Genomic DNA, 111228 nt, shown 5'->3' with positions numbered 1-111228 from the left:
GTGCAGGAACACCAAAACATGGAAAAGATAGGTTGAGTGATGCACTGTCCTGATGTCACAGCTCAGGCTATCTCCTCTGTGGCTTCTGTCACAGCTGTGAGGTCCCCGGGGCAGCCAGCATGTAAGGCTTGTGGGGAAAAGGAGGACTCAAGGAAAGTTTTGCATTTACAGTGAGACTGTGCTAGAATGAGAGGTGAAAAAGTCTTCTCATCTGCTGCTGAGGCTGATGGATCTCTGTTTGGTTCAGAGCCTGGACCACCTCTGCTTCTCCAGGCCCCCATGAGTTAAGCTCAGAGCAGTGATCTCCTGCTATATTTTCATGTGTCTCCGTGTGGGGAGTCAGGGGCCAGGAAGCAGTATGCTAGACACGGGCTTTCAACACAGACCACTTGCTGTGGCCTCCGGGGCAGCAGTTAGGTGCAGGGACTTGACCATGACGTCCAGTGGTGCAAGTTGCACCACTGAAAGCAACCCCTGCCTGCCTGTCTAGGCTCTCAGCTCTGGGTTGGCTGCTGTGCCAGTGGTGTGTGTCTGCAGGATGTGCTCTAGCTTCAGCGTGCCCTGGTGTCGTGGGCAATACATGCTTTGTCAGCTCCCCAAGAAGCTTGTGATTCTGATTCCTATGGCTGGGAGTGCCACCTTTGCTGAAGGCCTGTGCTGGGATGGGCCAAAGCAATAAGGTTTCTCCATGTGCCTGTTGAAGAAAAGGAACCAGCCCAGCAAATCTGGGCTGTGCTTGGTCAGTCTTGGCCCCAACTTGAAAAGCAGTTGGTCCCATTGTTTCCAGGAAGCAGTTTGTCTCCTGTGTGGTCTCTTGTTCTCCACCTGGTGCAGCTGGCTCTGGAGAGAAGGGCACAGCCAGCCATGGCATGGAAATGCCAGAGATCCTGCAAGATCTCCCCGTGTGCACATGTACCACCGGGAGCTCTGAACCTACGATGAGCTGCCCCAGCACCTCTACGGTACCAGCTGTTGTGCAGGTATGATATTTCCTGCATCTGCTGCTGCCAGCTCACAGGTGTCCTGGCAGCAGTGTGTTTCTGAAGCACTTATTCTGAACTAAGCTGCTGAGTACCAGGGAGGAGAGAAGTATTCGCCTCTGCCAAGGCTCAGTGTACCAAAGGCCACATTTACACCCTCCTGGGTTCTTCCACTCCTCCCTTTTCTGGACCCTTAGCACTACTCTCTCCCACCAGCTGTGATTGCATGTTTCTGGCAGAAAGGTAAATGGAAAGCAAATGTCAGAGGCATACATGAAGAGGAAAAATTATGCTCACAAATGGTGACATTTGTGCTTGCAAGTTCACCCAGTCGGGAGCAGAAACCGTGTCACATGAATTATTTGACCACTCAGCCTCAACAGGAAACTTTGGAAAGCTGATTGCTTAGCAGTGACTATATTCAAAGAAGCTGTTGCGTGCTCTTGAATAATCTACCTGAAGCCATGTTCGTTAATAAAGGACTGCTTTGGAATTAGTCACCCATCTCTGCTGAGTCTTATTACGGCTGATGCACATTGGCACGTGATGATACTCACTGAGGTGTTTGTTTCTTGCCCTCTGGAAGATGGGCAACCTTGAGTCCCTCCCAGAATCCGAAATGCCGGGTGTCCCTCCCCTGCTGGGGGGTATCTGTTCTCCAATGAGAGCCCTGCAATGGGGTTTTCTGAAGTTCGTATTCTGAGTCTGAGAAGAGCTGTGAGAGACTGCCGGAGATGTCATGCTGTGGCTGTAATCACCCTGAAGAGACCATGGAGGATTGTGTTCATGGCAATTTGCTGTCCTCCACTATTAAATCATCCATTTTCACTCCTTTCTTACTTGTTGCTCTGCTGCAAGCCCCACACCCTGACCTCCCTTCTTACCCTGCGGCCACCACTCACTCCAAGTTGCAGTCAGTGTGACAGTATTGTGCCAAAAGCTTCTACAGATTATGCCTTATGGTCTACAGCCACCAGAAACAGTGCAATTTCCTTTTTTTCCTCTATTTTTCTTTAATTTATTTTTTCTTTTTCTTTTTCTTTTTCTTTTTCTTTTTCTTTTTCTTTTTCTTTTTCTTTTTCTTTCCTTTTCCTTTTCCTTTCCCTTTTCCTTTTCCTTTTCCTTTCCCTTTCCCTTTCCCTTTTTCTTTCCCTTTTTCTTTCCTTTTTTTCTTTCCCCCCCCCTTTTTTCTTTTTTCTCCCTCCATGGTGTCTAACAGTTGAGCACTTGCTGTGACTTATCTGTGTGCTAGTTCCATCTTTAGATGGATGGCATTGGAGAGAGAAGGATCCATACTGTCCTGAGGGGTTTGCACAAGTAAAGCAGTGAGACAGTGAATCAGACTGTCTCTACCTTTTATCAAAAACAGGAGATGAGAAGGAGACTGAGCTTTATCAGCAGCAAACCATGCTTTAGACCTTCTCTCCAAGCATGCAGACACACTCAGCAAATGGGTTCTGGGTAGATATTTCAGTAGAAAGCATCCAACATTAGGAAATACCATAATTGGAGCTAGCACTAGGGAGCGTTCAAAGTACAGGTCCACCAGTACTACTTAGCTGTGTCGTCGCGTCCTGCCTTGAGGAGGTGTCATGTGCCCCTCTTGAAGCAGGAGGGAATGAGGAGCTCTTTCCCTTGCCATAACAATTTCATGTAAGTCCTGCTTTTCCTGAGTTCTTGCCATCAAGGCGGAAAATCTTTTCACTGGCAGGATGGCTGCTTCTTCTATCAAGCCAGCAACTCCCAGAAGATCATTGTTCTTCTAAAGGAGAAAGAGAACAAGAGAAGAGAAAGCAAAACAAATCAGGCACTAAATCAGAAGTTTAATAAAAGACCTGCAAGAAGGGAGAAAATATTCAGCCTTAGAGTCAGCATTCCTGCGTGGAAGGTGGAAAACACCCTGCAAATAAATGTTTACCTCATGAGGTGGAAATAGAGAAGGGCAAAGGCAAGAGAAGCTTTCACACCTGATGTAACACACAGCCTGCTGCAGATGCATCCAGGGCTGAAGTCACTAATCCAGATTGCCTTTGCAATTCCATCTGTAGGTTCCAGCAGGAAAGGTTTTCACTCAAGCTATCCTGCAGGAAAAATAGCTTGCATCAGCAATTACAGGGCCACCTAATCACCCTCAGGCATTGGCAAGAGAGGACCACAAGTTGCCACCCCATGTACTGATGGGGCTGACAGCAACCAGCAACTGCTTGGACAGCTGGGACTGCCATTTCAGCAACTCTGTGTCCTCTAACTCACAAATCACTCCCACTGTATTAGCCCGGGAGCCCCTCTGCTTGGACACACCATATGCTGAATGTTATATATTTCTGAGGAAATATCCTAAAGACATAGCTTAGATACAGGGTTCCCCATCATTGCTGAGTTAAAGATCCTTTTAGCTTACAAGGCTGCAGACACAGTCTAGTTTGGGCTTTCCTTGTCTTGAAATATTGTGTGGCCAAGTGAAGGTCCTTTGAGTACGAGAGTGCAGAAGAGCTGTGATAGCTGTGGTTGTTGAGAATGTTTAGGTCCCATGTCTACAAGGAAAGAACAGCCTTAGGCACATTGATATCCCTATGCCACAGCTTTCTCCTGCCATGCAAATAGAACCTGCAGGGTGACAGTGACATCAAACTGAGCCTGTGGCACAGGCACAATCCGCTCCAGCCGTACCTGAAGGCTGGTGATGGGGGAGACAGGTGAGTCGGTTCTGCGGGGTAGCCTTAGGGCTGACATGCAGCTGTAGCAGAGCTGTGGTACCTTGGGAGGTGTGAATTAGTTCCTGCATGTGTGTTGGGGGATGTAGAGCTTTAGTCATCTTGTGAATGCATGTATGCCTGTGTGTCCCTGGCTACTGACTGCCGCAGAGATCAAGGCCAACTCCTTGGTGGTATCAGCCTGTCTGGCCCTACTCACTGCAGCAGTGTGTCATCGACTTACCCCGCTTCCACATCTCACTTTGCAGCTGTAAACGCAAACTCTTGATCTGTGGCAAAGACCTGCTCAGGTTTGAGCCTAGCACATAACCCCCCCCCCCCAAATTTATTTTCTCTTTGTGTTTCCATGTTGGTAATTAGGAGCAGCATCGATGCCCTTTGGGACTTGTATTTCTGATCATATTATGACTGGCAGTGTGAAGAGCCCAAAGCAAGAAAAAGGCCCTTCAGCCCCTGCAGACAGTTAAAGAGTGACAAAAAATGCCTCCCTGCTCATTATTGTTAATGATGGAGATCTGCTTTGACACAGAGTGTGTCTGTTAGGCCCATGCCTCCTGTGAGGCATCCCTGTTTCAGAGGGTGTAGGACCTCTTGCTCCTAGGGATGCTCCTTCCCATTTACGCCAGCAGAGAAACCCCCTTCTGAGTCAAAGCTCCTGGCCTGAGTCATGGAGATCAAACAAAAAGTGCTGAAAACAGCAGTGAAGTTGGATTGGAAGGATCTAGGCAAAAAAATCCACACCTGACCACCACAAGGTGTTGATGATTTCAGCTCTTCTTTCTCAATGTCTGCAGCTCTCCTGCTCTGAGGATGGCCAGAGCTCAACACCATCACCCAAAAGGCAGGAGGAACTGAGAAACCCAGTTGCTGGCCCCAGCTGGCCAAAGGCATAATGTGTTCCCAGAGCAGGTGCCACCTGGAGCTATGTCCTCTGAAAGTCTTGAAGGATCCAGACCTTTGCTGAGGGGCCACAACAAATGTGCTAAAAGGCATTGTCCTGCACACCATGCAGCACCTGTGCTCAACTCCCCCAATAGGCTCAGGGAGGTCAAACCCACATCTCCTTTGTCCCAGGCATGCAAGAGAAAGAGTGAGTGCTCATCTATATTTTATCCACTCACGGTGGTGTCCTCCACAGGCAATGCCCCGGTGTTTAGACACAGCTGGGGCTCTCTCCCATGATTTTCTGCTCAAGAAGGGCTGTGTGGGTCAATGGCTTGGGGCTTGCTTGCAAACTGAGCCTCTTGCACAGAAGAGGCCATGCATAGGGGCTTGTGGGGGTCATTCAGGTAGAGTCACACTCTGCACAATGGCAAGGAAAGTTGTCCAGTGATGTCACGGGTGGAGGGCAACGTCAAGTGCTGATACTACACCTGAAGTATTTTGTCCAATATTGGAATCCCCAACAGAAGAAGGATACGGAACTGCTGGAATGGGTCCAGAGGAGGGCTATGAAGATGATCAGAGGAATGGAGTACCTCTGCTATGAGGACAGGCTGAGAGAGTTGGGGCTGTTTTGTCTGGAGAAGAGAAGGCTCCAGAGAGACCTTACAGAGGCCTTACAGTGCCTGAAGGGGGCCTACAAGAAAGCTGAGGAGGGACTTTTTGTGAGGGCAGTGGTAGGATGAAGGGGAATGGCTTTAAATTGGAAGGCTTAGATTAGACATTAGGAAGAAATTCATCACAGTGAGGGTAATGAGACACAGAAACAGGTTGCCCAGGGAAGTTGTGGATGACCCCTCCCTGGAAGCGTTCAAGGCCAGGCTGGATGGGACCTCGAGCAGCCTGATCTAGTGGAAGTTATTCCTGCCCATGGCAGGGGGACTACATACATAGGAATACATAGTTCTTTTTCAGAATGAAAAGTTGACATCTTTGGTAATTGGATGTACAAAATACTTCAGTAAGGGAGGAGAGGCAGATACCATGTCTGTCTCCCAGGGTAAGCTCCAGTTTGATTCTGAGTTACAGAGACCAGGCATGGGTGATTATTTATGTGGGGACTCCAAAACTGGGTGAAAAAACTCCTTTAGAGTCTGGCGGCATCTATCGCAATGACCATTCCCTCCAAAGAGATTTACACCACTTAAAGGAAGGCATTTATGTTCCCGTGTCCCAGTGTTTGTAGAGCATTTAGCACATTACAGCCCTGTAGGCAGGGACAATACAATAGCAGGAAGCCTTGCACTGCAGCGCTGTTAGCCTGCAGCTTTCCAGTGTTGTACCATGCCAGGAAGCCACTCTTCTCAGTTGCTTCCCTGGAGCAGACCAGGACCTTCTTAATTATGTGCCGGATTGAGAGGTGCCCACTGGTAGTGTGAGTGCCTCATTCCCAGTTGGGACGTCTCCAACTTTACTAAATTTGTTCTGTCTTAGTTTTGACTGGATAACTAAGCCAACTAGCAGGCTTGTTTCTGTGATGGAGACAGTAAGGAGTCCAGGTTTTAGCTTGAAAATGCAGGAGGACGTATCTGAAATGTGCTTTCTGAAGGTATATAATGCTTTGGGAAAGGTGTGCTTCCACCCTGCCTGGGATGGAGTATTTGCAATGTGTTCTCACTGGTAACACGACGTGTGCTCCTTTTTAACTCGGCATTTTATGTGAGATAATATTCATGTGTGCTTTCCCATGGTGTTTAACCACTGCAGTGGTTGCAAGGGGCTTTGGCTGACAGCTCTTAAAACAGGTGGTGAGAACTGAGTGACTTTTACGACCTAAAAAGGGTGATAATTGTGCCAAAATTTGCTCTCAGGAGTGTTATATGGCTGTCATGAAATGCAATTCGTACATTATAGGATGGAAGACAGTGAGACATGTGTCTTGCTCCTGAAAGGTCTGACAGTCCATCAGCCTGCTGACAACAAGTAAGCTCGGGTCATGCCTCAACTTCTGAAGCCATTTTGCATTCATTCTGTAGGTATAAACAAAAAACTCCTGTCTAAGTAGGCAGAGTACCAAATTAAAGCCTGCCACTCCAGTGCAGGCTGAAGGTGGGGCACCTATTAAATCCTGTGTGAGACAAGGATCATTCCTGCATTTCCTACTGCTCCCAAGTGTCTGGCTTCCAGCCACCTGTGGGTCTGTGCCTGAAGGGAGCTGCTGCCTTCAATCAAAACTCAGTGTGGGACTTCTCAGCTGCAAAACTAGCAGATGGGAAGGTAAATGGAAGAGTTGTGTGTCAAGAATGCCTTTGCCTTGGAAGAGAAAACAACGGAAATGGGCTCTGGGTTTGCTCTACACTGGTAAGAAACAGCCTTGATCTGAACCAGCGTAACAGAAAACACGGCACTGGTCCTGCAGGTTGGCAGAAGTCTTTCTGCCCATCCCCTGTGATGGGGGGAGGTAGATGTCAAACATAGACAAGCTGCACAGGAGGAATAAGGAAACCATGGCTGGTCCCAGCAGGAGTTACAGGTATCTCCTTTCTGCCTTCACATCTGTCCCAGCTTTCCTGCTCCAGGCGGAGCAGCATGCCAGCAAAGCCAGCAGCAAACAGTGGCTGCTAGAGACCCCTCAACCCCTTGGACCCACCAGTCCCTATGACTGCGAAGCCTCTCTTTGAAAGAGCAGGAGGAAAATCCCCTGTACATACAGTTTATTTTGGAGCTTGGGAGTGAAATCCATGTGATGCTGCGTTGCCTGGCAACAGGATGGGAGTGATGGATCACAGGGCAAGTCTTTTCCAGGGCTGTGCTGGAGAGGAGTACCTCCAACCACAATGCCTGTGCACAAGTCCATGTAGCAGAGGAAAGGGGAGTGTGCTCCAGTAGAAAAGGACATGTTTTGGAGCAAAGGCACAGGCACAAATATGTGGAAAAACCAAGACGGAGAGGGAAGTCTAACAGGCATTAGAAGAGCAAGAGGTCAGAGAGGAAGAGAAGGAAAGGCAGCCCAGGGAAGGCATCTGGGCACTCATTGAGCTGCAAGGGCTCCTGCCTGTCACCTCTCAGGGACAGCTACACTCTCTTTTCAGATGTGTCCTAGCTTTGACCCAAAGAATTGCAGGAAAATGCAGTTTCCCTCTGAGCATCAGTACTGTTTCTTTGTCTCTAAGGGATTCACACAGTCCTGCTGCCCTCATAGCCCCCTGGAAACTTCAGCCAAGTTTCAAACTTGATTCTGATTTGGAGTAAAGGACGTTGTTTTTTTCCCGAGCAAGGAGCATCCACACAAGTCTTCACTGGGAATAGCATCACCTTTTGGACAAATCCCCAAAAGGATGGGGATGATGCCATGCGAGTCTGCCCCTGTACAGAACACGCCATCCTTCTGACCACCCTCTGTCTTTCCCTTATGCCTTTTTTTAGACTAACCACACAATCTCACAGTGCTTCAGGAGAAGGCACTCATCCAGGTTGCCTCTGGGATACACGAAACAAGGTATCTTGTTCACGTTCATACAGTGAGGGGGTAGTAGAGTTGTGATAGACTGTGGTTTCCTCGTGCTCAGCTCTAGAGTCTTTTAACTCAGTTCTTTCCATCCTGATGCTTTTCCACCCAGCCTGACTGAAAACTGTGCTGTAGCAGGACTTTGACCTGACAGGAAATCCCAAATCCAGTAGCTGATTTATCCCAACTTGGAGAGATGAACAAAAATGTGTTTTCTAAATACATCTGCTTCTGAGACTTTCAGGATAAAGTTTTGTTTTACTTGTACCTTTTTGCAATTTTTAATATGAGGCAATACTAAATTTAAACTGATAAGGACTGCAACACTTATCAGAACAAATTCTATTACAACCTTCTATCATGTGTATTGAGAAAAAAAATCAGTCTTTCTCTGCAGAACATTTCCATTTTGTACCATAAGTGTTTTCTGAGAAAGTTAATCTACTGCTCTCTCTTTAGAAATTAAGATTCAGCACAGCACCCAAGAGCGTAAGAGGAGGCAGTGTTCCCTGGGGCTGGTGCTCACAGGATAAAGCAGCTGTGAGACCAGGACGTGAACTGGTCACACTGAGTTTTCCTGTGTCAGCTGTCTTGCTAACCATGTCTGCCCTTGCCACAGCCTGAAATTCATAAGAAAAGAACTTTTTTTAAGAGCGATACCCACAAAACTTGACAAAGAGGAGGGTTACAGCATATTCCCTGCACAGGGTGGAGAGGAGCTATGAATCCTTTCTCAGCCATCCTCGTGCTGGGCTGCTGTCCTTCTCACTCCATTGCCTTTTTCTTAGGCAAAAAAAGTCTTTTCTCAGGAAGAGCTATCTATAATTGAAGCAATAGCTGAAACATCTGATTTTCCACCAGCCAACACCTCCTGCTGCAGCCAGCACCAACCTAAAGTGAGTGCAAAGACATAACACTTCAGTAGCATGTTACATTTGCTTTATGCTGGTGCCAGCTGCTGCAGAAGGTAGTGGAAAGTGAGTTGAAACTAGCACAAGAGCTTTTGGAAAGCTATTGACATAAATTTAGGCCATATCTCATATGTACTGTGAACTAAGGCACGAATACAGGGGTGCAAATTTCTCAGTGCATGCCCATTTTTGAATCACCAAGGTTGCTTCAAATTATTTCTATTCAGGTTCCAAACTGATGTTTTCTGTGCTCACAAAATCCATTGAGGGGAAAAGATTCTGTCTAGAGAAAGTCTACAGGGAAAATTAACTTTTCTAATGAATCTGCAAGAGGTCAAGAGAACAAAGAAACTAAAAGGGTAAGCATAAAGTATTCCTACAATATTGCTTGGTACAAATGTCTTCCTGGAGGGAAAGGCAGTTTCCTTTCTGAGTGGGAAATAGGAACATCCACAGCACTCAGCCTTCTTATGGGATGTGCAGGCAGGGGCTCGCAGGGAGGAGCAGCAGCACAGGTGAGAAGGATCTGTGGGCTGTGCTGTCCTGGAACCCAGCAAACTCTGACTGGGTCAGTGGTGGCTGCCAGCACCAGGGTCTTGCTGGCTTCTGCCACACTTGCACAGGCTGCTGTTTGACCCTCAACTCCTGATTCCTGCAAACTTCATCGTGCTCTTCACTGTCTTTGGACTTTCTGACCCTCATTTGCAAACCAAAAGGCTATAAGAGGTGACCTGGGGCTAGGCTAAAAAGCAGGCATGGTGTGGTTCCATATTTGGCTGGCCATGATTTTCCAAAGCCAGCAGCTGGCCATATCACTATATTGCATGACATTCAGTGATGCATTTTTTTCCCTTTCTTTAATTGAAAAAAAGCTGGTGCCTTCCGTGGGGGACCCTGTGGAAGTGTGCTGCAAAGCCTAAATAACTCACAGCTCAAGCTAAATCCAGACCATCACATCTTCTTGGGTCTTCTTCAAAGGAGAACACAGTACAACAATATCTACACTGAAGTGAGGTGATATGTATTTCTGCCATCCCTTTCCTTCTGTCCCTGTTGCCCAGAACAGGAGTCACTTTACTTCCACTGCTGGAGAGGACAAAGCACTTTGTGGACACGACCATAAGGGACAGGCTCCAGAGGCAAACCCGGGAGCAAAGGCAGAGCTGAATGTCTGTGTTCCCAGGGAATCTGCACCAAGGGTGCCTCAGACAGAAAACTCCCAGTAGAAGCATCAGCTTCCCAGCCCATAATCCCAGCTTCTGGCAGCAAAATTGTTTTCCAGTCCACCAACATACCAATTCTTCCAGCAACGGTTGCTCTGTTCTGCATAAAAAACAGAACCAATAAGTTGGTGGTGCCCAGAGCCTTAATCATAGACATACTGGTTGCAGAGGAGCTCTGGAGATCATCTAGTCCAAGCTCCTCTCACACTGCAAGCCATCCACACCTTGCATCCAGCAGGGAAAGCAAGGGATGCTCCCAGTTCAAGGAGATTCTTGTTTTCCCAGTCTCATGCAAGAAAGCATGCCATTGCTTTCTTTTCTCGCACAAGCCCTGTACCCCTTCCCCATATTGCTAGGCTGACACTTTTTCCCCACCAGGGACAGAAGGCAGGACAGCCTGATGTGAGCTTGGGACCAGGCAGCAGACCCACTGCTTCCCTGTCCTTGGAGTCAACGAGCATCCTGGGGGATGCTCTTGTCTGCTAGTGGTAGCACTCACTTTTACACCCACAACCCTTCCACAATCTTCTTCACCCCAAAGGAAAAAAGCAAAGCTCATCAAACTTTATCTTTTTTTTTGTTTCCTAACTAGCTCTGCAGGACATGTCCATGGGAAGCCAGTGATTTAAACACACTCTAAAAGAAACCATGCTGGCACAGGTCTGGACAGCCAGGCTCTGTGGTGCCTCTGCTGCCCAATTCCATGGAGGAGGAGAGGAGAGCACAGAAATAAGCAGGCAGAGGCTCCCACAGCCCAGCCGAATCCGCGAGTTCCCTCCAGCCCTGCGCACGCCATGGCAGTGAGGGCAGGAAGACGGTGAGACACTGCAGGGCATGAAAGAGCTCTTTGCATTATTATATCTAATTTGCAGTGGAAGTGCAGGGGTCAAGAGAAGGCTGTTTTTCATGCCAAGATGTCCTAATTAAGTCAAGCACTGACGATGACATCTTAAAGGGGCTGATGAAGGGTAAATCATCTTCTGGCAGTGCAAGCTCTGGGGGGAAAAATTACTAAATAATGGCCTGGTTGGGAGTCAGCATCAGCTGGGCACGTGCATGTCCCTCGGTCGCTAGCCTGCAGCCCCCAGGAAAGCAGAGCGTTCTCTCACGACACAGGGGATGACAGCCTCTGTTGACATGGCAACACGGGATGCTGCGGCGGGGACAGCCGGGCAGGAGTTTGCAATCAGCAGAATGGGGAAATGTTTGATAGATTAAAAAAATACCAATCACACACACTTTCCCTCCCTTCCTCACTCACTCCACCTTGTGCTGCCAAGTTGAATAACGATGTTATTGTGGTGGGAGAAAAACACCATAATCTGTACCCCAGCTGTCAGAGAGAGCAGAAAGAGAGGGTTTAACCACCTTTCTTCTTAATATTCCCCCATTTTCTTCCCAACATCTCTCCCTGGGGAGGCAAAGCTGACTGATGGGCAGGGACCTGAGGTGCAAGCAGGAGACCTAAGCTCTGTTTGTGCCATGACATCCCATGAATATCATCAACACTCTGGACTGCTTTATCCTCCCATGATGGAGAAGATGATTCTGAACTACATTTTTTAAAAAATGGTTCAAGATTCTGGGCTTTTCATGCATTGTTCACTATTAGAAATCACACAGAGTCTCCCCTAAGGGACAGAGAGGAGTGAAGAGGTAGAGGGGTTAAAAAAGTAGGTCTGTCTGTATGGCTAAAACCTTCACTGCTTCCACCCAGGATCTCTGAAATGTTGCGGAAGACATCAGTACTCCCCATGCAAATAGCAACCGCAGCAGTCCTTGTTCCAACCCTGAAGGTGACCTCTCAACCCCGAGGGGCAGCAGGCAGGCATGAGTTACCCTCACGTGCATAATTTTGGACAATGTGACATACCACACAGTTTCGGCTATTGTCAGGCTAAATATTCCACTGCTTTTTGTTCAGGTGTGTGAAGGGGACATTTCAATCTTGTTCTGACTTCTCTCTGGGTAGGACCGCAGATTGGTCCTGATCACAAAGCCGAGGTTTCCCTTCAGCATCTGAGCAGCATCCAGCTCTGCAATGGTTCTGTGAGATTTTTGCTTTATCCCAGTGCTTTGTTTGCTGCTCCTTCCTAAATCACAGACAACAGCATAAAGCAAGACGTGATGAAAAGAAAAGTTATCTGTGTCACCTGAAAAATGTCCAACTATTAAGACGTCAGCCCCTGGAGAGTTTTGCCTTATGATGTTGCAGCTGTGCCAGGACCCTGGGTGCATGGCCAGCCCCTGATTGCCCCAACTGGTCCCACCTGGGATGATCACCAACAACCACCCACCCATTGGGTCGTGACTTCATTTAAGGTCAGGTCCGTAGTACTCCCTTTTGTTTTAGGCTATGCTGTAACAGCCTCTGGCTCTCATGCTTATTTTGCAGCACTGTCTTTCCCTGGGCTCCCTGAACGTGATCTGATGCCCTGCCTTGTGTGGGAGAGTGCCTTATGACTTTCAGGTACAGGGGGGCTGTGCTCTGGTTGGTAAGGGCATTGCCTGTGCTGTGGTCACCTTTGTTTTCTGGTTTGCTTCCCCTCATGGAGCAGCCCCGTTCTTGCTTTCTTCCCCAGCACTCGGTGGGAGCAGCTCTGAGAACGCATCTGCAGCTCGTAGCCAAGGAGAAAGGCAGATAATGGATGTACTCCTATAAAGAAGGTACCATTTGAGTATTTGCGATTTGTCTTACAATGTTTTGTAGTTGGGCAGAGCCTTCTGTGGAACTGGGCAGAGCAGGAGCCGGTCCCTACTCCTAAGCAGTGCTTGAGGTAATAAGCAAGGAAAATCCCTCCCTGGGCAAGAAAAGATGTCTCCCAAGGTCATTCAGGGGGTCTGTGTCAGAGATCAGTGTTTTGTCACTAAAATGCAACTTGAACTTAAAGTAGGGGTTTAGTCTGTGTTGCTTTCCACTCAGACATTGTTGGGCATGATCCTGAATAGATGGGTAGGCAGTCACACAAAAGTCTCACAAATGAGAAAAGGCAGAAGGACTGGTGAGTAGGAACCATGCAGCCTAGAACCCCAGTCTCCTGGGCCACTTTTCTGGCATCTTCTGTACCTGCAGGACCACAACACCAACACAAGATCAGTTGGTGTCTTGGCATCTCTTTCAGTATGGACGGACAGGACGCTTGCATGGCTCTGGGGCTGAGGGGGTGCCTTGGTGCCAGCCGCAGGTGTGTTGGCTCTCACCAGGGACTGAGACTTTGGATCCCTTCCCCAGTGCTCTGCTGGCACATCAACAGTTCCCCCCACATCTTACAGATAGGCTGAGCACAAACTGCAGTGGACTCCCCTAAAGATGGGTTGTGTGGTTTTGTGTGAGTACTCAGCCCTGGTGCAGAGCATGCAGTGATGGCAGAGGAAGGAATCCCGCTTCTGTGGAGGGGGATGGGGCTGCTGTTTTCCTATACCTCTACCACATACACAGGGAAGAGAAATCCACTCCAGCAGCTTGTCACTGCGCCAGGACCAATAGCGGGTGGCAGAGGGAATCCCTTTGCAGGGGGAAGCACTGCTGAGCCCAGCCAGCTCCTGATGGGGATCCTCCACAGGGCCCCAGTGAGCAGCATCATACCTCCTACCCCCACCCTCCCTGGAGGAGCCTTTTGAGTTTCCACTCTCCTGTTCTTTTGTCTTTCCCAACACAGCCACCTCCCTCTCCTGCATTTCTTCTGCCTCACTCCACACTGCTCTGCAGCTTTCTCTGCTCAAAATAATTTCTGCTCAGGGAATTCCTCTCCCTCCCTCCCTCCCTGCTGTCCTTCAGTATTTCTCCCTGCCCTTTACCCTAGGAGATGTCATTAAATATTGGCCCAAACAAGCTCTCACTGGTGAGCTGTATCAGACTAGGTGACTTTAAAGCCCTCCTGTAAAAACATCTTGTTGCAGAAACAGGACATTAGGAAGGAAGGCTTTGCTCTCCAGGTGGGGTGTTTGCAGAGGAATTATTCTAAGCACTGATTATCTTAGCAAAGTGCTGTGTTCATCCAGGGCACTCCCAGCCCGAGAAGAAACAAAATCTGAGCCCAGGAGCAGCCGTCTTGGCACCGCTGGCAGCATTCATCTTCTCTCCAGCCACAGGGAGGTGCTCGCCTCCAGCAGCAAACCGTGCCTGCTTGTGATACTGTTGGGAGCCCCTTTATCCACCCCACAGACTGCAGTAGAATAATCTGCAATTAATTGCCTGCATATCCCAGTCAGCATATTTACTGATTGGTGGGTGTTTCTGTGGGAGGTTTCACTTGGTTCATCCCTGCAGCAGAGCTGTGGGATAGAGCGCTCTGGACCTTGGTGAGGGACCCAATGTCGGCAGTGTAACCACAAGTCCTCAGAGGCAGGGGTCTAAGGCACTACAGAGCCTGAGTTATAGTGTTTTTTTTCCTCTGCTCTAATTATGTGCTATTTCTTGCTTCTGTCTTTTATTTTAACCTTTTCCCTTTTGCAGTGAGTTGCTCAGTTTTGTGATTTCTCTGCAAAGTGTTGAAGGGGTCTGAGCAAATACTGCCCCATATCAAATGCATTGGATTCTGCCTATTGAGCTGGATGTAATACTTGGCGAGCTCTAAAGGCAGAATGGTTGCCAGGGTTTGTGCATGCTTTAATGTGTGTGTGCTGCAGCTGCTGATCAGAAATTTGATGGTAAGAGAAGGAACCTGTATGCATAACCCTTCTTTTAAAATACTATAACAGTCTAATGCAAGCTTGTGATGGGGGTAGAGTAGCTATTTTTAGCAAAATGCTTCAGGTGAGTCAAAGCTTCCCCCTTTGTTGCCTGTTTCTTCAAAGCACTTCTTTCAGCCTGAAGAAACAAGGCTAATAAGCCTCCATTGCTTTTCAGTTCTCCTGGCAGTGAGTCTACAGACTCTTAGATGCTGCTGGAAATTTGGGCACGGTGTTCCAGCTGCAGCCTGCACTGCTCTGTGTCACAGTGCTAGGCAATAAAATGAAGCGATATAAAATTATCGTGGATATAAGAAAGCCGGCGAACCCTGTATGTGGTCTTTCTTTGAAAATGGGCTGGGATGTATTAGCAGCTACTCTTCAGAGTTTCTGTGGAGAATGACCTGGATTAGCTTAACATATTGCAAAAGAAGGTGATGCTAAAGCTGTAGCTGCCATGAAAATATGGGCTGTGGCAGGGGAGTTAGGAGCGTGGTAGTCTTGTGCCTTTTGTCATGGTATGCCCTCACACAGCTAGAATAATGTATAGAGGGGGCTGAGAGTGCCATCCACCCAGATGGTGCTCCCAGCTGAGGAGGAAAACTGGGTTGGTGAAGGGCTATGGTTTTAAATGCATTGAGTATTATTGAGGATTGTTTGGTTTTTTTCTAAAAGATTTTTCCCCAGATGACTGGCAAAGCCAGCTCCCTAGGGAGAGCAGTCCTGTCTAACCCAGTTTTATACTATGCACTTAATGCAACAAATCTCCTCACTTTTCTCAAAGATCTTCACTTACAACAAGATCCCTTGACACCCTTTTTAAAAAAAGAAGCCTTGCTGATGCATCTTTATTGGGCTGCTCTTAAACAAGGCACAGATAAGCAGCACAGATAAGAGCTGGTATGCAGTTTGCATTCAGTTAGTAAATATTAATGCTGACTCTTTTAAGGTGAGTGATGTGTTCCTGTGTTGGTGGTTATCTAGGCTGGTATAAGAAATAGTTTATAGTGCCTCAACTTTTGATAAGGGTTCAAGAAGGTTTGAGACCTTGGAGTTTGAGGCTAGAAGGGGTAATTTGGGAAGTTGTTCTGTCTAAGGTATCCTGAATTTCAGCTAGTTGATACACTTCAGTTGATAAGCCAAATAGCTTTAGCTGGATCAAGGTAAAGTAAGTGTTTGGCAAGGCCAGCTTGTTAGAAGTGTTGTATTTTGCACATTTGCAGAGGTCTTGTAAATAGAAGCTCGTATGCAATCAGATAGACAAGGAGTTGCTGGGAATGCAATTTCTAATTACTCTTGCTGTTAAAAATGTTTAGTTTATGACTTTTTTCCTTGGTTAATTTCAAACTCTGAAGGTCAACTCTGCTAAGAGCAACTCTTATTTCTCATCTTCCCTCTTATCCCCCCTAGCTAAACTATCTTAGCAGACTGCTGAATTCAGAGGGCTTTGCATTTGGACCCTCGTTTTCAAGGATGGTGAGCACCTGCAGTCTCCTAACATGGGTGCAAGGTGTGAGAGTTTCTTAGCTGGCAAAGCAGGTCTGTAACTCATGGGAGTGTTTATTTGGCATTTAAGCTCTCCTTACTGGTAGCTGATAAGGATGTCCTGTGTTGGACTCAAATCCAAGGGATTACAAATGATCCTGTGGAAGACCTAGGGTGAATGCCAAATAGTCTGTGCTGTCAGTGTGATGGTATATTACAAATGCAGCTTATCCTCACTCTAAGACTCTGTCTGGGGCCTAATGGGTTAGGTAAGTACAAAGGAGAGAGGAAATCTGTAGCTAAAGCACTAACTGGAAGGCAGATGCTAACTCCCAAGGCTGCTGCAGAAGCAGCTCCCGACCAGTAGCAATCCTTTGTCCTGTTTGCTCTGTATCAGCTTGAGGCTGCCAGGGAGGTGGTGAAGGTTTTCTGGCTCCTCTTTGCAACACACATGTACTTCATTAAGTTGTGCACCTGCAGAAACCAGTGCTACTTGGACCCAGTCAAAAACTTCACTAAACAAAAATAAAAGCCAGACTTGAATGGCGAGACATTGTGTTGTGACACTTTCCATGGAAATAGATATAAGGAAGGCAATTTGTGCACCTCTGTCCTACCTGCTAATGTATGTACACATTTAACACAGGAGAAATTGCCTGCTCCATAGGGATTGAGGGATGTCTGGCAAAGTAAGTGCTCTGCCACCAAATGAAGAGATCAGCTACGCTTCCTGGAGCCAGCAAGCCTCTGTTATATTTAACCCAGCATTTTTCACACTGGGAGAGTAAGTACACCCTTTATATATCATTTCTGTACTGGGTGCCTTGTTGCACTGCAATTGTGGCAGAGGTGATATGTTCCCCATTAACACCTTTACAGACTGGTTAGCACTGAGGCTTCTGGAGGGTGGGAAGGAGGAGAGGGGAGGCAAGATCAACTGCAAAGCTTGAAGCCTCTGGTCCTGGCTTATAACCAAACTATCCTCTCTTCTCTGATTGTCTTTCTGACCTCCTTTCAGTCCTGCAGGTAGTGAAGCAAGCAAAGAGTTAATTTCACCCTTGGATGTTAGGAATGGGTGAAGAGACTAAACAAATGGAGGAAGAAGTGCAACATCTTCATCTAAATAGTGTGAGACAGCTCTGGAGGCTGAAGAAGAGCTATCCTGCCTGTCAAAGGGCTTGGCTTTGATTGGGGTGGCCATCATTTTCTCTCAGTCCACCTAATTCAGACTGGGAGTGACCTCAGTAGACCAAGACCGAACCAGAGTAAGCTGAGCAGTAACCTTTAAATTCTGTGGTTGCTCACATATCCTCACTCTCCCTTACCCTTTGACAAGCGCTGCTCTGATGTGGTGTCCTGTGATTAGCAGGGTTGGGGATAGCATTGCTCCATTTGCGCCCCGCTTTGAGTCTGCTTTCCCAAGGGCAGAAATACTTGAGGGATGTGGTGCCTCAGCCTGAAAGAGAGGATTTTCCAGGCCTGCGGCTGAGTGCTGAAGCAATGAAGTGAGAGCAGTTAAGGCACAGGGATACTCAATCCCTTTCTGACCCCAGAGGTGAGTTGTCCCCTCAGGCAGCGCTGAGATGCACTGCTGTAACAGCATAGCCAAAGGGGACCTCAAATATCATGTTGCTCATTATTTCTCCATACCCTGGAGGAAGGTGTAGCACCTGAACTCTTCAATTAGCATTAATCAATGCCCTTCTCATAACGGAGAGTTGAGAGTGGAAGCTGTCAGAAGAGCAGGAGCAGAGCTGGAGTGTGCAGAACTGCTGCTGTGGCTGCATGAGGGGCACTGAGCAGTGTGGGATGGGTTTTGCAGCCCACTCCTCCATCCCTCGAGGAGAAAGGCCTGACTATTGCAAGACTACTGCTAAGCTATTAACTCTGCTTGGCAAAGTGTACAACAGCCCTTGCAGCTGCTCCTGCCTTGCAGATCGTGGAGGCTTCCCTGTCCCTCCTGTGTTTCCCATGGATACCTAGCATGAACAGCTGTTTACAGGTGTACATGGAGAGCTAAAAATGCTTTACAGGGCCAGGCTTATAGCAGCAGTCCACTTAAAAAAGCTGGGGGAAACTGAGGCATGCTATTATAGCAACATAATCAATAAGCTAGCAGGTCTGATCGTCATGAGTATAGACCCTGCAGGCTTTCCCCATCCTGAGCAAGGCTGGGTGAACTACGGTGTTACACGTAGCAGTGTTGGGAGAACACAAGGCATTTAAGCATGTCACTTGTAGAGCAAAGGCAGTATGTGTGCCTGCTGAGGCCTAGGAAGGGGTACATATGCAGATGTGGAAAAGAGGCAGGACAGCAGAGTCTGAAAACTACTGTACAAAGGCAGGTGGCCAGATGCATGTTGCAAAGTACAGCATGTGTCCTGGCTGATAGAGAATTGCTGTCTGAGAAATGGGATTTGGGACATGGGGTGGAAACGGGGGGGAATGCTGGCAGTTTCATTTCAGGTTAATGAAAATATGATTAACAGTTGTAATTAACTGATGAAATGGTGGCTAGTTCTCTACCCCCCTCCTGATGATTTATAAGGTGCAGAAACTGCCTGTGTCTGTGGTTTCTGCTTATGGTAGCACTCTACAGCATCTCAAACTTTCTGCTTCCAACTCAGGTCTGAAGTAGACTATGGCTCTTGCTGCCCCCCTGCACACCAGGCTTGCTGACCCTGATCCTACCCTGCCTGGCTGGGAGGTTTAATAGCAGGGAAGGGAGAGACAAACGTGCTGAGGCAGAAATTGATAGGGGATGTCGATCTGTGACAGTTGCTCAACAGCAAGGCTGAGAGATGGAGCCTTGACCAGAGCTTGCCTTGGGCTGAACTGCTCAGGCACCTGGGTGAGATGGCATTTCCTGACCTCAAGGCTTCTTGTGGTCATAGATCCTCATGTGGATCTTCTTGTGTGCCACAGAACTGTAATACATGCTGAGACATGGGGTGTGCTCACAGGTTGGAGCTGATGTCCCAGGTTCACACTATGGGCTGGAGTGGCTGAACTTGTGTAAGTGATTGCCTCCTCATCAGGTCTTCCAGTCTCTTTTCCTCATTCCCTCAGTGCAAACATTAGTTTACCTGAGGGGAGGGCAACCCAGCACAGGTGGGTGGCACCTCACCAGCCACAAAGTGCTGAACTGATGCTGCATCACCTGCTGAACTAGTACTGTTCTCCTTTTAGAGGCAAATTTATGGCAAGGTCACTATTATGAAGTACCAAGACTGATCCTCCCTGCCTCTGTCCTGCCCAGGAGATGGTTAGTAGAATCTATAAAGCAGGAATAAAAATACATATGGAGCTGAAGTTGCCAATTTAAAAATCTAGGTAAACTTGTACAAATGTGAGAACAATACTAGAAGAAGACACTATACGCATGAACAAGTATGAGTAGGGCAACTGTGGATGACAGGGAAAAATTTCTTTGGTTTATTCCAGTATAGAGGGTAGCATTCATCCCTACAATGATGACAGATGGCACTTCTGGTGCATGTGCCCAAGGCAGATCAGAAACTGGTGCTCTGTCCCATCTGAATAGCTATTGCTTTCTCTGGAGCAATTGTTAAGGATGTGCTTTTTGCTCTAGAGGGAAAGAACAGGGCAGGTGAGCTATATTTTGTTTGTCTGATTGCATATGCATGATCTAAAAAAAGTGACTATCCATTTCTCAAAGGATACCTGATGAGCATTAAAAATACAATTGCAGGAATAATCAGGCCAGACTTCAAACAAAAGCAGGAAAGCAGATCTGTTGAAGAAACAGATACCTCATTACGTCATGCTTTGTTTAAACTGTTCTTAAAAGCTGATCTTCCTCTTGGACACCAAACCAAGGTTTTCCACATGCTTGCCCACAAGCTATGGGTAGCTAAGGAGTTCTAATGGGAAAGAAAAGCAAAACCCATGGCTTCATGGGGCGTCTCCAGAGCTTACAGCAGTGCGTGGCAGACGCAGGCTTCCAGAGAGGGCTTGTGCCTCTAAGGCTTATAGGGGCTGCAGACACAGGATTAGGACCACAGTGAATTGGTGTGGGGGACTATTCTGAGGGCAGTGAACTGATCTGTCTTCCAAGGGGTCCTGCTCCCTGCTTGGCAGGGAGGGTTTGAAGGAGAGTTATGACCCTGTTGCAGTGAGCCCATGGTACCTCTGCCATAGCATCAGCTGGCAAATGCTTAGTGCTAAGTTATTATCTAGGCAGTTAAGAGCTGCAGGAGTGAAGCTTGTTCATGCTGAAGCTCTGTTTTCCAAAAGAGTCAGGGTTAGATATGCTGCCAGCTGCCTGTGGGGTGTTAACACAGGTGTGGGGAGACTGAACTTCCATGTCCACCAGAAAGGAAGCCGATGATTTCTTAGGTGTCCAATTGAAACAGTTGTACGTGCAAGGAACTTCTGAAGACCTGCAGTTGCTGGCTAGGGGTTTAGCCCCCTAGGTTTGCTTCTTACCTTGCTGGGTAGGCTTACAGGCTGGGGTCTGCTCTCTCCGGGGCAGTAGAACTTGTAGATCAAACCCTTACTACCCATAAAGCAGTAATGTGAAGGAGGAACTATCCATAGCTCAGCTTGCTAAAAAAAAAAAATCTGAATACATAAAAATGCCATCTTACAGTCACTTTACCTGCAGAGTGACAGTTTCATGCATCACTGGGATGCAAATGCTTGAATAAGCTTCAATTTAAAATGGAAATTCATCTATGAAAGCAGAGGTCTCCTGTGAACATGTCCACTTACCAGAAATACACTGGTTGACCTGAATGGCTGTGGCATATGTCTGCAGGTGACACTATTGTTGCTTTACAGCTTTTCTTAGCATCTGAGCAAGTGAGCAAAGGCACTCTGGGAAATATGCTTTAAGAGCTGCTAGAAGCACTGTGTAAAAGCAGAAGAGCAGCCTCTCTGAGAAGATAGGTCTGTGTCCATCTAAATGGAGAGCTTGGATTTTGCTGGAGTCCAGAGAGTGGCTCTTGGATGAGTCTTCTTCCTTAGGAACCAGGTGCTGGTATTGCACAGAAATTCCCAGGGAGCTCCCTGCCTGCTCTTTGATCACTTCTCTGCAGGAATAAATATCATAAATAAAACAACCTGGATCTTTTTACACCCAGATCACTGCTGCTTCTGCTCTGCAATGCTCATCTGGTAATCTGTTATCAGCAGTGAAGGCACAGAGGTTTCTGTCTAACAGGTGCTTCGATATGAAAAGTGGCTGAGTATTTTGTGGCCTGGCTGAGCTTCTCCGTAAGCTCTGGCACTTGCGGGTTGGGTGGGGAGGAGAGGTCTCCCAGCCGGATGCTGCTTTGTTCTTGTTCCAGGCTGGGGAGATGCTTACACCCAACCGCGCGGACCCGCCGGTGTCCCGATAGCGGCGCTTCCCTCCCGTGGCTGGCAGAGGGCAGCAGACGCCGCGGAACGGGCGGCGGAGTCCCCGAACGGGCCGGGCCAGGGCGGCCGCGCCTCTTGCACGCTGCCCGGCTGGTGCCGCGCTGCCCGCCCGCGATGGGGGGCGAGGGGGTTTATTCGCAGGTCTAACGGGGACTCATCAGAACTGTGTTGGGCAATGCCTGTTGCGATTAGCCCGGCCTGTTTGGGGAGGTCCTCCACTGCTATTCATCCAGTCTCCCTCTAGGTTCCTTCCTTGGGCGAGCTCGCAGGCAGATGAGGATGCTGCCAGCAATCCCTCTTGCCCTGAGCTCTGCTGTCGGCACAGAGCCTTCTGCTCAGCTGGACCCAATGCATTTCTGTGCCACGTTAGGAATCGGCCTCATAGCAGTGCCATTCCCCAGCAGGACTGTGGCCTGGCTGGCCCTTCCAGTGGATCAGTTACTGCCACCGCTCCTGATACAGCTGCAATTCACTGAGCTTTCCTTGCTTTACAAGTAAATCCCCCATCCAGCCTTGTCTGGGAACTGGGAGGGAAGTGGCTGGTTTTGGCAAAACAGACTTCTCAGCCCCTGTTCAGTGGTACCCTTGTAGGCAGCGCTGTGGTGTGCTCAGCCCTGCCTCAGGTGTAGGGACGGGAGTGTGACCAGCGAGGGCTGTGGGTAGAGTCATAAAATCATAGAATCACCAGGTTGGAAAGGACCCGCTGGATCATCGAGTCCAACCATTCCTAATGCTCCCTTAAAACATGTCCCTAAGCAAGTAAGAAGGAAATGCAGGAGGGAGGTAAGCGGTGGGGGGGAACTCAGTGCTGTGCTGAAGAGAAGCTCTTGGAAACGTGGTGCAAAACCCTGGGCTGTCCTGGTGTGCTGCTCCCTTGCCATAAGCCAGGTGGAGTTCTGAGATGCTGCCTATTGGCCCCAGGGCTGGCCTGTGCTTGGCTCTGCATGGAGCTTTTTCTCTCCAGAGCAGTTGACTCCAGCCTCACATTGATTTCCATTTGAGTCAGACACTTCTTAAAAGCCCCGGAGGGAGCTTGCACAGCGTCTGTATCTCTGCGTTTTTCCAGAACTAGCATCTTGCCAAGGAGTGTGGTGTGTCAATAGCTGAGGGAATCCCCTGGTAACTTCCTTTTTTATGGATGCCTCTTTCTGGAGAGTCTCCTGAAACAGGAGCTGGTGCTAGTCATTGCCAAAGGACAAGAATCCCTTTTGGAAAGAGCTGCTGATCTGCACGCCCAGTACCAGCCCAGATGTGGCTTTCCTTTCCTCAGCACTTTAGGAAAATGCACAGCTGTCTTCATGCAGGCTGTATAACTTTCACAGATGTTTAATCTCACTGTAAAACACCTCTTGTGGATTATGGTGGTGTTTCGTGGCCCTTGTCTCATGGCTAAACCTGGTCTGGGTCTGTTCTTTGCAGGGCAGCATTAATGCTCAGTACTGTCGGGCTCTGGAGACTGAAGTTTGTCTTTGAAGGGGGAAAGCCAACTTTACTGTTTCTCTTTACTGTCTCATCATAAGACTTTGTTTTTCAATCTAGTTGATATTATCAGCCCAAGTTAAAAGAAGTACCTTTAGCAGCAAGTGTTAAACTTTTTTTTTTTTTTTACTGGAATGTCTTAGTGCAAGAGTTGAAGATGGTTCAAACCGATGGTTTCTTGGTGAGAAATAACCTTCTCTTTCTTTAAATTTTCTCACACATTTTCACCTCACAAAGCTTTTTTGTTCTGGTTTAATTTTTTATTTTCTGATGGGAAGACTTATCAGACCTTTCCACCTTCCTCAAAGTGATGGAAACCCCTCATTGCTTTTCTAGTTGATAAAATGGGAGTGAAGAAAAGGACTATAGCAGTAGCTACTTTCTCAAATATTCTGACTTCTTTGTCTCTCAGGTGAAGACAGAAGGATAAAAAGGAGAAAAGAACTGAAAGAGATTGTGCTGTCTCCTCTGAAATTCATCTTTCTTACTGCTCTTCTGGATGGCAGAGACCTTAAAGTGGAAATGTAAGACCTTGAAAAAAAGATAGTTTTTCAAAAGTTTCATTTTACATTTTAAAAGTTAAATTCGTTATTTAAAAAAAAAAAAATAGGATAGAATAGTTTCTGCCAGCTAAAGTGAAAAAGTTGTCAGCATCATAACCTTGTAACTCTGGTTCTTACGAGCAGGGCAGTGCTGAAGCCTGTTGCAGACTGTTTGGTTCTTGGCAGCAGCTCCTCAGCTCCATGGCACCTTTGCACTATCTTTTCCTCTTAATTCCACTCAGTGTCCTTCAGAGGGATTTGGACCACCACTTCCTTGCTGCTCTGTTGTCTTCTTGCCCCTAAAAGCAACAGGAATGTCATGTCCAAAGCAGAGCCCAACCAGCTGCCTGCATAGGTGACCACAAGTGTGGCTCTTCTACGCTTTCCAATGAAGAGCGTCACATGGAAGATAAAGTAAACCCACATGAAGAATCCTTTCTTGACCAACAGCAGTTTGCCATCTGCTGCTGTTGCAGATGTTTGCTGTGGGCTGGAGGCCAAGAACAGCTGGATTGCTGATCTGTGAGGCTCATGCCGTAGGAGCAAAATGCAAGCCAGGCAAAGGCATCACACAGCTGAAAATTACTCCCCAGAGTCTGTAGTGAGACCTCTTGGGTATTGCAATTGTAGGAGAGGTAGCGGTGTTTGAGTGTGCTTTGCACGGTTTGTAAGATGCCTGGAGTCATTCTCGCAATGCTGCTTCCACATGTGTGCTTTTCCACCAAGAGATGCAAACCTTTCTTCTTGCTCACCTTCCCTTTCCTCTGACCTCTACCCTCCATATATCTTTTCTTTTATGGTTATGGTTTTTAGAGTAAATGAAGTACTGGCTGTTAGATCAGACTTTTTAAGTTGTGCTTCCTTGTAAGCAGCCAAGTTTTTTTTGCCAACCTGTTTCCCTTCTGTGGTTTCATGAGTCTTTTTGGCCCAACTTTTCTGTTGTGTTTTGATTTGTTTGGTTTTTTTTTTCCTAGCTTCATTTTTAACCTCCTGCCTTTTCCAAGCTTCTTTGTACTACATATGCTGATGCTACTGAAATATTCAGGTGGTGAAGCCTGATTTTTCAGCAGCTTGGAGATGAAAATTGAATCTGCCTCTTTCACCTTACCCTACCCCATGCTGTGCATATGCACAGATACAACCCAATTACTTAAGCCCCATGGATCTTCTCTGAAGTACCTCTGCTTCATTGAGTGCACAGGATAACCAGTGCTTGCATTCAATATGGCTCCTTTTTCCCTTTTTGCTTGTTGTAGGATCTATTGCTTTGCTGTGTGGTAGTACTCATCACTATTGTATCAGATTGCTTCACACATGGTAACGAATTTAATTTCACACTGCCACTACTGGAAGACAGGTTATTTTTACCCTCTCTTTAAATTTGCAAGAATTGACATGCAGAGCTTAGAGCAGAAATGCAGTGAATGCTTCTGACTGTCAAACTGAAGATATCTAGGGTTGTGATTTTGGAATACTTAAGCCCAGAGAGCTCTCTGTAGTGCAGCTGCTCCTAAGCAACAGTAGTGGGTGCCTTATACATCTGTGAGGCAGGCGTAGGAGACCTCGTATGCCTCTGGGAACTAAAGTAAGTGACTCGCTATAGAAACTTATGTTTGAGTGGTTCTGGAAGAACCTGCTCCTGCAATGTGCCTTCATAAGATGAGCATCCTTTATCTTTATGCAGCTTTATGGCTATCTACTATTTGTCTCATTATCTGCGACAAATAGCAGCTCCGTGTAAACAGGAACCACTGCTACTTTGTTGTGCTAATTCAGCCTGGGATAGATGCATCTGTCTGGCTGAAAGAGCTAGAGGTCTTGTAGTGAACTAATAGGATTATATAATTGAACACTATCATAGTTAGCTGCTCTTATGTCTGTGTTAGGGTATCAGGGCTGCTCTGGATTCCAGCACTCCTGATGGGAGTGCTTGACTGCAGCCTTGTGGGTATTGCTTCTGGGAAGGCTTGACTGCTGGCAGCCCACACTTGTGGCCATAGCAGTGTTTGTGAAATCTGGTCCCCTCCTCACATGCTTTGTCTACCACATAGGTCCAGGATCCTATGTCTTCAGCCCAGAATTTGACCAATGCAGCCTCGTCTCTGTTTTACCTACCTTCCCAGCCAGTCCCAAGACCCTTGACTTGACAGGTAGAACTGTATGTCACTGAACTCCCTCTTGGCCCTTTTAATCTGGAATTCCTACTGTGCATGTTCAGTATGTGCCTGTGCCCTCACCTTTTTGAAGGGCATTCAGAAAGGTTGCTTGGGGGCTGAACGGAGTCCAGCTCCCTGCAGCAGTATGGGAAATGTTTGCTTCTTTGTCCTTTGCATTTCTGTTTCTGTTAGGGTGTTGGCTAACATTGGTATTATCAGGGATGATGATGAGCAAGTAAAATATGGACTTTAGGCAATACCATGTGATCACTTTCCTTGTGGACAGATACTTTCGCTGGCTCAGCAACACAGCTACAGAGCATGTGTGTGAGGAAAAAAAATGGGAGAGGAATGTGAGAGTAAAGGCAGGTGGCAATTCCTGCTGGAAAATGTGACTACTTGCTGTGCTCTGAATTCAAGGGATTTGAATTTCTCAAAGAACCCCCACAAAAAAACCTCCCATTTTCTTCCTTAGGAAGGGGTGAAGGTTTGCAAGTATCCTGTGTTGGTTTGCATGCAAGGCTGTGGTGCTGTGCTTTGTTGCCATGCCCTGCTGCAAAAGACTTGAATTTGGATGAATATTTGCAGATTCCTAAACTAGCTTTTTTTCCAGAAGTGGACAAAAGTTCCCCATCTTGTCTGGGGACAAAGCTGTCAGCATTTTCTCCTGATTGTGCTTAAGTTAAAAGCTTGGGATGACTTGTCTTCCTACAGTGGGATATCGAACTACTTTCTGCCTTGGGAGCACTTTGGCTTTGTGGAAAAATGTGGAGATAACCAAGGGACTTATAGACTATTGAAGTGAGGCAGGGTTGAACCTCCTCTTCCCCAGCCTCTCCTTAGTGTCTTTTCCTTTGCTGATGGATTCTGCTTTCTTCTCACCTGATTTCCTTCCTCCTCTTCATACGCTTTTTTCAGTGTTGTTATTGGCAGCTCCTCTGCTTCAGATCCTCTTCAAACTTAATTAATGTGCTGCATATTCCCTCTTCCAGATCGGTAATTATTGTATTTAATAAGAACAGATATAGTCCTGATTTGTGCATTCTGCATTCTCAACCCTTTTCAGTTTGCCATGATGTTACAGCTTACAGGGATGCAGTAGCACATCAGTCCATTTGAAAAGGTCCCTACTAATCTGGTTAGAACAGCTTTATTTTGAGTAAATAAGAAAAAATATCAGACCTACGAAGAGACTTCTGCTTGTGCTGTTAAACAGAAGGTGAGACTGAGAGCTGCTGTAGTGGTTCTTTTCCTGCTGCAGCTCCTGGCATCTTGGATTGCTCCAGATCTGCAGTCCATGGAGCAAAGTCCTCTCTGCCGCTCCTGGCAAAACGTGTGAACCTACTCCCTCGGTGAAAGCTGATTGTGGGCTCCTGGGGTTTAGCAAAGCTCTTTCTTTTCTTTCTGCTTTCCTAATTTTGATCTCTGCATCTGTAAATTGTCAGGTTTTCATCAAAATCTTGGGGGTTTGTATGTGGAGAAATTTCGACTTATGAAAGAAAAATATGTGCTATTGAAAATCTCTGGCTGGGGACCTTTCAGATTTGCTCCAGAACATGTGCCCTACTAAACACCACCTCCACAGCCTCCCTCCAGACAAGGGAAGCTATCTGGGGGTTGCATATCTAATGCCTAATACTTACCCTTTTGTATAAGAAATGTAACAAAGTAGCCTGATTAACTGGGATTGAAGGAATTAAGCCTGTGTTTGTGGAGATAACGATCAATGAGATCTCTTTTAACACATTTGTTACTTTGGGCTTCCTTTGATTGGCATATCAGCAGCTACACACCATAAATTACCTTGATGGATTCCCCTGTGCATCTGAATTTAAAAGAGATAAGGCAGAGGGTTATTTTAGTTAATATTCCAGTATGTGATTTGCCAGATGCTGTGTGGCTTCTGTCTCAACTCGTAGGCTCTATGCTTTCATTTCTAAAGTCCTGTCCACGGCAATAGCACTGCAGCTGTCCTTGAACCTGCCTCTGGTCTTTCTGTAGGTCACATACTCCTTTATCCAAGAGCCCTTTCTGCTTGGACCACTCCTTAAACAGTATATGCTCTCAATGCCTTGAGGAGGGAGCAAATGCCGTGAGACTGAGGCAGCTTAATTACTGACAGAAACACTTGGTAGGACCTAGCAGATTCTCCCAGGTGACCAGCTGGGACTGTTGGCATGGATCCTGGAGAAAATTAGATAAAGAAGTGTTCCTGGATGCATGTGGGTCCACAGAAGAAATTTTGGTGCTTCCCACTGCAGCCCATTAGCAGTGAAGTAACAGGCTGCCTTCGTTGGATTAGAAAGCACTTGAGGATGTCATTTGCTGAGGCAGATTTCCCAGATGACTGAGCATTCTTATTCCACTAATTACAAATCAAGAGGGTGGCATGTGCAGTGGCTCCCGGACAGGAGGAGCTCTTCTCCAGAATGATGGGGTTGGCTGAACTGGGAAAAGCAGAATGGATCTTGCTCATTATTTTCTCCCTTCTTATCAGTTGGAACAATGTAAATCTTGCTGTGGCAAATACTGCAAAGTTTGATGTTCAGATGCTGCACCTGGTGCCTTCTAACTGCTGGGACCCAAGTCCAGGCCTGTGGGTGGAATGTATCAGCACTGGGGATAACTTGGAGCCAGGATCCTGGCTCAGAATGGCTGCTGGGACCAGGGAAGTTTTGATCTGTGAAGTGAAGTTTTGTGTCTGTGATGCTATACTGTAGCCCAGTTAGAATCACAGAATCACACAAGGTTGGAAAGGACCCATTGGATCATCGAGTCCAACCGTTCCTAACACTCCCTAAACCATGTCCCTAAGTACTTCATCCACCCGTTCCTTAAACACCTCCAGGGAAGGCGACTCGACCACCTCCCTGGGCAGCCTGTTCCAGTACCCAATGACTCTTACTGTGAAGAATTTTTTTCTGATATCCAACCTGAACCTCCCCTGACGGAGCTTCAGGCCATTCCCTCTAGTCCTGTCCCCTGTCACTTGGGAGAAGAGGCCAGCTCCCTCCTCTCCACAACCTCCTTTCAGGTAGTTGTAGAGAGTAATAAGGTCTCCCCTCAGCCTCCTCTTCTCCAGGCTAAACACCCCCAGCTCTCTCAGCCGCTCCTCATAAGACTTGTTCTCCAGCCCCCTCACCAGCTTTGTTGCTCTTCTCTGGACACGCTCCAGAGCCTCAACATCCTTCTTGTGGTGAGGGGCCCAGAACTGAACACAGTATTCGAGGTGCGGTCTCACCAGTGCCGAGTACAGAGGGAGAATAACCTCCCTGGACCTGCTGGTGACCCCATTTCTGATACAAGCCAAGATGCCATTGGCCTTCTTGGCCACCTGGGCACACTGCTGGCTCATGTTCAGTCGGCTGTCAACCAGCACCCCCAGGTCCTTCTCTTCTGTGCAGCTCTCCAGCCATTCTTCCCCCAGTCTGTAGCGCTGCATAGGGTTGTTGTGCCCCAAGTGCAGGACCCGGCATTTGGTCTTGTTAAACCTCATCCCATTGGTCTCGGCCCAGCAGTCCAGCCTGTTCAGATCCCTTTGCAGAGCCTCCCTACCCTCCAGCAGGTCGACACTTCCTCCCAGCTTAGTGTCATCTGCAAACTTGCTGAGGGTGCACTCAATGCCTTCATCCAGGTCATTGATAAAGACATTGAACAGAGCTGGACCCAGTACTGAGCCCTGAGGAACTCCACTTGTGACTGGCCTCCAGCTGGAGTTAACTCCATTGACCACCACTCTCTGGGCCCGGCCATCCAACCAGTTTTCAACCCAGGAGAGTGTGCGCCTGTCCAGGCCAGAGGCTGACAGTTTCTGAAGCAGAATGCTGTGAGAAACTGTGTCAAAGGCTTTACTGAAGTCCAAGAAGACTACATCCACAGCCTTACCCCCATCCAGTAGTTGAGTGATTTTGTCATAGAAGGTGATCAGGTTAGTTTGGCAAGATCTGCCTTTTGTAAACCCATGTTGACTGGGCCTGATCACCCGGTTCTCTTGCGTGTGCTTCATGATAGCACTCAAGATTACCTGTTCCATGACTTTCCCTGGCACTGAGGTGAGACTGACAGGCCTGTAGTTCCCCGGATCCTCTCTGCAACCCTTGAGAAGTATAGGAAGGAAATAACTAGCCCAAGTCTTAGGTAGGTACTTAACTAAACCATTGTAGGACTTTTTCTGACTGTTTTCAACTGATACGGGAAGGAAGTTGCTGTTTCCAATTTCCTAATAGTAAAGGCTGGTGTGCTTTGGGATATGGGGCTGAGTGGAAGCAGTGGGCTCTAGGGCAATTGTGTGTGAGGACAACTCTAACCCTAAACCTGACCCGAAGCCTAACCTTAAGCTTAACCCTAACTCTGATGGCTACCTGTGGAGAGTTGGCCACGGAGAGTTGTCCCTTTCCAGAAATAGTGATGCGCATCATGGCCCAAACAGCCTCAGAGCTTCTGTGTAGGGTTGTTGTGGGTCATGCAACTTGATCTGTTATAAATATTGTTGGTCTGGGTGCAGTTACAGCACTTTTTTTTGTCACTGTAAGTGTCCTTTTATTCCCTGGGTCTGTTTTCTTATTTGGCTGAATCTGACTGCATTTCCAGAGGCATTTTCATGTCCTGCTGCCAGGCAGCTGATAGCAGCAGCAGAACATCTGTCTGCCTCTGTGCCCTGTGGCTCTTGCTTCCATGCATAGCTGCTTTGCTCTGCTGTGTGTGCCTTCCTGTCATCAAATGCATGAGTCCTCTTACTGCTTGTCTCCGATCTGTTTATGCTAAAAACCTTCCTGAAGCAGACAGGCCCTGGGAGAGCACTGACTATCAATAGTACCATTTGTAGTCACAGCTACATCTGGATTCTCCAAAGCATTGTGCCAGGGAGGAGTCCTAGCTGCCTGCCCTGAGACCTATAGCCTAACGTCTGTCTGCTGCAGCGTTGGGCTGACTCTGGCAGCAACCAGCATAGTGGTTTCCAACGCACATTTCTGAAGGTGTTTCTGAAAACGAGGGTCACCATCAATCCTAATAAAATTAGGGATGGTGTGGACTTGACTGATGGATAAGCCAGTCTTCCAGAATTCTTCCAGCCCAGACCAGCTGTGCAGGTTGTGTATGCATGAAAATCAGTGTGAGTGACTGGAAGACAGCCTTTGGGCTTTGCGCTGTCCCTTCTTTTCTACTTCACCATATGCCAGGACAAGGCTAACGCATGAACCATTTCTGAGCAGTTCCCTCTTTCATTAACTACTGAGCTTCTGGCTTAGTATTAGCTTCCCACGCAGGTGCCTCCAGGAGCCAGTGCTTGGAGTGTCCTGTCTCCTGTAGATGCCACTCACCTTAATATCACAAAGAGCTCTCATTACCTGGATGGGTCTCTGCTGTTTTGTTGCAGCTAATTAGAGCTGATGAGATCCACTCAGTGTTAGGCAGTTGCCTGTCCCTCAGCTTCCTGTGGTCCTTGTAAAGTTTACCAAACATGACCAAAATTAAGATCTTAATCCTTTTAGGGACCATAGCACAGGCAATGTGGTGACATTTAGAGTTCTTGTTAAAGTAGCAGGTTCAGCTGAAGTCTTTAGGAAACTTCTGTTCTGCTGACAGGAGCAATCTACAAACATATTGTGAGGCTAACTCTCCTGCTTGATGGAGAGGATCCTAAAATTGCTGTTTCTATGAAAGTACAGTCAGCCTCCAGATGGTGTAGGTTGCTGAGTGCACCAGAGTTCATACTTCCCTTGGGATTTATTCTCTAATGGCCTTTGCACCTGAAGCTCAGCAACATCTTTGTGCCAGGAGGCTCACTGTTGTTTGGTATGCAGCTGTAAACTGAGCTCAGTTTATCAAACTATGATGAAACAGGGTCTCCTTTGAGTTGGCAAAGAAAGCTGAGGAAGGTATTTGGAGGGCAGGGAAGGAATAGCTACAGTAATGTATTCCATTTACTACAAACATTTGCCATTTTCTAAACACTTCACCTGGTGTTTTCAATTCCTGCAACTGTTACCTTGAACCTCCTTATATTTGTCTCTGTTTCCAAATTCCAGGTCTTGGCTTCATGCCACTCTCCACTTCCTTTTGAAGCAAAAAATTAGTTTCCATCTTTGTGGGTGCAGAGGAAAACACAGATGGACCCTGGATCAGAAAAGCAAGCAAGGAGGACCCTTAACGTCAGCCTTCCTGAGCACTTGATTTAGATGAGCACTAGGTACCTAAATTGTTTAAGCATATTTAGACTTGACAAGCATGTGCGATGTTAGAAATAGAATTGCTGAGGCATCTAAACTCTTATGACTTCTCAAGGGGGGCAGGGTTGAACTGATGCTACTTTTGTGAATGCAGAAGACAAAAGAAAGAGTATGTGAACAGGTCTCTCCAGGTTTATTTTTGCCCTTGCCAAGGGACTGCAGGACAAATAGTCTCTTTCAGGCCCATTAGCTTTTATGAATTTGTTCCACTGCCAGCATATAGTTTTTGAAATTCAAGATAGCTGTCCCTGCTAAAAGAGCTCTGGTACTTCTCCATATAGTCGGACCTGCCTTCTGGAGGTTTGGATGGACATGTTTTGTCATAGCAACAAGGCTCCAGCTCTTTGCTTTGCCGGGACTCGCTGAGATGCAACTTGAGCTCTGCAGTGTCCTGCAAGAAGAGTTTTTAGTTGTTGTTGTGTTGGGTATACATACTGACATCTATGTAAAATGAAGATATATAGCTATCACAATGGCCCTTCTGGATTTCTTTGGGTATGTCTAAGTTATGGGTAAAAACCCCAGATATACTAGAGTCCTTATCTAAAGCAGCAAGGATTATGTGATCTTGTATAGAAACACTGCATTGTGCCGTAAGCATCCTTTGGGATTGTATAGATAATATTATCTCTTATTATATCAGTACCTCTCAGGGAATATGGAAAGGTGAGGAAAATTTATCATGTTTTCCACTGCTGCGTGTTAGGCCTGTTTGTTTCTTTATAGCTTGTGTCTGTGACTTCAAGAGAGCCATTTGCCCTAGTAGCTTCTAAAGGTGATGCTTCCTTTCTCACTTACTTTGCAGGCTTCGGTAGGCTAAATGTCTGGTGGTAGAGGCCACCATTGTATTTGTGTTACCAAGATTTAGCCCCAACATTATCAGGTTCTTGAAATGTACGGATGAAGCGACAAACTGCACAATATGTGGGATACAAAGAAAAAGCTCTCTCCGTTTTCCAAGTCTAGGGTTTAGAAGTGGAGAATTTCAGCAGCGAGAACACATTTTTGCTGTATGTTTGAGAGGGTGGAAAGGGCACCAAATGCTGCAGCCCTTTCCCAGAGCCACAGGAAAAAAGCATGGGGGAAAGCCTGCTCTTATAGGGACCAGCAGATTCTTAGTGGTCACCAAATTTTAACTCGCCAGCACATGTAAGATAACAAACAGTGGGCTTACTTGTAAGGTGGTGCTTACTTGTAAGGATAGTCCTGATGAGAGAACAATTTGAAGGAGAGCCTTGCCTTTGCACTGTGCTAGAGGAGAGTTTCCTCTTGAGCTGTACTAGGATACCAGGGACAGCTTAGCATTGTAGGTTATTCGTTCCCTCCTGGCAGGCTTTGAGGGCTTCACCATGGACAAGAAGGAGAGAAGGCTGCCTTACAAGACAGGCAGCATTTGTGCCTCAACCCAGTGCTATTTCTGTTTGTTGGGGTCTGGCCTAGGACTGCCCAAAGGAGGAAGAGCACCAGTTCGTTGCTGGTTTGTATGGGTGGCTCCAGTTTGCCTGCAAACTGGGAAAACCACCAGCTTCTTGATATTGTTTCTTTGCATGAGCATTGAACTTTGCTTGAGGGATGTAAATATGGTGGCACAGAGGGGAAAACAGCAACTCTGCCATGCCTGCTGCCTGCATGGGACAGCCCCAGCAGGGAGGATGGGATTGTGGCAGCAAGGCTCCCAGCAGCATGCAGGATGAGAAGTGACCCCTGTCTCCAACTGAGGACACAGGCGGGTGGCTGATTTATGGCTGAGGTGAGATAGGGGTCTCTCCGAGTTAAGCTGTAGGAGAGTTGCCATGGAGATGGGCTAATAAAACACCAGGCAGCAGCTGGCTCTGATGCTGCTACGGCTACAAGGAGCAGGCGGGTGGTGAGAAGGGGCTGCTGGTCTGGTGGAGATAGTGAGAACAGGGTAGTGCCAGGAGAATGGGGCTGGAGCTGGGTTTGTAGGGCTATTGCAATGGCCCTGTGTGCTCTGAGAGAGGAAGGGGTGATGAGTAAAGAGTCCCCTTCTCCCAGTTCCTTGGGAGGGCAGTGTCAGCATGGTGCTCCTTGGCAATGAGTGGGACCAGCAACTTTCAGGGAAGGGGATACACCCGTATGCAGCCAGAGTATCTTTTGTTCTGGTTTCCTGCCTGCATCAACCACTTATCTGCTTAGTGACTGTGGGCTGGCTGCTTCCCTCGGTAGCATGAGAGGCCCTCAAAATAATGGTGAATGGCAGCTTGCAGAGGCCAGTTCATGCAGGATTTGTGCAAAGGATTCTGCTGCACTCAGGGTTAGCTTGTGCATGGGGAAAACAGGACCTGCTCCATGCCAAGGCAGATGACTCTTCATAAGGCAGACAGGACCTTTCAAACTGCAGTGCCACCCTCATGTGGATGAGCCTTCAGCCTCAGAGCAGGTCTGTACCACCAAGTGTCCCTGGGGAGCTGTGTGTTGCTGGGACCTGTCTCCCTTGGCATGCTACTCTTCTGCCTTTCAGCACTGGGGAAAGTCACCTGTTCCATGGCTTGGTCCTCCGCTCCCACCATTTCAACCTAACTGCAGCCAGCTCCTTTGATGCCAAGTATGGGTGTTGGATGGGATAAGTAGGGATGTCATAGACTTGCCTTGAAAAAGGTGAGTGTACCGGAGCTGTGCTATGCATCCCTAAGGTCTTGCTCCAACCTGCACCTTCAAGAAGGACCTTTCTGCTTTGCTATAGTAGAAGCTAAGTCTGCAGTCCCATTCAGATCAGGAGCACTGTAGCATGGACCTAAAACTAAGCATGCTTTGATTTTTGGCTAGTTGAGCACGGTGATGGGAGGGAAAGGCTTAGCTAATTGTTAGGCTGCTGCACTTCCATTTTGAGAGATTACATTTCAGTAATATGGTGACAGTCATATTTTAACCTTAGTCACCGTAAGAAGGATTTTGCCTCAAAGCCATCTCTCCTGGAGCGTGCAAGAGTTCAGGGAGGTGTTCCAGCAGGTAAAGGACAGCAGGGGGGATGTTATATATGTTAAGAAGGAAATAAAAAGCCTTATGATGGAGCGGTGCACTAAAAGATAATTGCTTACAGGTTACACAAGATGTTTTTATGCCTCCTAAATTGATGGATGTATCCACAGAGACTGAGGCTTTTAGTGGAGGGTTACCATTTCTTCCAAACAGAGTAGAGACCAAGACAATTCCAGCTAGCTAATGCCAGCTCTCAATAATACTATCGCTACCCCTTAAAGAAAAGGTTGTCTAAAGGTTGAACTTCTTGAACTGGCTAATGACTTCTTCCCTGGCCAAAGCCTGTGCACACCCCTCCCCCCAACAGCAACTTCTGTTGTTCAAAGCAATCCTGTGCTACTGCTCATTAGCTCTTGTGTCTTTAACTCTGTCAGCATGCACTAGCCAGATGGTAGTACTCCCCTCCCTTACGGGTCAGTTGGCTTTTAGCACTGGCTGGGAAAAAGGAGGACTTCCACTGCCTCCATCATTAACAGGACCTTCCTTGATGTCTCTGCAGGGCTAGCTGGCGGGGTTACTTACTCTTGTAGCCAAATCATAAGAGGCACAGTCCATGCAAAGCTTTGGAGTCTCTCTGGTGCAGTGTCTATAATCCAGGCAGGATATGACTGGCGCAGATTTTGATTATTGCTATTTGGCAGCTAAAAGCAGGCCTTCCTGTTGTGCACAGGTTCCTGCTCTGCCAAGTAATTGCATGAGTTGATATGGTGTGGATCAGCACATTTGAAGTGGCAGAAAGGGTTGCAATGTGCACGTTCACTCACCTCCTCATCTAGGATGCTTATTAGGTACTGTATCTCTTGCTCTACTCCTAGCAACTCATGTTCATGTGGCTACACCTTGTAATTATTTACTCTGTGCTTTCTTTCCTCTCTGACCCCAATTATGGGCACTTCCCCCACCTTTGTAAGGAGAACTTGGTGTGTGGTGTGGCTACAAGGAGAGGGATTTCATTCCAGTTTTAGATTCTTGGAAAAAACTTTTCCAATAGCGAGCCTCATGCCCAAGACTATTTTGGACTGCCAGGAGTGTCAGAGGAGACGTCTGAATGGAGAAGGCAGTCTTTGGAGAAAGCATCTTGGAGTGGAATGAGATATGTTACTCCTAGGGAAGTCTGTATGCCTATTCCTCATGGTTAAACAGTCCTCAAGAGAAGCACAGTTTCTGTTGTCTGTGACTATTGTTAGCACTACTTAGATCTGTAAATCTTGAAATGTTCTTCAATATGAGCCATTTAAAATCCTGAGTAATTTCTGTCTCCGGATATGCTTGTCTTGTTGATTCTGTTTCATGCTTGTTCTCATATCCAAGGTAGTTCATGCCAGCAGCTGAGTCAATTTGGAAAGGAGGAATAACAATTTTTAGGGCCTCTTCTGCTCTCAGCCTACAGGCAGACAATGTTCTTGGGTTAGCCAAGTCCTGTGTCTCATTCCAGCTCCAGGCATGGTCATCTCGGTGATATTGTCCAACAGAGTGTCACCTTGCAGTGTGAAGTTGATGGACCAGATCCTTGGGGTTTTTAACCAAGTGTGCCTTGGGGGACTCTCTCTGAGCTCTCCCCTGTTCCCTTGCCAACACTCTTGTGAACACAAGACTTTAAAATGGGAACTGCCCTACACCATGTAATGATTGCTGTCATCATGTATATGCAGTCTAAGGACGATTAAAATGTTAGCTGTCAACATGAGATGTCTCTCAAAAGTAAGGTTCCTGCAACTCAGGCAAAATGTCTTTCAGAGATCAGAAAGTAATAAATGGAAGATCTGGCTGCTGATGCTTCAAAATTGTCCTGTGAGTATTTAATATCCATCGACTTAGGGTTAAATGTTGTGTTGAGGGTTGGAGAAACTTACCTTGATTATATATGGTTTATGGTAGCCACAAAATTCCTGCAAGAGAGACAAGTCTTGAGGTAACACTAAGGACTCTTCCTCCTCTGGTCTGAAGGATGGCGTGTTTGATATTGGGGGCACTGTGTTGGGCTAAGCTTGGTTCTTGCTCAAGATTTTGGTCTTTAGATCTTATGAGGCTCACCAATTCTTGCCTACACCTTATCCAGCGGAGGAAAGCAGAGCTCAACTGGCATTTGAACTGCTGCTAACAGATACAAGTCTGGTTATCCGGATTAGTAAAGACCATGCTCAGATCATAGCTAGCTGAAATTTTGCTTTGAAAGGGAGCCTGTGTTCTCTTCTCGCTGCCCAGAAACAATCATGATGAATGCTCCTACCTTAAGGCTGGGAGGGCTGTGGTTTGTAGCGATTAGGTAGGGCCCCCAACTTTCTTGTGCAAGAAAGAACTGGGTCGTGTTCTGATATGAAAATGCAGGCAATTGACAGTTAAACTGGATTTAATAACTCATGCCTTGAGGGCCCTTGCCCTGAAGCATGTTTGCATGTTAGTTTAAGTATTAAAAACCTAAGTACTCTAGTGGAATTTTGGGTTGGTCAGTAATCCCTGCAGTTATGATCCTTTATCTCATCCTGCACCCTCAGTGATGAAAGAACTGTTATGTACCTTGAAGTCACAGCTACGTCTTGCAGTGTGTGTTTAACAAGGAGAGCTCTGCAGGGACAATATATCTTGAGTGCGCCTTACTGTCAGCTTTCGCCTTCTCAGCTTCACTGTCGTGTGGCTTTGCAAAGCCTCCAAAGCCCAAACAGCTCTGTCCAGCACATCTCGCATCACCCTTCCTCTGGGATCCCTGCACTGCCATGCTCAATCTGTCCTTGTTTTCACTACCTACTCCTTGCTGCGTTCTAACCCCTCTTCCTCCTCCCCTCCCTTCTCCTCATCTTTTCTCCCCCCCCCCCCCCCCCCCCCCCCCCCCCCATGTGCAGTTTTATTGCTATATACATCACGGCAATTCCAAGTTGTGGGGCCGAACTTCCCTGCCCCGCCAGCAGACCTGGGATCCAGCCAGAGCTTGCAGTGGGGAGGCAGGTTGGCAGGAACTGGGGTGCAACGCACCTTTTAGGGCGCTGGGCACGTCCTCAGAGCTCCTCGGGGAGCTTCCCCCTTCAACAGGTAGACATCGGGAACAGCCAGCCTTGCTCTGCTCATCCTCCTGCGTGGGAAGGATGGCGGGGACTGCCGCGGTGCTGTGAGGACGGGGTTCGGCCGAGGGCCTCGGGGAATCGCTGGGAATAGTGGTCCCAACCCGGAGCAAGAAGGGGAGGGCGGCAGCGCTCGGTCCCCGCCACCCGCGCTGCGGGGTGGGTAAGCCCTCCTCTGGGGCGCGGGGAGGAGGAGGAGGAAGGCGGAGGGATGCTGCTTCCCTCCCTCTCCCCATCCCTCGCCGCGGCCGGAGGAGCGCGCAGGCGGCGGCTGGCAGCCCCGGCCGGGCGGAGCGGCGGCATCGCAGCCCCGCGCAGCGGAGCCGGTCCCCGCCGGGGCAGCCGGTGAGTGTCGCATCCCTGCTTCCCCGGGGGGGACTCCTCTCTCCGCTCCGAGCCTCCCGAGGGGCTGCACCGAGCGGGGGAGAACGGCCCCGATAGGGGCTGGAGGGGGGGTGGGAGGGGTGGTGGTCGCGGGGTGCAGCGAGGAGCCCTGGCTATTGTGTACGGGCTGGCGAACAATGCGGGGGCGGCTCGCATCCCCCGGGGAAGGGGGCTCGGAAGGGCGGCCGAGGGTCGGAGCATCTCCGCTCCCACAGCAACGCGGGGTCGGAGCATCTCCGCTCCCGCAGCAGCTCCGGAGCGTGCGTTGCTCCGGAGCAAAGCGGCTCCCGACCCGTGCTGGGGTCCCCCGGGGCTCCAGCCCACCGACCTGGCACTGCCGAGTGGAAGGCGAGGAGAGAGGTATGATTGGCTGCGATGGAAAATGTCTGGATGAGGACAATACTGAGCCCTCTTCCTAGCGCTGGGCAGGGGAAGGGCTCGGCGGGGAGGTTGCTGTAGTAAAGCAAAGTCAAATTTCCCCCTGAATCTTGCAGCCAGGCCTAATGAGCATCGATGCTGTGCCGGGGTGAGGAGGAAAAGAAAGGAGTTTGTGGGACTGCAATCTCTGAAGCTGCTATGGGAGGAAAGGTAAAAGAGCTCCAGATCTTTCCTCCTCCCCCCCACAGAGTTACTGGGACTGAGATATGGATCATTAAAAAGGAGTAGCATAATGCAATTAAGCATTAGGCAGTCCTGACTGCAACACTTATCCATTGTTCCTCGTTCTGCCTTCTGCCAGAATGATTCTCTTCTGGACTAGAGAAGTATAATTGAACAAATAGTTAATTTCCCTGGCCAATTGCATCCATAGTCTCTCCCCTGGATTTGCTGCTGGCTGGCTGCAAACACAACAGTGTCCTCAGACAGAAACAGAGAAGCAGGACCCTATGGTGGGACTCCTGCTGTTGTAGGCTAGCAAGCAAGAGCAGCTCTGAATAACTGCTCACCTGAGTTGTTCTGATAGCAGCAGCAGAGCAGGTTTGCTCCCTCATGTTTTGGTCCTCTTGGCTTCCTTGTGGTGGGTGTGAAGAAGAAAAATAACAGGTGGTGAGGCAGGTCCAGCCTTCAACTAGAAGATGCTACGTGTGGTTCAGGCAAGTTCTCTCCTTTCTGTAGTCTGTCTCAACTTTCTCTTTACCCTGGAGGGTAAAGGATTTCGGGCTATTTTGAGGCAATGCTGTTCTGATGTGCTTGACCAGCCTGTCCTTCAGCTTGTGCCTGTGGTGTCTGGGTGCCCTGCAGTGCGCGCACACACAAATACACAGAGGCAGAAGTGCGCGAGCCCGACACTCCTGCTCTTTTCTGAGAAAGCTCTGAGCAGCTGGAAGGGTTATGGCTACACCTGGACCCCATGGCACATGCTTGGGTGGAGGCTATGTTCTTTCCACTGGAATCTCCTCCTGGTTTGCAGGGTGAAGCAGGGCTCAGTGTGTGGTTTTGTAGAGATGCATTCTCTGCACCGCTGCAAGACACGCTCAGCACTGCGAGGCTGCTGTTCTTCCTTGCTTCTGGAGCTTCTTATCACAAGTCTGCATCATGCAGCTTTCCTCCTTCTGTTCTTTCTCCTTTCCTCTTCTTTGTCTGTAGACTGCCACCTGTCCCACTTCACTCTCAGCTTCTTCATCTTTTCCTGCTTAATCCGTTCTTTCACCTCAGTTTCTTTTTTCTCTAAGTAGATCTTGTCCTCCACAGGCTGCTCCTCTCAACACTGGACAAGCAGCCCAGCCCCTCGTCTCAGTAGGAGTATTCCTGCCAACTGTTTACAAAAAGTAGCACAATACCCAGGCTGAACACTGACATAATTACATACGCAGCCAGAGAGTGTAGTAAATAATCCTGCCTTTCAAGCTTTTGCACAGTGGTGAGTCTTTTGCCATCTCCTTTGCCCGTGGGCTAAATGTATTATACTTGCATTTACTTATATTCTGGAAACACTAAGTCACTGCAGTCAGTGCACAGATATGTGGTATCAAAGTAGATGCACACTGATGTCTTGCACCATACACACTTACCATGCCTGTATGCATCGTGTGCCTGAATACCATCATATGGCTCTGCTTCTGGGTTCAGGCTTTGACAGTCATGCTTGCCAAGCACAAGTGCTGTCAGGGAAGGAACAATTGCTGAGATGTAGATACTGTTCCATCAGTGAAGGAAAAATAGCTGTGGGGTAAAGGTCAAGAACACCAGTAAAAAGCGCAGGGCTTGGCTAGCTGTGTTTGCATGGGTTAGGGTGCTAGCTAGTTTTCCAAGGATTTTGTGTGTACATATGCTTGCAGACTGTGGGTATTATCAGCGCGATTGTATTTCCAGTTGTACTTCTGAACCCGAGTCCGTCTGCAGTTGCTTTGATTGTGAGTCAGTCTGTCTGCAGTTGCAGTAGCTATGAATCAGTGTCTGCCTGTAATTATGTGGGTGAATCAGTGTTGGCTTGTTACACTTAGAGTGCAAATGGTTTCCTGTAGCAGTTGTGGGTGTGAATCACTCTACAGTCCCTCTGGAAGCATTTTTTTCTTTGAGTACAGAGATGTGATACTGGGATTAATTTTGTTTTGATGAGGAAAAACTGTCAAGCAGCTTCTTGTTTTAAAAAATTAAAGCTGGGTTGGGAGCTGGGCACGGAGCTTGTTTCTCCATTACCAGCTTTCTACATAAGATCTCCACTTTAAGGCTTGTTCCCAAGATTTTCATGTTGATCTGAACCTTTAATGTCTTTGCATTTTGCCTCTGGTTCAATTGTCCTCTTTTGCTGATATCTCTTGCAGAGCTGCAGACAATGCATTTGGTAACCATCACGTGTGCCTCGTACCTTATGTATTGGCAGATTAATGGGAAGGTTGTTTATGGCTTGTGCAGTGTGTGTGTTTGTGGGGACAAGCCAAAGCGTGTGTCTCTGTTAGGACAGCACATTTGCATGCTTCTGAGTCAAAGACTGTGGTTCCTCTGCCATGTGCCTCTTGCTGTGAGCCAGTGCTGTTTCTCTAAGGAGATCATAAACACCAAGTTTGATTCAGGTAGGCGGAGGTACTGCTGCCTGTTTCTTGTTCTCTGATTCCTATAAAATGCTGTAATAGCTTTTGGCCTTCAGCAGCAACTGTACGGCACAAAGCAGCACTAAACTGAGAGGCAAGTTGGAGAAATCTGGGCTATCTCAGTTGATCGGAGCGGAGCACTCCCCTTGGTTGAGGCTAACAGACTAAGCCTTCCCCCTGCACTGGCTGGTGCAGGTACAGCGCGCTGCTGGCAGGACTGGACTGCTTCCAGTACGCACTGGCTTGGCTGTCTCTGCCTGCATTGTGCAGTGTACGTGTACACCCCAGTTAGCTCATTTCAGAACAAAGGGATGCAAACAACCAGCAGGACAAGGGTCTTGTGAAACACTACAGTGTCTTATTCCATCATTTCCAGGCTTCCATATGAACCATGTTTGCTTATTGCTGCCCCTGCCCTCACGTAAAAAGACAGTTTTATTCCAAGGTACCCTCCTTTTTAGCTGAAGTTGTTGAGAACTGAAACAAAACCTCCCCAACAGGGACATAGGGCAGCATGTGCATCACCTGCGTTTATTGCCACTGCTGCTGCGCTGAGCGCTTCCTTGCTCTCTGTCTCTGCAGAGAGAGCTTGGAGCTTTACCCAAAGAAGCGCTAGAAGAGGCATAGCAGTGATCACCACAAGGCTGATGTGCTCACGAAGAATTGTGGATGACTGGGCAGAGCAGAGCCCATGCAGTCTGGACGATTTCAGAATCCTTGAGAGCTGTCAGAGAACTTCTCCTGATGTCTCTTGCAGAAGCTCCAGTACAGTGAGGAAGGGCTTTAAGGATCTTCTTGTGCTGTGCAAGCACATCTGGCTTTAGGGGTAAACACGCAGCTGTTGAAGTTACTGTGCGGGTGGGTGAATGTGCTTGGCACTCACCAGGTCTAGATCACCCTCTTCTCCTTGCGTAGAAATGCTTGTATGTGGGCTTTTGGACTGGCGTCCCAGTGTCAGCTCCTCATTGCTCACCCCTCCCTGAGTTACCTGATTTGGGGAAGATGTGACGCACCTGCCAGTCCTGGGAGCTGTGTGCTGAGTGAGAGCTGTAAGTGCTCGGGTACCCTTCAGCTGACGCGGCTGGTGTAGGTGCGTGGCCTGCGTGTGGGCATGCTGACCCAATGACACCAGGGTACACAGCGTCTCTGGGTGCAGTAATGAGGCAAATATATCCTTCGGGCTGCTTCATGAATGCTGTCTGCACGATGAGACTATTGCTAAGTCAACGTTTGTTCCCTTGACTCTGTATGTGTGTTCCAAAGAGGCAGTAATTCTGCAGAAATACTGATGTGACTCTCACAAACATACCCAGGTGGGTTTATAGGTCTCTTCTGTCTTCATTCCCTTCCTGATGCTTGCAGTCTCCTCTCTCTGGACTGTTCTCCCAGACATTTTTTTGCAAGCTTTACCTTTCATTCTCCACCTCTGGAGCTCTATCTGTCTTTCCCTTGTCAGCAGTGAGCCTAATCACCCTTTTCTAAGGAGGCATTTCAGAATATTTAATGGTTTCTAGAATAAGGATTTCTGAAAATATCAGCCTCAGTATGCCAAGTCAGGCGATATCCAATGTTAACACAGTTACTGGGGTACCTTGCAGATCAGCACTTTTTTGGTTCCCAAACCCACCTCAGCACGAGCAGGGCCTGGAGCACGTTGCTGTCTTGGGGAGGAGGAAGCTTTTCCAATTCCTTCTTCCTAAACTGCGCATCCAGCATGAAGGCTGTATTTCTCAGGAGCGTTGTTATGCTATGATGCTCTTGAGATTGGACAGACTGCATGTGTTGGAGAGAAGTGGGTTTGTTTATGATGCCTTTAGGTATATGGTTATAAAGAAACCTGCCAAAATCCAGAGTGTACAAAATTATAAACTCCAAGTATTGTTGGATTCCAGCTGCAAAGTGTTATCAGGGCTCCTTAGAAAATCTGCATTTAATTCAGCTGTGGAGGTTACCAGCAACTGCAGAATTAGTGATGAATGCCTTTGCTAACTGTGCCATTAAGAAATGAGCAATGGACAGAGGGAGCAAAGTAGTGCAGAGCTGCTTTGAACATGTACCATCCATTTAGACTCCATCTTGCACAGGCATAGACGCAAACCAGAAGCTATAGGATGACGTTCTTTAACGTATGTGAAAGAAAGGTCAGTCTTCAGAATTGTACTGCTCTTTTCTGAGCTTAGAATAGGAGTCTTTGCATTCTGCTTTTTTTTCCTTCATGGATACTATGCAGTTTCTTTTCAGTGGGACCTGTAAGAGATTTGAGGGTATTTTTAATTCTTTGAGACTATTACCATCCAATTAACATTTCTAAACCCTTGCTTGGCTACATGCAGTTAAATGCGTGTTGGCAACATCCTCCCTTCCCAGAGGACCGAGGATCTCTGCAGGTATTCAGAATAAAACACTGACTGTTTCAGAGCCTTCCTGAGTGAGAAGTGACAGCTGAGTAGCATTTTGTTTAAGCGCCTTCTGCAAGGACAGCACTAGTTTGGGCTGGAGGACCCCCAGTGGTACTGTTCCTGAGACATTTGTGGATGTTTCCATTACTTTCCTTTGCTCAAGATGGTGCTGTGCACCAAGGGACCCTTTCCTGCGCACCCTGCCATGAGCTGCTGTGGGGCAGGCAGTCCTCTCCAAGAGTAACTCTCTAAATCTAAAATCTGAGGACCTCAGTTATTGGGCTGTTGAAATTGGGACTGATTTTACAAACCTGCCAGACCAGAAATCTTGTTATTAGAGAGGCTGTGTTGCCAGTAGCTATTGGGCTTATAAAGCGTTTGCACCAGATAAGATTGTGTGTCCCTGGTTCTGGGCCTGGACTAGCAACAGCCCCAGGAGGGGAAAGAGGGGATGCTGACACCTGTCGTGCTGTGGGGACCACTCTAGGCTCTGGCTATGGGGAGCTCTGGAAGACCTCTTAAACTGTATGAAGGATGAAACCTCTTTCCCTGCAAAAGCTTCTTTGCATTCTCCAGAGACATGTTTCCTGCTCAGCAATAGGATGATGAGCATCAACACTGGAAAGGGGTTGTTCCTTCTGCTGTTCCCCCAGCACTGCCTGGCCAATCTGACTTGATGTCACGAAGCTACCAGGGTTCACCACAAACAGTTAAAGCCCTTGTGATAATCAGGAACATCAACCACAACCCTTAGGACTGGGTCTGCTTCTAAGCCAAAGAACAAGGAAAATGCTGCAGTCTCTTCTGTCCAGCTCCCCAGGAAAAGTATAACACAAGACTCAAAGGAAGGTGGTAGAAAACAGTGCAAAGCTATTTTCCATGCTGTGTTGTCCTTCCTGAGTCTGTAAGTACAGCCTTAGCAAACCAGTCATCCATGTACTCTCACACCCCAATTTGGGCACATTCTCTATGCCAGCAAACTGAGCTGTTGCTGGCTAAGTAATCACCTGGGCAAGTAATGAAAACATATTTTTTCTCCCACTGCAGGTATGTAGAACTTGCTCTGGTGCTTAAAATGTGACTTAAGCACTTATTTAAATTTATTTCAGCAGTCCTGTTATCCTTGGCTAACATCTTCCTCAACAGAACAATCCAAAGTAGAAAATTAGTTCTTCATCTCCATATAATATCTAAGGAACACTGTATGAACAAGGTTTGGCAGAAATGCGGTTGTTTTGAGCTTCTTGGTGCAGGCAGGCATCTCTTACAAACACCAGTATGCTTATCTTGCTGCATCATTTTTTTGGTTGCCTTTTCTCTAGCTGCTCTGTCCCACCTTTGGTGTGTAATCATTCCAGGTCACAGTCTCACCAAATCTAATAAAAATGGTCTAAAATCTTCCAGAGAAGTGAGAACGGTTCCTGCAGTATCTGGAAGAACCTGCTACAAAACCAGTGTCCTGGTTTATGTGGGTATCCCTGATCAAAAACGGCTGGCAGTGCAAATTCTGCCACAATAAGCAATATTGAAATCAGCAATTGAATGGGAAAGTGTTGATTTCAATTAAATTCTTCTTCAGTGGTGCTATTTAGAGGAGAGGGAAGCCAGCAATATATTGTGGGGTTTTTTTGGGTTTTTTTTTTTTTGCTTTTGACCAGTGTTTGATAACGTCTTAGGGAAAAAAACAACCACAACCAAACAAAGAAACCCAATTGAATCCTATTGTATAATATGCAAGTTTAACTGAAATTAAATGGAAAAGTTGAAAGGAAATCTGTTGAGGAGCTGCTAATTGAATGAGTTTTGAATTTGCCTTGTGAGAAACATCAACATTTCAGCTGTCCTTGTTGTGATTTGGAATGAGTTTCCCCTAACTGTTGGAATTTCCCACAGAACAGATGTTCAGCCTCTTAATTTGTGCTTCATCAGCAAATACTTGAATTTCCAAGACTGAGTGTCCTTTCTCAGCTGGAGGGTGGCAGGAGCCAGAGGAGCCATCCCAAATCGGGGCTTGTCTCAGCAGAGGTGTAGGTGTGCCCGTGCCAGATGGCTCCTTAAGCCTCTGGTAAACATGTGCTCTTTTGTTGTGGTGGCTGCGCTTCCATGTGTAGCATCTTGTTTAAATAAGGCCCGAACACACCAATGAATGCTCACAAGCTCAACATAAATCCATGCACTGATATTTGCAAGAATTTTAAGTGATTGATGTGGAAGATAAAGGTAACACATGTCTGAAGTGTGTTCTATGCGAGGCGATGATATGGCCCAATGGTATTTTTTTTTTTTCCTGTGCCTGCTGTTAGTGAATACTCACCAGAATAAAAGCTGAGGTGGGCGGATAAGGGCTTGTAGTGTCTGGCTCTTGCCTTCTGCCTGCATGGCAGCTCACATCCTCCTAGAGCTGTACTGAGGTAATAAGCAAGGATCAGACACAGCATCCAGGAAGGCTGTAGGGCTAAAGTTGCGTAGGGCAACCAGGGGTAGCGAAATACAGAATTGTGGTGTAACTCATGAACCAGGCTGGCCTTGTTGCCCCTTCTTGTCTTCCACTCATCTATGGCAGGGGTAGCCAGATACACATCACTGCACGTACATGATACACATCACTGCACGTACATGATACACATGATCTCTAGGTATTTCCATCCTGCTTGATTGTGCTCCCTGATCTTTCTGCATGGAATTTCTTCTCAGGGTTCCCATCTTCCATGTCCATGTGCAAAAGCCCCTGGTCCTTGGTAGCACTTGCAGAGCTCACTTGCTCCCTTCATCCTGGTGGCTGAGAAATGCTGTTCAGGTGGTGGGGTTTGGCTTTCAACTCAGAATCTCCTTTGGTGCTGGGAGGAGCTGCCTGAGGGTCTGCAATGTCTGTGCCTTTGTGTGGGGAAATCCACAGGTCAGATTTGGCTGGCAACATCATCTTCTCCTGGTTTCTGCAGACTGTGATTTAAATGAGCCTTCATTTACAGTTTTGGGGGTTCATACCAGCTGATTGTGCCTGGCTGCCATGGTGCTGACCCTCTTCTGGCTGAATCCTGTGAGTGCCAAACACAAGGTGTCATGTTGGGAAGACTTCACAACAAAATGTGTTTTTAGAGGCTGCTGCTTGGCAGTGTCGATCCAAGGTGCGTCAATATAATGAGATGCATAAAAGAAGAAGGCAGTTAAGTGTGCAATAACATCACAATAAAAGTAAAACTGAGCATTAATGAATAAATCTGAGCATACTAAGTGCAGTACAGTTGAACTCTCCTATTACCTTGGGCCTCAGTGCCCAAACTTAATAATAATTTCTGGCGTGTTATTACCAGAATTACATGAGGTTCTAACTGTCCGGAAAAAATAGTTTGGAAAAAAATGGGTCTTGAGACTTTGCAAGCAGTTCTGCCACATAGGTGTCCCCAAGGCAGCACAGGTAGGGGAGGGATCTGGGGGCTGCTGCAGGGGGAGGGTGGTGTCTGAGCATAATGAGGAGAAAAGGAGGAAGAAGCAATGGGTGGAAGAAAACCAAGTACAGTCATTTTGGAAGTGGAGCTATATGCTATTTGAAAGTTGCGGAAGCACCTAGATGTGCTGTGAACATGGGGTGAGGGTTTGTATGTGTATATACACGCTCAGCTGTGACTTTGCCAGGGCCAACAGATGCTGCTGCTTTTAGTCCCTGGGGGGATCTCTGGGTCTTCAAATACAGGGTCCCAGACGTATTGACTGCTGGCTAACATGGATGCACTGCTGGAAAAAAAGCGAACTAAGCAGATTGCTTCCCTCTGAGTGATTAAAATCTCTTTTTCTCTCCTTTCCTTCCTCTCTGTGCCCTCCCTGGCAGGTTTTGGAGGCTTGCTTGCCAGTCACCGCATGCTGAGGCCATGGCGCTGAGGCTCCCGGGCACGGGATCACTTTCTCTCACTGGCCTTGGAATCCTAGTCCTGGTTTTGGCTCTCCCTGCTGATGCTGGGTAAGGTGGTGACTGCTGAGGTTGTTGGCCAAAGCTGCAGTCCTCTTGCTGTGTTTGAATAGCTTGGGGCCAATACACATGTGAGATAGTCCAGGGCAAAGTATGAAAAAGTGTCTCTGCTGTGTTTGACTCTCCACTTGTCCCCGTCCCCCTGCCTTTCACCAAGGGACTGTTCAGTCCCTTGTGGCTGAACTGACTGATTACATTAGCATTATTTGAAGTGCTCTCAATAAGGACAGTTGTCAGCATTTTTTGCAACAAACCCAATTTTCAGATTTGGCCTCTGCACAATACAGTTTGGGCAAGGACTCTGCTTGGCTGAGTTTTAACCTGAAAGAGAGACTCCCCTACCTTTAATTTTTCAATGCCTTTTTTTTTAAAGAAAAGAAAACGAAACTGCTTAAGCTCTCTGGCTTAACAAACAACACACCTGACTGTGGGAGGGGTTGTTTCTGGCCAGTCCTGGCTGGGTGTGCTGCTTGCCCTCTGCCTGGGTTGGTGGCCTTAGGCTTGCAGGCTCCAGCTGTCCCAGCACAGAGAGAGCTGCCATCAGCCTCACCTTTCACCCTCTGGGAGCTATTGAGAGAAGATGAAAGTCTTTTAGTCTGTGACAGGCTCTTCAGCCCTCCTTTACGTCCCATTGGAGCTTCTGCTGAGGCTTGGTGTGCTGAGAGAGCACTTGGAGGAAAGAAGGCAGAGACACCCCCAGCACAGCCTGGCAACAGTGGGGAGGAGCTCTACACAGAAGGAGACAAATACAAATAAAACATGATTTCTATAAAAAATTTAGAAAAGCCTTTAGTGTGTCAGATATGGACACTGAAATGCTGTCTGCTGCGTTACAAGTCCAGCAGTGATCAAGGATTTTTATACATGAGAAAATGTTAGTGCTATCACTCCTGCTTCATCCACGTACCCCTCTACATGCAGCCATTTGTCCAGCTGCACGCTCCTGCCCTGTCCTGCCCAGGCCACTTCACCTGCTTGAATCTAATTTTGCACAAGCAAATACCTCCCGGGCACACCTTGACTGATGATGCTGACTCTTGTACCGATGTCCAGCTGCCTGCCTGCACAGGCAGCCACGGGCACCGGCCTCTCACCTTCCCCTCCAGCCCACTGGGGATGGGTCATCGTCCCCATGCTGGCTGTGGAGGGGTGTCAGCAGCCCCTGCACCTCCAACCCTGCCTCTGCCTTTTTGCTTCCCGTCATGTATTCACTGCTGCTGCTCCCTCGCCACCTGCCATGTGGGTATTGTTCTGGTGCGCAGGAGGATTGGTTTCCTAAACCACATACGAGGGACCCTTGTTCAGAGGTTAGCATGCTGACGGGGCAGCCAGCTCTCTTGAGGGCATGTGCACGGGGATGGGTGGTGAGGTAATGACTTTTCCTCAAGACTATCCTAATTAAATTTGCTGAAAAACTGTCTTCCCTGCCTAAAGACTTTTAATTATTTTAAAACCATGATCCCCATACCTCTTTGCAGTTCCTTAGAGTGCTTTACCAAGGCTTTGAGAGAGATAAATGAGACCTGGTTTTACTCCTTTCTAAAGGGAGGCTTTAGTTTTATATTAAGGTTAGGTGAGCCAGCCAGACCTTGGCTGGATCGGGGAATTAGCCCAAATCAGATGCCAGGAAGAGGTGCTGCTGGCTCTCACCTTTCCCTGCACCTTTCCCTCACCCTGTCTGCTCTCCTCCTTCCCTGGTGCCTCCCAAGTGAATCCCATGCTGTTCACATTGAAGTCAAAACCTTGCATGTCAGAATAACTAAAATGGCTTTGAAATTTGTAAACTAATTCTTCCCATCACCGTTGAGCCTCTGCCAGGAATTCCTTCACAAAAATCTATCCTCTCACACTTTATGTTATGGGTAACTTTTAAAGATACCTTATAAAACATTGATGAATGAGCTTTCATGAGCATGGTAGCTATTTATAAGTTAGATATGGTTATATTACCCATCAGCAGTAGAGATTGCTTTTAACCATGACATCCATTGAAAGCTGGTACGATTGAAACCTCACTAATTACAGCAGGCACTTGTTAAATTCCTTGAAATTCTGTTTACCTGCAGGGAGATCAGCTATTTCAAATATTTCAAGTCCAGATAAAAAGCCAAAACCAGTGTTTTGAATTTGAAGGCTGTGATGTGGTTCATAATATCACCGGTGTTTTGAAGTTTTGAATCTGACAGTTTGTGTTAGGTTTGGGAAGGGTGTTTTCCTGACCATGCCTGACCCCTCAAACCCTTTGGGAAGTACAGTTTGAGCACTTTATTACCCTCACTGGGCCCTTGCAAGCTGAGCTCCCCGCCTTGACCACTTTTCCCACGACAGCAGATATTGGTTTGCTAAAAACGGAGGCCAAGCGGCCTTATGAGAAGCAAACCTCAAGCTCTTGAAGTGCAATTTCACTGAGTGTTTGGGCATTGATGCTGACACAAATTACTGTCAAAATTTCCCAAAATGGAATATTTCAATTAGATATATGAATAGTACCAATTCTACCTGACCCTAAAAATGCCTATACCCAGCTTTCAATTTTTCCTCTTTTGCTAGAAAATACTTCTTACTTTTCTTTTATTTTACAGAAGATAAATTTTCTGTTGGGAGTATTTCCAAATGGACCAGTAGTGTCAGGCATAACTAGTCTAATCGGGTGGGATGCAGCAGGATTAATCTTTAAACTCCTAAAATTATATCCTTCTTTCTGTTTTCTTTTTCCCCAATTATTTCTGATGCATGCTTAAACCAGTGACTGAACATGAACTGGAGAAAGAGGAAATGACGCTAGGGAGGAGAAGGAAAGGGACAGAAGTGTTAGAAAGCAAGAATTTAGGGGCTTTTCTTCCCCATCTGTGTGGGGAATGGCACCCTGCTTCAGAGGGCCATAGGGTTCTTCCTTGGTAATCCCACTCATGTCTTGCACCACTTAGTTTTCTGTGTTTATGGTCTTCATCTAGGCAGTGCTCTGCAGTCACTTATCTCTTCCATTAGTTGCATCGTGCTGATTTGTCAGTTGGGGCTACCCCTCTCCCAAGGGTCTCCTAGTGTAACTTCTGGGAATCGCTCCACTCCAGCAGCCTTTTTTTCCTCCTGCCTATCTGTGCTTTCTCAGCCATCCCGCTGCCTCTCTGTGCCTCTTAATCTTTTTTTGGCCTCATTAATGTCTCTTTTATTTCCTCTTCCATCTTCCTTGCAATCTCTGCATCTCTATAGATTTTTCTTTTGGTTTTCTGTTATTTAATCTTCTGCCTTTCCATTTGTTTTGGTCCTAACAGCTAGTTCTACCGGGGAAAGCTGTGCTTGGAGCCACAGCACCAGCTCTCTATGTTGTCTGAAATGTCTTTTAGAGACAGTTTCAGAAGGGTTCGCAGGCTCCTTTTCTGTTGATTGAAAGGGAGATGTGAAATGCAAATGTATTGTTTGAGACCTTTGGGCTTGCAAAACTGCATTGAAGAATTTGTTTGGTGAGATGAGCTTTGTTTGAGGAATTTACTACTTATTTTATTCCACCTGGAGCAGAAAATGCCTTGAGGAAATCATCTTATTTGGGGGCTTCCAGGCTTCTTGCATTGAGCAGAGATAGGAACGCAAAAGCTCATTTGGTTTTTTAAACAGGCAAAGTTGAGCAAACCGCAGATATGGTTCACGAAGAGCTTTAATGATGGACTCGGGCTTCAAGCCTGCTTTACTGAATTCATACTTTTCTGCCTGCCTTCCCTCTTCCCAGGAGCAGAGAATTTGGAAATGGCTTGATATGGTAAATAACTGGCATCGCTTCTTCTGTGCTGCCTGTAGAGAGATATTGGCACTTGAGTAACTGAGGTTCCCACAGCCCTGTTATTAAAATCCCCTTTCTCAGGGGCAGGTGAGGAATGCTGGGGCAGGGGAGAGGTCCTTGAAAAACTGGGCTTCTAAACAGCTACCACTGGCCCTGAGCATGGAAGGGTGGGGAAAGGGCAGTGGGGAGCTACCTCAGCTTCCACAGTGAGGGCTGTGGTGGCAGAGGCCAGAGGGAAATTGATTTAAAATGCCCTGTGAGGCCTCCTTACAAGTGCATCACCTTATCAATGGGTATGCCCCATCCTGCAGTTCAGGGCCCCCACTGTAGCGCAGCCTGGAGCATGAACCAGCATCCCTTCATTTCCAGTAACTGTTCAGAGCATGTAAAGAGTAGGTTTTCTCTTCTGATGCGTTTTTTCCCTCTTTTTCCCCCGCCGTGTGCTAGGCTTTCTCAGAAGCATGTTTCAGACGTCGTCGATGACAGCAAAGATAACATCACCATTTTCACTCGCATCCTGGACAGGCTGTTGGATGGGTACGACAACCGCCTGAGACCTGGACTTGGAGGTCAGTTGGGTGGACAGATGATGTTTTTCACTGCTGTGCAGCTTTAGAAATGAGAAGCTGCCCGGATGACTTTGTAATAAGTCTGCTGCTATTAGGAGAAGGGGCTGGTTCAGTGCCAGTCAGTCTGTTGCTGGTTTCCCTATTTTGAGTCTTTGCTGTCTTGTTTCACGTTTTGTGAGATGAGAGGTGCCGGTCTCTGACTAATATGGTCTTCTGTGGCATTACATTGATAGGCCTGTAGATGGAGCAAATATGATTAATTTATTCCTGCTGCTTTTATAGGCTTTACTGTTTCAGATATGATGACACTACTAGTTTGCAGGACCTTCGGTTCCTGTTGATGTTGCTTTTTAAGTCAGTGAGCTTTGCTACAGAGCCTCATTCTTGACATCTTCTCAGGTGTTTCCTCTGTAGCTGTTACCTGGCAAGCTCTGTGTGCTGGTCTGGGTACTGGGCAGTCAGCTGTGCTGTGCTGCCCCCTGAGCTGCTCTTAACACTGCTACCATTATACCTACTGCTGCTGAGTTCTTCTCCAAGGATCTACAGATGTTTAAGGTGCTTTAGAAAGCAAAACCATGGTAGTCACCTTCCCTCCCAATAATTACGGCATGCATTTAACATGATGTAAGGAGGCAGAAGCAATGGGGAGATGTGTGAGAAAGACAGACATGAACTTGCTTGGTTGTTGCCAAGGGGTATTGCGGTGACAGAGAAGATGACCCCTCTCAGGTGCCAGTGATTGTGTGTCACAGGGGCTGCTGAGGGAATTTTCCTGCACTGCCCTGAGCTCTCCTGCTCAGGTGTGCTGCTGGACCACAATTCCCACCCAAGGCTGGAGTCACTGAATGTTCTCCCATCCCCTGAAGGTCCCACTGCCAAGGGAGATGGGTAAAGCTTTCCTATGCTCTTGCATGCTGATGGAGGCTTCAGTGATATACTGCTAGCCTGGAATTGCACCCTCTGTTCCTCAGAGCAGCCACATTTTCTCTTCCCAGCCCCATGTCCACCTCTGTGCCATGGCACTCCGCCCTGTATCTGTCCAAGGGCACTTTGATCCCAGGTAGAGACAGTGAAAAATCTGGAGAAGAAGGGTATGTCTAGTGAGCATCCTCATCTCTCATAGGCTGCCATGCTACAGGATCCAGACAGGAAAGGGTTACTGTATCTGCATAAGCCATCCATCAGTTTTATTGCTTTTGTTGCTTGTTTCTTTCCCCTAGAATTAACTGCGGTCCCACTAATAGCTTTGCCTCCTCAAGCCTCCCTCATGGCTGTATTGATTTAACTGAAACAAGTTCTGAAAGGGGACCGAGGGGGCATTTATGTTCACTGTAGGCTGAGTTGCAGACAACCCTGTGCAAAGTATTAACAAGAGCGCTCCCAGGAGCCCCTTGCTGGGGAAGTTAAAACCTTTCTTGGAACATCTCTGCTCTGATCCTTTAATAACATGCTTAACATAACAAATTGCCTTTGCTTGAACTAGCCATTGCATGTTTAAAGAGTGATTTCACTTCTGATTTCCCCTCTTGGAGCACTCTCATAATAGACCTGGGTGGGAGGGTTTGACAAGGGCTACAGGTTTTGAGGGGTTTTTGGCTGGCAATGAATTATCCTTAGTGTGCGTGTATGAAGCAGCCTGATGAGCCAGGCTTTCCCCACTTTTAGCTGGACCTGTTTTCCCCATGTCTAAGCTTTTATTCATTGGAAGTCTGTCAGGGCCACCACCAGGAAAAGCATTAGAGGGAAAGACCTTTCCCACAGCTGCTGGTAGCCAGAGAAGCAGAAATGGTCCTGCTGCAGTCTCCAGGCTTAGGGGTTAATCAAATAGCCCGAGGTGATAGTCAGCGAGAGATGGGTTCCTGCTGTCCAAGGTTATGAGAGATCTGTGAAAGGGATTGCTTTGCTTCAAATTAGCTGCTCTGCTGCTGGGTGATTCAGTGGCTTACAAAGTAGGTTGGTTTTCCCATGAAACAACAGTTTCATGGGCAGTTTGGGCAGTTCCTGTAGACCCAGCACCAGCTCTCCGTTTCCTTTGGGAATATCTTCCACTTTCTTTTATGAAGATGTGAAACAAGAGCATCCATTAGCACTACGCAGTCCTTCTTTGGTGTCTGTGGAAAGGGCAGACATAATATTGTGCCCATGCACAGGCTAACGGAAAGATGGACTAGCCTAAGTTGGGGGTGTCAGGGAAGCAGGATGTGCAGGCTCACTTTCCCTGCTCTGTGAGACAGGTCCCTCGGCGAACACTGTGATGGGATATGAAAGGCTGGGCGGGTTGCAGGGCTGCAGCACCTCTTGGGGCTGTGTAGTGCTACATATGCCCGGACGCCTGTCCCCTGCCTTCAGCAGAGCTATTTCCTTGTGTGCCGGGAACCGAGCAATGTTTGTTTAGGCTTTGGGAAAGAGACTGTGTAAGCAACAGAGTGTTGATGTGGCGACTTCTCCCCTCAAGATAGCCTCTTTGTATTTATTTTCTTATCCCCTCTGTTTTCACCATCTGCTGCCACCCACTCTAATAGCTCCCATGCCAGAGCTCCTCTTCCTACCAGGATGCTGCAGACATAAACTGAAGCAAACCAGCACGGAGGCTGCTTGGGAATCCCAGCACTGCAGAGCCAGGCTCCAGGAGAGGGTGGTCCTGTGTCTTGCTGCTGCTGCTCTTGTCCTCAGGAGGTGTGTGAGGACATCCTCTCCAGTGAGGATTCTTTGCAGTCTTGACAGCAAGTAGAGGTTTGTGAGCATACTCCGGGCAAAGTGAAAAGAGGAAAGGCTAGGGGGGAAGGTGGCTGCCAGACTCCTTCTCCTGCAGGAACATCCTGTAGTACTGGGGATATCGCCACAGGTGTCACAGAGAAGTCTTCTATGGCTGGAGGAGGTTTCTCCCTGTCTTTGCCAGGTAAGCTGGTGCGAACTTGCTCTGACTCTTACTTGGTCCCATGACCACCTAACTACAGTCTGGGCTTGGGGAAGGGGTAGCTGCATAAATAGTCATGTTATGGGACTCAGAGGGGAGGAAGGAACTGTCAGCAGATAACCTGTGTTCCCCATGGGAAAACACTGGGCAGATTGGTTTTTAAGTCAGAAGAGGAAGAGAAAGGGACCCTGAGGAGATGGAGACATCTGTTGTCATGGCCAACCTGGCACAATAAGAAAATCTCCCACTGAAGGTTTTTCTATGGACGGCACCGGCCTCAACTCCTGGTCTGGAACAGTGCAATCACACAGATCCTCTGCGCAGCCCTGCGGGTGCTGTGGTGAGAGGCATCTATTTATAGCTTTCAAATTTTCTTTGCTGGGGCTCCCTGCAGAGCTGACATGCAGGGAGGCCTCAGTTTTGAACCTGTAGCTTTGTCTTGCTTGCAAGAGTAGGAGAGAGGAGATGTGGCCAGGAGAAAGAGGCAGAATTGGCTGACAAAGTGAGAGACATCATATGCCCAAAAAGAAAAGATGCTCAGGGAGTGGGATGTGAGTGATGGGACCATGAGTGATCTTCCAAGAATGACTAATGCACAAAAATACTTTGTACATCCTTGTGCTGCTTACTGCGAAGAGTGATTGAAGTTCTGCAATGCTTACGCGGCCAACATGATACCCAGCAGAATTACTATGAGAGGGGATGCAGTGGTTATATTGTTTGGAGTTCACTGATGGTCCCGGTGCAGCTGTATCTCCTGCAGCCTTGTTTCCTAAGCGATGAAGTCTGGGTCCATTGTGCTGTAAATCAAACACAACCGTATGGTGAATGCCTGGGGAGGGGCAGGAGGGGAGGTTTGCAGACTTGCCCCAGCCATTTGCTTTCTTACAGCCTTAAGAATCCTTTAACACACTTTCACAATATAAAGCTATCAGGGAGTACCTTACTGCTCGGGGAGGAGGCATATGGGGCCTTTCTGTAGCTGTTTGCAAAATGGGGTAGGGGTGTCTTCCTGCTCCATTAGAGACTGTCTACTAAGCTGGTGTGTCTGAGGTGCTATTTACTGTAAGGTTGAGGAACCCAGAGGGCATCTAGAGTAGTGGCAGACAAAGTCACTGTATCAGGTGGCTGAGAGAAGCCTGTGCTCCAGAAAACTGTTGGCTTTTTCCAAGTGATGCCAAGGAGGAAAAGATTTTGCCCCAAGGGAGAGGAGAGGGTAGGCTGTTCAGTTTTCTAAAAGATGGGCTTTATACTTTCCAGATACGCCAGTTTCTCCAATTGCAACTAAAAAGTAATTTGTGCCATGTTAAACAGCTAGACTAGGAACAATCAGTGTTATCGTTTCTGGATGTACCATCACTTATAAGGCAACTCATGATATTTCCTTGAAGCTTCTACCACCTTTCTCTGGAGTCCCTAAGAGGCTGACTCTGCCCCACAGAGGGAGCGGTGGATGGCGAGCATCCCGCTGGTCTGTGTCTGCATGATATGCTTCTGAACAATTGAAAGTTAGGAACTTACTGAAGTTTTCAGAGGACAGGTTTTACCGGGACCAGCAAACACAGGCAACTGGATTAAAGCAATGTGTTTCCCTAAGCGGAACAAGGCACTTGGACCATTTGGTTTCTTTTTCCCTGGGGACAGGGCATGGCACCCATTTCTTGTCCTCAGGGTTGGTAGCAAGTGGGTCCCATCCAGTCAGAGGTGATGCCCCAGTTTGTGCCTTCACAAGTGGGTGTACCTGGAGAGTGAAAGCAACCCAGGCACATGGCTGCCATTCCTCCTCCTCATCTCCACTGTGTTGCTCTTTGTGGCTTGATGTCAGCACCTCTTTGCCACTTTGGGCTTGGCACACTCTTCGGCTCAAGCAGTATTTGGTATTGTCAGGCTCTGCTGCTCACAGTAACACTCAAATCAGGGATGCCCAACATGGTTCTGTCGTGCCTTTTATCTGGCCTTACTATGTCAGATCTGTGCTGCTAATGGTTTTGATCTGTAGCCACCTGTTAATATTTATTTTGCTGATGTATTCCCTTTATTCTTTTGTAAGTGAAGCACATCTCAGTTGGAGTTTTTCTTGTCTCTTCTTTCTGTGGTGCAGTGTTACTTCTTGCTTTTTTAGCGACAGTGTAGTTAGACAGAATGGCTTCTGAGCAAGCTAGAGACAGCTGTATCCCTGTCTGGCCACCTGTATTTCACTGATTCAAGTGCTAATCGCCAAGAGGTTTTGGAATTGGGTCCAGAGCAGCTCCCTTTATGTTGAGACATTCCCATGAGAAGCTTTGCATGTTAGGCCTCGGTGCATCTGTCATTTTGTTCTGACCACCTGCAGGTAAAAGTCTCGTCTGTAATCATGTGAGCATTAAGGAAGAGCTGCTGAAATAGTCGGAATAATTAAACTACAGACCTGCCTTCTCTTGAAAATACAGCACTTTTCAAGCTGAAACAGGGAGGGCTTCTCTGCCTGGAAAGATCCAAGAATAAATCTGTTTGCAGGGAGAGTAACCTATAATAGTAGTAAAAATTATTGACTTGTCCAGGTTGAAGTTTAGAGAACCTTTATTTCCTAAAGATGAAATGTTGAAATTGTCCTTTTCATCTGTGGGTAGGTTGCAAAGCCCTGGGGAAGGGACCCTTGCAAGTTCTTTGGGTGCATATGAATTCACAGTGTGCAGCAGCCCCGCTTTCAGGTGCCCGGGGTGGACAGAGGGCTGGAGGCAGGGCTGTCCTTGGATCCTCTACGGAAGCATTGGGCACTGCCTGTTGCTGTGGGGACACCTGAGCAGTAGTGGCAGAGTCCTGCTGCAGTGTGTCCCACCTCCTGTTGCAGCAGAGCAGATCCCCAGGTGCCCAGGGGAATCAGACTTGGTCAGACCTTGAGCTTCTCTGCAGAGTTTTCACCTGCGCCTGATGAAGCTGCCTGCAGGTTGTCATAAACATTACCTAGCTCTACTGTTTGTGCAAGAGAAATGTTAGATGACAAACCTCGTGGTCCTTTGTGATTTGTTATGATTTTCAGGGTTTCAGAATTGCATTTAATCTGTTTTTCTGTCTTAATGTTTCACCTCTCCCAACTTTTCATCTCTTCTCTCTGATCTGACTTCATGCCTTGTATTGATGACTCCAGGGAGGAATTTGATCCTTTCTTAGAAATAATCTGTCTTATCTCAGATTTTTGTTTTTGTCTGAGATTCCTTGATGAGTTTTAATTTGAAGCGGAGGCTTTGCCTGAACAGCGTTTTCTTCTGTTTACCTTTCTGTGCAACGGGGACCCTGCTCTGTCTCATCAAACTTGTGAAGTTAAGATCTATGAACAAATTAAAAAAAGGTTGTCTTCCCCTTGGGTGCAGCTCTCCAAAGGTCGCTTTACCGTGGATTTGCACAGCCCTGATGCTCTCCTCTCTCAAGCAGAAATCCCAGTTGTGCTGCTGTTTAAACCCACAGCGTACAGGGAGAGGGAGCTCTATGTGAAAAGGCGTGCACACATCAGAAGGCAAGTGAGGAATATGGGCTTGACAGCTATGCCTAAGGGTGAAAGTCTTCTCTTAAATACGTTATGAATTTGCTTAGGGCAACAAGCTTGTATCAAAGCTTCAGGGATATCACAAACACTCCAGAGGGGTCAGAAACCCATAGTGAAAAAAGATCTGTAGCTTTTGGTGTGAAATGGCACCTGAGCTTCAGTTCAACACTGGGTCCTTTTGGGGCATCTCACATCTACCCATGCCCCTGTGCAGTGCCACGGGAGGGAGTAGACCACCACACTGATTCCCTGCCCAGGGAATCACCTTCTCCATGGGGCAGTCATGTGGCCAAAGTTGATCACCAGTGATCAGGCTGTCCTTGGGCATGAACCCCCGGGCTCTCTAGAGGGGCTGCAGCCAAGCCCTCAGGCTGCTGGGGTTTGTGGAGGGGAGGGTGTTTCTCAGGCTATTTTGGTACCTTTTTTTAGATGGTGCCTTCGTTTGCTGTGCGTAGCTCCAATGAGGAGTCTCCCCCAGGCTGCTAACCCCTCTGTATATGCCTGCATGTAGGCAAGAAGTACGATTTTTTTTGTTTGTTTGTTTTCCCTGAAGGGTAAGAAATTTTTTAGGAATGTGAATCCATTGGGGGAAATTTTTACCCCAGCAAGTTGTACTGGAGTAACATTGCAGAGCTTCAGTGCTCCATCAGCCACCTGCAGTGAACCAGCATAAATGTTAGGCAGCTGATCCCTGCCCGAGGGGAAGCTGGTGTGTGTATGTTGGAGATGGGATTTACACTATTTGTTTATACTGACTCTGGAAGGGGGCAGCTGATGTTTAAGCATGTTGAGCAGGTGTTAGATGGTTTTAAGAACATTAGTAGATGATGTTCTAGATGGCTATAAAATGCTTGCAAGGATGTCTTTATTGATCTGTTGGACTATGGCAGCTACTCATTTAGTACAATTTCTATTCGTTTAGTCCCATGTAAAGGATTTATAATGTGTCTTTGATATGTATTGTGAAATAAGATTTTTTTCCATATTAGGTATAATAGTGTTTAAAAAGAACCTGAATTGTTTTTTTTCTGGGAAGCTGGTGGTAAAACAATTGGTCAAAATATTGAGGAAACAGCATTTATTTTATTCATTGAGCTAGTGGATAAGTTTGCAGCAGTTCACGTACCTATACGGAGGCACTGATTATGTCTGATGAGGCAAAGTCATTGATCATGTTGGTGCTGAATTTCAGCCGGGTTCCATCTGAAGGAAGCAATCAAATCACATCTACCTGGCCCCCCTGTCGTGGGGGGATTAGTACTCCTGATTCAAACTTGTTGGCTTCTTAATGCTGTTTCATTTATTTAAAGGTTATTGTTTGATTAAATAAAAATATTGGAGTGTTCAAGAGGCTCTGAAGATGCATGGAGCTTTGGAGGAGTGAGTTACTGCAAGACTGGGAGGCTAACTGTTAAGAGTCCCTTAATCAAATACTGTTAAAAGTCAGAGTGAAATTCTCACCCTGTTGCGGTAAATGGCAAAACTCTCGCTGAGTCTGGTGGGGTGGAAATTTCATGTAATGATTGCTTTGTCTGTGTGTACTAACCTGTAGTACTTTAAAAATCTGCCTCTGAAGGACACACAGCTAATGTTTCTTAAAAAAAAAAAAAAGTCTTTTTGAGTACTGGCAATTGTAAGCATAGAGTATAGCCTAGAGAGAGGTTTTAATCTGCAATTTGCATTGTGAGAAAAGGACACCCCGTTCACTTTACCTTCTGGAAGAACATAATTCAAACGAAAGTGATGAGAACAACAAGTATGGAAAAAGCATATTATTTTTTCCCCCCCCTCAAATCTGCTGGAAAATCCTATTGATGACAAAGTTCAGACTGAATCAGTGGATGGAATGATTCATGACTGGAGCAAAATAAATTGTGTCTGAAGATTCAAGACACTATTTCAACCTTGTGAAAGTCATTTTAGATGCTTCGTTTGGGAAGGATCAGTTCTGATACAAGAAACCTTGTCAAGGAAAGGATCTGATGACCATAAAAAAACGAACAACAAATCAGAAACCAAAACCCACAGCAATTTACAGAGAGGAAGATAGCAGAGATTGCACCCATCTGAATTCTCGTCATGGAAGCTGTTGGTATGCATACAAGCCAGACCAGGCTTTTGCAGTGCTGCATTGTTACTTACCTGATGAAGACCTGTCTCTTGGAAAGCTATGAATGTCATTTTAGCCAGTTAAGGCCACTGTCCTGCAAAAACTGAAGGTCTTTTCTGTCCACAAGTTGTGTTTTCTGTAAAGGGTTTGTGCCCATGTGGGAAGTAGATTACAGGCTTTTGTGCTTGAAAGATTAGAGCTCTTCCCTTTGGAGAGATGCACCTGGTCTTTCCTGAGAATTTAAAAAACCTTTCCCTAGAAAAGGGTTAAAGAACTAAAGCATGAAAACTCCTTTATTCTTTCCTGATCAATCTAGCCATCATTATGAGCGAAGCTTTCTGATGGCTTCTCTTTGTCATGTAACATTAATACCATTAAGTCCACTTTGGCAAGGAAAGCAACGTATAATTAATTTGCAAATCAGGAAAGTGGATGTGATTTTTATACAAAAGAGAAGGTCTTTAACTGCAGAAGGCATTGCACTGTTATGGGTGTGCTGCAGATGGGATGTCTCCTGTCCTTCCAGACAGGAAAGAGTCCCTCCTTGAGCATCCCCTTCCAACCAGTATCATTAGGACCACAAAGTCCCAGGCTGGGCCAGCTCTCCGGCGTGCCCGTCTCTGTTCACACACCTTAAGTTGGTACCAGTTTGTTGCTAGCCAGAAAAGAGATTGGGGACCCAAGATTGGGGACTTAGAGGGGACCCAGGTGGGGCAGGAGTGAGGTTAGTAGTATGCCAGTGCCTTTGAATCCCTGTGGAGTGAGTTGGTTGATCCAGGTGGAAGTATGTTTAAGACTCTGCCTCTCTCCACTGTTCTTTTTGCTTTTTTTTAAAGCCTTGGCTCTATTAGAATTATTATTATTTTGATGCAGAATGCATTAAAAAGGGAAAAGGAAAAAAAAAAACAACAAACCCGATCTGGACTGATTTGTTCCCAGAAAGATGTTTAATTTTGTATGTATAATTGAAAGGGACTAAATATAGCTGTATTAATATTTATGGACCTTATGTTGGAGTCGATACAAGAGTTGCTGTTCAAGGCAATTAAGCTTTACCTTCTCACATCTAGGATTTCAGCATTTGGAGATGACATTAGTTGTGTGACCTGCATCCAGAGAGAAAAAACTAAAAGCATGCTATTATCTGTTGAATATGATACCCTGTATTTAATGCTGTTTGCTGACAGGCAGTTTGTTTCCAGCAAGGATGATCTCTTGGAAGCAGGACTGGTTTGTTAATAAGAGGGAAATCAGAGAAATCGGTAGGCTCGGATGCTTGGAGGAGAGCTGCCGATACTGTATTTTGGGAGGATCTGAGTGACTATAGACTGTCTCATGGCCATCAGAAAGTGGGCATTGCTCGCCTCTACTGCACTGGTAGCTTCTGGGGAGGAGAGAAAAATGATTATGGTGGCACTTGTTAGACTTAGTCCATCTTCATACCACCTGCACTCTGGAGCTGGAGCACAGGAAACGCCATCCTCAGTAGCTTGTGTGCGGAAGTGCATGGGGCAGGGAGGGCTGTTTGCACCCCTGGGCTCAGGCTATCTGTGCATGTCTGCAGGGCTAGTCATAGCCTTCATGTCATTAAAGCACAGGGAAAGCAAATCCTGTCCAGAGATCTGAGCTGCTGTAGGGAGCGTGTGCACGGGGAATTAGGTCGAGGCTGTAACGATGAAAACAAGTCAGTTTGTGTTAATAACAAAGGCAAAATGATGATGCGCTTGATTTCTAAAGCACTCCTTTTCAAGAGAAGGGTATCACTAGGATAATATGACAAGAGTCCTGGCAGTGGTTGAATTGCCCTGCTTTGCTGCTTTTTGGAAGCTGCAGCTCCTCACTGCTCCAGTTAACAAAGAAACTGTTAGACGCTGTAAAATCTCTCACTGATAAGGACTGTCTGAATCCTGCCTTTCTACTAAGTTTGATCAATGTGTCAGATTTTTCTGTTCTTCCATAATAGGAGGCTCTAATAGCTGCCTTTGAGAAGGAGGGTTGCAGTAAGGAGCCTCAGTCACAGTTGCTCTGCAGCGCATTCAGGGAGCGAGGGGTTAACCTGCCCTCTCCAGAGCAGATGCTTGTGTCCAGGGCTGCAGACTGAGGTTGTCTGTTGTGAGAGTGAGCTTGGAGTACATCCCTTCTCCTAGAGCTCATGTGCCCCACAAATTTCGAAGCTTTGTGTGGGTGTGCTTCAGTTCTTTCACTGAATTTTATATCTTAGTAGCTTGAAGCGTTTTAACCCCCTTCAATAAGCATCAGGGGAATGCAGTTTTTGGTGGCTTTCATTAGCTTTTGCTGTTGGAGCACAATAGCTGCTTAAATAGGGAGGGAAAAACAGAAACCAAGTGGCACACCTGCGGAGGTAGAAATGGTGGCTGCACTCTTAGTTCTTGGAAAAGAGTTTTCAACTCCAAATGGCCCTTGAATTCAGCCTTGGCTCTGGGGATTTGCACCAGGCAACACTGACCCAAGCAGACCCATACTTCCAATTACTGATGACAGTATCCTTAGGTGTTGTCACCAAAGGTGACACCAAAAGGTGTTGGCTTGATAGAAAAAAATTGTTCCTTGGTGTGACTGAGAGTAAGCCAGCCCGGGGCTGAGTCCCACCTCATCTCTGTTCCTGAACAAGGGCAAACAAAGCTACATATTAAGGAACAAGGATATTGCACCAGTTAAATTTAAAGAACTCATTTAGCAAAAGCAGCACAAGCTCCCATGAATATTTATCTGATGTTATGGAAGCATGTGGACTGTGGACTCCCACCTACTTTATTAAATTGATTTTCAATAAAAATGCCAGTGGAAGATGTTTGATTAATGGCTAGTGGGACGAAACAATTAATGTGAAATCTGGAGTCAGCAAGAAGTGTCCCCTGAGCCCATGTGTCTCTGCCGGAGGCTGGGCTAGGAAAATGTTTCTAAACTCTGAAAGCCAACAGCAATGTTCATTCATGTGGTTTCCATGATGGGGTGAACAGGAGCTGCTGGTTGGCTGGTGCGTGGTTTTGCTGAGGGACAATGTCCTCACCTTGAAGCCCAGCACTCGGCTTTTCCTCTGCTTTTCATACCTCTCCAAGTAGGCTGCACCTGAGAATTAAGCACAGCAGTGATCTTCAGCAATCATATCAGGTTTGAGTGAGACTCCCTGGGCCTTTGCATTTAAACATGCCTGGGATTAGCTTCATCAGCTTCTGGATCCACTCAGCTCCTACTAATTTACCTGCTTGGATTTGTCTCCTGAAGAAAGGCAATTTGAAGCTGTAATGTTACAGCTCTATTAGAGAGCTCTAGCGTTGTTTCCCGCTGGGACTCCCACCAGGGCTGTGCCGCCTCTTTCCAACGAGCTGTCAGGAGCTCAGGTGGGAGATGCTGAGTGTGGTGTAAGTGAGAGTGGTGGATGCTGGGGTACCCGGGGTCCTGCTGAGTTGGGGAGCCTGGAAGTCCCTGCAGGATTGAGGGGGCCTCTCCGCCCCTGGATGGTAGCGGGGCTGAGATGCCTCCACAGCCTAAAATAGAAATGGTACCCAGGGGTCTTGTGAAAAATCCTATGAAGCTGCTGTGGTTAGTGAGTTGCATCTCACTTTCTCTGCAGGGGAGTTCTCAGCCAGAGCTGTGGGTTTTTCCTGTGTGATGACTAGACAAGGACTGTGTGGAGGCGGACGAGGGTGGTGTGCTCTGTGAGATAGGGAGGGCAGGGAGGCAAGTCTGTCTCGATATCCCTCGGCTTCACACCCATGGAGCCCAGAGAGGTACCTCAATGCTATGAAGTGCTGCAACTGGGGTGCCCGAGTGACACCAGGTAGCCAAGAACTGCGGCACAAATCCTTCCCCCTGCCAGTGTGGGAGGCCCATGCGCTGTCTCCTGAGCTGGGAAGTGGGATTGATGCTCTGATGTGCTCACCCCTTCCTGTAGGGCATGTGGTGCCCACTGGACTACAGCCAGATGGCACAGGGAGAGCAGCTGGAGGCCAAGAGGATGCAGATGCTCCTGATGTTGTCATCTGGGACCACGAGGCTCTTGGAATAGTCTCTATTTTGCAGTATTTGGGGTAAGAGGGGGTCCCTGGGCAGCACCCATAGCAGCAGGCAGTGAATGATTCAGCACTCCCCTGCCACACTTGCATTACTGGGGAGCTGGACCAAGACTGGCCATGGTGTAGAGTGATCAGAACGAAAATCAGAATGGGAAAAAAAAAAAGGCGGGAGCAGGTGCTGCCTAATATGTATGTATGTGGCAGAAAAAGAGGGTAGAGTTCTGGCTGAAAACAGAAGCTGAGAAAAGGCAGGTTGGCAGCCAGCATATTTCTGGAGATGGCTTTCTGCTCTGTAGGCTGTGAGCCGCCTAAGAAATGTGTCAATAAAACATAGTTGCAGGCACTGTCTCTAATAAATATATATTTGAGAGACATTTCTTCAAAACTTCTGCTAGGAGATGTCTAATTCTGAAGGGATGGCATGAAAAATGGCATCTCCAGTGGAAGCAGAGAGTTGCCATGGGAACTGGAACGCTTTGAATGCACGTCGCTAAAACAAGAAAATATTATCCCCAGCAAAGGAAATTAAAGATTACATTTGGAGGCATCTGTCCTCTGCTTGTCTCCGATGGGAGTATCAGGGCATTATGCAGCATATTCATGTAGGGGGCAGAACTGAAAAGTCAGTATTTGTTGCCAAATTTTTGTGAGTAACTATGATGAAAAGCTTTCATCCTGTCTGCGGGACAGGCAATGCTGAGGTCTGAATAGGGTTGGGGAGGAGGAGATTTAGAGCCATAATGGAATTTCCTGGAAAAAGATTTTGCTCACCTGGGGATGTAACAACAGACCAAGTGCACAAAGGAGCCTGCCTCTCTGAGTGTGGCACACCCCGCTGCTCTCCATTTGCCAGCCAAGGACTTTCCTGGGAGGCATAAGGAAGCTGAGTAAAAGGGCATGTGATGTAGGGGCATGATGTTGTCCAGGGATTTATCTTGTGTTTTGGAGTCTCTCCGTTTATTCTTGGATGTCTGAAGCAGCAAACACAGGAGGGCTTATTTCTGTATGGCAGAGGTGGACTTGCAGTCTGTGCTGTCTAGTGCATTGCTTGGTGTGTTGGCAGCAGCGTGCAGAGAGGTAATACCAGGAACTAAGTGAGCCCAGGTGGCGAGGAGAGCTTGCCGTGCTGGGCGACAAGACTCCAACATCAAAGGAAATGCTAAATTGACCGGTGCAAGGCAATGTGAATTAAATAAATTTATCCCTATGATGAATTGGCATGCTGCAAATTAAATGAGCTGTAACCAGACAGCCCAGTGACCCATGGATGATGGGAGAGAGAGAGCTCGGTGGAGACCTTGGCCGTGCACACAGCTCAGCATTTACACAGGCAAAGACAACATTGGGGTGCATAAGGAAAGGAAAACACTTGTCTGCATTGCCTTGGGAGTGGTGTTGAAGAATGCCAGCAGTGTCACTGGAGGCACACCATCACAGGAGCTGATTAAGTTCTCCCTGCTGAAGGAAGTGCCAGCCAGGAGCTAATGGAGGAGATAAGGGAACCAGAGTGCAAATTACTGTGTTGCTCCCTATAGTTTTCTTGTATCTTCATCTCAGTACCTGGTATTGGCCTCAGGGGACGTGCTTGAGAATTAAATGGACTCTTCCTCTCAGATATACAGCAAGCCCCAGGAGCCACTTTCTTTTTCTTTTTTTCTTTTTTGGCAAACTACAGTCCATCGTGCCTTCTGGCAATCCTCAGCCTGCACAGCAACCTGGAACAAGAGACAGACAAAAGCGTGGGAAGGCAGCGCTGAGGCTAGAAGGCTGATGGGGAAACCAAGACACAGCAAAATCGCATTGCATACTTAGTGCCATAGCGCAGATTAGCCCCAGTGGTGGGGTTGGAGCCCTCTGAGCTCAGCCTGCAAACCCAATGCGCTTGATTGAGATCTCTTATTTATTCTTTCTCCTTCTGCAATGACATAAAGTTAATGTGTTGCAGTGTGTCTCTTATTTGATTTTTCTTGCATTTCCTCGCCTGCTTTCTGGCTTTCCAACCTTTCCAGTTGTTTTCTATATATGAATGATACAAGTTAGAAATAATAGTTTTTCATCACACCCTCATGTTTATATTTTTCCCAGGCATCCGCCTTGAGCTCCAATGAATTACAGAGCTCCACAATTCCATTACAAATGCTAAGGATTTTATTGGCACTGATCTGAAGTTTTTGCAGCTCCTCTTCAAGCATATAAATGGCCTGTTGCAAAATTATGATTTCTGTTAAGGAAAGACTTGCTGAAATGTTGGTGTTTTTAGGAAAGGGAGTAAGCAATAACCTGCTGGGGTCAGTCTGCAGGTTTCCTAATGGAGAAGCTTCAAAGGTGCATGGTGTCCAACAGGTTCTGGATAATCCTCATCTAATGACTGACACTCCCGGCTGAGTTATACATGTATGAAGGGACACAGTAAAGGCAGCAGCCCAGTGGCTACTTTGTTCTGGTGCCTTTTCTCTCCTGTGTGTCTGCAACTTCAGCCACAGTACTGGGGCGTGGGACTTGCTGCATTTTTTTCCTGATGGTGCTGTTCTCTAAGATCCCTTGATGTGATCAACAGGAACATTGTCATTAACCCTAAAGAAGGAAATTAACTGAAGACAAGGTCAGGAAGGCAGGCCCAAGACAAAATGCAGGTGTTTTGCAGGTGACGTAGAGAGGTTTGCCAAATGTTGAAGTACCAGTCTGGCATCTTGTCCTCATTTCATTGCTCTTTCCGGTGCATAGAGCCATGCAGGCACCCTGCAGGTCTGTGGTCAGCAAAATTCTCCTGGTTTTGGTTTTGTAAGGGCCACATCTGCATGTGTCAGCTGGCAGCGCAGCATTGTCTGAACACGCTTCCCTGGTCCACTGGGACCAGCAGGGATTCCCTTTCCCAAGCGCCTCTGGCTTAGCCATCAAGGACAGACTTTAATAATGAATATGTTAAATTATACATGCTAATTTATATTCACGCATTTTCTCATTGTATTTATAATAGATAACTAAGATTTTTGTGTAGCATCGCTCTTCCACAGGGTCTCAAAGCACTCCAGAACCTCTAAAAGCATGCTTATACATACGTATTCCTCCTCTGCCTTCATAGCATCTGAGGGTGTCCTAAGTCCTTAAAATAGTAACTACAGTAGCTTTGTTCATTCCGTCTTTTCTGTCTGCAGCAAAAATAGCTCAACTAATTTGTAGTCTCTGTTTGTACTCTGTATGTGTGAGAATGAGGGGTGTGTGTAAAGTCTGCATGACTGCACATCCTCTAGCAGTTGCTGCTTCTGACTCTCTTTTAAATTCTGCCTGGATTTTTTTATCAATAACTTGCACTACATCCTGATTCCAAATTCTGGATATGTATTCTGTGTCACTTAATGCAGGAATAATTGTGTATGCCTGCACAGGGTAATGAGGAAAAACTAAATTAAACTAAATGAACCAAATACATAGTTCTGTTGAGTCTTGCAGTAGTTTTTTTGCCTGGGCTCCTAATGGAGTAAAGCTTATCACATCTCTCTTTCTGCCTTTTGTCTTCTAAAAGCTTTTGAGCTGGTTGGCTGATCTGAACAAAACCTGACAGGAAGGCAGATATCTTGGAGATTTTAAGTCTCTGCAAGATTTGTGGAATTACGCAGCTGAGTGGAAAAAGACCCAAAGTAGAGGGAGGTTACTGGATGGGATCAACTGGCGTTAGGCATCAGAAAAACAGGCAGGGAAAGCTGATCTGTGGGAGAGCAGGGTTTGTTGGCTCTGCTACCAGTAAAGCAATACGTCTCCTAGGCTGTTCTGCTGGATAGAGCTCTAACCTGCATTCCCCACTCCTGGTAAATATGAGAAAATGCCTTTCTCCAGCATGAGAGGGAGTGAAATCGCTGTAGCAACTCCTACAGCAACATGTGGGCTTACCCACTGTAGAGCCCCCTTATCATCACGTGTTGAAATGAAGGGGCAGTTTAGCATGCTGCGTGCAGGGAGTTCAGACCAGAAAACTGAGCTACCCTGTGCTGTTGTTCACGTGGAAATGCTAGAGAGGGAGTGCAGTTTCACTCTGAAAATGGATGAGCAGATGCCCTGTATGCCTTTCAGCACTGTGCTGGGACACTGGCTTCCTGCTTACATGGAAGGAAGGAGGAACACGGTGTGCATGACTCCTCTGCTTTTGGCAATAGTTATGCCTTGATCCAGTCTCCATAGCCAACATGTTACGTAGCTGTGGAGAAAGCTCCAGACGTGGGTCAGAGCCACAAGCCCATGTATAAAGCATTTGGAGACTTCTTAGGGATTTATTTTCCAAAAACTGAGCTCATCTTCCCTACGTAACCCAGCGAGTTTGTGCCCTTTGTGGCTTGTTCCACAGGGATCATCTGGGAATTGGACATCCATGTAGGCATTACAATGCGCTGTGAATCCTAGACAAACCACACTCAAGTGATAACTGAGTCACTTCATGGTCCTGCATCTTGTTCCTGCAAAGGACACTGGATGCAGCTGTGTTAGAGAGCTGCGTATGCGGCACGATGTGTGAGACAGGGAATAAATCTCTTCGTTGCATCAGCTCTCCCTGGCCCTGCAAAGAAAGAGAGCCGAGGCAGCAGGCTGATTTGACAGGCATCATCTCACTCCATCTGGACTGAAAAATTAAACACATGTAATTGTAGACAATGTTGATCTCTTTCATCATGTGTGAGTGGTTTTTTTGTTGATTGTCTTTTGAGAGAGCCCCTGAAATTCTTTTGAACTTCTTGTTCCCGCTAAGCTGAAATATCCAATTTGGAGAGAGAGCACAGCTGGAAGTGATACCACATGCATATCTGTGTTTACAGGTTTGATGACATCTTTCTAACCTGGCTGGAGAAGATGCAATTGTAGACTCTGATGTGCTGTCACACCAGAGAGAGGGTAGTGATTCATCACTGCAGCTCACAGAGCAGGTTCTTGGGAACTGGCTGTACAGTAAACGCTGGCAGTCCCAGGGGGCTCAAGCAGCAGCAGTGGGTGATAAGCCAACCTCTGTGAAGAGGTGCCTCTGCACCCCAGGATGAGAGGGAAAGGCTTGATGCTTTCATGGAAAGCAGAAAATAGCCTTGTTTCCTGTATAAAGGGGATGCTTCTTTGATCCTAACTGTGCAGAAGACACTGGGAGTGTAACTGAGGGGGTTGAATCTGTTACGTAGAGTGAGTTATTTCAGCTTTATGAGCAAGACAGGGCAACCACTTTGGTAAGCAACAAAATAGCCAAGCAAAACTGCATTAGACAAATAGTTCATGACACATAGGCAGAGCTAGATACAGATCTGATCCAAAGGTCTCGTTGGAAATCCCCTGCAGGCTTTTACTCACCCTTGCTTTTGCTAAGATATTTGTTTCAAACATTTATATTGTTTCCTTCTTTGCTGTGTGGTTTATCCTGCAGAGTACAAATTTCCCAGTGCTCAGTCCTTAGCTGACCCCACTTTGAGTGGATGAGTATCTTGTCATCTTTAGCCATGTTTTCCCAGGTAGGAGCACGAGGCTAAGGCCAGGCTTTATCCATGGGACCCTGGTCATCCTCATCTCTGTGTTCACTAGAGAGGCGGATGCCATCAGAGGGTGTCAGGTCTGTGTGGGCTGACCTACCTCTGGGATTACCTTCCCTCATAGACAAAATGAGGCTAACAGGGTCTCAATTGTGTCTTCATGCTTCTGCCTAAGTGAGTTTTCCTGGGGATGTGTTGGTGGTTTAGGTAGTTTGGGCAATTAAACCTGACACTGTTGTTAGCTCTGTCTGGTCTGCAGATGATTGGACCAGCTGCCAGTCTTCCCGGTGACACGCCTGGCCATGATATCTGCCGTTTGGCAACGACTTCTGTAGACTGTGTAGTGTGCTACTGGAAGACTTTGCTTCTTACTGATGTCAGCTGTTTCAATTCTATATAGGAAGGTGGTTACCTTTTATTCCTATCCAAGGAAGGCTTTGGACAGGACCAAGACACACTATGTATGTTTTGGGTTATTCTTCTAAAAAGAATATATACATGCTGACATACTCTTTTGGGAAAGATGCCCAGGCCGAACTTGTCAGACCTGGATAATCGTCTGTGATATGAGATTTGGCTTTTGCCACACAAAAGTAATTTTGTATTTAAGGATGCTGAGGCACTAAAACCCCCAAGCAAGTCTGATGTATTTTGACTTTGGGACTGGGAGTTTGAAGAGGTTGTCTGTGACCTTTCTGTGTTATCTAAGATCTGCCAGACAAAACCAGTTGAGGATCGAGAAGGAGTGACGCTGAGAGCTGTTCAGATCTTTCTGCGCTCCAGCTCTGCTCTCTCTTTCACAGACACTGGAGGAAATGCTGGTGCCTTCTAATTTTTTGTCATCTCTGTTCCCCAGTGTTCCCTTCCTGAACCACATACAGCCTCTGCTCCCAGGATACTTGGTGTGAAAGCATCCCAGGCAGAGTGAGGATGTTTGTGGTCCTGACATTAGCAATAGCTCATGTTGCTTTGTGGCCTTTGAGTGGCAGGAGCTATGTCAGTCTATGTCCTTGAAGTCAGCTTTATCCCCTGGCTGGACTGGACAAGCCTAGGAGGCATTAACAGCACTGCGGTAATGTTTGATGAAATGCTTCCTTCTGTGCTGCTATTGCTGAGCTCTCTAGCAAAAACTGCAAGAAAAGCATCTCTGGTGTATATGGGAGAGTCTTGCTGGCCCTGCAGCAGGAGAGCAGTGGTGGAGACTACATAGGGTTGGGGGTTTTTTTGTGAGTGGTTTTTGATGTAGAAGATGTCACATCTCCATTTCTGCAGCTCTTGCAAAGGAGGTTGTAGGGAGAGGCAAGGTTACGCTCTTCCCTAGGGTACCGACCCCTCTGCTTGTGCCTCTCTGTCCTCTCCCAGCACTGGCAAGGCAGTCCTGAGGGCAAGGTCACAGAGAGAGTATGCCATGCCAAGCCATCAAGATGTGGCCTTCCTTCTTCAGTGCTTCTCATCTCACTGAAAGGAGACACAACTCAGCTACTACTCCCCCAGACACGGCAATGCTGCAAGTTAAAAAGCCATCTGGAAAAACGAGGTAGGAACTGGCAAAGTCTGCAGCCTTGGTGCGATGGAACCGAAGCCATCAGAGTGAGAAGAGGGACCTGAGAGAGGAGTTTCAGTGCAGAGGCTGAAGTGTGCTGCCTCAAACACACAAGCACTGCCCTGGGCTGTGATGCGGCTGGGCTCCGGCAGGCTCACGGGGCTTCTAGCTTCTAGCAAAGGTCATGGAAGCATCTTTTGTGCTAGAGGATAAAATTGGAAGGCAAATTAAATCCCTCCAGTGAAAGGCTGAGAAAACAGAGAATGATACACCCCAGAAGTTTCTGTATGCAACTGCAAAAGTTACTTTCTGCTGCTTATTAATTAGCATAGCAAGGATTCGGGAGAAGGCATAAGGTGGAAGTTAGTAGTACAAACCGACTTCTTATGTTTACCTTCCCAGTGATGCTGGGTTAGCTGTAAAACACTGTTCTGTCCAGTGTGCTTGCTTTGGGTTATGCAACATGGGAAAGAGCCATGCAGCAGCCTTTTTCTCTTCATGGTGACAGTGCCTGCACTGCAGGCTGGTGGAAGCCCTTATGAATGAATTTTGGGTATTTGAGGGGACATCGGACACTGGTCTTTAGAAGAGGATCACTGAATAAGAGGACCTCAACAAGCTGAGAAACTCTTGAGCTGAGGCTAAATGCAGTTGCAGTCTATGAGGGTGGTGAAGGACATTATCAGGTAGGTACTGCACTTTTTAGGTTGTGACTGTGGTTGGAGATGGGATAGTGGGCTGGCTGGAGTCCAGAGTAGTTTATAGGGAGCCCCGTGCAGAAAAATCTACCTCCAGAAGCTGGCCTGGAGCAGACTGAGCGTTTGTACCCCTGGATGCAGAAAAGCCTGAACAGCAATGTCTCCCTTTCTAGTCTCAGCCATGCCATCATGCAGACAAACATCAGTACAGACAGGCTTGTCACCTCTGAGCTCCTTCAGGTCCCAGCACAGCCCTGGCACAGAGCTGGAGCACTGCAGCATGGAGCTCAGCTTTAAGGAGGTCCCCATCCTGTTACTCATCCAGCTTATCTCCAAGATAAGGCTGTGCAGCCTCCCTGACGTCAGCACAGCAGCCAGGAATCCCCTGCATGAAGCTGCAGTAGCTTTGCTCCTGTTTTAATAGTGTACATCAATTGGGAGCCTCCGGCGCTCAGATGCAGGCACATCATTTCGGAGAGCTCGCAGCACAGCCTCTGGGAACCCCTGCCTGGGAAACGTGACTATGTTCAGCACATCCATAAACCTCAAGAGCTGACACAACTGGCCGAACCAATTATATTAGGGCTGAGATTCTTAAATAAACAGCACTTGATGAGTGCAGCGGGATGTTTAATAAGAGCCTCCTCAGCACCCTGTGCCCCTCGCCTCCCATAATCACTTGTAGAGGCAGCCCTACAATCTACAGCCGGTGAGGATGAGAGGCAGCAAGGCAGCATAATTTGTATTCCAGCTCTGCTACTGCTCCTAGTGCTTCCAAGAAGCGAGTAAAAATAGCAGTCTGTCATTTTGTAAATAATAGCTATCTCCTCACAGGCCCAGGGAGTCACGAGCACTTAAAAAGGAGATTGTGGGAAGGGGGGCACGTCTCCCTTGAGCCAAGGCCAGGAAGATGGGACATGGGGACTCAAAGGGAGGGGACAGGAGAGGGCAGGTGAAAGGAAACCCTGAAGCGCCTCAGCAGCAGCCACTGATGCTTTACACCTTGTCCAAGAGGAGCAGCGAACCCTGCTGGTGTGGGACTGGGGGCAGCAGGATCTGGCCCTCCACGCAGAGCTAATAGGGATGTTTATCGTGTGCACAAGCAGCTAGACCTGGCATAGCAAATTCTTGGAGAAGGAGAGGGGTAGCTTTTAAAGAGCAGGCAGGTGTAAGGAGTGCCATGGTAACACTGTGGGAAGGGATGTTACAGCTTTTGTTTTACATTTGCATTGCAGATCTGCCCAGTAGTGGAGGATTTCTGCAGGCAGGAGCAAGACTTTGCCTGGCAGGCGGGGATTGTGCTTTGTAGCATGTGGGATAAGGAGTATCTCTAATCAACCTATAGCACCTTATTCTTGCTCATACACTTGCTCCAGATGGTTTTAGAAACACAGTTGGGCTGAAGCATGGGAATATGCTGAACCTATAAATGGGAAGAGCCCGCTGACAAGGGAATCAGCCTCAAACAAATGACATGGTAACATGGCTTGCACTCAAGTCTCTAAATTCTGCCCGTGTTCAAGCAATGAACCTGTAAATCTCTCGCTCTTCTAATTTTGTGACTGCATCAGGGTTTTTTTTTTTGCTTTCCCAGTCCCCAGGTTGCAGCAGCTTGGGGCCACTGAGGCTCTGCAAAGGGGCCAGATGATGCTTGTGCAGCCTGCCAAGAGCAATACCGAACCCTTCACTGGGCACCAGTGCACCAGCCCACGCCCTTCTGTTGGGCTCTAGTCCTTGCTCTGCTCTGGTTTCCTACCTGAAACAAGTCTCTCCTTATGTTGTTTCCTCACCTATAAATCAGGACTGGGAGCATCTGGCTGCCACCCCAACAGGATTGAAGGCTGAAGTCACTTGTGAGTGTAAAAAACTTTGAATCACAGGGAAGGCTAATGCTAGGAAGGGAAAAACATCATTTAATATTTTGCAGCAGGTCTAGGGAAAGTGCTTAACCCTCTACAGCACAGTCCTTAATAATTAAATTTTTGGTGAGAACTGGGCAAGACAGCTAAGCTACAGTGTGAGCATGTCTGTGGAATTGAGAAGGAGGTGGGGATTTCCCTGCTAGGTCTTTGAGTGGAGGCAGGAGATGCTCCTTTCTCAGCTTTTGCTGCAAAAGTAGGTGCAGCTTCTTGTTCAGGCTCAGGGTGGGTAGGTGTGAGGGTAAGGGGGAGGGGTGGCTGAGGAGCTTCTGACTTTTATGGAGAAAGTCTCACCATCACAGAACTGATGAGCTCAAGCAGGGCTGCAAGCAGTACGGATGCTGGGCTGTAAGATCATGAAGGAAGCAAATTCCTGATGCTGGATCTTGTGCTATTCTGCTGGTGGTTTACTTATCTCTGGATTTCCCAGCTCTGCTGAAATCCCTGCTTGCATATAGCAAGGATTTAAATTCAGAAATCCCTCTGGATCCCAACCAAATCCTGCCCTTAGGAGCACATATTAACAAGGAAAGTTCAGTCTGGGTTTTGCAGTGAAAGGTATAGGAAGCCCGTTTTCCTAAGTCCTGGGGGACATAAACAAACGAGTGACCGAGCCAGCCCCCCAGCTCATCTCTGCACTGGGTCCTGCCTTGCAGGTGCAAAGGTGTCTCACCAATTTTGACAGGTCCACATGGCCTGGTCCAGGGGGTGCATCTGTGGCCTGGAAAGGGGCGATCCTCTTCAGACCTAGGCTGTAATTAATTATTAATATTAATAACTTATTAATATTAAGAACTTATTAATATTAATAATTAAAATTTATTAATGTCATTATCTTTGATTGGATTTCCCAGCAGATTGAAGGGATGAGAAGGGGTTTCTGGAGCTCTGTGACAGCCAGATTACAGCATGATAAGGACCTTAGGGCTCATAACATGCAAAGGTATCTAAAACTAGTTCTGCCTTTTTGGCTCCTCATTTCCCAAATCCTTTCCTTCATGCTTGGACCCCGAAGATCACGCTGTAAAGCATGGGTCCTTTCATGGACCCCTGCCCATCTGTCCCCTCAGGGGCAGGGGACAATTCATTCTGCACTGGACCAGGACTGGCTTTACTGGCCATATGTGGCCACGGGTCCTGATCTGATAACTGTGGCTGCGGGTTATTTATCTTGGGCAAACAGAATGCCAAGAAGGGAGGAGGGAAGGAAGGAAGAATTTGTGTTTTCTCTAAAATATAATTAGCTTTCTCTCGCTGCATGTGTTAGCGGTAAGAGCTTTGCATCACTAAATGTTCTTCTCTGCTGTGTATCTCATTTGGGGACTTGTTTGGAAGAAGACAGAGAAAATACCCCGAGTGTTTAAGTCACAGAAGTAGCTAATTTTATTCAGGATGCTGTCTTGTTGGCTTCTGGGTGTTTCAGAAAGTGTACCGCATACATATTTCTCTTTAACCTTCTTTTTATCACATCAGGATGAGATCAAGAGTTACTTATATAGCATAATAATATCAGCCACGGGCTGTGTGAGAAGCTTTCCAGCCATAATAACTAAAGACATGTATACGTATATTTTAGCCATTAAGGAGAAAACTCTGCTAGAATGCATTATCTTATTTTTGGATATAAAACTTTGAAGCACAAAACTACTGCAAGATAACTGACGGGGACAGAAGGATTTCCATAACTGAATTGAGCAATGGGCCATCCACGCTACTTGCGAAGCTGCTGTGTTGGCCAAAATGGGGTACTACGTATAAAACGGGAACTCTTCTTTGGGGCTCTAAATCGGTTCTTTGATTGGGAAAGCAGCTCTGAGCCCGCTCATGCTATACAAAAGGAGCAAAATGGTATAGTCTATCCCTAAACTGATGAGGATTTATGGTAATGTAATGCTAAACCCCAGACACCTCATCCATCATTTTTTTAGTACTATCCAGTGAACAGAGAGCAGGATTGTGTATCTGGCAAATCACCGTGCCTTGACTTCCCTGCAAAATGGCACAGCAGCAGAGATTTCAATTAGGAAACACGCTGAAATTGTAATGAAGTCAAGAACGAGAGCTGTATATGCTGTTCAGCGTGAATAATACCTGCTGGTGACTGTTATGCGAAGCATCTCAGTTTATCTTTACCTGAAGGCATGTGATTAAGATTTTAGCACTTGGGCAGGAAATGGGGCTCTGTGGTTTTGCTGGGGCAGTGAAGCTGCTGTTCAGCATCCATGAGGGTGGCACAGCCTGGGATGCAGGGGAGCGTGTGATGCAGGCAAGCAGCAGCTTTGCAAGAGCAGCCACTTGCCAGGAGCGAAGCACTTAAGAGAACAGCAAACACGATGGCAGTAAAAGGCAATCAGAATATTGATTCTTTTTACATACAGATAAGCCTGAAGCTGTAACAAACCCAGGGTTTCCTAAAACTGGTGAAACATTGCTAGGCTGTTTATCAGGCTGGGAGACACAAAGGGATTTCAGATTAACAGGCATTTCAAAGCATCAGGGCTTACCTCTGTATTGAAAACACGTGGATCTGTACCATGTTATGTATCGTGTAGCTGCATACATTTTGTAAATACATATTGTTTGGCTGTGAGGGACATATTGATCCTTGATGTAAGTGTGGAAAGCAGCAGAGCTATATCAAAGATGAATTTGCCCAATTACAAGTGATAAAATTGGCCATTGTTCAGGGCACAGCAGAGAGCGTGATGCTGGATTGCTGAGGGCTCGCCAGGGAGGTGCCTGGCAGGAAAAAACCACCACATAACAAAACCAAATCCCTTTCTTGTACAAGCAAATTCAGTTCTCTAATTGCTTTTTTTTTCCTCTTTGTTGTCTTTTTTTTGTCCTAGACAGCGTAACTGAAGTCAAGACAGACATTTACGTGACAAGTTTTGGCCCTGTCTCGGACACAGATATGGTAGGTGCCACTGGCCAGTCACCTTGCAGGGAGGGCTGGCTTCTCCTACAGCCAGAGCGGATGTGTCCCACCCTCATCCACAGATAATCTGGGCAAAACCAGGACTTTTCTAAATGACAAGAACACGAACAAGCATCCCAGCTGCCTGCCCAGGCACACGAGTGCCTCATCATCTTCTCGAATGCCAGGGGGAGGTCAGTGTGGATGGTAGACAGGGATTGTTTCTCAGGTATGTTTGGGCTTTTAGAAACCAATTGGTAATGGCAAGTACAGCCTTGGAGTATCGATGCCTATGCACCACTCAAGCATGCACAGGCTTTAGGGTTTTCTTTTCTGCAGGTGCAACCCAATGAAATGGGAAGGTCTGTCTACAGGATCGAGATCTGTACATTGTGTGCTACGCCTATTAGATGCCTTGACAAGCACCTTCACTGCAGCCAGCTTTCCTTGACCTCCACACATAGTGTGGAGGAAGGTGTTCCCAGGGAAGAGGGGAGAATGCCAGAATCTTGTCTGCTTTAGTGGCAGTGCTGGAAGAGAACAGCTCACCATCAGACTGTCCTTAGTGCTTGAACCAGAAGAGAGGCAAAAGAGAAAAAAGAAAGAGTGAACTGATTTGCCATATTTTGACATGTTCAGGGAAAATTATTAATGAAAAGGCCTGAGGACTGAATTTAGGCTTGTATTCCCACAACAGTTTGTCTTCTAATTAAAACAGGACTGTAGAGCATAATTAATAGTGAGTTTTCTCAACAGCATTTCTTGCAGCTCGTATTCCACACGCATCCAGGCGCACAGAGAAGAGTTAGCTGTTGATGATTGCTCAGCGTTTCAAGGGTAATGCATAAGGACAGTCATTCATTCAGAACTGACACCCTCCTGCATATCCAGTTCCAGAGGCGACCAGGTGCTGGCATAGCCCAGGCCTGCGGTGGGCAGTCCTGGCCTTGAAGGGAGCCCATTTCAGGAGAGGGAGCAGGCATTGCTCTCACCGTCTGAGTCGGGAAGAACAACGTCCTGCTTGCTGCTCTCGCTGAAGAATTGGGAAGATTTCATTTTATGAGTTCATATGGCCACGAACATCTCTTCATCTGCCCCACCTGTCCTATGCAAGCAAGCGTATGAGTTGGGGAGAATAAAATCTCTGTGTTTGACTGAGGTGCTAGCCCCATCACACAAGCCCATCTTGCTTTGGAAAGACCAGTCCCTCCAGGGTTGGAAGTTAACTTGATGTCAGCATAACCAAGAGTATTAATCTTACCCGAGTTCTCTCTCTATCTCACTTGCTTTCCTGCCACAGCGGAGACCCATAATATATTCAGCAATCTTAGCCCTTGGGGAGTATTTGATAATTACTTCCAAGGTGGAGCATATTTGATTAAGGGAGCGTGTATAATGAACTGTGAAGAAATATGAAGTATTGAAAAAAGGAAGGTATTCTCTGCAATGTGATTTGACAAAATGAATTTAAAATTAGGAAGACAGTTAAAGAATAATAAATTATTTCCCTTTCACGTGCTTTAGTTCCCTGTATTTTACAAATGCAGAGCAAATGTGTTTTAGTGTGCCATTGTGGTGCTGAATGCATTCAGAATCATGAGAGAGAGAGAAACCTCATCTCTTCGGGAAGCGTGGGGAGAGCTCGTTCTTCTGTGCTGGTTCTTTTAATCTTGGAAGAGTCCCTCCTTCCCCACTCACATCTGCTTGGCGATTTCGCTTGCATCCCTCCCACAGCCATTACTCATTGCAATGGAAAGCTGCTCCTGCGCATCTTGATGCAGACAGAAACTGTAATTATGATGATGGAGGAGAGGCAGGTAAAGCTGCTGTGGAGAGCAGAGAGTAGCAACTTACAAAGTGTGGAGGAGGACATGAAGACCTTTTCCCTGAGATGCTCCAAGGGACTTCTAATCTCTCTTCCAGTTTGGTTTGGAAAGTAGAGCCTGATAGGACCTAACGTAGTCATAGTATAGTCATAGTATAGTAAGAGTTGGAAGGGACCTTAAAGATCATCTAGTTCCAACCCCCCTGCCATGGGCAGGGACACCTCCCACTGGATCACGCTGCCCAAGGCCCCATCCAACCTGGCCTTGAACATCTCCAGGGATGGGGCAGCCACAGCTTCCCTGGGCAACCTGTGCCTGTGTCTCATCACTCTCATAGTGAAGAAATTCTTCCTAATGTCCAGTCTAAATCTGCCCCTCTCCAGTTTATACCCATTCCCCCTGTTCCTATCCCCACAAGTCTTTATGAACAGCCCCTCTCCGGTTTTCCTGGAGCCCCTTCAGGTACTGGAAGGTCACTGTAAGGTCTCCTCTGAGCCTTCCCTTCTCTAGGCCAAACAGGCCCAACTCTCTCAGCCTGTCCTTGTAGGGAAAGTGCTCCAGCCCTCTGAGCATCTTTGTAGCCCTTCTCTGGACCTGTTCCAACAGCTCCATATCCTTCTTATGTTGAGGATTCCAGAACTGGACACAGTATTCCAGATGAGGTCTCACAAGAGAGGAATAGAGGGGCACAATCCCCTCCCTCACCCTGCTGGCCACGCTGCTTTTGATGCAGCCCAGGACACGGTTGGCCTTCTGGGCTGCGAGCGCACATTGCCGGCTCATGTCGAGCTTCTCATCAACCAGCACCCCCAAGTCCTTCTCTGCAGGGCTGCTCTCAAGCACGTCATCCCTCATTGTGTACTGAAAATGGTGCCTGGATCTTTGGTAGTGAGCTCTTGCAGCTTTGCTCAGTTGCTAGGAAATTTAAAAAAAAAAAAAAAAGTTCAAGGGAGTTTTATGTTTTGGCAGATGGACTCTGTAGACAGACTCTGTCTTAATGTTTTCAGCCACTTCTGTAAGGCAGGAAAGAGCATAACATAAAACTAAGTGTGCTTCTTGGAAGGGGTGCCTTGGGAACGATGCTTCCATGGAAAGAAGTGTAGAAAACAGGGGAAGAATCTGAACATGATATCTCTTTTCTTCGAGAATGATTCCTTAGCATAAAAGAAGAAATTCAGGGCCTGGGACGTTGCTATCAGTGTTTTACATCTTTGTTTTTTTCCAATAGGAACAGGGAGTTCTGAATAAGATAGTTCTTCTCTTGATGAGGACTCTCCCCAACCCTACCTCCTGGGACTGCATACAGGCTCATTTCTTTGGTTTTATTCCTTTGCTGAGCTTAAAATCACAAAGTGAAGACCACTTCCATGAAGGGGCAGAATATCTTGTACAGGGCAGAGCCTGTGGGAACATAAGCTCTTCTCTTTCTCTCCTCCAAGCAGGCTCCAGAAACTTCACATTTGAGCAGGTGTGGCTCTGTGGCCAGGAAGGAGGGATTAATTTCTTTATCAAGATGCTTTTATTCAGCTTCCGTCTGCTGCAATACCTGTAGGAATTTCTATGACCTATAGGAAACTGATGCACTGCAGCTTTTAAATGCTGCTGAGAAGAGCTGCAGGAAAGAAATCACTCACAATGATAAGTTTAGTCGGTCCTGCAGCCTCCGGGAACCCGTAAACAAAGACTATGAATCTGCAAGAGCAAGAGGAGAACAGCTGGGACAGACAGATTTTTCCAAAGACCCTGTCTTTTCTTGAAAGTGTCATGAGTTAATGAGATCCTTCATTAGCCAGCGGAGGTATGTGTTGTAGAGGTGAGCAGTAGTGCAGCTCATACTGACAGGCTGAAGACTTTCCCTCAATTGACACAGACCCTCAGAGGACACGGGGTGGCTCAGGTGACAGAGACCCAAACCCCAGACAGTTTGGTTCAATTTTGCCTCAGGGTGGCTGTGGAGCCGTTTTGCTTCTTGGTCGAGTGGTTTCTGAGACTGCACGCACCAAGCAAGGAGCAAGCCCTGGCTGCAGGGTTTCAGAGAGATGACTTCTATTTGCCCCAACTGGAATTTGGCCTAGGAAATGGGTTTCTACACTAGCTGAAAGAAGAGCAAAGAAGGGGGAGAGGGAAGGAGAAAAGCAAAAAAAGAGGAACATAGGAAAAAGAAGAAAAGGAAAAGAAAGTCACAGGACCTCACAATGCAACTTTGTGGCATCTTGATTCAATGCTTTTCTAGAAGTGGCCAGGGGAACAAAAGGAAATTAAGACAATAGAATGAAACTTCATTTCTTTATTTTTTTTGTGTGTAGGAGTATAATTGCGAGTATCATGACCAAATTCTATCTCCAGGAACTCTATTTTTGTGGTTTTAAACTCTCATGTAGCTACACACAATGGTTCCTGCCCCTGAAACATCTGGATAAAGGTAGTGGTGCAACAGGACTGTCCAAGGACTTGCCACTGTGAGCTGTATAGCAGCTTGACTGCAGTGGTCAGAAACACTGAAATGCAGTTTCTTGCATCACATGTAAGGCATTATACAAAATGTGGTAAATGCCCTCTATCACCCACAGATTTCTCCATTGCTGTTAATCCCTACTTCTTATTGCATCGTGCTTTATGTCAACCACCATGTGCCAAAACACAGCATGCTCAATGCCTGAAGATATTTACCATTTCTTGAAGCAGCTCATTTTTCTCTCCTTTCTCCACAAAGGAATACACTATTGATGTCTTTTTCCGGCAATCCTGGAGAGATGAAAGGCTGAAGTTTGACGGTCCTATGAAAATACTTCCCCTGAACAACCTACTGGCCAGTAAGATCTGGACTCCTGATACCTTCTTCCACAATGGGAAGAAATCTGTTGCCCACAACATGACAACCCCCAACAAGCTGCTGCGCCTGGTGGACAATGGCACTCTCCTGTACACCATGAGGTAAGTTTGTGTCTCCTGGGCCAGGGTGTTCCAGGTACCTATACACATGCAGGCAAGGACGGGACCTCAGGGTATATTACAGCAGAGTCTGTGCAGACTCCCACTGCCTCTTTTGGCACATTTGATTGTTACCTTGCTGTTTTCCCTGCTATCCTTATTTCCTACCTATGTAGCATCACTGATCCTCAACTTAAGTGCATTTTTACAGGTAGCTTTTTTCTCATCATTCACTTTGGTTTTTTTTTCTTTTATGTGATAAAGTAGAAGTGTTGGGATCTGTAGTTTGTGGAGTTGGTGTGCCACCTGACTTATTGTTGTTCCTGACCTCTGATGGGATATGAAGTCAGATTTCCAGTATTGGTAGGGGAACATTAAGATGGGAGGATTTGTTATTCTCCAGCAGCTTGCAAACAGATCTAAGTTTGTTCCAGGTGTTACATCAGAGTGATTTGAAACATCTAATGAGCCCAGGCTTGCTTGTGAGAACAATGGGGGCTTTTTTCCCACTTCATGGAATCTAAATCTGTGTAATCAATGGACATCATTAGGAAAAAGAAAAATCACCGGTTTATTAAAAACTGTGCTTTTGGAGGTGCCAGGTTTGGAGAGCCCATTGGAAGTTCTCAGTTTAACCCAGCCCGTGTTGTTTGCAGCTGAGCTTAGTCCCGAACATGAGGTATCTCTGCAGCATGAGACCATAGGCAGTGATACAGCTTGTGCAACCCCACTGTAAGCTCCAGCAACTGGGGCCTTCATTATAAAATAGAAGTTGCTGTTGGACAACCGTGCTTGGGCAGTCAATCATCTTCTCTGGATTTCTCAAGAACAGCCCCGGTACATACATTTATCAGAAAAGCTGCAACAGGTGGAGAACATGAAGAGAAACGCCTTTGGGTTAATTGTACATTTGTTCCGGAACTATTCTGATACTCCTGTATGCTTGTAAGCTATTCACCCGCGTAAATAATGTTTGCCACCTGGGGCTGATGTACTAATTTGCCTTCTGAGGTAAATGGGCTTATAAATGAAACAACAAGCTACTTATAGATGCAAAAGAAAGGTACTGAGTTGGTTTTGGAAAGGTGTAAATCTTTGTTTTCAAAAATTATTTTCTCTGCCTCCATCTTCAAATTGATGATAACTAGTAACAGGCTTCTTTGTGGATTCTGTGTGTTGAGATGCTGCACTGTCACCTCTGTTTTTTGAGGACCGGACAGAATTTCATCTCTTCATAGTTAAGCTGGCTGTGAATCTACGTAGTGTCAGCAAGTTTTACAGCCTACATCGATAAACAGCGCTCTGCTTTTGTGCAGCAGTTCTCAAATATGAGCTAATCCTGCCAGTGCCCTGGGGGTTTAGGTCTCCACACATCACTGATCTCACGTTACTGAGGCAGATGGGGTAAATGAAGGAAGAAGCCCAACTTGACTTAAGGGCTCGGTTCTGCTCCCAGCTCTGACCTACATGTGGATGACTAATACTCCCCCTGTTCATACCATTGTCTGGCTGTAAAGTATTACAGGAACTACTGGCATAAGACAGCAAAAAAAGGACTCAATTTCAGGGCTTTTATATCATTTCACTTCTTCTTTATTCAGCAAACAGCCATTAGCTTCAGCAGGTTTTGTGTGACTGAGAAAGTATTGGATTTACTTTTCTGTTTAGGGCTGGGCAGGTGCCAGGATGGCAGCATCACAAGGCTCTTGGGAATGAGCTTCTTGACGAAAATGGAGTCCTGGGATTTTTTTAGTAAATTCAACACATCCTTCAGTTTAGATGTCTCCCCAGGAAGGGGAGGTGAAGGACAGTCTGATCTTCCCTGATCTTCCCTTTATGTCTGCTCCTGCCCCCCTTAAATGGACCCCAAGGCTTTGTAAAAGGTGAAAAGCCCGCAAAGAGATGCCCAAACATTGAGGGTTGGATGCCAGGCCTTTTGTCATTGTATATTGCAGAGTACCAGGAGATCTTTCCCTTACCCAGCACAGATTGCTGCTGTGCGGATGTTTGTGAAGCTGTCCTGGTGAGGTTCTGGGCAGTGTTGGACCAGGCTGATGCTGGAGGTGTGGTTAGTGCTGGCTAGAAGGCCATCTGCAAAGTACTGCCCGCTGCATAGGACACTGTGTCAGGGACGAAACGGGGCTCCTCTGGGTTTGCAGTTCAACACACCCAGGATGGGATGCCTGCCCTAGTGCATCTGATGATTGCCCTTCTTCATACTGCTGAAGAAAATGCCTGCTCAGGGCCACCCGGAGTCTTTTTAGTGGGGGCTCAGACAAGAAGTTACAATGGCACAGGCTGCATGGTCCAGGACTGTGCATCAGGTTGATGCTCAGACACCAAGTCCTACCTGGCCCTGCCACTCATAGGACTCACACCTCAATTCTTGTAGAATGATGATGATATCACCCTTCCTTGTTAAGTGCTTTCAAACCTCCTCCCAGGAAGGGCTGAAAGAAGACTCATGTTTTCAGTCCAAGTGGTACATTCGCTGTTCTCCCCCATGCCCAGGGGCATGCGTGCTGTGCACCTCAAACCGAGGAGCAGGACCACAAAGCTAATCTCATCTCCACACAACTGACATCCAGCAAAGTGCAAATCCCAAAGAGGCATGTCTGTCCTACTTATTAGGGTGTAAATTTGGACGTCCGTCAGATTTCTTCTGGACTGGCAGGACTGTTCAGGTAATCCCTTGCAGGCTCAGGCTGGACTGGTACATTGCCATGCACTAGGACTCCCAAGACATATCTTACTCCTTTACCTTGTACCAGCCAATATCCTTGAGGGATCAGCTCTGCTGATGTGCAATTAGATGCATGTCTCTTGCTATTTATCCTGCTGTGAAAGCCAACTTCTCTTAGTCAAGGCTTACATTTATAGATGAAGTTGCTCTAGTGGAACAGCAACTCTGACACAAGCATCCAGCAAAATTACACCTGTGTGACAATATTTATAGCTCCTGCAGAGAGCCTCTTTATCACTGACCTGAGCTTCAAGGAGTCGGACACCAGCTGTAGCTGAGCATCCAGAGATTTTCTTTAGTCATGGCACAGCCTTCTCGCAGATCGGTGCAATGTCATGATGCAAACATCTGATCACTGACTCAGGCCTTGGCACCTGGGTGACAACATGGCCTTTGCGACCACAGCACAAAATTGCATTTCTCTATTCCTCTCCAGGCTGCTGAGGAAGGGACAGAATTACTGATTCCTCTGCCTCTTCCCTGCTTCTCTGGCTGCTTTAGAGGGCATGGGGAACACAGTTTTATTATGTAGCCCTGCCTCTACAGTCTTGTTTGTGGAGCTCCTACAAGATCCAAGTAGTTCACAAAATCCCAGATAGGGCCCCAAAGCTCTCATGTCAAACCTGAGTACAACAAACTGGGAATTGTGCATGAATTTACATAAGGTACAGACAAAAACTTAGCTGCTGCAGCAGTCTCTGGATGTACTGTCTGGCTCAAATTGTGTGGGGCACACATAGATAATGTTCTGGTTCTTCCTGGCCTTGAAACATATGAAAATAGTGAAAGCTTAATGCTGTGCCAATGGGATTCAACTTTGTGAATCCAAGCTTTAAACAGCTCTCCTACTCTTCACAGAGACTGTCAGAGTGGTATGTTGAGGCTTTGTGGTCGCTGTCAGAGCGGTTCCCGGACAATATGTGCTCATGTTATGCACTTAAAAGATGTTTTCTTTAACTGCCAGCTGACGTGTTCACCTGCATACCCAAAGACTTTGCCTCAGGAACCTGCATGGCTAAAGACAGTGTGAAGTCCTCAGTGGCAGTGCAGAAGCACTTGGGAAAGGGGGCTGGTGAACCCCTGAGTGAGGCAGAGGTAGATCAGGAGGTAAAACTGCACCCAGGGCACTTGCAGTCCTTCTGGGATTGTTGAAATCCAGATAAGAAGTTCAGTATCTACTGTGGCATGCTCAGGGGTTTGAGCCTATTTTTGAAATCACAGAGCTTTGCAGTGTCTCTCCCAGCAAAGGCTTTAGGTTGTTTTTATTGCCTGTTTTGGTTTGTTGTTTTTTTTTCAATCCTGGAGCAATTCGTGAGATCTGTGGGCTGCAGTTTGCAGAACCCTTCCACACGATTGAAGTGGAACCATCATTCTCCTTTCTGCAAGAACATCGACTGGGACATTTTAGCACCAGCTCCTCTGGGTGGTACAGACTGGCAGCCGTTTGGTTGCATCCCACATCAGGGCTCATCCTAGACAACAGCACAAACAGACCTGATCAGACCAAAGCTAAATTGCTAGACACACCAGCAGATGAATAGATGAGATGCAATTTGCACAGCCTGCTTTTCCCTGCTTACAGGTTCCAGAGTAGATCCAAAGGCAGAAATGATCTATTTTCCAGGCTTGGTTTTGGGCAGGCAGGCTTTTATAAGGAAGCTGTCCCAGGAGGGAGAAATTTTCAGTGATCACCTTATCTCACTGCAATTCCACCGTCATGAGCCAAAATCTCCAGGAGCTGGAGGAGGATGCAAAAAGTGAATTCAGTGCTTTCAGATCCAGCACAAGGATCCTAGAAGCAATTTGGCTTTCAAGCTGAAACCCCGGCAATTAAACCTAACCTAGATTCTCACACAGTCTAAACCGTAAACACTATTCAGCCTGACTGTGGTTATTAATGAATCTCCTAGAGGAGAAATCAGGACAAAACTCAAGCAATATCCCTGGCATAAACAAAGTCAGTTCTGCTGCACAGGGTGCTGTCATGTTTTTGTACCACACATACACCAAGGGATTATTACATTTGCGTCCCAGAAATTGGACTGAGACTCTCACTCATCCTGCAGCACGATGCAGGTAACGACAGGGGCTCTAATGACACATCAAAGGCTTCACTAAGCTCCTGGTAACCATGAGAACGAAGCTGAAGTGGTTTGTTGTACTGTCAGCCCTGAGAGAGGTATGTTTAGCCTGATTCACGCTTCTTGCCATTGTGTTGAGCAGTTCAAAGGACTTCCCATGACTTTAAAGAGAAAAACATGGTTTCTGTCCTGGATGTTCCACTTTTGGTGCCATTGTCCCGGCAAAGCAAAGAGAAAACACGAGGAGTTTGGGGTTTGATTTTAAGACAGTTCTGCATAAGTTATTGCTAGCACCTGGGACAGATGAGCTAAAGGATACAGCAGCTGGATTGTGTGATTTCTGGCAGCTTGACTATTTTTCTCATGCTGTTTAGGCTTTATAATGACATTTCAGGCCTCAGATTTCTGGACCTGAGCAGGACATCAGAGCAACGAAGGAAACTTCCGTGGCCAGCTAGTCGTAAGCACAGGGTAAGGGGCAAAGATGAGAATTTCTGCAACAGGCTCCTTTATCCACATGCTGCAGAGGCAGTGGTAATTGTCTGGGAAGCAAGATACATTCCTCTTAGTTTGACATTTTGACGTTTCATTAGGCAAAGCATATGGTGCTGAGGAGTCCTTCGCCAGCAACAGGAGGTGACAGGGAAGGCCAGTGGAGGGGGGAGCAGAAGGGCAATGTGGGCATTCTCTTGAGCGGTGATTGATTCCACAGCTTGCCTGAATACCTCTGCTAATTAGCACTCTGAAAGATGTGTTTTTGCAAGAGAGGCTGCAGGACTGGGAGTGAAAGGTAGCCAAAGGAAGCAGGGGCAGAGGGATAAGCAGGAACGAGCAGCAGTGTGTGCACTCTCATTGTGGGAAGAGCATCTTGGAGAGCCAGCACACCGTGTGGGGGCAAAGCAGAGAGGTTTGAGGCAAAGGAGAACACCTCAAAGAAGGAATGCCTGTATTGCTTCTCCCTTCAGCAGGGAAGCTGACTCCCTTCACGTGTTATCTGTGAATGTGCTGACTTCTGGCTGTCTGAAGTTGCTGAACTAGGCTCATCTCACTGGAATGATATGGCATTTTCTTTTTTATTTAATTTCAGGAGACTTAAAAGTTCCTGCAGCTGTAGGTGGAGAACTGGCAGATTAGGTTGCTTTTTCAGTGATTTGTTGATGGATTTATAATGTTGTTTACTGGCTCAGCTAATAAAACACGCTTTAGATTTGAAATATGCCTGCTGCATTCCCACACACCTATGGACTCCTCCCACATCTGTAAGTTTTCTCCTTACTTTTACAACACTTGGTTTTGCTTGCCATGGTCTGGAGAGGGCAGGAGGATCTGGCCAAGGCCAACTTGTGCCCAGCTGGTCGCTGCTGTCACGCTGGCCCCCTCTGAGGCTCTTTCGGGCTGCTCTAGATGGTACTTAACCACCAGAACTGTGTCCTTTGAGTTGTTCAGCCTTATTCATAGTGGGTGTTGATCACAGCAAGACTTGCAAACAGTACAGTGGATGAAAAAGTCCTGTCTGGCTTTTTGAGGGGAGTTTGGGAAATAGAAGAAGGAAAGCTCTCATCGGGGGAGAGGTCTTTTGGAAAAGCTAGCTTTGAGAACACCCAGCTGAGAGCCTTTTGAAATAATAAAGTAATTAGTGCAGCCAATGAAGGAATAGGAAGGTTAAAAGGAAAAATCTTGTGTGGCCTGCTGAGAGAGAGAGGGTAAATACGTCAACATTTCTTTTACATAAGTGGCAGTGACAAATACAAAAAGCAAACAAGTCCATTGCATCTGGAAAGGACACAGAAAGAATTGAATGGCAAGATCTGTGAGGACATGCTTGACAAGCTTGCCAATGAAGAAGCTCCCCAAGTGAATTTTGAGCTGACAGAAGGAAGCATCACAAAAGGAACAGAACAGGAGGACCGAGGCTGTTGAATCCACACCTTGCTGCCAGGTTTTCATACCTGCTTCTTGAAAATCTGATCTTCATCCATATAATGAAAGAGAAGCATCAGAGCAAAAGAGTAATTTGTTCCTGTGCCTTTCCGTGTCCAGTAGAAAATCATTCCAATGATGCATTTGTAAGGCTTGTCAGAATCACTGTCAGTCTTTCTATTGACTTCAATGAATCTTCGTTGAAGTCCTAAAGATCAGGTTGTCTTCTCTGTCATGTGAAGCAGGTACATTTAGTCCAGAGGTGAAGAAAAGATCAGCAAGTCATAAAGAGTGATTTGTTTCCAAGGAGGTTACATTTGTCACACAGTGGTTTTTGGATCGGCTGAGGAAGCCAAGCTGGGGCCAGTCATCATCACCTCTCTGTCAATAGAATGATTACTACAGGACATAGTGGTCACTATCCATGTACGTGGATTCAGAAAGTATTGGCAGAAAGTACTGAGAGCAAAAAAGGTCCTTGGTCTCTGGTGCACCCAGTTGCCTCAATACAGCCTCTGAATCATGGAAGGTGTAAGCCATTGGCTACTGGGAGATGACAGCAAGGTGTGGTGTGCTCTGAATTCACCCAGGTTTTGTACTGTTCTAAATGGCCTCCTCTACCAGAAGTAGAGTCATCCTGCATAGACCAAATAAACCAACTGTGAACAACCTGGCCAGAGCATGGGGCATTGCATCAGCCACAGATGAGCTGCAAGCCCTTGGGACCCAACAGCGAATGGTGACTCAACAGCCAGCCACCCAGGGCTTCGGTGTGAGCAGTCTCCATGGGGTCTACAGGGACATATCATAGCTAAGACCTGTTTATCAGGACCAAACCTGTCCTGATTGTGGTAGTTCCTTTTATATTCTTTCCTCTGCTGTGATGTAGCTCCTGGGGGACAGCAAGAAAGATGTGCCCAGTGGAGACAGTACAGTCAGTACCCAGCACTGAAAAGCAGCAGAAGTTACTCTGTGCTGCTATTGCATTAAGCAGGGAGGTACCGCTGAAACATGGTGGGATTGGGTTCACAAGGTCTGCAGGAAACTCTCTGCTTTCCTTTGCCAACTTGGTACAAGAATAAAGCATACACTCCCCTATGGTGTAATAGGCTCTGTGGCACTGTGACCCCAGTGACCACTGCAGAGGGGTTGCATGCCTCAACTCCCAGACCTTCCCAAAGGCTGGATTTACAGCAATTTAAACCTCAACTTTTCTAGTCCCTCTAAAAGAAGCAGATGAGGCTGGACGTGGGTCTGAAATTGCAAGAAATCGTTCATTTCCTCATCTAGTAGAGCAAAATTCACAGCCAGCCAAAGGTTTCCAGCATACCCTGGGCTGCTCTCACAGCCACCACGGAGCAGCTGTGCAGAAATTTGCTGCTACTCTGTCCCTCACTTGCGTTCGTGTCCACCTCTCACAAACACCATCTGCCGCCTCCAGCCACCATCGGTGCAGCCTCGGAGATCCCCTGCCACCTCCAATCCACGGTGTTTCCGCTTTGTTTCCCCACAGGGTTTTTTAGAGCAACTTGTGAAGTGCTTGGATTTGTCCACCAAAATTTTGTATGCCAAGTTTAAAAAACAGTCCTTGGGTTTTGTTGTTTGCTTTTTTTTAATAAAGTCATTTAAGATTTTTCCACCTGAAAGAAATAACCTTTATTTTTCTTTTATTTCTTTTCTCTCTTTTTTTTCCCTTTGCTTTTAGCAAGCAAAATTGGAACTCTAATTTTTTTCAGGGTTTGTTTTGCATTTGACCAAACCTCAACATTTTCCATGAAAAATAATTTACCTGAACATTTTTTCCAGCTGAAGGAAAATATCTCAGTAGAAGCTTTTCACTGTGCTTCTCAACCTAAGTTTTGCAAAAGCCACCACCTTTGGCCTTAAGTCTGCTTGCTTGCCCTTTGCATCTACCTGTTGCTTCTGTCATGGTTTATTTGTTATTTTGCCGAGCTGTCAGAAGTGGGTCGTTTTTTCTACAAATTGTTCCTTCAGAGAAGATTGTATTAGACATCTCCTGGGAATCGGTCTCTCTTTGCTGTCCCCTGCCAGGCTGCAGGCTTTCCAGTACTTCAGGAGGGAACATGAGGTTAAAACTACTTTTTCTGTATAAAATTGCAGAGTGTTTTATACAGATCATTTTATGGCTGGCCGCATGTTCTGTAGCGCACTGCTTTTATGGTTGTGCTTCCCTCAAAAAAATGCTTCCTGACCAGGAATCCTACTGGGATCTGGTAGATGCATGAAGCTCACAAGCTGTCCTGCACTCTCCAGCCAGCCCAAGGACACACATTCTACATTTGCCTGCAGCATCCTCTGCAGTGCTGCCAGCAAGGGAAAAGCCGGAGGAGGTGGGATGAGGTGCCTTAGATGCACAGAAGTGTATTGCACCCTGGCGCAACACCTCTGACTTCATGGCTCTAACTGACTTTGTTCAGCAAACCCAGTAGTGATGTGGCTTTCTGACTGAAGGATCTGCCAGCCCTTGACTCCCTCCAGACCACTGGGAAGAAGAGGCCATGAAGCCCTTTCCCTCTGCTTTCCAACATGGTCCATGAGATGTCCCCTGGCCCTCGGCATTACTGAGCTCTTATTGCACAGTGCATAAGCAAACAGAACTCCTGGACTTTGGCAGATTTTCTGATTGCACTGAGTGAATAAAGATGAACTCAGTCGATAGGGTTGAGTTTATACAATGGGAAAGGTGGTCAGAATTGTGTGCCTGCTGTTCTCTCCACAGCTGATGGCCTTCAGCCCAGAGATCTAGAGGTTAGTGACTGCATTAAGGTCTTTGTCACCTTTGATGGATGCAGGGTGATGGCACTGAGGCAGAAGGGCCAGGTGGGAGCCTCCACAGCTGTGCAGTTCTGATCATGCCTTGTGTTTTGTCTTGTAGGCTAACGATTCATGCAGAGTGCCCCATGCACCTGGAGGACTTCCCAATGGATGTGCATGCTTGCCCACTGAAATTTGGGAGCTGTAAGTACCCTTATCAGCCTTTGCAAGGAGGTGTGTAGAGACCTAAAGAACAAGACTTTGTGTGGCTAGTGTTTTCATAACTATTAATTATTGCTAATGATAGTGTGACCAAAAATTTGTTTGTGGTGTCTCATACATGAATTTACTACCATCATCAGAAATGGGCAGCAAGCAAAACTGTAGTCAGTTCAGGCTCACAGGGTGGGTTAGACTCCTATAGATTTTCTGTTGCCCCCCCCCCCATCAGTGCAGGGAGGACCAGCATTGGTGCAAATCTCAGAGATGCTTTTCTTTCATCACGAGATGATCCTGGAGAGACAGATTTGGGAAGACAGCAGTGGGGTCTGCTGCTAGGTGTCCTCTGCAGTTTCCCTCCATTGCTCCTGTCAGTCTGGAGAGAGCCTGAAATCTCTAGTTGTTCTGGCTCCGTGCTCCAAAGGATCTTACAAACCCCTTGCTCTCTTCAGTCTTTCATGCAGGCTGCCCTCAAGTAAAAGGCTTGGAAAGTCTGGAAATCTCAGTCCCAGCACCCAAGGGTCCTGGTTTAGGGAAAATTTGCAAGCTGCTGGTTAGTTGAAAGCTGCTCCCAGCCTCCAAGGCTTGCAGCTGCACATCTGCCTGGGCTTCCCATACCATGACTAGGAACAAGTTCCCTCTTCTGTCCCATATGCAAGTTAAATTTATTTTGATTTTTTTTCATAAAGTGAGTGGGAACCAAATTCCGAGCTACTAGTTTACCACAACGTGGAGATAAGTTTCCTAGCCCTACTCTGCCTGCCGTCTCCTCCAGGTCCAATGAACTGAGAACTGAGTCTATGTTTTCATTAGATGGAAGTTACCCACCTCCAACTAAAGAATGAGCTCCCAACAGAAATCTCCCTTTTGGACTCTAAGAAGAGAAATCACAACCTTTCTAAACTGATACTTCCTTCCTATAGCCATTTTAGGAGTTAACTAAGGAGAAAGTTGAAAAGTCTGATTGACATCAGAAGAAATCATGTTTATCATGTGCATCTGCTCCTCTGCCTCATGACAAAATGAATCCATGAAACTGGATTATTCAAAACTACTAAAATAAAGTTATTTCTCAGGCAGCACCTAATTAAAATGTAGAATTCATTGCCACAGGACATCACTGAGGCCAGTAAAATAGCAAGCCTTAGAGAAGGATGAATTATTAATGTTAATTGACCTTGTGAGGAAGGATATAAACTCTCACACTTCAGGCTTAAGCTCTGGGATTATTACAAGACTTGCAGGAAGGCAGATTACTGCACATCTAATTGCTTATAATGTTTCTTGGTGAGCAAAAGAGAGTAATGTGCATATTTCTTCTGGAAGACTCTTTGGGATTCTTCTGGATATTTTTACTAATTCGACCTCTGACTTATGTGAATTTTGATATGTAGACAACTGTGTTTTCAGGGATGATGGCAATGAAACTAGGGGCAAGTTTCGTTGGGAGATTGAGAGACGGTGGGAGAACCGTGACTGCTACAACAGAAGGTGTTGCCCATCAGGGTGGAAGAGCGTTGGCAGAGCTGTACAAAGCTAAGCCTGAAGGAGGACAGAGGTCTCCAGAATCATGTTGATTTCTGGAAGGAGGAAATGGAAAAGCAGAGTGTTGCACATCAGATGAGAGGTGCCAGTCTGCATCAGAAGTGCTTAGGCAGCATGCTGGCACACTGAGAAACATTGGCTGATCATCAAAACCACTCCCCCTATTTTGCACAGCGCCTGCATAGTATTTAACAGGTTTGCCAAAACCTACAGTACAGGGATAACAGTGTTTGTTTTAAAAAGATCGGAGAAATATGGTTATATTGGGACACAATTTGCTACAAAGAAGGAACTGAGGCACTTCTGTAGTGGACCTAACTCACTGCTTGACCTGACCCAGCCAAATAATTCCTTAATGTCTTAATAGGAGAAGCTGGTGGTAAAAAATAATTAAAAACTTGTTTCAGTGAACTTTGGTCTTGCCTAAGAAACTGGTGCAGTGTGGGTACAGATAGGAATCTTGGGCATTACGAGGAGAAATATCTTATAGTAGAGTCTGGAGAGACTTGATTTCTGGATACCATAGAACTGGCAAAGCTAAAAGCACATGAGTGCTCTTGGGAAAGGGAGTGGCTATGAGAACAAGCAGGGAGTTGGTCAGAAAGGCATGTGAAAGTGATAGTGACAGTTTGTGTTAGAAAGACGTGTTTGTATTTGGGGATTTGGGCAGGTGGGGTGGAGAAGGGGACCTTGCAAGGCCCTGGAAGGATGCCCTGGCCCTGAGCCCAGCGTTACCCCATGCACCAGTCCAGCAGCACTTGCCTGCTGTTTCTTTTGCAATGTGCAGGCAGGATCTTCTCAGCACTGCCCTCCTCACTGCCTAGTGGATTGGCCTGAAGGCTAGCAAACACACGGTCATGCAGGGGAAAAAGCATCTTGTTGGGAGAGCACAACATCTCCAAAGCTGAGAGGCTTGGAGAGGGTTGCTTCTGAGTGAGGGTAAAGATTTTTAACTTTATCTTCTTAACCTAAAATTCCATCCCCTTTGCATTTAGCCTTTCTCGCCAGCTGCTGCCAGCATGACTCTCCCAGTCCTTGGCACAGCAGAGCTGTGGCCATCCTGCTGCCCCAGGAGCCTGCTAATCTGGATGCCTGTCTAACTTGTCTCTGCTTGGAACCGGCCCTTGAAGAGTCAGCACATCAAGGGGACAGCACATCTCTCAATGACAGTGTTCTGCCCCCTCTTCCAGCTCCCTTCTGTAAACCCAAGCTCCCTTTTGCTCGTTTGATTTAACAGTTGCTGAACTGCCTTGGTCTCTAGCCATGCTTGGCTGTGCTCAGCCATGTGGCACAGCAGGGATTAATTTGGCTACAGGCTAATTTTGATGTATTTTAGGTCAGGCAGAAGCACAAACCTCATTCTTATTTCTCGTCCTCAGATGCCTACACAAAGACAGAGGTGATCTACACCTGGACACTGGGGAAGGATAAATCAGTGGAAGTAGCGAAGGGTGGATCTCGCCTGAACCAGTATGACCTGCTGGGCCATGTTGTTGGGACAGAAATGGTTCGATCGAGCACAGGTACTTCTGGGGCCACAATGCACCGCATGGGCTGAGCATAGTGAGATGAGATGGACCCACGGCTTTGAATGTCACAATCTGGCATAATTGTAGAGGCAGTATCTGTGAACAGTGAGAACCACGGTACTTCCCAAGCCACGCGTTGTTTAAGAATATGGCTGGGGACATCTGGAACGGTCACCAAGAGGCAGTAAAAGGCTTTTAGTGGTTTCCGCTGAAAGAGCTTTATCACCCATACTCTCTCGAAAACTGATTTTCAAGCATCTAAAAATGATGTGTTGTGTAGAAAACTTGTCTAGCCTTGCCCAGCTGGTTCTTGGTGCTGTGGGTTCATTTGTCTTGGATTCCTTTGCAGTCTCTCAGGAGAGCATTGCAGGCAGGGGAGGTGAATGCAATATAATATTCAGTGTGATTTTCACTGCATCTGCTTACAGAAATATTATCATAGCTAATAGAAGATTATATCAAACAAATGTTTGTTCTGATTAATGACCAATATTAATCATCTTTCTCTCCCATCTGCTGCTCCTCCCTTCCCCTCTGAATCCAGGTACTGATAGCTTCTGTTATCTCATGTGTATCTCTCATCTTTCTTTCTTTTTTTTTTTTCCTTCTATATGCATCAGTAGTGTTCTCATTTGATGATATTTCCTCTCTAGTGCACTTGATTTTAATAGTGTCTGTCTGTAACAACTCATATCAGCTCCCTTGGGGAAATGTGGGGAGTCCAGGGAACTAAATGTCATAATATCTGGCCCATCTCTCTACTTAAGTTGTAGTAAAATGTACAGATGAATAACCTGAAGTGGCTAGAAAGCTGCTAAAGGCTCCTGTGTGTAATGACTTAGCAGAGCTATGCTCACAACAAAAAAGGCACAATAATCCCACAAAGTATCCAGAGCTTTGAGTAGAGGAATAGGGCATTGAGGGAAAACAGGGACAGCTTCTTCTGTGGTTTACAGCTCAGATCTTTAATGATTTTTGAAATGGCTACAGTGAGGAAAGGTGAAACATTCTCAGGATTGTCAGAGAAAATAAAATCCTTTGTCCTGAAATCCCACTGTTAGGATCTCTCTGAAGCACTGTCACTGATTTGCCTTTGTGCCACAACCCTTTTGTGGTGAATTAAAGAATTTAAAGAATCAAAGGGTGGCCTACGCTGTGAGATACCAGGGCATGCCAGCCAGCAACAATATGGCACACATGCTGCAATTTCATTTAAGAACTTGAAAGATTGTTCAGGACAGATCTTTAGTGCTTTACAGATAGATTGGTGGTCAGCTGGCCCCATCCTGGAAAGCACCAGTGGCTCAGCATCTCTAACCATCTGTCTCTGCAGGAGAGTATGTCGTTATGACCACACACTTCCATCTCAAGAGGAAGATTGGGTACTTCGTGATCCAGACCTACCTGCCCTGCATTATGACAGTCATCCTGTCCCAGGTCTCTTTCTGGCTTAACAGGGAGTCCGTTCCTGCCCGCACAGTTTTTGGTGAGTCTGGGAGTACGGAGACATCCTCTCAGGTTGGGGGAGAAAGGAACCATGGATGACGAGAAGCAGACTGAGCATCAGAGCTGGTATTCTCCAGGTCTTAACTGGCATCAGTAAGGCTGCTGGCTATTTCTCATAATAGCTTTCAGTGTCTTCCCAGTACCCAGCTTCCACTGAATCACTGGAAAAATACTCCTGTCCATGTTTCTGCTACAAGTCAAGGCATAAATATTAACAGTAATCAAGGTATTGATCATCTAATTATATGCATTTGGCTGTGTCTGCTTATCTATATTGGCTTTTGAGTTAAGGAGGAGATAGGTACATGGGGAGGCATTTAGAGCTCTACCTTTGAAATTGCTAATGTGCCTCTGGTCAGAGCTTCACATAGCAAGTTCCTAGTCTGAGGCAGTATAACTGCATGATAAATATATTGTTATTATTTTCTTCAGCTGGTTTCAGATCCTCTCTCTGAGGAAAAGTGTCAGGCTGGCGTTGCACATACATTAATAGCTTTTACAAACATTTAATAACAGAATTGCTTTGTGCTTTCCTCCCAAGACCCTTAGTTCAGGATATACAAACACATGCTCAGAGACCAGGAATGATATTGCAGGAGTGTATTTCCTGGAAATAACAGTACCCAGCAGATACTGCTTAACAGAGATTATGTTGGACAAAAATCACCAAATAGAAAGCGGATATATAGTACCACCTGCTTGTGTTTTTGAATGTATAATGCAGTTTACAAGATCATGAAGCATTTTCTCTGTAGCAAGAGTCAAGATAGAAATACTCCCACAAACCCAACAAGGCTGATATCCTCCGTTCAGAACCCTCTTCGCAGGGCTGGAACTTGTTCTGGTGCTGTGAACTAGAATGGAATGCAGAGAAGGTCACAGGGAAGTTCACAGGTGGTTCTGCACTCTCTAAATGAATTAGGAGAGAATCATTATGTGGTTTGTGTTCACTGGGGCTTCTGAAATGCAAGTCATGAACAAACTTTATAATTTGCAGTTGACCCTAGCTTTTCCCCGTTAGCAGTGGGCTGCCTTCCTTTCCACAGGAATGCAAATCCTACAGCTATCCGCTGGCTCGAGTGCAGCTGCAGGGAAGTGGGTGGTTAGTAGTGCCAAACTGGTTTGGGCGATCCCGGGCTGCAAGAGTTGCATTGAACAGTGATAATGGTAAATTAGAAGGGATATGACACTCAGAGAGAGAAATCGTATGGAAAACAGGGCCAATTCATGCATATTGAGAGTTGTCGATGATCTTTCCTCACTCATTTCCTGTGAATCATTTGCAACTAAACCTCACAGAGTGTGGACCTGGACCCCATGTCTTTCCCTGCCTCAGGTGGGCTCTTACATCTGCAGCAGTTCTGGAGTGTCTCTGCACTCCCGACACTGCGGGTGAACACTTCTCTGAGGATATTTGATTCCCACCTATGTTACCCTGCAACTCCAATTTGACAGGTTTCCTTGAGTAGCAGCTAAGACTGAGCAGGAAAGAGCTGACTGAAAAATTAAGACCTACCTTTGAGAAAAATGTCTTTGCTCCTAAATTGCCTTTCTTTCCCATTAAGAAAATAATGAGAACTCAAATTGTTTATTCCTTTTTTTTTTTTTTTTTTTCCTCTCAGAAAGTATTGTCAACAATATTATTGAAACTCTTCAATTACTAGGAATATGGCTTAAGGGAAGTGAAAATTAGTCAATATTTTTATAATGTTTTTCATGCTTTTTTTAATTGAAAAGCACATTAATGGGGAAAATGGATAGCGATGATTGCTTACTTTAATGAAAAAAAGCTTTAAAAAGCATTTTGCAACAGATCAGTTTTTTTAAGATGAATCATAGTGACACTCATTCTGGCAGACTGGGCCACTGGCAGGTGCCTGGCTGTGCCAGCAGGACCCAGAATCCCAGGTTTCCATCCGTGCAGGTCACAAGACACTTTCCAGAATACTGAGAGAACCACATTGGATGAATAGCCAATTTTGGGTCTTCCATGAAGCCCCCAAACATCTAACAATCCCTTTTACTTTTATTATTTTTGTTTTATTGCAAAAGCAACCAGAGGCTTCTTCTTGATGTATTCTCCATGAAGGACCTGGGTATAGCATCACGCAACTTACCCTACTAGCGGATGAGGAATTGAACACGGGTGCCTGCCTATGAGCTTGGACTCTCTTATATTGAACAGAGATCCAGTTGATGGAGTTCAGGGAAGATTAATCTCATCATTATGTAGATGTTTTCAATTAATTATATGAACCGGAGATATAAAAACTAACTAGAGAAAGCCTTGAGCAACCTGAAACTGGCCCTGATTTTAGCAGAGGCTGGATAAGTTGTGAACCGTTTTGTTATTCTACAAGTCATATGGATCTGAGAATGGCTTGAGAAAGGCTTCCTTAATTTCAGTGGGAATGTGGGCCATATAGCTTAGAGACTAGCTCCTAAATTTACATGATGGAAATGCCAGCTGTGCGGTTGAAGGAGAAACTGGGTGGGTATGATTGTATGGTCTTACACCGTCTTTGTCTCCTGTTATTTTTCCACAGGTGTCACCACCGTCCTCACTATGACCACTCTAAGCATCAGCGCAAGAAACTCGTTACCTAAAGTGGCATACGCGACGGCCATGGACTGGTTCATAGCCGTCTGTTATGCCTTTGTGTTTTCTGCGCTGATCGAATTTGCCACGGTCAACTACTTCACCAAGCGCAGCTGGGCTTGGGATGGCAAGAAGGTGTTGGAAGCCCAAGAGATGAAGGTTAGCCCTGTGGCCAAGGCCAGGGAGGAGGGGGCAGTGAAGAAACGCTGCACAAGAAAGCTGTGCTGGGGCCAGGAGTGGGTAACATGCAGCCCCACAGCACTCCGAGAGGCTGGATGTTACTTACTGGGGTCCCCAGCTCAGGTCTCAACTGGAGCGGTTCTTGAAGATCAAGGGAGGAGGGCTGGGAGGGGTGGTCATTGTGCTTAGCTGGAGAAAAACACCCAGGCATGCCTGCTCGCTTTTCCCTCTGTCCTTCTGCACAACTGTTTGCCAGTGGAAGTGTGACTGCATGCATGTTTTGATTTTGCTCCGCCAGTGGTCTCTCTTCTTTCTTCCTTCAGCCCATGAATGCCCTGCTCTATGTTGCCACTATGCCTCTCAAACACAAATATGCCACAAGATGCCAGCCTCCCCAGCGGAGACAGTCCCTCTCTGCTGTGTCCCCTGCAGCTGGTATCGCTGACTGTAGGTCGCCCCTGGCACGGGCAAGCATGGTGCAGGGATGGGGAGATCTAACGCTCGTGCTGTTGCCCACAGCTGCCAGCAGCTGCTGCTTTGTAAGCTTCGGCAAAGAGGGTGGTTGGGAAGCAAGTAATCAGAAATGGCAACTGGCAGTAAATTAGTGCCTGGCATCACCCATGTTTTCCCTTCTTGCTCGGGATCAGCCTCTCTCGCAGCTTCCTTCCTGGCAGCCAACAATAACCCTGCTTGTGCCCCCTCCCTCCTAACTGATTTAATCTTGGCAGTGTAGAGAAATCGCTTACTGTAGCATGCCACTCCTTGCTTATATTTATTGAATCAATTTGAAAATCAGTTTTGTCCTTGTTCTCAGTTCTGGAGACTTCATATATTTTTCCTTTGCATTTTAATGTGTTGTTTAAAATTGTTATGGGGCTGTATGCAAATACCTGGCAAAATTGCAGTAGCTTTTGGGAAGACAAAAGCCAGTCATCATTCTGGTATGGAGGTCAAAGCAGGAGAACAGAAGCCTTATGGAGAACCGCAGCCATCACTGGATGTTGAATGCCTCTCTCTTATGTTTCTTGGACTCTATCTGTTTGCTTTCGCAGCTGCTGTCCGAGCAACAGACTCATTGCAGAAAGGCTCCAGAGGAGGCCAGTTGATGGTCTTCTACTTCCATCGTGACCAATAACGCTAATCTGGCCTCTAGAGATCAGAGAATCCTTTCCCGGGTCATTGGTATGAGCAAAAGATCAGAACAAGTCCTCAAAGCAACCATGTCCCTTTCAGGGATGGGAAAATCAGCATAAAGTCAGGATTCACACAGCCCTGAGCAATTATGTGAACTGGGCACAGCCAAAAAAGCAGCAAAGTCTCAGAAGCTGCATTTTGTCATAAAAGAAGCATGCTCCTTAATTTATTCACTGACCCAGCACTGCAAGACTAACGGTGCTGAAACAATAGGGTAAAAGCGTTCAGAATATTTGTGCATGTTTTAATCAAACAAAGCAGGACCATGAATGTTTCAGAGGGGGTGCTCTTTATGAGTTTGCTGCAATTGGTGTTAGGCAGGAGAATCAGGAAGGACTCCAAATGTGTGGATGCTTTTTCAAGCCAACCGTGATCTTTTTCTTGGAAGGCAAACCCACTCCAGCTCTCTGCAGTGCAGTGCGGAGAGCTCACTGAAGAGTGGTGGGCTTTCAGGGAGCTTCAGAATATGATGTGTCACTATATTTGCTTTTCATCTTTATTCTATTAAATATTTCCAAGCAGTGAATTTTCTACGCAATGAAGGCGTCTCATTGGCTCAGTTTCAGCCTTTAATTAGCTCTTCTTGAAACAACTGACAAGCCAGGTGTTTGAAACCAGAAAAGAAAGAGAAGACAGAAGAATAACTATTGACATTTTAAAGTGTTTGTACCAGGAGTAAAACGACCAACGACAAGCCCAGGATGAGCCCTGGTCTCTGGAGAGTTCCCCCCCAGCTAAAAAGAATGCTCTCTATTGATGTGCTGGCAAGGATCCTCACTCCAGGTTTGATTGTTTCCTTGCGTGAACACGGAAAAAAAAAAAAAATCAATAAGCATCAGCCCTTTCCCTCACCTCAAATATAGGCAGCAGAAATGCTTCCCATCCCATTTGGCAGAAATCACTACTTTGCAAAAGCTGCTGGTTGTTGACAGGCAGTCCCAGTGTGTTCAGTCTCTCACGATGGTTCCATTCTTTCTCTCCTTAGCCAACTCATCAGTGTGGATGGGAATGGAGCATTTTTTTCAGCTAGAATCTAACATGATGGGCTGATCTTGGTAAACTGCTGATCTCTGCATCATAAATGATGATGATGACGTTCTAGCTGTAGCCACACTGGGTTCTGGTTCTGGGAGATACTCTGCACGTTCTCTGCAGTTTTTCTCTAATGAAAGGCAGGCAAATATCACCATAGATGTCACCAAAATCTCCCTTTAGCACATTCTCTGATGAGATTTGTGTAGTACATTTTGGCCCCAAAGTTTTTCCAAGCTTTTCCTGCCTGCCACCAGTAATTGCTAGTTGTGGAGGAAGGATTTACTGTCTTTTCATATGACAGAGTGGCTGCAAATAACTTAGAGGTGCAGAATGAATTGGAGAGAGATATCTGGATCCAACGTGGAAAATTTGTTAGTAAAGGTGATTTTTTTAAAAACATCGTCAGGAGGAAGGTGTGAGATGGCCAAACAGATTGAAAGATGAGTGGCTTCAGTAGCCAGCAGACATGCTTATCTCCAGCATCCTCAAAAGATCTTGTTAAAAGAATCTATTTCGGGACAGAAGGGCTGTGTCTGAACAGAGTGAGATCAGTTGCACCCCATCCATCCTGGCCATAGGGCTGTCTGTCTCTGGAGCCAACAAAGTCACTTCCATAGTGGCTGTTACAGTGAGATCCGGAGAGACGGACACTAACAGTTGCCACTGGGAAACTCAAGAAGGATGACATTTACCAGGAAGTTCCATGCAAAAAAAGTCTTGTCTGTTCCTCAGGATGGAAGATGCTTTAGATCTCTGAATGATGCTTGCTTAAACCCATTTCTGCCTGCAACACCATGTCTGCATAAAATCTGATTTAGCTCTTTATCTATGCTTGTATGACATTGTTCTGAAATCCTTGGTGGGAGGAAACAACAAAGAGAATACAAGTAGCTGCTGTCAGGCACAGGAGAATAAGGAAGAACATATTTTGGGTGGAGGAATACTCCTGGACCTTTATTCTTCCCACCCTTAATAATCCTGTAGTGCATGGTGAGAAGGTTAAGTCCAGGATTTTTATGTACTTTTCACATGTCTTTACAAAGAGAAAGTCACCAAAAAGCATCCACCAGACCCCTCTGTTGATATGATCATAATGATTTTCTTTCTGGTGTTTTGGAAGTGATGGACATGCTCACCATTTGCACTAGGTGCCTTTTCCACAGACTGAGTAAAGCCTAGCTTTTTGTCCAACTTCAGTAATTCTGAAGTTTGCTTCTTGATCCAGGTCACTTGGGAATCATTTTTCTTTCTTCTTTATTTCTTTCCATTTGTGGTATTTTTGTTTCAATCCCCTCCTTGCCAACAGAGGAACTAGAACCAACCTCAACAGGCTACCATTTTCAACCACTTTGAAGTCTTAAAGGCTCACAATATGGTTCAGACTCATCTTGGGTTTTTTCTGCCTCACTATGGTAAATATGTTTTTTCTGGGACTTTCGTTTGCTGGCCGTGCTCTGTAGCCCACGTGTCCTTTGTCCTACAGCTCTTGCAGTCACCTGTAGCTCTTCATAGCACTGCAAGTGCAAGCATCTTCGCTAGAGTCCATACATCATTCTTTGACAACATTTCACTGTCTTTATCTCAAAATTATCTTCCTGGTGTGTTGGGCTGATTATTGTCTCCATCCAAGCTCCGAGTCTTTGTCTGGTGACCCAGGGAGCATAAGATCATTGGGCTTAGTCCCACATAGTCTGAACTAAGAGATGAGAGGGATGAGTAATGCCGAAGGTTATACCAATAGCTGACAGTAACCTGGCATTGCTGTAGCCTGCTTGTTAGTGCGAGGTTGCGTTGTTCAGAGCCTTTGGTTCTGCTCAGGGCAGAGGCGTCTCAATGTAAAACACTTTGCTGCTCTTCTCTGATGGGATAAAGTCTCTGGCACATTGCAGAGGGGAACTTTGGCTGGCATGAAGAGGGAGTGACATGTTTGCTGGAACAGCATTTGCAGTTGCTGAGCTTTGAATTATAGGACAAATGTACGTCAGAGGCTAGAGCTGCTTGGAGGTCACTAAAGTGACTTTTCTCTAGTACAGCAAGTGGCAGATACCTTGCATTTCTCTAGTACAGCAGATATCAGTGATAGTGACCTTCAGAGTAGCCTGTTGGAGGGATAATACTTCCAACCCAAATTTCTAGCCAAGGAGCGGGTGCAGAGAACTAAAGAGAACTAAGTTCTGGGCCCCTCACCACCAGAAGGATGTTGAGGCTCTGGAGCGTATCCAGAAAAGAGCAACGAAGCTGGTGAAGGGGCTGGAGAACAAGTCTTATGAGGAGCAGCTGAGGGAGCTGGGGTTGTTTAGCCTGGAGAACAGGAGGATGAGGGGAGACCTTATTACTCTCTACAACTACCTAAAAGGAGGTTGTGCAGAGGAGGGAGGTGGGCTCTTCTCCCAGGTGACAGGGAACAGGACAAGAGGGAATGGCCTCAAGCTCCACCAGGGGAGGTTCAGGCTGGACATCAGTAAAAAATTTTTCACGGAAAGGGTCATTGGGCACTGGAACAGGCTGCCCAGGGAGGGGGTGGAGTCACCTTCCCTGGAGATGTTTAAGGAACGGGTGGATGAGGTGCTGAGGGACATGGTTTAGGGAGTGTTACGAATGGTTGGACTCGATGACCCAGTGGGTCCCTTCCAACCTGATTCTAAAGCTCCAGAAGATCATAGGCAGAACCAGTAGTTCCCATAATTTAGAGGTTCAGCTGTTAGCTCCTCAACAGAGAGGCTTGAAGACAAGAATAGTTAACAAAAATGCTGCTATTTTCCAGTATGTGTGTTGTAGAAGAACTTGTCAGACTGCAATATGCAGGGAACATATTTATCTCTAAACCAGCTTTCACAGCTTTTCCCTCAGGAGAGTAGCACAGGGACAGCTTTGTGCAGTGGTTCAGTCTCCCTGTGCCCAAACTGGGCCATAAACACAGGAACTGCTTTGCAACGGAGATGTTTAAATAGAACAAGTTTTCAAAGCAACTGTGGGGTTTCCTCCTGTGTTACCACTCTTTCCTTCTGTTTCACTATGACGTGGAGCTCCTCACAGATAAAGGCACAGGGAGAAGGCTGGGGGCTACTTTGCAGCTGACAGCAATAAGCACATTTTTCTTTGTTTGATAGTCAAAATCTTGCCTGAATCACTTATTTATCAAGCACAGCCTGGTAAATTGCAGGCTGAACCATTTTGTCTGACATAGAATCATAGAATGTTCTGAGTTGGAAGTGACTTATATCAGAGCCCATCCAGAGCATACACATGTGCCTTCGTGTAGGCAGTGTGTTCTCGGGGTGCTTCCCAAAGGCTGTATGGGCTCCCAGCTTTGACCACGGCAGAAGGCTCTATAGGCAACTGAAAAAAGACTTTGGCTGTGGGCTTCCAAACCTCTGCACTATGTGAACAACCTGATCTGAGATCCAGAGAAGCCCAAGATGATGCCTCGGGGCTCTGAATCACACTAATAGGAGCAATAGCTTGCCATCAGCACCCACAGCATTCTTATTTGCCTGTCTTCCCTCTGTTTCAGCCTGGTGTTTTCAGATGCCTTTGGCTACACAAGATGGATCTACTTTCCATGCTCTGGGGCAGAAAAGCTAGCCAGGTTGAGAGTGTCATGTCACTTGTAGTCATCTTGTTCCTGTAACGAATAACATGGCTGATTAATACTAAAGTAATCACAATGCACTTCAAATTACATTCTGTGAACAACAATCTGGTTTTCATTTCATTACTGATTATTAATTATTTTATTACCTCCCGTAGCTGTGTTAATAAGTAATCATAATTAAGCATATTTAAATGTTTTAGAAGGTGAAACATATTTAGTACTTTATTTGCTTCTTGTCAGCTCTTTAGCAGGAAAAGTTCACCAAGGGGGTACAAGTTAACATGGCTCTAATGATTGCAGAAATCAGTCGCTCAGTTAATCATTAAAGATCATAACACCCTCTCCCATAGAAGACTATGAATGTGGTCTGATCAGTGGTTTCGTCTGATTTGGAGTCTAAAGACATTTAGACCTCCTTCTAACAACAAGTTAATTTCTGTAATCGCTGGCATTATTACGAGGCTTAAGGTCTGGCTATGATGTTATTGGAAAGGGGTTTAAAGGTTGCCCAGAAGTCTGCTTTCAGTGTCCCTCTGAAAATCACTGTGGAAGGTAACCAGAAATAGCTGTGATGATTTTGGACACATTTAAAACAGAAGTACAGCATGAAAGCTAAAGACCATGGAGTATCTCTGCAGAGCAGGCTGGGTGAATCTGCCCTTTCCAGTGACCATTCCCAGACTAGGGTGGGGAGATGAACACATTCTGCTTGGCTGTACACTCTCCTCTTCTCCTGACGGTCACTTTGTGTGTGGTTCCCTCACACATACATGCAAGACTGTGCCAAGCACCCCTGGGAAATGCTGGATGAGCCTTATCTTGTGTTTCAGTTGCTTTTGAATAGAAAATGAAATCCGAAGTCACACTTCGTCCTGTGTTTAATTAGATCCCCACCGTGAGTTATTGCAGCATCTAATGCTGGTTCTTGTTGTAATTACAGTGGACACTGCATGGAGTACACGAGTGCTGGGACATGTAGGGTACCTGATGTCTGCATATAGATAGATTTTATTCAATGGGCTGCTGCTGCTGGTAGACTTGGATTGCTTTATACATTGTGGTCTATGGTGCAGCTGGTCTCAGGTCCCTGACAGCAACAGGGAGGTCCCCAACACCTATCACGACTTCCTAGCTCCTTCTTCCCGTCCACCCATCTTCATTAACATCTGAGCTGCCTGTCTTTGCGTCATGTCTGACATGTAAGTGCCTCTTTTTGCCTTTTGCTGTGCAAGCTTTCCTTCAGCCTGGACAGTGTGGCTGTCCCTGGAGCCTTGTTGGGGAGGGGTGCACTTTTCTTCCTTGATTTGCAGCAACCCATAGATGTGAAGGCAAGATGAAAGGCTTCCCTCTACCCTACAGTGCCGTATTGAGCAATCCAGAAATCCAGGGCTAATGCAAATGTCTTCTGTGCCGTACCTGGGTAGGTCCTGAGGTGCTCTAAAAGGTTCCATTTTGGACATCATGGTGTTAAATTATGAGGTATTTCTGTGAGGTATTCAGGGTACTGAGATAGTGTATAATATGGTCTTATGGTGCAAAAATATTGCAATGCTGTCACTCACATTCTTAAAGCCACTGGCTTTCTGCTACAAATAAATTAGAATTATAATCTTCTGTGATGTTTCATTCTCTCAGCTGACCCAGGAAGCAGGCCAGCAAAGCAGAAAATCAAGTTCTTCCCCCAGAATGACCACACGGGGTGTCATTCTTTTCTAAAGACAGCATTCCTGCATCATCTCTTCATCACTGAACCTTACATGCAGCGGATATCACTACCCAGTTGAGAGGGAAAGAAGGGAATCTGTATAGTGTGAGCTTGCATTCACTTACACTGACCTGGCAATATGCAACGTAGACCTGGCAGCCTTGGCCAATCAAGGAGTCACCTGTCTGAGGAGCTGCTGCTCGAGTGCAGCTGCATACACCTTTTTATACCACTACTCTAATCTAAGGAGCTGCAAGGAGGCTACAAACCCAGCTATGTGTCTTCAGTTATTTGACTTGCAGCAGCACCTAGCTGCCAGATCACGGTCTTTTTGTGCTACGCGCTGCATGCCAGGTTTACACGAAGTATCTGATCCACCCTAGTCCAGCATGTCCTTTTGCTCCAGCAGCCCTCAAGTGGCAGATATCTTAGATTCTGGCCATCTTCTCACCACATCTTCCTTCCCTTCCACAATGGCTGTTTCTTGGTCTTTTGCTCCTTGCACCCCTTTTCATCTTCTCATCCAGGCCAACAGGTAAATTCAGAGGACAGAAAGTTCTCCACACAATTGTACAGTCACTTCATCTCTACTATGTTTTTTTCTTCCACCTTCCCTAGAAAAAAGAGCCGGTGGCGCTAGCGAAGAAAACCAACAACACCTACAACATTGTTGGCACAACATATGCCCTCAACATTGCCAAGGACCCTGGCCTGCCCACCATCTCCAAGAGTGCTGCTGCCACTGCTACCGCCACCAACGTACCTCCCAAGATGCCTCGCATAGAGGAGAAGCTCCCAGAGACTAAGAAGACATACAACAGTGTCAGCAAGGTAGACAAGATGTCCCGCATTGTCTTTCCAGTCCTCTTTGCCATTTTCAACTTAGTCTACTGGGCCACATATGTAAACCGAGAGTCAGCTATCAAGGGAATGATCCCCAAACAATAAAACCGGTCACACAAACCTTCCATCAGTGAGCACCATTCAGGCAGGAATTCTCCAGGGCTTTCTTCTTTCTTGTTTTGTTTAATTATTATTGTTCATTTGATATTATTATGATAATGATTATTACTATTAGAGCATTCTTTTATAATGTAAACAAAACTGTGATTTTAATTTAATCCTGTATACTTTAGTTTCATTTTACTTTGTCTCTGATGATGAAAGGAAGAAAAAAAACGGATCATAACAAGTTGTGCCTCTAACATTGTGAGTCTGATGTCTCTCATCTGTCCAAGTCACCCTGTGCTTCCATCTCTCCTCCTCCACCTCCTGCTGTTCCCACAGTCTGCATGCCACTGCCATTCCATGCCCCGCACTGCTGGGGGTTACTGTTGTGGTCTGCTCCCTTCCTTCTCTTCTGTGATGGACTGCCCTAGCATGGTGGATGCTCCTGGTGGCTAAAGGATGTGGAGGCCTCCAGAGTTAGTGAGCTAGCTGGGCTGCTCTTCAGTTCCTGGCGCTTTGTGCTGGGTGGTACTGCCCAGGCTGTGGATGCACTTGAGCAGTGTGGCATGGGCTAGTTTTTAACCCAATGCCTACTGGGGATGAATCCACCGCTGCTGTGGGCAGTGGAGCCATTCCAGTGGTGGAACAGAGTGGCAGCATCTTGTAGGTATCTACAGGGCTTCTTCCTCTCTATCTTTAGCAAACCCAGCTGCTGGTTTCCTCCACGTGTCTCCTGTACAAGAACAGGCAAGAAAGGTCTTGTCTGACTGCCATCCTGCACTCTTGGGGCAATTCATGTTAGAGAATAGGTTGGTTCTTCCCAGAGAAATAATTTTTCTCAAGGTTGGGAAGTTAAGACAGGAGTTTTCTAATGCCTTGGAAGAGTTAGGAGCTGTGAAGTTACACACATTCAGCATCAAACCTGGAAGCCGTAGTTCATGTTCAGATGAATGGTTTATCATTTTGTCTTGGACACATCCGCTTAGCCTCTTTGTCTCAGTTTTTTCTTCCAGCTCCCCATCCCCCTGCTCAGCAGCCCTCACTAGTATTTCACTCCTCACAGGTCGATTTAGGCAGAGAAGCCCTTACCTCTCAGGTAAGCCTCGCTGATGGGGAGGAGTACAGCCCAGCGAAGTCCAGCTCATGGTGCATCCCTGCTTTGGTGCACCAAAGCAACAGTGATGTTTGTTCAGGATAGCTCGCATGCAGGCTGCTTCCTGTGGGATACACCTGGGGCCACTCTGCCACCTGTGGGGGTGAGTCAGGGGACAGTCAGTGCCCAAATATCTCCCTGCCCCAGGTGAACAGATGCAGCTGAGCATCCTTAGCACCATGGGAAAACAGCAGAAGGAGGTCTTTGAAACACCAGGGTGATACTGCCATCCCAGAGAGCCATGTGAACCAGATGCCACTCTGCAAATGCACGAAGTAAGACCCTACTTTAACACCTGCACATTCTTCCAAGGAAAGCCCTCCAGTGCCTTGTAGAGAGGCTTTTTCTCCCTTCTCGGCTACCACAGTCAAGGACCCAAACCAGTGGTTGTCCTGAGCAGAAGCACAAGATGGTGGCATCCAAGACATCTGTTCCCCCTCCCTGGTGATCCATGGACACACTGTCCTGCTACAAGGAAGCTTGGTGAGTTCTCATCTCCAGGTCATGGGCAGCATTGATTCTGCCAGCAGGGTGGGAAGCAGCCCCTCTTCCTGGGCCTCCCTCTGACCCTCTGGCTGCCCTTCCCTGAGCTGACCGCAGTGCATTTTGAGTGCATGCAGCCAGGCCAAAGCCCCAGCACCCCCAAGGTGATCTTTCCAGCATTGCTTTGAGCCACTGTGCTGAGCTCAGTTCCCCCTGCCTGAGCAGGAGTGGGGCTGAGCACAGAGCACAGGATTTACCCCACCTGGAATATCCATGGGGATGGCAGGATGGAAAGGGGAAGGCCAGGGCACTTTGTCCTGCAGCATGAGTGGCACTGGTGTTTGTCCTGCCCATTCCTTACTGATCTTGCTGGCTCAACAGCAGTGCATTTGGTGCCTCTGCCTACAGCTGCAGTGAGGAGAGGAGGTCGGAGACATTTAGGTCAGCTCCCAGTCCACCCAGTCCGTGAACGCATCCATCATAGCAGGCAGCATTGGGCAAGAGGTGACAGCCCCCTGCAAGCCATTGCTAAGGGAACCAGCTCTCTCCCCATCCTCCCGCTGGGCATCTGCACCCCAAACCACCTATGGCATTTCTACAGTGCCTTTCATTCCCAAGAGCTCCCTGCTGGGTGGCAAGGAGGGGAAAGCCAAGGAGCTCTCCAGCTTTACACCCAGCATCAGGTTGGAGGAGCAGAGGGAGCGTGCATCATCCCCAGTCCTGCTGGGCATGAAGGACATCCCACCTGCTTTTGAACCTCAGGCACCGAGTTCCTCCTGGCACTGGCTGCCTGCTATTGCTGCAGCCACCCCACTCCAAGAGCCCACCTGCCCCAGCACTGCCCCGCTTCAAACGCCTCACTGAGGTCCCCTGTGCTCCCTCCACGTCAGCACCATCCCCTCCAGCAGTGAGTGCCATTACTGCCACCCTTCTGCTCTCCAGGCTTTCTGGTGGGAAGTGCAACATTAACCGGCCGGGAGGCTGTTTGTTTTGGAAAGTACTTGGATGTCATTTTCTTAAATAAGCTAGATGAAGTGTATCTCATAAAACATTCATGTCACTATAATACTCAGGCCTAAGTGAATGGAATAGAAACCCTATAAAAAGCAAAACAAACAATAAAATGGTAACAAAGAGTATATTGTGTTTGCTAACAGAGTTACATCAAAAGCAAGTTTAAATATGGGATCCAGTGACTTAGCTGACTTGAGCTGGCCCCGGTGCAGAGGCAGTCTCCTCTGCTGGGCATCCCCCAAAATCCCTTCTACCTCGAGGGCCATGTCCTTCCATGCATCACCTCCCTACATGTTCCTATGTCAGTTGATGCCTGCTTAGTAGAGCTCTCCATATATTGCCAGGTCTTGCTGCTGGCTTCTCAGCAGACCGAGCATCTGCAGGCACTGCCTTCTCTGCCTGCCTGGGGCCACACGGGCTCAGTGCCGCAGGGGGATGCTCCAGGTGCTCAGGCCGGACTTCTCAGTGCCGGGCACAGCATCGGAGCCACATCTGAGCTTCCTCCCTTCCTGCAGGTGATGTGATCTGTCTCTCCAAACTGTTCAGGTGAATTTCCTGCCTGTCTCTTCCACCAGTCTTTCTCTTCCTGTGACACCAACACTCCTGTTCCTCCCCAGAACACAGCCTATCTAGCCTGCTGGTGACACTCGTCTGCTGGTTCATCTTTGCTTTTTCTGACTACAAAAACTTTGTACTCTGCCTGATAAAAGGCTGCCTTCCTGGATCTGTGTTAGCATGCCCTG

At 46.8% G+C, this 111228-nt stretch overlaps 1 protein-coding gene across 3 annotated transcripts; it reads left to right on the top strand.

Moving 5' to 3' along the window:
* Nucleotides 1-23741: 23741 nt before the first annotated feature.
* Nucleotides 23742-109512, top strand: GABRA3 (gamma-aminobutyric acid type A receptor subunit alpha3). Of its 3 annotated transcripts, none has more exons than XM_054075812.1 (10): nucleotides 23742-23759; nucleotides 47861-47989; nucleotides 52221-52342; nucleotides 77437-77504; nucleotides 82044-82264; nucleotides 91902-91984; nucleotides 94924-95067; nucleotides 96407-96559; nucleotides 99126-99337; nucleotides 107506-109512. In XM_054075812.1, coding segments are annotated over exons 1-10 (1464 nt in total). In that variant the 5' UTR covers nucleotides 23742-23757; the 3' UTR covers nucleotides 107836-109512. The 3 variants fall into 3 exon arrangements, with proteins under 3 accessions (XP_053931787.1, XP_053931788.1, XP_053931786.1); XM_054075813.1 differs by lacking the exon at nucleotides 23742-23759 and adding an exon at nucleotides 38173-38190; XM_054075811.1 differs by lacking the exon at nucleotides 23742-23759 and adding an exon at nucleotides 38412-38564.
* The last annotated feature ends 1716 nt before the right edge of the window (nucleotides 109513-111228 follow it).

The sequence above is a fragment of the Cuculus canorus genome, chromosome 10, assembly GCF_017976375.1.
Source record: "Cuculus canorus isolate bCucCan1 chromosome 10, bCucCan1.pri, whole genome shotgun sequence".
NCBI classification, from domain to species: Eukaryota; Metazoa; Chordata; class Aves; order Cuculiformes; family Cuculidae; genus Cuculus; species Cuculus canorus.
This window is presented reverse-complemented; position numbering and strand designations above follow the sequence as displayed.

Coding starts and splice junctions, on each gene's coding strand:
- GABRA3 (XM_054075811.1), top strand. CDS start 38,431: ATGCTGCTTCCCTCCCTCTCCCCATCCCTCGCCGCGGCCGGAGGAGCG. Junction 47,990..52,220: donor GCTCTCCCTGCTGATGCTGG/GTAAGGTGGTGA, acceptor GCCGTGTGCTAG/GCTTTCTCAGAAGCATGTTT. Junction 96,560..99,125: donor TCCTGCCCGCACAGTTTTTG/GTGAGTCTGGGA, acceptor ATTTTTCCACAG/GTGTCACCACCGTCCTCACT.